This window comes from Quercus lobata, chromosome 10 (assembly GCF_001633185.2).
Source record: "Quercus lobata isolate SW786 chromosome 10, ValleyOak3.0 Primary Assembly, whole genome shotgun sequence".
Classification (NCBI taxonomy): domain Eukaryota; kingdom Viridiplantae; phylum Streptophyta; class Magnoliopsida; order Fagales; family Fagaceae; genus Quercus; species Quercus lobata.
The window spans coordinates 5,065,506-5,189,324 of record NC_044913.1 but is presented as its reverse complement, the minus strand read 5'-3'; the positions used below and the strand labels follow the sequence as shown (position 1 = coordinate 5,189,324).

At 33.8% G+C, this 123,819-nt stretch overlaps 7 protein-coding genes and 2 pseudogenes across 8 annotated transcripts in view; 2 read left to right on the top strand and 7 right to left on the bottom strand.

The window, feature by feature from the left end:
• Nucleotides 1-3,618: 3,618 nt before the first annotated feature.
• LOC115965327 (omega-amidase, chloroplastic-like) lies at nucleotides 3,619-6,789 on the top strand. Of its 2 annotated transcripts, XM_031084519.1 has the most exons (10): nucleotides 3,619-3,948; nucleotides 4,475-4,591; nucleotides 4,717-4,938; nucleotides 5,058-5,151; nucleotides 5,604-5,678; nucleotides 5,767-5,845; nucleotides 6,118-6,133; nucleotides 6,220-6,300; nucleotides 6,430-6,512; nucleotides 6,594-6,789. In XM_031084519.1, the coding sequence occupies exons 1-10, from the start codon at nucleotides 3,862-3,864 to the stop codon at nucleotides 6,643-6,645; spliced, it is 906 nt and encodes a 301-aa protein (XP_030940379.1). In that variant the 5' UTR covers nucleotides 3,619-3,861; the 3' UTR covers nucleotides 6,646-6,789. The 2 variants fall into 2 exon arrangements, with proteins under 2 accessions (XP_030940379.1, XP_030940380.1); XM_031084520.1 differs by lacking the exon at nucleotides 6,220-6,300 and having other exon boundaries at nucleotides 3,779-3,948.
• A 2,893-nt stretch (nucleotides 6,790-9,682) lies between these two features.
• On the bottom strand, nucleotides 9,683-32,300 carry LOC115964247 (developmentally-regulated G-protein 2-like). Its single transcript, XM_031083601.1, has 6 exons — nucleotides 31,800-32,300; nucleotides 26,748-26,861; nucleotides 10,643-10,720; nucleotides 10,246-10,359; nucleotides 9,956-10,126; nucleotides 9,683-9,763 (listed from the first exon to the last, which is right to left on the bottom strand). Exons 1-6 carry the CDS (start codon nucleotides 32,298-32,300, stop codon nucleotides 9,683-9,685), a joined length of 1,059 nt encoding a protein of 352 aa, XP_030939461.1.
• Nucleotides 32,301-41,603: 9,303 nt separating this feature from the next.
• On the bottom strand, nucleotides 41,604-43,500 carry LOC115962621 (2-hydroxyisoflavanone dehydratase-like). Its single transcript, XM_031081504.1, has one exon. The coding sequence runs from the start codon at nucleotides 42,781-42,783 to the stop codon at nucleotides 41,812-41,814; it is 972 nt and encodes a 323-aa protein (XP_030937364.1). The 5' UTR covers nucleotides 42,784-43,500; the 3' UTR covers nucleotides 41,604-41,811.
• A 12,727-nt stretch (nucleotides 43,501-56,227) lies between these two features.
• On the bottom strand, nucleotides 56,228-57,178 carry LOC115962622 (annotated as a pseudogene).
• A 1,723-nt stretch (nucleotides 57,179-58,901) lies between these two features.
• On the bottom strand, nucleotides 58,902-81,873 carry LOC115964246 (annotated as a pseudogene).
• Nucleotides 81,874-94,314: 12,441 nt separating this feature from the next.
• LOC115966070 (F-box/FBD/LRR-repeat protein At1g13570-like) lies at nucleotides 94,315-96,849 on the bottom strand. The gene is made up of 4 exons (XM_031085406.1): nucleotides 96,794-96,849; nucleotides 95,726-96,562; nucleotides 95,470-95,613; nucleotides 94,315-94,792 (listed from the first exon to the last, which is right to left on the bottom strand). Exons 1-4 carry the CDS (start codon nucleotides 96,827-96,829, stop codon nucleotides 94,493-94,495), a joined length of 1,317 nt encoding a protein of 438 aa, XP_030941266.1. The 5' UTR covers nucleotides 96,830-96,849; the 3' UTR covers nucleotides 94,315-94,492.
• Nucleotides 96,850-110,613: 13,764 nt separating this feature from the next.
• LOC115964244 (double-stranded RNA-binding protein 4-like) lies at nucleotides 110,614-111,357 on the bottom strand. The gene has a single exon (XM_031083600.1). The coding sequence runs from the start codon at nucleotides 111,355-111,357 to the stop codon at nucleotides 110,614-110,616; it is 744 nt and encodes a 247-aa protein (XP_030939460.1).
• A 1,326-nt stretch (nucleotides 111,358-112,683) lies between these two features.
• Nucleotides 112,684-116,356, top strand: LOC115964243. The gene is made up of 4 exons (XM_031083599.1): nucleotides 112,684-112,842; nucleotides 113,145-113,494; nucleotides 114,229-114,382; nucleotides 114,633-116,356. Exons 1-4 carry the CDS (start codon nucleotides 112,684-112,686, stop codon nucleotides 115,833-115,835), a joined length of 1,866 nt encoding a protein of 621 aa, XP_030939459.1. The 3' UTR covers nucleotides 115,836-116,356.
• A 2,034-nt stretch (nucleotides 116,357-118,390) lies between these two features.
• LOC115962560 (tRNase Z TRZ1-like) overlaps nucleotides 118,391-123,819 on the bottom strand; it is a 6,208-nt gene continuing 779 nt past the window's right edge. Inside the window, exons 1-8 of the mRNA XM_031081416.1 lie at nucleotides 123,788-123,819; nucleotides 122,727-122,889; nucleotides 122,545-122,615; nucleotides 122,333-122,428; nucleotides 121,114-121,227; nucleotides 120,380-120,448; nucleotides 120,182-120,256; nucleotides 118,391-118,926 (exon numbers count right to left, since the gene is read on the bottom strand). The exon at nucleotides 123,788-123,819 is cut by the window's right edge and continues 779 nt beyond it. Of these exons, the coding sequence (XP_030937276.1) occupies nucleotides 118,852-118,926; nucleotides 120,182-120,256; nucleotides 120,380-120,448; nucleotides 121,114-121,227; nucleotides 122,333-122,428; nucleotides 122,545-122,615; nucleotides 122,727-122,889; nucleotides 123,788-123,819 (695 nt within the window). The 3' untranslated portion in view covers nucleotides 118,391-118,851. The remainder of the gene's footprint in view (nucleotides 118,927-120,181; nucleotides 120,257-120,379; nucleotides 120,449-121,113; nucleotides 121,228-122,332; nucleotides 122,429-122,544; nucleotides 122,616-122,726; nucleotides 122,890-123,787) is intronic.

Genomic DNA, 123,819 nt, shown 5'->3' with positions numbered 1-123,819 from the left:
TTTTTTTTTTTTTTCCTTCTAATTAAAAAAAAAAAAAAGTGCGTAACTTGTACATTTTTTTTATCACATAGGTCTTATAAATTAATATGTCTAATCACAATAAGTAATTCAATATTTATTTATTATTTTCTTGAAATGTCACATCAGTTTGTAAGTTTTTTACAATAAAATTTATAGTACTTTAGAATTTTCTTCACACCATATATATATATATATATATATATATATGAACTAATAGAATTACAACACAATTTTTTTTTTTGTTGCCAGGGTTGCATATTCTAGGTAGGATCATGTTTTGTGTTGAATCTTGTGGAATTTTAGGATATAGTCATGTATATTGAGTGCATTTTTTCTTTGAAGTGTATAATTTGAAGTATTGTTTGTAAGCATTATAGAATTTTGACTTACAGTGTGGAGATTTCAGTATGTTATATCGTATTGTACATTTTAGATTATATAATATATATATTTATTTATTTATACACTCCTAAAATTTCCCTATTTTTCATGCATGGCATCTAAAGATCCAACCACAAATAATCCTAGTTGTCTAATAAGCTTGCATAATTACACTAAGTGTATGATGAAGAGTTTGACTTACCTCCAGTACTTTTTTAATTGGAGACCTTCTTTTGTTTTAAATACACAATGGCAAGTGGTAGTGGGTTTTAAATCTCCACATTTTATTTAGTTAATGGGTGATGTGGCGGTTAGTTTCTTAGTAAAACAAAAGGAGATTCCAGTTAGAAAAGTACTGGAAGTAAGCCAAACCCATGTATGATCTCCAATGTAGTTTTTACTCAAAATTGGATAGTTTAGCAATTGATTTTTTTATTTATTTTTATTAATTTTTTTATTTAAGATATGATAGTGTTTCAAATTTATGGCATCGATGATTGCGTTTTATCATCAAGCCAAGATATCAATCAATTTGAGATTCGATAAGAAGCTTACTAGTTAAGTTAACTGGAATCCATAACTACTCAATTATTTCTATGGGTAGAAATTAAATCAAAGTTCATCAGATTTTGAACATGCTATCCATGTTGGGGTCTTTATGTGGTAAATTAAGTCGAAGCCTATTTGATGCTTCTAGGGCATAAAACAAAATAGTCACTATAAGGCTTAGCCTACCATCGGTAATTTTTTTTTTCTTTTTAAATTAGAGGCTTAAATATGATATAGGTTTGGGTAATTAGATTGGATATTTTTTGTTTTGGGTATATAAGTAGAGAAAATATTTGGTGCGCAATGTAAAACCATATTCTACCATGATTTTAAACAATCTATAAGACACATGCATGTGCACTTGCCCATACCATGTCTCAATGTTGCATTATTGATGGGTGGAAGATGGTGAGAGAGTTAGGCATATTTTCATTTCGTGGTACACAATTTGTGAACACAATAAAAATTATTTGATTTTCATGCTTCTGTTGCTCTTTTGCATTTAATTTTGGTTTCTTGAGTTTTTTTTTTTTTTTTTTAAAGAAATTAATCTTACCTTAAGAATGCTACAAATGTGCAATGAAGCTACTAAGCTAATTTTTAATATCTCAAAATGTATATTTTTTTTACTTTAATTTACTTTACTTTTTCATTATAATATATATACAAAATTCTCCAAAATTTTCTTACATAAAATATCACAAAATTATTGTGTATCACACGGTTAACTTACAGGTTAAGTTAAGGTTCATTAGAACATGATATCCATGTTGGGGTCTTTAGGTGGAAAATTAAGCCGAAGCCTATTTGACGCGTCCAGGGCGCCAAACAAAATAGTCACTATAGGGAGAAATTATCAGGTCCACCCAGAGGACTGTTGATGTGGTCCACCTTAACTTCCCAACCAATAAAATATTGTTATTTATGCAAATGTGTCATCATCTGGTAATTTTTATTTTTTATTTCTTGTGCTGATAAGGAAGCTCACACATATATTTACTTAAATGACATCATCTCATTAGTCAGAGACAACTACATAAGCCGTTCTCCCTGTAAAAATAATAATTTCTCCACTGTAGGGCCCAGGCTTTGTTGACTTAAGTCAAGCTCATGGTTATTAATAGCAACTAGCAGCATAAAATATATTTTTTGAAGACCCCTATCACGATAAGTGATAAAAGAGGTCATGGTCATGGTCACTTAAGGTCAAGCTTTAATTTAATTTCTCCATAATTTCAGGCTTTATTGACATAATGTTAAGCTTTAATATTGTGGCTTTATTGACAAAACGATTCCCCTTTTTCCCTTTATTCATAGGAATGAGTGATATTAACGTAGATAATAATTGAGAGATGAAAATGTATAATTGAGTGGAAATATTGGAAAAACCGAAGAGGTGTAACAATAATTTGGGAATTAATAATAATAAAAAGAAAAGGAGTTAAAAAATAAAAGAGAGAGTTGAAAATAGGTAAATGATATAACTACTGATGTGACTCAATAGAAGTATAGTAAAAATAAAAGAGAAAACACCATTTTCATCTCTATATTTTGGGGTCACAGTCAATTTGGTACCTATATTTTGGGATTCGTTTGGGATCTGCTTATTTTATTGAAACTAAAAACTTTTCGCTTTTCGCTGAAAATACTGTAAATAAAGGTAAAAGTTAGTTGAAATTACAATGGACTTATAAATAGTACCAGAAAGTGCAATGAGACCCATAAATAATAGTAAAAATAAGTTGAATAATAAAATAAATTAGCAAAATTAATTATGTCAAACAGACACTCACTAGGCATACATTTTAGCCATAACTTAATTTTTTGAAGATTTTTTTTCTTATGTCTCTTTTCATTACTTAAGGTACAATTAGAATTTGGAAGTAATTTACCAAAAAAAATAATAATTTAAAGTATTTGTGAAGGGGAAAGCATTAATTTTCCTAAAAGTCATGAATATAATAAGAGTATTCACATCAGTTTTCTCAAAAAGATTTTCAAAAGTTAGGGCCATGACCCTCGATCTACAAGTGGTTTGGGTGCAACTTATTTTTTAATCTAATGAATGTAAACTGTCACAATTCACTTAGTAAACTGGTAAAAAAAAATTTTGATTTAAAATAATAGCTATCACAAGCCATCACTAAGAAATATGCTTATATGCTACAAAAATTAGGCGAAATAGGTGTTAGAAATAGAATTTATTTAACTATGTTGGTCAAGGTTTTGTTTGTTTGCATGTTTCTTCTTTTTCTCCCTTTTCAATTTTCAAACTATAAGATTCGGCCTAATAAAAATCATATGGCACCTCCTCATTTACATAATGTTTGGGATTTAAAAGGAAAAATGTTCGAATCGCAGGTTAACAACATATTATAATTATTTCTTAAAAAAAAAAGAACTTTATACACCACTAATAATACATTGTTGCATATTCATTTTTCTATTTTTTTTAATAAAATAATAAATTTTTTTTATAAAATCATTCAGACGACATACAGTAATTATATTACACCTGACAAAAACAAATAAAATTACGTTAAAGCCCTCAGAGGATTCTCCTAATTAATGTGGAGAATGTCTATATATACTACTTCATGCACCCAGTGACCTACATAACCATAAAGCCACTTGTTCTCTGATCACCCAATTCCTATTCATTTAAATTTTTCCTATTAATTAGTTCAGTTTGGCTCAAAGCAAATTCTCAGTTACTTCTCTGAGCTAGGGAGTAGGGAATTACGACCTTATAAGACGACAACTCGCAAACAAGGCATGCATAGATGCATGCGCAGAATAGATAGGCCCGTTGACTATAGGGAAAAAGAAAAACACAAACTTTTAGAATTATTGGTACTAGAACTGTCTTTTGCCTAAATAACATCAGCTCAGTCTTGGTGTGTGAATGCAATGATGGCATCTTCCACACCAAGCTCCATAGAGCACACCATGCTCGCTGCCTCAGAACAACTACAAGTACCCAGTAATATTACAAAGGTTTGGTTCATTTTATTTTTTATTTTTACTTCAAATCTTTTCCTATATTTTGTTCTTCTGGTCGTTAGCACCCTTTTAATTTGTTGCTTTATATATCTCACAAACACTCTGGATTTTTTTTTTAAATGATTTTAATAGTTCATATGCTAGTCTACATATGAACATGTACTGTAAATTATTGCATGTAGTACATACTAATATAGTTGGTATATGTGTTTAATTATCAAGAAAACAAATGAATGCATCAATCAATTTTTTGGTTCTAGTCATTTCTTCATAATAAAACTGAATAGAAGAATTATTTATCACTAGTAGAGTAGGATGCAGAATGGAGTATACATGACGATCAAGACTAGTCTGTTGTTGAGAATCTATAGTTAACATTTAATTTTGAGATTAAGGCTTTGTTGTTGTATAGTAGGAAGTGAAGAATCTAATATTTGTTCAAGAATTTAGGGTCACTTTTTCTTTTTTCCATTTTTAGTCATTGACTCAAGTAATTGTAGTTGCTATATATGGTGGACAGTTTAAGATTGGCCTTTGTCAGCTATCTGTTACATCAGAGAAGAATCAGAATCTGGCCTGTGCTCGTAATTCGATTAAAGCTGCTGTAGAGTGCGGCGCAAGGCTTGTTGTTTTACCTGTGAGTTGCCTAGCTACCCATGTGATAGTTGCAATAGGCAATAGCAATGTGGTTTGAAATAATAGTTTGTTAGAAGTCTTTGTAAATTGACACGATTCTTGTTTATTTGCTTATTTTCAATGAAGGAAATGTGGAACTGTCCTTATTCAAATGATTACTTTGCGAAATTCGCTGAGGATTTTGAGAATGAGGATGCCTCACCAACGTTTTCCATGTTATCCGAAGCTGCTTGTTCTCATGGAATCACAATTGTTGGTGGATCTGTGCCTGAATCCAGTGATGGCCAATTGTATAATACTAGCTGTGTATTTGGACCTGATGGAAAGCTCAAGGCAAAGCATAGAAAAGTGAGCACGTGCACGTATCTATTTTCATTAAGATTCTAGAGCATATGTTACATGGATAGGAATATTTTGAACCATATCACATTTAGAATTTGTTTCTAATTCAATTGTGTTCTTTGCAGATTCATTTGTTTGATATTGAAATTCCAGGAGATATTACATTCAAGGAATCTGACTTCTTTGCTGCAGGAGATAAACCAACCATTGTGGACACAGGTATATATGATCTAGACTCAAACCTAAAATATCACTAGCATTTTTTGTGATCAGGCTATATTTTAGAATATGTACCTTCTGTGCCTACTCAGCTAAAGTGGATGTGGTTTAGTAAGGTGTCATTAGGTGCCATGATTAGAGGCTCATTTGACACTAAGAGTAGTTCTATGGAACATAATTGCTGACATTGGAGCTATATTACTTTTGCATGGGTCCACCATTGGCACTACTTTATCATGCATCACTCAAACAAGCCACGTTAGCAGTTATGAACAAAATTGCTAAAAATAGCGTCCTTAAGACTTATTTGACAATATCTTCTAAAAAAAAAGACTTATGTGACAATACTTGTGAGAGTTAGTGATATAACATTAATCTATCATTTAGTTTTAATGGTTGATGAACAATTTTTCAAATAGACTTGGCCACTGATAAGCAATTGTTCAATGCAGATGTTGGCCGTATTGGAATAGGAATTTGTCATGATATACGCTTCCCTGAGCTTGCTGCATTATATAGAGCAAAAGGTTCTCCATTTTTTTGAAATAATAGTGGTCTCTAGTTCACTATGCATATGATATGTATGACAAATTTATTGAGTGTAAATACCTGCAGGTGCTCGTATAATATGCTATCCTGGCGCCTTTAACATTAGCACTGGTGAATTGTTATGGGAAGTGATGCAGAGAGCAAGGTAAGAATCAGTAAATCTATTGGCCAAATTTTTTTCACAATTGTCTAAGTGGCAATGTGGCATGGTATGATTGGTGTATTAAATGTGGCTGCTGTTGTTCCGATCATATCTTGGCACATCAGCAATTGTGAAAAAAACTTGTGAAAATGTTTTTGCTTCTAACATTATAGGCTTCTTCTGCTCAAACATTTTCCCCCCTGAATTGAGTATTTATAAAAACCAATCATAGCAACAATACTTATCTCACTAACACATTATTTTTAAACTTTCAGAGCAGCAGATAACCAGGTACTGAAAAATCTGTAGCACCTCAAAATTTTCTGTTCTAGGCTTAATGCAATTTCGCTATGAGCCTTTTTTTGTTATGGTGGCAGTTGTTTGTAGCTACTTGCTCACCCTCTCGAGATTCTAGTGGTAGCTATGCAATATGGGGCCACTCTACCCTTGTTGGACCGGTATCAAAGTTTGGATTTTTTTTTTTTTTTTTTTGCTGGGTTATGAATGTTTGGACTTAATCATTTCAATTTCTTCCTAGATAAAAGGTTTAACATTTAGATTTTTTTTTAATGGTAATTAATAAGCAGTCTGGTGAGATAATTGCAACCTCAGGGCATGAAGAGACTGTGGTAGTTGCTGAGATTGATTATTCCAAAATTGAACTCCAAAGGTAGTGTTCTATTCTGAAACTTAAAGTTCATTTATGTTATATTATGTCCAACTTTTCTTATAAAGTTTTGGAAATATGCAGGAAAGGCCTTCCACTTGACAAGCAAAAGAGGGCAGATATTTACCTGTCTTGATGGACATGTAGAACAAAAGCCTTGAAAGGGTGGACCTTATGACAACATTCAGCATTCATTTCCAAAACTCTCCATTTAGTGTCTCTAAATTTTTCTTGGATTGGATGTAATACTCATGATAATTACTGGAATTTGCTCTTTGAAGGTGCTGGAATTTGCGAAAATGTTAAAAGACTTTTTTTCCTTTTTTATTTTTTTAAAGAAGTCTTCTTTGTGTGATTTGCTAGTAAACAACTCCCTCTCCATTACCTTTGTAGTTACGAATAATTAATCTTAAAAAGATTGGTATGTGTCTTTTACCAAAAGCAATTGATAGTAAGCTCAACTCCAAGTTTTAGATTGAAGACAAGTATTTTGGCCTTAAAACAGAAACTCTTGTTGTAATACAAAGATTTAGTAACGCCATAGTTGCAGAGGCATTACGAAAATAGTTGTACAGGAAATTATGTGCTTTTGGCAATTACAATGAATAAATGGGATGATGCAGAGAGATTGAGACAGGTAATGAGTGCAAAAAGAATGAGAAAATATCATGGATGGAGCTGGATTTAAAACAAATCCTTTTGATGAATATCTGTTGTGTTTCTTTTCCGCTATAGCTGAGGAAGGGGCAATTTACTGTACCATGAGAGAGACTCACTATGGGCTTTAACCGTGTTAAATAAATATTGCTCACGGCCTAGAAGGAATTCCAAAGACCCTGACAAACTTCCATGCTCCTCCATTTGGACTGCTATCAAGGTGGGTTTTCCTGTGTTTGAAAGAGGCATGTTGGAATGTGGGGACTAACTCAACTCTCCAATTTTGGGGAAGCAAATGGATTAAGGGGAGCTCTGTCAGAGAGCTTATTGAGGGTCCGCTCACACAACAGGAAACTAACGTGACCATTGCAAACATCTTCCAAGATGGAAGATGGTGTTCTTGGAAGATGGTGTTGGGAAAAAATCTCTTTCGAACTACCAAGTGTGGTTTTGGAAAAGATCCTAGCAACCCCATGCAGTTATTTGGTGAAAAGAATACTCCTTGGTTTGGAAATTCTCTCAAAATGGAGAATTCAGCACTGCCTCGGCATATGATCTGGCCAGACCTGAAGATACGAACCCCCATTCTTTCTCGGGGTATTGGTTATGGAAGTTTGACACCATACCAAAAATCAAGCACTTCATATGGCTTTGCTACCACAATAGCGTTCCGGTGTGGCAAGTCATTGCTGCTAGGGGCATATCCTGCAACACGAGCTGCCCCTTATGCCAGAGCCAGGAGGAATCTATCCTACACCTATTAAGAGACTGCCCCTTTGCTCTAAAATTATGGAAACAGCTTGGAACCCCTCAATCTTTAACTAACTTCCTCCAATTGAGCCTGCTGGACTGGATTAAGCAAAACTGTTTATGCAGCAACCAGGTTCTGGTTAACGGCTTTTCCTGGAATGCACAATTCCCATTTGCGATCTGGTGCCTGTGGAAACATAGGAATAGAGTGGTCTTTGAAAATGCCCGTAGCAACCCCAAACTCCACTTGATGTGCATCCAACTTGCTCGAGAATTCTATTACTGTGTGAGGAAGGGGCAAAAGTCCAAGCACTACATTGCCACCCCGATATGCTGGCACAGACCTGATCAAGGATGGTTTAAGTTAAATTCTGATGGGGCTTCTCAAGGGAATCCAGGTGGGGGCGGCCTCATTCGTGATCGTCATGGAAAGTGGATTAAGGGATACGTGAGGAATATTGGAAATGCAACCAGTATTGCTGCTGAGTTTTGGGCCTTGAGAGACGGGCTGATGCTTGCGGCCCAACTTGGCATTACTCAACTGCTTATAGAATTAGATGCTCAAGTCATTGTTAATCTTGTTCTATCTAAAAAACCCATTAACAGCTCATATTCCCCTCTGCTCAACAATTGTAGGTACCTCCTAGGGCAGTTCCATCATATCAAGATCATCCATGTTTTTAGGGAGGCAAATAGATGCGCTGACAACCTTGCTAGAGCAGGCTGCTCCCTTCCTTGCTAGATCATCCATGATTCACCACCTATTGATGAATCATGTATTATTTTGAATTTGGATGCTGCTGGGTTGTACTCCTTAAGGTTTTCAACCATTACTTCGCCTTTTATGGCTACCTATTTTTAATGCATTTTCCCTTTTAAACAAATTAAAAAGTAATATTTTATACAAGGAGTTAGAACACTTCAAAAGAGATTATAGCTGTCATATAATTTAGCTCTTGACAATGACCCCAGCAAATTCAACCCACCCATTGTGTGATAATGTGACACAGGCTTTTTTGTTCCAATGAACTCACAAATCACAATCTCAGTTTTGAGAAATGAATTATTAAATATCATGTGCTGCAAGAACACTTATTCATCGTTGGTTGTATGGTCATACTCCTGAAAATGTGTTTCTGTTTGATGCACAAAGAGTAGCCTTGGTAACAACTGGGAATAAGGTCTTCTGGAAAAATCAATGCAGCATAACAAACAAAGGAGCCAGCTAACTCAACTGATGATGTTTCTATGGCTCACTAAGAGGTTTATGGCGCATAGATAACAATTATGGAATAGAGAATCTAGAATATGATGATGCTTGTATGGCTCACTTTCAATCCATAATAATTTCATTATAGGAAACAGCATCAGGTACAGCTTATTAGCCTTTGCACAAACTTACAGACAACCTGTTTTCATGCCTAGAATGCAAGCTGTCAGTATTTTCCCATAGGATCTGAAAAACCACAAGGCAAACGTACAAATTTCTAAAAGGAGTTTAATATATATATATATATATTTTTAATGCAACGTAGGATTCTCATTTTCATAAGAAACTCTAAAAGGAATACAAAATCTGCTAGAATAAGTTTGGCATTACAATCAACCAGTATATTCTAAAGGACAGCTTTTTGAAGAACAACTCAAATTACAACGCGAGCCAATCGATCTATCTATCTTAAAGTATATCTTCCATGCCACTTCATTCAAAAACCACAGGCCTGCATTGTAGCACCTGTCAATGGAATTATGTCTTCAATGGAGCCTTAACTTTTCTCCCTATCAGATATTCGAGCAGGCGCTGTTGAATGCGACTTGAACCGACATCGTCCTTCCCCTTCCCTATCCTGGAGAATGCAAAACCAATGTTTAATTTTAGGATTTTTTTTTTTTTTTTGGTGGGGGCGGGGGGGTTGACGTTGCAAGGAGTTTCTATCAAAGAAGTTTCCCGTTCAAGTATATCGACAAAGCAGCCAGTATAGTTATCAAGTAAATACACTTTCAATCAGACTATTAAACAAGGAAATAATTGTCTGCACCTTTTTCTTAACAATCTGAACCACATCCTCATCTTGAAGTAAATGACTAAGGCCACAATGCTGCGGGTAGTGCCTGGCACTTATACCCCATACTAGCACATATTTTACCTCCTTCACCAAACTTCTATGTTCGTGATTACAGAAGTCTTCAACAGTGCAGCCACCTCTATTCTGAAATCAAATACCATGAGTATTGATATAAGAAAAGGGAAGAAAACTAGAAACTTCCATGGATAAATAAAGCTGCCTATTTAAAGATAGCTGGACAGACAAAAAGGTATGCAACATACAGCAGAAAGAACTACAGGATCTGAGAAATCAGGTTGCTGGCCTTGTGGCTTTGTATAAACTCTTACAAGCTCCATCTTTTCCCACATTTTTGCTAGTAGTCTGTCGAAGTTCAGCTGTTTAAGCAACATGAGCCATATAAGTTACAAAGCCATTCACATCGAATGAAAATCTATACAATATATAATGCTTCAACAAGGAGTTATATCATATGTTTGGATGCATAATTAGATGCGCGGTAACATATGTTTTGCATAAATGCACAATGAGAAAGTACATTTTACAAGAAGAAACTGCATTAAACCACAGAACGATCTCTGTTTGCTTCAAAAGGCATTGGAACTGAGATGGGTCTATTCCACAATCAAAGTTGGTAAAGATTAGAAATGTAAAATCTACTTTCAAATTGCAACTAATGACAACTGAATTAGGTTGCCGAGCTAAGTTGTCAACATCATCAATACCAATAACATCTATGTAAGGTTGAATTTAATCAACCATGTGTTAGCTTTATTCTGTGCCAAATTTCTTGTAATTCAGCATGTAGAAACTCTGTATTTAGGTGGGAATAATGTAAGGGTTGTGTATGAGAGAGTGTGAAGAAACTCAAGACGTGTTCATTCAAAGGAGTCTCGTGACTGGCAAGTCGCCAAAGTGGCACACGTGTGAAGCATGTAGGGAGCTGAAAGGTCATAACAACTGGAGCACTACAGGACAAAAAATATAGTCTGGCGTGGAAGTTATCTCGTGACTCAAACTCGCGACTCATTCCAGTTGCGAGACCAAGTCACCAGAATACCTTGTTTGGATGAAAATTAATTTTTCACATTCCTCACGCACCCTACTATAAATACCCTTATACCCACGAAATGGAAGGGTGGTTATTCAAAGAGAAAAATCCTAAGAGAGGTTTCTACAACACACTCACCTCATAAGAGAGAGATCTACTCATTCTTAGAGAAAAATCTTTGTAGTCTCTTCTCATTGTTATACCCATTGAGAGGAGATTTGTATACAAATACTACCCACACCCATTTAGAGTGTTGAGTGTTTTTGGATCTTTGGGAAGTATTGGAAGATGCCAAGGATGGCAGATGCAATATGGAGCTTATTGTAGGATCCGATAAGCTAGAGAAGACAAGGTTCGGAGTAACCCTGTTGGAGCAAGAAATTTGGATGACTTAGGTGCATTGGGTAGATTAGGCTTGGAGGGTCTATTGCTATTCATGTATCCCAACTGATTTTCTAGTGGATCATTTAACACTTGAAGGGCGGTGGAGAGGTTTTTCGTTGAGGTCTTCGGTTTCCTCTTCAATAACACATAGTCGTGTTGTCCTTGTATTTGCATCTCTCTTCCTTTACTCTTTACCTTTTAATTGCTGCTATGTTTGTGATTAACTATGGTTTAGAGTGTTTACCAATTTGGGTTTAGCTTATATTTATCATTCCGCACATATATTGTTTGTGTATAAGCTTGTGTTGGTAATTTTGTATTTGGGGGTCTAAACGTTTATTGGTGTTTTATATGCTATTTGAACTTTCACTTGGTATTAGAGCGGGTGCACTTGCAATGGTTTCATTATCTAAGTGTGATCCTTGACCCCTTGTGTTATTTGCCATGGATAGTGATTTGTATGCTTCTATGCATGTTTTGGATATTGATGAATGTAGCATGCCACGTGTTTGTGAAAATGCCTCTATGAGTGATAGTCCTTATGATTGTGATGCTATGTTACATGAATCCTTGGGTGTTGTTGATATTTCTAAATCAAACTCTTGATGAAAAAGTATAAGAAGTTTAATAAGAATTTAAACAAGTTATTTTGTGAAAATGATGATTTAATTGCTAAGCTCAATGTAAGGTTGAATTTTATCAACCATCTTGTTGGTTTTATTCCGTACCAAATTTGCTTGTATTTTAGCAATTAGTAACCCTGTATTTAGGTGAGAATCATGTAAGGGTAGTGTGTGAGAGAGTATGAAGAAATGCTCAAAATTGTGCAAAGAAGTAGGGATTCACGATTGGATCTCGTGGGTGGCTCGCGGCTTGCAAGCCGCCAAAAAGGTGCACACGTGCCAAGCATGCCAGAAGCTGAAGAGTCATGCCAGCTGTTGCACTACAGGACAAAAGTCCCAGGCTGGCAAGATCGTTAGCTTGCGGCTTGAACTCGCGACTCAACCTAGTCGTGAGGTCAAGTCGCTAGAACACCCTGTTTGGGAAAAACTGACTTTTCACATTCCTTCTCACCCTACTATATATATACCCTTATACCCACGATTTTGAGAGAGATTCCAAAGAGAATTTTGAGAGAGAAACCCTAGAGAAAAACAAAATTGATTCATCCACAATCTTCACATAGAGACTCTTTAAATTCCTCTACTCTCTCCCTCTCCATTATCAAATCCTTGAGAGGTACATTACCAAAACTTTTTCTCACCATACCCATATCTGTGAGGAGACCATTTGGTGTTTGGGAAGAAGTTAAGAAGGGACCAATTTCATATTGGTAGATGCTATGGTCAAGTAGCGGAATCCGGAAAGCTAAAGAAGAAATAGGTTCGGCGTAACCTCGTTGGAGTAGGAGCTTGGAGGGCTTAGGTACATTGGGTAGATTAAGCTTGGAGGGTCTTCTGCTGTTCATGTATCCCAACTACATTCTTTAGTGGATTGTTTACCGCTTGGAGGGCGGCGGAGAGATTTTACCCCGAGGGCTTCGGTTTCCTCTTCGATAACACATCGAGTGTTGTCCTTGTGTTTGTACCTCTCTTCCCTTAATCTTTTCCATTTAATTTCTACTGTGGATGTAAATTTATTTGGTTTAGATTGTTTATCAATTCTGTATTAAGCTTACGTTCATTTTCCGCACATTAATTGTTTGATATTAAGCTTGAATTGGTAATTTGTAAATTAGGGGTCTAAACGTTCAAAGTGTTTTATACACTTATTGAACTTTCAATTGGTATCAGAGCGGGTACACTCTTATTGGTTTCATTACCATAGTGTGATCCTTATTGAGATGGATCGGTCTCAATCTTTAAATACTCCACCATATTTTGATGGTAGCAACTATGCCTTTTGGAAGGTAAGGATGGGAACATTTCTGTGTTCTATTGATGAGGTTGTTTGGGATGCTGTTGAAATAGGTTGGACAAAGCCAGAGGCAGCCAAATCCACTTGGGATAAGGCAACTCTCGCTGCGTCAAATGCTAATAGTAAAGCACTTAATGCAATTTTTTGTGGTGTGTCCCTAAATGAATTCTATCGGATTTCTTGTATCACCGTTGCCCAGGAAGCATGGCAGATTTTGGAAACCACTTATGAGGGTACAAAGAAAGTTAAAGACACAAAGCTACAAATGCTGACTACCCGGTTTGAGGAGCTCAGGATGAGTGAGGATGAGTCCTTTGACTCTTTCTATAGTAAGCTAAATGAAGTGGTCATCGGCAAGTTTAACTTGGGAGAGAAAATGGAGGACTCGAAAGTTGTAAGAAATTTTTTTCGTTCATTGCCGGAGAGCTTCCGTGCAAAGGTGACTGCAATTAAGGAGAGCAAAGACCTTGATGAAATCAAAGTCTAAGAGTTGATCGGTTCTCTCCAATCGTATGAACTTTCGTTACCAAATCAAAGAAAGAGCAAATCACTAGCTCTTAAGACAATAAATGAAAAGGTAGAAGGTCATGGTTCATCAGATGAGGACGCAGTAGAAAAGGATGTTGCCTACTTTGCAAAGAATTTCCACAAATTTCTAAAGTTCAAAAACAGTGAGAAATTTGGTGAAAAAGGGAAATTTATGAGTCTGGAAAGGAGAAGAAAGACTTCAAAAAGAGAGAAGGGAAGGAGTCCTAATCTACACAAGGAGTCACTTGTTTTGAGTGTAATGGACAGGGTCATTTCAAAAAGGAATGTTCTAATTATCTGAGATCGAAGGGCAAAGTGTATGCCACCACTCTTAGTGACTCAAATTCCTCCACCTCTAATTCGGAGGATAGCTGTGATGAAGAAGAGAATTTCTCAGCATTCATGACTGTTGCTCATGTTGAGTCTTCGGAGGACTTGAATTTGCTTGTGGAAGAACTTGGGGAGCATAGTGATGAAGAATTCATGGGAATTGTAGAAGAATCAGATGTTGAAGAAAATGAAGATATAGCTGGTCTGAAAGAGAACTACAATTCTCTACTTGAGAAGTCAGGAGAATATGCTAGGGTGGCCAAAGCAGCTGTGAAAAAAAGATGAAGAAAGCTGAAGAGGACTATAAAAGTCTTCTAGTGAGATATAAGGAGGCCAAGTGTGAGATAAAGACGCTAAATGTCGAGCTAATTGAGGCTTACACCAAGGTAAAATTCCTTGAGCTTGAGGTGATTCAAGCAAATGCCAAGGTGGAGCGAGTCTCTACAAAGAAGCTTGATGATGTCCTTTCTTCTTAAAAGACCTTTTCTGACAAAACCAGATTAGGATACACCGGTGAAAGTAGTTCAACTGTGAACATCTCCAAAGAAGTGAAGTTTGTGAAGGCCAAAGAGCCGGTTGTAGTTGTCCCTACTGTTGAAAAGGAAAATATTGAGAAGATGAAGAATGTAACTGACTAGCGAGTGTTGAACAAGCCTCGTAATCAATTTGTGGTCAGGTTTGAAGGCAGATCAAAATCTCTTCCTCGATCGCAAAGAGGTCCTAGAACGAATCATGTGTGCCATCACTGCGGACTTTAAGGGCACACCCAACCCAATTGTCATAAGCTGAGAGCATTGAGGAATGCTGGTCACCAAAGGTCAAGAAGGCCAAGAAATGACAAAAGGCCTTGGACTGTTGAGTCATCAAGAGATCGAAATGTTGATCTTGGAATGATGGACATGATGAAGATGATTGGTGCATTCACCAATTGCTTGGAAAGCTTCACTAGAAAGTTTGAAAGTCCTAACTCTCGTACCCAATCTTATATGGATATCACCCCAAACGCACGTGACGTGTGGGTGATGAAGGGTACTCATGCATAAGCATTACCACATGTCCATGCATTAATACTTCTTATGTTGTGTGACTGTTGGTTTGTTTATTGATTATGAAATTTGAAAATTGTTTGTTTGTTTAATTTTTGTTGTTTGTGTTTACATTATTGCTTCTTATCAATCTTTTCTTTCTTGTGTGTCAAAAATCCAAAAACCACATAAAAAGTAAAAAATCCAAAAAGATTGATCGACATTGTTGAGTTTTATCTCAAAATATGTTTTACCTTGTACTTTTGTGCAAATGGCTTTATGCATCTATGAGCATAGCTTGCTCCCTTTGCACTTATATAATTGTGGGAGAAATTTTGAAATCTTTTGTGACAGTTGTAAATAGATCTTCAACCTTGACATGAATGATTAGTGAATGGTTTTATTGATCTTGAGACATGCATAGACTTGTGTCTATATATATTCCCACACTTTATTTTATTGTTTTTGCTAAAAGAGCTCATCAAATGTAAATCTCCAAATGAAAAGAGATATTAAGCTGTAAAAGCCTATCGCACATACTAGTATTTGACTAGGAAAAAGGGAAAGCGACCAAAATATTAAAAGTGTATGTTGTGTGACTGTTGGTTTGTTTATTGATTATGAAATTCGAAAATTGTTTTTTTGTTTAATTTTTGTTGTTTGTGTTTACATTATTGCTTCTTATCAATCTTTTCTTTCTTGTGTGTCAAAAATCCAAAAACTACATAAAAAGTAGAAAATCCAAAAAGATTGATCGACATTGTTGAGTTTTGTCTCAAAATATGTTTTACCTTGTACCTTTGTGCAAATGGCTTTGTACATCTATGAGCATAGCTTGCTCACTTTGCACTTATATCATTGTGGGAGAAATTTTGAAATCTTTTGTGACTGTTGTAAATAGATTTTCAACATTGACATGAATGATTAGTGAATGGTTTTGTTGATCTTGAGACATGCATAGACTTGTGTCTATATATCTTCCCACACTTTATTTTATTGTTTTTGCTAAAAGAACTCACCAAATGTAAATCTCCAAATGAAAAGAGATATTAAGCTGCAAATGTCTATCTCACATACTAGTATTTGAATAGAAAAAAGGGAAAGCGACCAAAATATTAAAAGTGTATGATGCCCAAAAAGCCAAAGGCTAACTCATCAAAATGAAATATAAAAAATTTCAGGCATCGATCTCAATATGAGATGTGTTGATTCAAATAGATCAAATGTCATGTCAAACATGGAGCCAAATGAAAAGCTTCAAAGTTATTGTACTCAAGCCTTTGTGGGAGGTCATATATGCATATTTCTATAATTGAGATGGATCACATTATCTAGTGCTAGTTGTGTATGTCTTGATTGAATTTATCATTGAAGCTTCACATTAGACTAAGGACTATCTCATCTTTGATATTCACACACAACACACATGTCTATGTTCAATAAATGCCATATTCATTCGTATGATTGTACTTGATTAAATGTGTTTTCACATGCTCTATCTTTGTTGATCTATCACAAAAAGATTTTTGAGTGTTTTAGTTGTTTTTGGATTGCAAAAATTGTCAAAATTTCAAAAAATTGTTTTGCCCTGTTCTGGCGACTCAATCGTGAGTAGAACTAGTCGCATGCCCTAATCGCGAGTCCATCACAGAGATTCTTCGTGACTCACTGGCGACTCATTGGCGGGTGAATGCTTCAGTTGCGAAAAAGGCTTAGAATATTTTCAAAATTTGGATTTTCATGCTTTTCGCGACTCAAGGTGGCAACTTGTTCGCGAGTGGAAGGTCCAGTCGCAAGGGGTACACAGAGATTTTCGCGGCTCAATTCGCGACTCTCTCGCGAGTGGAACTTCCAGTTGCGAAAAACACTTAGAAATTTTTTTCAAAGTTTTCTTCTTAGTGTTCTGGCGGCTGGTCCTGGCGACTTGCATGCGACTTGTCTTAGTTGCGAAAATCGCGTGTTTTGGGCAAACTTGGTCTGTTTTTAAACCTTTTTAGTTTTCCCTCGAACATTTCTGATTGTTCATCTTCTTCCTTTTCTAAAAAACTCTCAAACTCACCGTGTCACTCTCCAAAGAACTTCCATTCTAAATCATTTCTTTCTCAAATCTTCAAGAAAAAGGTATGGGTTTTCTCTCTCTTACTACATATTTCGTGTTTTGAGCTTTATTTTCTTGAATTTGCGATTCGTTATTGAACTTTGTGATATCTGTGGTTTCTTCTATGGGATGGGTTCTTGTTTGTTGAGTTTGAGTGTTTGGGCTTGATTGATCTTGTTTGGGCTAGGTTGCTATATCTGGCTCTTTCATGTTTCTCTTCACTATTAGAGTTTATTATCTGTTCTATGTTGTTTGGTTTATCTCATACCCATGTTTATTTGTCACATTGTCATATGATATTGTTTTTGCGATATTCCTTGTTTGTGAGTATTTTTGTTTCAATTTGGTTAAGTTCTGTTTGTTGGGTTATAATGTCTTGTCTGCTTGTTGCTATAGCTTTTCATTCTCATGAATGCTGCTATTGTCTTGAGGATACTGTTTGCTCTATGTTAGTTTGATCATATCATAATCATTTAGATATGTCTCATAGACATTTTTTTAATGCGGTTCTCCTTGTTTCAATTCATTTGTATAGTGGTGATACATTTGGTGTTTGGTATTGTGACCTAGAATGTTTGTGTTTGAGCTGTCATGTAAATAGGTTGTTCTATTCCTTACTGCTTTGAACTTTCTTATTCTACACCTGTCTCTGAACTGTGTCTTAATTGAGTGCTTTGGTGCTATATTTTTAACAATAATGTGTTACTAATGTTATGAGTATTCCTCTATTGTGCTCTATATTGTGGTCTTTTCTGCTTGTTCACAGTGGCACCTTCATCTACAAAGAAGAAGACTCCTGCTAAGAAAGCTGACAAAAGGTTGAAAATGGATCATAACCTATTTAGGTCGGTTCAACACTTTGATAGATATAGGGATTCTTTCTTGAGGGGTACCATCATTCAGGAAAGATTTGTTGACTTAGGGGATTTGAGGGACACCTTCATTCCAAGTTACTTTGAGGGCAGAGGATGGGATAAATTACTGAATGACCTACCTGTTGTCTGTGAGCCTTTAATTAGAGAATTCTATGCAAATGCTGTAATAATGGAGGATGAGTTGAGTTGTTGGGTTAGAAGAAAGGAATTCACCATAGATGCCCATGATATTGATGAGGTGCTAAGGCTTGAAGGATTAAAGGACTCTAACTTCACCAACTACAAGGACAGGATGCTTTCTATAGAAACTGTCCAAACTCGCATTGGTGGACAACGAGAAGGGAGATGCCTCAACACTACCGCATTTCCAGCTGACATGAGGTGTCTAACCACCATTATGATGTTCAATCTGTATCCTGTGAGGAAGCTAACTACAATCAACAATGTTAGGGCTATCTTCCTCATGGAACTTAAGGAGAAAACTTTCATTGACATCAGCTCTCACATCTTTGACACTATTGTGGATGAGACTAAAACCACCTCTAGGCCCAAGCTGATCTTTCCTAGCCTTCTTATGAGGCTTTTTAGAGCAAAAGGTGTTGAAATCCCTTAAGATATCAACCCCATGCCTACACCTTCGGCCATCAACAAGCTAACCATCATTAAGATTCAAGTTCATCTCCCAGGTGATGAAGAGGTAGGTGATCAAGATGAAGGTGACCAAATGGAGACTGAGACAGTGACTATAGGACAAGCTTCAACACCCAGAAGCTGTGGCAAAAGGAGCAGAGCTTCAACATCATCAGAGGTACCTCCTAATGCATTCCAGATCATTCTAGAGAGGATTGATGGACTTAGAGAGGTCCAGAATGAGCATACTGACAGGATGGCAGCTCTTCAGGATTAGCTTAACATACTTTCAGCCAAGTTTGACAGCTTCAGCACCCAACAGTGACCCTTTGGCCATTCCGGTCAAAACAGGGGAGAACTTTTGAGGGACAGCTCTTGAGGGGGAGTATCATTTTAAGGGGGGGTTGTTTATGCTTTGGTTTTTAGTTTATGATTATTATAGTTTATGAGTTTGATGTGTCTAAACACCTAGTTTATTGTTTTGGTTTTAAACTCATGGATATGTTTTAAAACACTTATGATACTTTGGTTTGTTAATACTTAAAGTTGTTATTCAGTATTTCTTTTGATTTGTGCCCATGTTGCTTTTGTAAGCTTTTAGGGTTTGTTTCCATGAATTTGTAGGTTTTTATGGTTTGTACCATGCTTTGCAGCCTTTATGTTCTGTTGCCAATACTTCTAGCTAATGTTATGCATTTTCTTTAAGTATTCTCACTCTTATGCCCTAGTAGGATTTTGTTCCTAGATGCATATACTTTATGTATTGTGCATTGGTTGAGTGTTGGGCATCCAAGTGATTTGCATTGAGCTTATTAACTTGTATGTTCAGATGTTCATTTCAAGTGTGAATGAACATTGTGGTTACTATTTTATAGTGACTGCCTGTTTGGTCAAGCCATGATTTATGTCTCATTCCATTTTGCTTGATCGCATTGTGCTTGCCTCATATGCCTTACAAGTTTTCTACATACAATGATCAAATTGTATTGTTGTGTTTTAGGAGTTACTTGTTCATATGATTTAAGAGCTTATCAAATTCTAGAGCTAGGTGTGAGTGAGTTTTGTTCAACTGTTCCCAACTCACATATTAAGTCTAGAGTTTGTTTTAGGGTTTTGTTAAGGAATAGCCAAAGGGGGAGATTGTAAGGTTGAATTTTATCAACCATCTTGTTGACTTTATTCTGTGCTAAATTTGCTTGTATTTTAGCAATTAGTAACCCTGTATTTAAGTGGGAATTATGTAAGGGTAGTGTGTGAGAGAGTGTGAAGAAATGTTCAAGATTGTGCAAAGAAGCAGGGACTTGTGACTGGATTTCATGGGTGGCTCGCTGCTTGCAAGTCGCCAAAAAGGTGCACACGTGCCAAGCATGCCAGAAGCTGAAGAGTCGCGCCAGCTGTTGCACTATAGGACAAAAGTCCCAAGCTGGCCAGGCCGTTAGCTCGCGGCTTAAACTCGCGACTCAACCCAGTCGCGAGGTCAAGTCGCTAGAACACCCTGTTTGGGAAAAACTGACTTTTCACATTCCTTCTCACCCTACTATATATATACCCTTATACCCACAATTTTAAGAGAGATTTCAGAGAGAATTTTAAGAGAGAAACCCTAGAGAAAAACAAGATTGATTCATCCACAATCTTCACATAGAGACTCTTCAAATTCCTCTACTCTCTTCCTCTCCATTATCAAATCCTTGAGAGGTACATTATCAAAATCTTTTCTCACCATACCCATATCTGTGAGGAGGCCATTTGGTATTTGGGAAGCAGTTAAGAAGGGACCAATTTTATATTGGTAGATGCTATGGTCAAGTAGCGGAATCCAGCAAGCTAAAGAAGAAATAAGTTTGGCGTAACCTCGTTGGAGTAGGAGCTTGGAAGGCTTAGGTACATTGGGTAGATTAGGCTTGGAGGGTCTTCTACTATTCATGTATCCCAACTACATTCTTTAGTGGATTGTTTATCGCTTGGAGGGCGGCGGAGAGGTTTTACACCAAGGGTTTCAGTTTCCTCTTCGATAACACATCGAGTGTTGTCCTTGTGTTTGCATCTCTCTTCCCTTAATATTTTCCATTTAATTTCTACTGTGGATGTGAATTTATTTGGTTTAGATTGTTTATCAATTCTGTATTAAGCTTACGTTCATTTTCCGCACATTAATTGTTTGATATTAAGCTTGAATTGGTAATTTGTAAATTGGGGGTCTAAACGTTCAAGGTGGTTCATACACTTATTGAACTTTCACTCAATGAATCCAACAAATTGGTTGAAAAATATAAGAAACTTGCTAAAAATTCTCTTGAAAAGCTGAAAGAGTTTGAGTGTTTGAATATGGATAGGATGCTAAACTTGTTTTGTCTAACAAACTTGTTGATGAGTTAAAATGTGAAAATGAATCTCTTAAGATGCATGCCAAGTGTTTGATTGCTAAACCTATTGCTAAAAAGGATGAAAATATTTGTTGCAATTATGTTGTGGTACCCGATTTTGTGCCTATTGTATATTCTACCTCCAAGGACAAATCAGTGTACATTCCTCCACATAAAAGAAATCAAAAGGTGGAGAGAAAGACTATTAAGTCAAAGCCTCTGTTTAGATCTCAAACTAAGATTTTGGATAGATTTAAGTTTGTTCCAACTTGTCATCATTGTGCTGTGATTGGTAATATAAGACCTCAATGTCGTAAGTTGAAGAGAGAACAAAATCATATGGCTAGATCCCTTCTCATAAAGCCTAGTGGACCTAAACACATTGTTTGTCACCATTGTGGTATTTTTGGTTATCTAAGACCTCATTGCTTTAAGTTTCATGCTCTTAAAAGAATTAAATGAAAAGAGAAACTTGAGCTTCTTGGAAATTGTGCTAAAAAGGGTAAACCGATTTTAAGTGAAAATGACATGTTGTTAAAGAAAGTGTTTAATGCTCTTAACTCCTTGTCTATATGCATCTCCGATTCTCATTCTTCCAACTCTCGTCTTACTACTCATGAGATACTCATTCCAAACAATCGATTTGTTTGGATGAGGAAGGGTTCCTATGGTTGAGCTTTTACTCTTTCGGTCCTTGATCTAATTCTTTCGATTTTTGTAGGACCCTTCATGTATCGTATGTCATATCTTCATGCATTTTGTGCATCTTGCATTTCTTTGTATGCATTGCTTTTGTTTTGATCTTACTTTTATATTTTAGTTTTGTGAGTAAAAAATCCAAAACCATATAAAAAGTGAAAAATTCAAAAAGTTTGATGGTATATGTTTGAGCACATATCACATGTGTGTTTGGCCTAGTACCTTCGTACAAATGTGATAGGCCACAAACTGAATGACCCATTGTGATAGAAATTAAATAATTAATTAGCCAAGTTATTAATTAATCAATTTATCATGCAAATGCATGGTAGCACAAACAAATCACCAACAAACTAAATATGCAGCGAAAAATAAATAACACGGTGATTTGTTTACGAATGGGGAAAACCTAACGGCAAAAATCCCACCAGGTGATTTTCAGGTCACCACTCCCGAAACTCCACTATTATCATAACAAGCAGTTACAAGTAAAGGAATCCAAGTACCTTACCAACTTACAGTTGAACCCTTATCCCAATACCCAATTGGACTTGTTCTGTAGTGACAGTTCCCCTTTCAGATGCACGACTCCCAAGTACATGACTAACCAATTTGATGCGCGGATCTCAGTATGCGGCTTACTCTTTTGCACGAATCCCAGTATGTGACTAACTCCACAACAACCCTTTGATTGTTGTAGTTGATTTGCAGTAACTTCACATAGAAACACCAATAAAATCTTCAATGATGGTGCAAGAGACTTTACTTGGTTACAGAACCCAAAGGCATACAAGAAATGCAGCAAAAACTCTTTTTTTGTAGAAGGAGACTAGGGTTTCAAAAAGAAAACCTTATGAACCTCTCTAGGGTTAGGTTTTTCTTTTTCCCACCTCCTTTAAATAGGAGCTTAATGGGCTCTCCTATTCCAAATAGGTTTACAGAAACCTTGGGTTTTCCTAGTCCAATAAGGATTATACAAACCCATAAACAAATAGCCTTTTAGAATAAAAACATTGCTGGCTATAATCTGAAAACCCGTAAGCTTGATTGATCGAGGCATCTGTCAAAATTTAATGAATCTAGACAGATCGAGCTTCTATCGAGTAGGTAACGAGACCAGCAGATTGCACTTTTCTTGAACAATTCATAAGTAATCTTCATGTCTTCAATTTAACCACTTGTAATGATCATCTTGAACCTACTTAGATTTACCCAAATACAAGTAAAGTGCGTTTTGTCAAAAGATATGCCAATTACATAAAAATATGTCCCCAACAAAACGGTTTTGTGTATTTATGAGTTTAGCTTGTTATGTATGCAAATCTATCTTTGTGGGAAAAATCTTGACATCTATGTGTGATTGTTGTTAATCGATTTTCAAACTTGTCATGAATGATTAGTCAATAGTCATTTTGGTTTTGATACATGTGCAGACTTGTGCCTATATCTCTTCCCACTCATTTTTTTTGCTTAAGAGCTCAACCAATATCAAATCTCGAAAAGAGATAATGAGCTACAAAAGTCATCGCACATACTAGCATTTGACTAGGAAAAAGGGAAAGCGACTTGTATTGAAAATGTATGGTGCCCAAAAGTCAAAGGCTTGTTCATCAAATTGAAATATCAAAAATTTCAGACATCGATCTCAAAAAGAGATGTAAAGATAAAAAATGATCAACTGTTATGAATTGTAAAGAAGCCAAATGAAAAGTTTCAAAGATATGTAATCATTTTCTTGTGGGAGGTCATATATGTTCATTTATATAATTGAGATAAACCACTTGACTTAGTACTAGTTGTGTATGACTTGATTGAATTGATTATTGAAACTTCACTCTAGACTAAGGATTATTCCACATTTGATACACACACACAACACACATGCCTAATGTTTAATGAATGTCTTATTCATTTTTTCAATTGTACTTGTTTAAATGTGATGCGTGTGTGCTTAACAATATATGGATCAAACCAAAAAGATTTTTGATCATTTTATATGTTTTTGGAAGTGATTTTTATCAATCTTTGTGATCATGTTTAGTATTTACTTTTTTTTTCATTGTTTAAACATGTTTTTTGTTGAAAAAATAGGTGTCAGAATTTTTGGCTACTTGTTCTGGCTACTCTCGCGAGTAGCGAGTTTTGGCTACTCGTTTTGGCGACTCATCCAGTCGTGAGATCCAGTCGCGAGTTTACACAGAATGGTTCGCGACACACTCGTGACTCATCTCGCAACTCGCCAGTCGCGAAACACCTAGAAACAGCTTTTTAAAGAGCTTTTCATGAGAAACCTATTTTAAACCTCTCCCATCCTCTCTAAAACCCTTCTTTCAATATTTTTACATCAAAACTCAATCAATTTGAATGGTTTTTCATTCCATTAACATCTCTAAGGTATTTTTAAACTCTTTTCATTGATTTGGATCCTTGGATTATGTTTTGGAGAGTTTTGTGCTCTTGGTTGGGATTTTCATCATAGGGGTTGGGAAAACTTAATTTTTATCAAAATTTTGTATGGGATTGGTTTCTTTTGATGATTTGCTTTGGATGTTGGCCCCTTGTGGCGAAAAGAACATGTATTGAGAGTGGATTTCATGATGTTCATGTATTGTTTTACATTGTTGTTCATAGTGTGCATGTTAGGTGATTGATAAAATGCCTCTTAGGCATTTTCTCACTTGTTTGGACTCTGATGAGTGCCAAAATTTGGGGTTTCTCATGTTTCCTCATTAGGAACATGTTTGGTTCATTGGTTGTGTATTTAACACACCTTGCCCCACATGTGCACTTTCCATGCTTTGGTCATGCATTGCACATAGCCACCTCTTGCACACACCTTTGCTACCATTGTCATGCATTGGTCTATTTCTTGTTTTTTCATCTTAGCATGTTATGTTTTCCTTACGCTTTGTAGCATTTTATTTTGTCTTAGGTTTGAGCTTCATTTTGTCATTCATTTCGCACCCTTTATGCATCATTATCATTATTCGTACCTTTATCTCTTGCCCTCGTTTCTCCTTGACCCTTTGTCTATTCATGAAAAAAAGGGGGAGAGTATACTCTAAAGAGTATACCAGAGAGTTTTGTCATTTCTAAATGACTTTTGTGTACATCCTTAAGGGGAGAAATTCTATTTCATGCACATTCGTAAGGGGAGAGATTACCATAGGGGAGATGCATATACCAAGGGGGAGAAGACTTTGATTATAAGAAAACTTTGTTTTGTTTGTTTTTCTCTATGTACCTTTGCTTTGTAGCTTAGTACTTTTAGTTAATGTTACGTATTTTCTTTAGTATATCACTTTTATGCCCTTGTTGGATCTTGTATCCTTGATGCAATTTAAACCTAATGCTTCTTGCTTTAGTGTTCTTGCATCGGTTGTGTGTTGGACATGCATACATCTTTATGCTATTATGCTTCATTGTATGTATGTTTGGATGATCATTTATTTTGCTATGTGATCATTGTAGTCATTCTTGTATGACTATTTTGGTGTATGATCAAGTTGCTCACATGTTTCACATCATGTTTACTTGATCGCAATTTACTTGTTTCATTATACTTGTCCTTTTATTACTTGCCATACCTTGAGGGCCTAATGTGTTTTGTGCAAGTATTTCAAGTTACAGGTATTTTGTTCCAAGTGCATCACAATTTCTAGATTTAGGTGTGAGTAAGTTTTGTCATTGTTCCCAAGCTCACGTTTAAGTCTAGAATATATTTTAGGGTGTTTTTTCACGGAATAACCAAAGGGGGAGATTGTAAGGTTGAATTTAATCAACCATGTGTTGGCTTTATTCCATGCCAAATTTGCTTGTAATTTAGCATGTAGAAACTCTGTATTTAGGTGTAAATAATTTAAGGGTTGTATGTGAGAGAGTGTGAAGAAACTCAAGATGTGTGCATTCAAAGGAGTCTAGCGACTGGATCTCACAACTAACAAGTCATCAAAGTGGCATCCGTGTGAAGCATGCAGGGAGCTGAAGAGTTACGACAGCTGGAGCACTACAGGACAAAAAAGTACAGTATGGCCTGGAAGTTATCTTGTGACTCAAACTTGCGACTCATTCCAGTCATGAGGCTAAGTCGCCAGAATGCCCTGTTTGGATGAAAACTGACTTTTCACATTCCTTACGCACCCTACTATAAATAGTCTTATATCCACGAAATGGAAGGGTGGCTATTCAAAGAGAAAAAACTTAAGAGAGGTTTCTACAACACACCCATCTCATTAGAGAGAGAGCTATTCATTCTTAGAGAAAAATCTTTGTAGTCTCTTCTCATTCTCTCTCCCATTGTTATACCCATTGAGAGGAGATTTATATCTAAATACTACCCACACCCATTTAGAGTGTTGAGTGTTTTTGGAGCTTTGGGAAGCATTGGAAGATGCCAAGGATGACGGATGCAATATGGAGCTTATTGCGGGATCCGGTAAGTTAGAGAAGACAAGGTTTGGCGTAACCCTGTTGGAGCAAGAAGCTTGAAGGGCTTAGGTGCATTAGGTAGATTAGGCTTGGAGGGTCTATTGCTATTCATGTATCCCAACTGATTTTCTAGTGGATCATTTATCGTTTTGAGGGCGGCAGAGAGGTTTTTCGCCGAAGTCTTTGGTTTCCTCTTTGATAACACATCACCGTGTTATCCTTGTGTTTGCATCTTTCTTCCTTTACTATTTACCTTTTAATTGCTAATGTGTTTGTGATTAACTATGGTTTAGAGTGTTTTACCAATTTGGGTCTAGCTTATATTCATCATTACGCATATATATTGTTTGTGTATAAGCTTGTGTTGGTAATTTTGTATTTGGGGGTCTAAACGTTCATTGGTGTTTTATACGCTATTTGAACTTTCAATCTATCTTGTTGTAAACATATATACACTTCATGTATTTCCGATTTCCGTCAATAACATCTATAAGATCATCAACAGTGGCATCCTCATGAAATAGCAATTGCAACAAAATCACCAACAACTAAGTATATGTTTTATAGGGCCGCTAGTAGGTAGTAGAGAAAGTAATATAGAATAGAAACTATAAACAACAACAACCCAACAAATAAGCCTTAGTCCCAATTTTTTTGGGCTGGCCAGAAGAGAAACTATCAACCACACTAAAATATTGCACATTGTGCGGAGAGTGTAAATACAACTCATCAAGATGGTGTCACTCTTAATCCAATTTTGTGTCTTTGTGCTGTATTTTCCAGTTATATATTTCCTTCTTAACGTTTAGCAAGACATGACTTAAAAAGTTTCCTACATTGCTCGTTTACTAACTACCATGTTTTTCTCCATCTGCTAAATGATGGAAAATCAAGGATGAGAAAAATATGAACTTGAAAGAGCAACTTCGTGTTGAATAAGAAAGGAGCTTGATAAATTGAAAACAACGGATATGGCCTCATTGCTTCGTGGCTTAGGAATCGAACTTGGAGGTGACTCAGATCCCCTGCCACATGAGGTTAGTTGGAAATATATATTGTGAGGGATTTCACAATTTGCTCCAATACCAATGGGCTTGGTCTGTGATCGAATGCTATAAAAGATATGTGCCCCCTCATCCTTCACCAATTGATGGTTGGATGGATTGGTAAGGCACACGGTCTGACAAGTGGTATCAGAGCCAAGGTCATAGGTTCGAGTCGTTGGAGCCGCATTGTGAGGGAGGGATTGTGAGGGATTTCACAATTTGCTCCAATACCAATGGGCTTGGTCTGCGATCGAATGCTATAAAAGATATGTGCCCCTTCATCCTTCACCAATTGGTGGTTTGGATGGATTGGTAAGGCACACGGTCCGACATATATATATATATATATATATAGATATATAGATATCATACACACAAAAAGGCTTATGTAAGTATGCTTGATTTTCCAAGAAAAAACAGGCACATGTAAATATGCAAGCTGAAGTCTTGCAATGCATACAAGTTAATGGAATCACATATTTAATGGAACCCTCTAAGGGTAGTAAATTTTACTAAATAAACCTTCTAAATTGATGTGTCAACTTTTAAATACATAATAATAATAATAATAATAATAATAATAATAATCGAGAAACTTATTGATTATTTTGTTGATGTAGTCACCAATCACATTTATTATCATGTTAGTTTGTAAATCTTTAGTAGCAAAATTGATAGTACACTTTTATGTTGCAAAAAATAATTGAACTAGAATAATCCACTGTTAGTACCATACGAGTCTGCATTTTTCTACACCAACAGAACAAAAATGACTACAAAACTTGTATAGGAATTTGTTACAAACCCAATTGAGTTTGTTGGTTAGACCTCCTAATTAATAAATGGACTATTTTGAGGGAGTCTAGACCTTCAAAGTGAATACTCACTCAATAATAATATTTTTCAACTTCCTTTATTAATCAACATCAAGCTATATAAATAGATGGCTTTACAAAATAAAGCTGGCATTTAAATTCAAAAGATACGTAATCTTTATCTACTGCAAGTAGATAAGATTTATTCAAATACTAAGCTAAAAATTTATCTGATTCATTATTTGATTACCCAATTCCTAATAACCAAAAAAAAAAAAAAAACTTAAACAATAGAATTAAATAAAACTAAGCACATAACATTCCTCCTCCCTTGAAATCAGCCCTTGTCTTCAAGAGTTTAATCTGAAAATTATTGTTGCATAAGAGCTTGATCTTCCCATGTTGCTTCTCACATACTGATTAACCATTGTCCTCAAGGGTTTAATCTAAAAATTATTGTTGCATAAGAGCTCGATCTTCCCACGTTGCTTCTCATATACTGGATTACTTATTGAGCTTTAAAAGGATATTATGACTGGGCATTTGCAGAGGTAAAAAGCTATTTTGTGCTGCAAAACTATCTTTAACCTGATTTAAAAGTTGTTGCATGCTTGAATTGTGTGAAGGTGAATATGCCACAACTACACCTTATTAATCATTTCTTGATTTCAGGTGCAAATAGCTTACAAACAAGCTGTGTTAAAATTTCATCCAAACCATGCATCAAAAATTGACATTCGCCAGTAGGTTGAAACTGAAGAAAAATTGAAGCTTATTTCTCGTACGAATAGAAATTTTTAGCAACTTCAAGTCACTAAATGCATACCAATGGAATGGTTTTTATTTTGTTTAGGAATTCTGAATTTTCTCTAGATATATTGTTGTCTTTTTTTCGTGTTTCTGTCTCAAAGTTTATGATTTTCTGTCACATTGTATCTGATGGATTGTTTTTCCCCCTGAGCAAGCTCGCACCAATTGGTGGCAAATGAGTATATTTCTAAAGCAGTTGTAATTTTCTCTTCTTCATCAAGGAAATTATCTTACTATATGTAATGCTTGTTTCTCCTTGTGGTGCCTATTTGCTTAGATTATTTAGCATGCATGAAACTTCAAAATTGAACCCCCTCCCCCTTTAGTGATGGAGAAATAAATATGTACTCCTAGTGTGCTATGTTTCCTCTCATATAAAAGTGGAATTCATATACAGACTTACAAGTACATAGAAACCACACTCTTCTATGAGAGAAAGATATATAATATATTTCATTGAATGTATTGAATAATTTTACACATCCTAAATTTACAATATTCTTCACTCGTAATTGCCTTGTATCATTAGGTTTGATTGCAACAAATTTAAAATAGTTCATCACTGGTAGGGCTGGCCCTAGACATTTTGGAGCCTAAGACGAGAACTGAAATGGGTCATATTTTTTATATTTATGTTTTAATGAAATTAATATTTATTTAATATTTTTATATTATAATATATTTCATTTAAAATCTATTTTTCTTGGCTTTTGAGATGAAAAATTTACTAATTAAAATTTTGTATTCAAGTTCTAAAATCTCATTTTCAATCGATAATATAGCTAATTCACTCAATCATTCTTGGAACATTGTTGATCTTATATATGATTTTAATTTTAATTTGTGACATTTTCTTCTAAATTTTGTGTTGTATTTTGTTTATTACTAATAAGAAATTTATCCATTGATCCTTTTTGAGACTTGAAAGCTTGAAAATGTGTTAAAACACAAGAACTGTTTAGACCCCCAAATTAAAGATAACAGCTCGGTTGATTTTACTCTTACTTAGACTAAGTGCCGAAAAGAGTAAATGCGAGTGTACAAACAATATAACTACTCTAAGCCATATTCAACAAATCACAGCAGTAAAATGAAAGCTAAAAGAGTAGGGAAGAAGAATGCAGACACAAGATAACAGGCCGATGTGTTATTGAAGAGGAAACCGAAGTACTCGGCGTAAAACCTCTCCGCTGCCCTCCAAGCGGTAAGTTGATCCACTAGACAATCAGTTGGGATACACGAGTAGCAAGAGACCCTCCAAGCCTAATCTACCCAATGCACTTAAGCCCTCCAAAATCCTACTCCAACAAGGCTTCTCGGAACCGTGTCTTGTCTAGCTCTCCAGATCCCGCAATGCACCCGATTGCATCCGCCAAAACTTGGCTTCTTCCAATACTTCCCAGCAGCACCAAAACCTCACTTGACACTCTGAAAGGGTGTGGTAAGTGTTTGGGCTATCAACCCCTCAAGGATATGGAAATGGAAAGGTAGGAGTTAAGGAAAATCCACAATGAATTGTGTAGAGAATTATGGGTCTAACAATCTCTAACTCTTAAGGTTTGTAGGTAGGATTTTCTCTCAGAAGCACTCCTCAACATATGTGGGTAATGGGGGTATAAATAGTGTGGGCATAGAAAGTGTGTATCAGATATAACAGTTTAGCAAAACAGAATGTTTCGCGGGTATCTCGCGGGAAGGCCTTACCCGCGAGACACTCGCGAAAACTAGCTGTCTCCATCCTGTCCTGACTCTTCACATTCCAGTCATGTGCAGGGCACATACTTCACTTCACGGGAAGCTTACTCGTGAGCTACCCACGAAAACAACTTTAGTCTTCAATTTGCTTGAGTCTTCACACTTTCTCTCTCTCACACACAACCCTTACAAATAAATCCCACATAAAATACATGGTACATATGATTGAACAAAAATACAATCAAATTTAGCACAGAATTAAGGTCAACATAAACTAGTTGTAAATTACAACTTTACAATCTCTCCATTTGGCTATTCTGTGACAAAACCCCTAAAACAAACTCTAGACTTAAACGTGAGTTTGGGAATAGTGGCAAAACTCACTCACACCTAATCTAGAAGCTGTGAAGCACTTGCATGTATATACCTGTAACCTAAAACACTCGCACATAAACAAAACTTTCATTAAGCTTATGACAAGTTGAATACATGGTATGTATATAAGCAAGTAAAATGTGATCAAGTTAGTAGACACTATATAGACAGTTAAGCATATCTTGATCATACAAGAACAATCATTAAAGAATGACGACAATGATCATTTAGCTAGTAAATAATCATCCGGACACGCAATGCAATAAAGACCAATCACAATGATCAATTGCATGTCCAACACACAACCAATGCAAAATACATGAAGTATTTGCATCAAGGATACAAGATCCTACAAGAGTACAAGTGTGAGGTACTTAAGATAGTTTAGCAACATCTAAAAGTACTAAAAATATTGCTACAAAGCAATGAAATAAACATAAGTATTGAATATTAAACTGAAAATAAAACCAATGTACTTAAGCTTTTAAAGGAAAGTAATAAAACTATCCAAGAGTTATAAAAACTAATAAAGTTTGAACCAAACATAAAAAATGCTAAACTGCCAACAATGAACCAATAGCTATAACTATGCTCTGCTCCCCCTCAACTATGCATGTTCCCCCTCAAAATTTTCTCCCCCTTTTTGACCGGAATGACCAAAGAGGCTAGAACTGCTCAGACTTTTAATCAGATCACTGCGCCATTGACATATCCTCATTCTAAGAAGATAGAACAGTCATCTGACCCTGGATGTATGCAAACTGGTTCGCAGTGTGTTGCATATGGGAGTATCAATCTCCTCCTCAGTATCTCCACCCTCTTCCTCAACATGATCCCTTGGTATTTGTAAGACACCAATCTTGGATCCGGTGATGTGAGCTTTGTTTCTAGTCACTGTGTTAGCATCAATGGGATAGTCTCTTTGTACTATGGTGAGACCGCTCGGAAGTTTGAGCCTTGTCTTTGCAATGAGGCCCATGATGAGAGTGGGGAATGGCATGATAGTTCTGGAGTTCCTTTTTTCAATGCTCTTGGTTAGGAGATGGAAGATGTGTCCACAAATGTCAATCTTTTTATGTGTGAAGAGATCGTAAAAGAAAATTGTCCTTGGAGCAGACAATGTCGTTGAGTTGGTGATCGGATACAAATTGTGGATCATGACATATGCAAGAGTCCTCATCTCCAAGTTGAATGGAATGGTGTTCATTGACTTCTTGTTTAGTGTACCACCAAGAAGTCTCACCATTGGCTCAAGAGAGTCCAATCAATCATCATACTAAACGGTAATCTACTGAGAAGTGGACGAACTTCGAGGAATTCTTGGATTGAATCTCTGAGTACACATTTCCACTCAGATTCAACAGCTTCGTCCATGTCCTCTCCTTGAACACATCAGGAATGCAAGTGTCCTCAAAAGTCTCCATTCTAACAACTCTTTCCATAATGATTGCGGCTCGTTTGTGGCAATCGTTATAAGCCATGTCTGCATCAATGGAAATGAAGTTGTCGGAGTTCGTGCGTGGACACTTGGATGATTTCTTGGAAGCAGATTGTTTGGTTGGAGACATCTACACAAGGAAACACACAACAAAAAGAACCAAGTGCAAAACCACCAAAAACAGAACACAAACTTGATTAGTGTCAAGTTAGTCCAAAACATAAGCATAAAGACTTAAAACAGAACACAACTGTGTTAAAACAACATACTTTAAGTGCTAAACCATGTAAAAATTACTAAAATGTAAAAAAAAAAAAAAAAAAAAAAAAAAAAAAAATAGTAACTATGCATGTGTGTGCATGATGTGTGCATAGTGTGTGCCTATGTGATGCATGGCAAGGCATGGTGAGGCACATGTGGGTCAAAGTGTGTAAAACAAACACCCAAAGATCAAAACATGTTAAACAAGTTCAATCAAGGGTAAACCTAAAAATTGGAACTCATTTGAGTCCAAACAACTTAAAAATGCCACTTGAGCATTTTATCAAACACATGGAATGCAACACTACACTACACAAATGAGAAATGCATGAACAGATGAAAATATGCCTAAATACAAGATCAAATTGCCACAAGGGGCCAACACAGATACACACAAGACAAATGGGACACAGCCTAATCAAAATTTTGAAAAATATTTGCCCAAAATCATAGTTCCCAACCCCTATTTCGAAAATCCCTAATTCAAGAACCCTAAAACAAATTCTGCATGATCTAAAATGAAAAGCTAAAAAGAATGTTAAGAAACATACCTTTGAAGAGATTTTGTAGAAATTCGAACTTGAAATTGGAGGGTTTTGAGTGAAAATCAAATTTGGGTTGAGAGAGGTTCGAGTGAGGCAAAGGAGGGAACACAAGAGTGTTTTAAAAATTAGTCACATCAGCCCTATAAAACTGAAAACACGCATTTTTCGCGGGTTAGATAGTTGCAAAATTACTCGCGAAAAACACCACTGAAGCACAAAAACTTTCGCAGGAAGCTTCTAGTAGCGAAACAGTCGCGAGACAGTCGCGAAAGTCTCTATATGAAATTTGTGTTTTCTAGTTTTTGCCCTAAACTCTTTTTGAGAAAAGTGCTTAGTCGCAAGCTTCTCGCGAAAAGGCCTCTGAACAAGTTTTTGAAGATCAACACAAAAATGCACTTTGAACAAAAAATTAAAGCACGAAAGTATAAAATGACTTTAAAAAATATATAAAATACTCAAAAATCTTTTTGGGTTTGATCGGCAAGCAATTGAGCATACACATCACATTTGAGCATGTACAATCACACAAATGAAATAAGCATTAATTGAACTTAACTTGTGTGTTGTGGGTGAGTATCAAATGTGGAATAGTCCTTAGACCAGAGTGAAACTTCAATGATCAATTCAATCAAGTCATACACAACTGGTACTAAGTTAAGTGGTTTATTTCAATTATAGAAATGAACATATATGACCTCCCGCAAGAAAATGATTACAAATCTTAGAAGCTTTTCATTTGGCTTCTATACAAGACATAACATTTGATCATTTTTTGAACAATACATCTCATTTTGAGATCGGTACTTGAAATTTTTGATATTTCAATATTGAGAATGAGCCTTTGGCTTTTTGAGCACCATACATTTCAATTAAAAAAGTCGTTTTCCCTTTTTCCTAGTCAAATACTAGTATGTGCGACGATTTTTGTAACTCATAATCTCTTTTTCATTTTGAGATTTACATTTGGTGAGCTATAATGCAAAAGCATAAAAGTAAAATGGGAAGAGATATAAGCACAAGTCTATGCAAGTATCAAGACCATCAAAACTATTGACCAATCATTCATGACAAGCTTGAAGATCTATTTACAACAATCACACATAGTTTTCAAGATTTTTTCCACATAGATATATGTGCATACAAAACAAGCTAAGCTCGTAAATGCACTACGCCATTAATATGAAGGTACTAGGCCAAACTCACATGTGATATACACAACACAAGCGATCAAAATTTTTGGAGATTTTTCAATTTTTTATGGGTTTTTGACTTTTTAACACACTCAAAAACAGAACAAGCAAAGTAAGATCAACAAAAAACAAGTACAAAGCAAAACTTGTAAAAGAAACATCATTAAAGTGAACATGTGAGACCTATAAAGCAAATATGCATCATTGAACAACATGAGGTCACACGAGAGAGAGTTCAAGGAATGATACCGACACCAATCGTCTTACGCAAAGACTCAAATCTTGGACCATCAAGAGGTTTAGTAAATATGTTTGCCTTCTTGTTGTTAGTGTTGATAAACTCTAAACACACAATCTTTTGCTCCACCAAGTCTCAAATGAAGTGGTACCAAATCTCAATATGCTTCGATTTTGAGTGTTGAACCGGATTTTTGGACAAGTTTATGGCACTCATGTTATCGCAAAACACACACATAGTGTCTTAAGTGATTCCATAGTCATGTAAGAGCTTCTTCATCCATAGTAGTTGTGCACAACAACTCCCTACTACAATGTATTCAGCTTCAGCCGTTGATAGAGAGACTGAATTTTGCTTTTTTGCTCATCCACAACACCAAGTTATTTCCAAGATAAAAGCAAGCACTTGAAGTGCTTTTCCTATCATCAATGCACTCGGCCCAGTCAGCATCCGAATATCTAGCCAAGCACTCATTTGAGTCTCTTGAATACCAAATTCCATAGTTAGATGTGCCATTGATATAACGAATGATTCGTTTCACTGCTGTCAAGTGCGACTCTTTGGGAGCTGCCTGAAATCGTGTACATACCCCCACACTAAAAATGATGTCCAGTTTACTTGCAGTGAGATAGAGAAGACTGCCAATCATGCTTCGATAGATTGTTGGGTCTACGTCCACACCGGCTGCATCAAGGCTCAATTTTGCCGCGAAAATTATAGGAGTGGAAGTATGTTTCTTAGAGTCTAGACCGAATCTCTTGACAAGATTTTTGGCATATTTCTCTTGAGAAATAAATATCCCATCTTTCCGTTGTTTCACTTGAAGCCCTAGGAAGTAGTTTAGCTCCTCCACCATGCTTATCTCAAATTCCCTTTTCTTTTCTTCCGAAAATTCATAAGCTAGGTGATCGATTGTGGATCCAAAGACAATGTCATCCACATATACTTGAGCAACAGGGAGAGATTTCTCATCTCTTTTAACAAATAGTGTTCAATCGACTTGACCTCTCTTGAAACCATGATCCAATACGTATGTGGTAAGGCGATCATACCAAGCTCTTGGTGCTTGCTTCGGCCCATATAATGCCTTTTTCAGCCTTAGCACATGATCCGAAAAGTGAGGGTTTTGAAACCCCTTTGTTTGCTCAACAAACACTTCTTCGTTTAGAAATCCATTCAAGAAGGCACTCTTCACATCCATTTGGTATAACTTGAAGTTCATAATACACGCTATGGAGAGAAGAATTCGGATTGACTCTAGTCTTGCTACTGGAGCAAATGACTCATCAAAGTCTATACCTTCAACTTGAGTATATCCTTAAGCCACCAATCTAGACTTGTTTCGGACAACTTCACTATCTTCATCAGTCTTATTCTTGAAGATCCACTTGGTGCCGATTACATGTGTATCCTTGGGCCTTGGTACCAACTCCCATACATCATTTCTAACAAATTGATGCAACTCTTGGTGCATGGACTCTACCCAATTCTCATATTTCAAAGCTTCCTCTACTTTCTTGGGTTCAAATTGAGCAAGATAACAATTGTACGTCACATGATTCACACTATAGCCTGGTCCTTTTCTCAAACGAATTCCCTTATCTAAATCACCAATGATATTGCTTTTGGGATGATTGAGAGTTACTCTTGACGATGGTCTCTTGGAAATGGAAGGTTCCCCATCACAAGAGATTGGAGGTTGAACTTCCGGAGGGGTGAGTGGGCTTGAAGATCCTTGTGTTGATCTAGTCTCCCTTCTTGATATAGGAGGTGTAGACTCCTTTTTCGGTGATTCTTTCTCAGCATCATCACCTTGAGACATGTTGTCATCACCCTCATTCTTCTTAAGGTTTGGTCCTTCACCATCATCATCAATATTCTTTTCTGAGATGGTGTCATCTATGACCACATTTATCGATTCCATCATCATCTTAGTGCGCTTATTGTACACTCTATATGCTCGACTATTTGTGGAGTATCCTAGGAATATCCCTTCATCACTCTTAGCATCAAATTTTCCAAGATTCTCCCTATCATTGAGAATGTAACGCTTACTTCCAAATATTCGGAAATATTTCACCTTCGGCTTCTTTTCTCTCCAAATTACATACGATGTCTTCTTTGTTCCTGCTCGAAAGAAAATCCTATTCCTAATGTGACATGAAGTATTCACCACTTCAGCCCAAAACTTTTGTGGAATGTTTTTGTTGAGTAACATTACTCTTGCCATCGCTTGGATCACCCGGTTCTTTCTTTCAACCACCCTATTCTGTTGTGGAGTCTTTGGAGCTGAAAATTCCTTCTTGATACCGTGCTCATTGCAAAAAGCTTCAAATTTTGCATTTTCAAACTCCTTCCCATGATCACTTCTGATTTTGACTATGGGAACTCCCTTTTCATTTTGTAGCCTCTTGCATAACCTTTCCATCTTGTCACATGCTTCCAACTTCTCTCTAAGGAATTCTACCCAAGAGTGCCTTGAGAAATCGTCAACTACGACCATAATATAGCGCTTTCCACCCATGCTTTCTGTTCTTGTTGGACCCATTAGATCCACATGAAGTAACTCCAAAGGGCGAGAAGTAGCAACTACATTTACTTTAGGATGGGTAGACTTTGTTTGTTTTCCCAATTGACATGGACCACAAACATTCTTCTTAATCTTTCTAAACTTTGGTAAACCAACCACTGCTTCAAGCTTTGAAACTTTTGCCACTTGTTTGTAATTTGCATGCCCAAATCATTGATGCCATAACTCCAAAAGGTTCACTCGAGCACTTTGACATGCTATTCTTGGTTTGGGAATAACACCGTAGCAATTGTCAATGGTCCTAAGTCCCTTCAATACTTGAACACCTTCTTCATTTAGGATTAGACACCCTTTCTTTGAAAATTGGACTAAGAAGTCTTCATCACATATTTGAGTGATACTCACCAAGTTCACTTTCAATCCTTAAATGTACAGAACATTAGTCAATAAGGATAGTCCTGGAATATCAACGGTTCCCTTTCCAAGAACTTGTGAGTGGCTACCATCTCCAAATGTCACAAAGCCGTATTCCTTCTCCTTAAGAGTTTTGAACAAAGATTTATCTCCAGTCATATGCCTTGAACAACCGCTGTCAAGATACCACAAACATGAATTAAACACTTTCAATGCGGTATGTACAAAAAGACAAGCATGAAATAGGCATTCTTGACCATCAAAGGAAGACTCTTCTTTCTTTACTTCATTCATAGATGAGTAAAACTTCCTTTTCAAGCAATCAAGTTTATCACACAAATGTCTATTCCTTCTCTTATATTTATCAATTAAGGAATTCGACTCACACAAGCTATTATGAATATCATGATTCCTATGAACTAAGGATTTTAGCATGTGTATAAAAATTCTAGCATGTTTCTTTGATTTGAATAACTCTAAAAGCTCATTACTAGGACAATCTCCAAATGTGCTAATAGAGTCATTATCACAAACACCTTTACTATGCTTCATGTTGGCCTTTGCCATAGCACTATCCATAGTAGGCCAAGGGATCTAGGATCACACTCAGGTAATAAAACCACAGTGAGTGTACCCGCTCTGATACCAATTGAAAGCTCGAAAATGTGTTAAAATACAAGAATTGTTTAGACCCCCAAATTAAAGATAACGGCTTGGTTGATTTTACTCTTACTTAAACTAAGTACGAAAAAGAGTAAATCTGAGCGTACAAACAATATAACTACTCTAAGCCATATTCAAAAAATCACAGTAGTAAAATGAAAGCTAAAAGAGTAGGGAAGAATAATGCAAACACAAGATAACACGCCGATGTGTTATCGAAGAGGAAACCGAAGTACTTGGCGTAAAACCTCTCTGCCGCCCTCCAAGCGGTAAATTGATCCACTAGACAATTAGTTGGGATACATGAGTAGCAAGAGACCCTCCAAGCCTAATCCACCCAATGCACCTAAGCCCTCCAAGATTTTACTCCAATAAGGCTTCTTGGAACCGTGTCTTGTCTAGCTCTCCGGATGTTGCAATATGACCGATTGCATCTACCAAAGCTTGGCTTCTTCCAATACTTCCCAGCAGCACCAAAACCGCACTTGACACTCTGAAAGGTTGTGGTAAGTATTCGGGCAATCAACCTCTAAAAGGTATGGAAATGGAGAGGTAGGTGAGTTAAGGAAAATCTACAATGAATTGTGTAGAGAATTGTTGGTATAACAATCTCTAACTCTCAAGGTTTATGGGTAGGGTTTTCTCTCAGAAACACTCCTCAACATATGTGGATAATGGGGGTATAAATAGTGTAGGTACAGAAAGTGTGTATCAGATATGACAGTTTAGCAAAACAGAATGTTTCACAGGTATCTCGCGAGAAGGCCTGACCTGCAAGACACTTGCGAAAACCAACTATCTCCATCATGTCTTGACTCTTCGCATTCTAGTCATGTGCAGGGCACATGCTTCGTTTCGCGAGAAGCTTACTCGCAAGCTAACCGCAAAAACAGCTTTAGTCTTTAATTGCCTTGAGTCTTCACACACTCTCTCTCTCTCTCTCTCTCATACAACCCTTACAAATAAATCCCACATAAAATATGGGGTACATAAGATTGAACAAAATTACAAGCAAATTTGGTACGGAATTAAAGCCAACATAAACTAGTTGTAAATTACAACTTTACAAGACTCAATTAATTTTTCTTCTTTTTTCCTTCTTTTAAACTTTTCATATCCAGATGCATATTTTCTAGTAGACATTTCTACTTAAAAAATATATTTATAAAGATTGGAAGAAAAAATAACTTTCAAGTGTAGAGCAATAGAACCTGATATATATAAAAAGAATTATTGTAGTTTTACCGAACAATAACAAGTATTTAACAATCTCAACCTGCATAAAATAAAGACTTATTTATTATATTACCTATAACAAATATATATATATATATATATATATATATATATCACATTTAAATGTTGTTTTGAAACCTCATCTTTTGAAATGTAATGGTTTTCAAGAAAATCAAAAAACAAAATATGTTTTTTTAATTGATTCATCTTTTCCAACCATTTTCTTTTAACACGGTCTTTTTCAGACTGAGCAAAATTATTTTGGAAATATTTTCTTTTGGTTCTGTTTTTTGCAAGCATAAATTCATCATACAAAGAAACCAAATCAACTTCAAAGCGTTCATCCAAAATAGTCAAAACTCTTAATTGATTTTGGTAAACAAGAGGATTTTCAATAGGGGGAGAATCAAAGTCAGATTGAGTAACAAAAACAGAGTCTTCTTTATCATTAACAGCAACATTGTCATAAGGAGAGGAAGATTCAGTTTTAGTAGAATAGAAAGGAGTGCTAACTTGTGAATTACTATTGGAAACTCCTTTTAGCTTTAAATCAGAGGATTTTTCCAAATTCTTTTTCAACAAATCATTGGTCTCTTGATCTCTTTTTGAAATACTTTCAGATCCAGCAAAGGAATGTCTTCCTTCGTTGATCCTCAAAGGTGGATTGTTTTGAAAACTTATTTTAACAGTACCATCAAGATATTGTTGAATATGGGTGAGATCAAGTTCATCAAAAACAGGTTTAGCAGGAGGGGTTTCTTGTTCCAACAACCAATCATTAGGAAGTTTAACATCTTGCCATTGAATCATTTTTGGAACTTGAATTTTAGCATCAGGAGTTGAACATTGAATTAACATGGTTTTACCCAAAGGTTCTCTAGGAATCTTAGCACAAGGATTCATTTGAGTACCCATTAGTCTATAATAAATGTGATAGATCAAAGCAAAAGGCTTACTACCTTCTTCCATGCTGCGGCTTGTGGTGTTTTTTTTTTTTTTTTTTTTTTGCTTTTTGGCTTTGTGACTCTCTGTCACTCTGTGTTTGTGACTCTCTCTCTTGTAATTGTATTATATAGATGAGAGAGAGAGAGAGAGAGAGAGAGTAGAGTTTGTAGAGATTACTCAGATGAGTTAGATTAGAGAATATTTGTTTGACTGTTTGTTTGTTCTTTGTTGACTAGTAGTTAGGCATAATAGGGACAAGTGACAAAAAAAAAAAAAAAAAAAAAGTTAAGAAATGTTTTTGTTAGTAGTGCAGAATAAATTTATAGTATCGGTAGTGCTGTAGTGGGATTGGGTTAGTGGGTCAATGTTAGAAAGATGGAGACTACACAAAGACAAAGATAAATAAAGGCAGATCAAAGACAAAAAGAAAAAAACAAATCATATAATATAGAAAATTGTCACACATATTTAAGAAAATAATAGTGATTTACTTGCGTCTATTGTTAACTCATAATGCTAAATTAGATAAATTTATAAATTGAAAAGAAGTGAGAAATACTAAGTTTATAATTAAATGCATCATGCATATTACCTAGATTCTAGTATTTGTCTTTAGTTAGTAACAACTAACAACAACCGTTTGTGCGATAATATATATGATTCTTATTTTATTTGTAGATCATAAAAAAATCAACTACAATGCTTGATTTGTTCAAAAGCAAATATTCAAATTCTTCCGAAATCAACGTGTGATTACCAACAACTAATGTTGCTATTCCAATTCTAGAAAATGTGGATGTTCCAATTTTAGAAAATATGCATTCTCCAATTCCTGAAAATGTCAATGTTCCAATCTTTCAAACACAATTTGAACTTTTGGATGCGTATTTGAAATTTTGGATGCATATTTGAAAATTTTTTTTTCACTTATCTCCGCCCCCAACTTGAAATCCTGGGTCCGTCCCTGGCTAGATGTCCATTTTAATTTTCTTGTAAAAGTATGCAAAGTTCTTCTTTAAAAAAAATAAATAAATCAGACATTTGACATAATATAGTTGGTAAAGTATGAAACACTAATAATGAGACAAATGGAGACAAATGATTTTTATTCGTCTTTGACATACGGAATCCTCAACCAAACAACATAAGTTAAACTTAAACAATGGTAGGAAGCAAGTGGGAGTGTGGGACTAATCAAGATTCATCAGGAAGCATCTACTACCACTATAATTATTATTCCTTGCTGTCAAGCAGCATTATTCTAGGAATATTCCTAGTATAATATGCCAGAATAGTTTTACTCGAAGACAAAAGAAGCCAATTGTTTGACCATAGCCTTAGAATTCTGTGTCTCAATATTGCGGATATGAAAAATATGATCTTCTTCCTCCACTTCAAACAATTCTACTTCCCCTTTCCACCCACTCTTCCTTACCATATCAAAATACCAAACACCTCTGTCCTTCATCAAATCCTTCCCAGCCACACACACAAGCATCCGATCACACCCCAGCCCAGCCAAGCTCGGTGCACCTGGCCCTTCTGGATTAACCATTGGATTGTCAACACCACCAGTTACTGAGGGATACACAAAGTTCCAAAATAAATACGGCAAGCTCTTCTCGTGTCCTTCCTTAGGCTCTGCCCCAATTGGCTTAGAACTCCAAAAATAAGAGTGGGCAAGATAAGCACCAAAAATTTTAGCACCACAAGGCAAGCTCTCAATCCCAGCTCTGATAGCCATGTTATGTACTATATTGGCACCAGCACTGTCACCGCCTATAAATATTCTTTCAAAGTCACCGTTATTGATTAACCACGGCTCTTTACCGTTATCAGCTGAGTGAGAGGCAACCCATTGAAGTGCAGCCCAGCAGTCTTCGTAAGCAGCTGGAAGAAGGTGCTCTGGTGCAAGTCTGTACTCGACCGAGATAGTGAGAACATGGACTTGGGAGACTAAGTTGTTGAGGTAGCGATGGTAGAGGCTTGAGAAGGCGGATTCTAGGAAAAAACCGCCGCCGTGGAAGTAAACTAAGATGGGGAGTTTTTGGTTTTGGTTGTGAGCAGTGAGTTTTGGGAGGTAAAGGCGAGCTGAGATGGAAGGGTTCTCTGAAATGGTTATGTCTTTGGATGAGACTCCGGTTTCTGGGTCTTGATCAGGTGATGGTGGAACAATAGGGGTGTCTTCGAGGCGTTCCACTGAGCCGTTCTTGTAGACCCGTATAAAAGGAAGAAGCTCTATGGGTATTTCTTTGGTGGTGGAAGTCATTGCAGCCTTTGGTTGAGAAAGAGAGAGAGTGGAACTATTAACCTGAGCTTGCAAAAGGAAGATATAGAAGACTTTGTGATAAATCTTCAGAATTTATTCTCATCCTCTTATTTTTTTAATGTTGTCATAACTGACAACCAGACCAATAAAAGGAGAAATTATTGGAACCTCCGAGCTCCTGCCACCCAATAGAAAAATGACACCTATTCATTTTTTTTTGACTCAGCTCTACCTTAGTACTACCCCATTATCTAAACTCTTGTTAGCAACTAAAACCAAGGTTAAAACTAAAACAAACTCAACAACCCAAACCTTCTCACCGTGTTAACCCAAAATCAGTTTGTACACTTCTAACCCCAATTGTGTTAGCCACTTCTCACCCAATTTCCAAAACCCAAAATTTTATTTTACCCACTCAATCCTTTTCCCTCTCCCTTCCCGCATCATTGGACGAGTCCTTCAAACAATCTTATGCTGGGCTTTCTTTCTTTTTCTTTCTTCTCCCTTGGATTTATAGTGAGTACGATTGACTGTAAACTATGACTGAAGTGGTTGCTGGAATCCACATACCACCATTGCAACTAACCAAGATTGATTAAGGTATGTAAGTTACATAGACTCACTTCACTCTTCAATCTATCATTCTCTTAGCTTTGTTTTGTTTTTATGTAGTTTATAAATATGGTGTCTTCTACGTGTTTGATAAAAGCCCAAGATGAGAAAGAATTAAAATAATGAAATTTTTACGTGTTGTTTTCTTTCTACCTAGTTTATAGATATTAAAAATTAAATTTTTATGAGTCTGTGGTGTGAATTGTTAGAACCCATTCCATACCCCTGCCTATTTTTTGTTTTTGGGTTTATTAAATGCCTCTCTATTTCTTTGGTCTTGAAACAGAGCACAAGTTCTAAACAAACCTTAAGTCCAAAATGTAAAAATAGTTCAAAATTTTTTTTACAGTTAATAGTTTATACACACACACACCATTCTAACCATTTTTCTTCTTCTTTTTATTTATTTATTTTTTATTCTTTTGATTTGAGTTTCTTTAGAAATGTGTTTCGTGATGTTTTTAATTATAGATATTAGAGCCGGTGAAAAACGACAAGATGTTGAAAATTTGCTTGGAATGGTGGTGCACAGTGAGGAGGAAGCATATAAATTGTATAATGACTATGCTATACGAATTGGGTTTAGTGATCGAAAAGAAAAACTCAGATATGCAAAAAATGGTGTAAGACAACGAGAGTATGTGTGTTCAAAAGAAGGAATATTTCCACGAGATGGTGACCATTTGGATGATAAGAAATTTAAAAGATTATAAACTAGGATTGGTTGTGAAGCCAGTATCTGGTTTATAGTGACAAATGGTGAGTGGAAGGTTACTCATTTCAATCCTAATCAATATCATGAGCTTGCAAAGCCTGAAGAAAGACCGTTTTTAAAGTCGAATAAAAAAATAACTGATGCTCAGTTAGGTGTAATAAGAACTTTCAAAGAAGCAAGCATAAGAACAGTAAGTACATATTCCTATTTAGTTGAGGAAGCTGGGGGATTTGAAGATGTTGGGTTTATAAAACTAGATTGCTATAATGTGGTGAACAAGTAGAAGTTAATCAATGTTGAGGCTGGAGATGCTCCAAGTTTAGTAAACCATTTGAAACAGAAGCAAGCAAAAAATCCTATGTTTTTTTATGCAATTCAAGTTGATCAAGAAAATTGAATGACAAATTTCTTTTGGAGAGATGGTAGATCAAGAATTGATTATAACTCTTTTGGAGATGTAATATGCTTTGACACTACATATCGAACTAACAAGTATAATATGATATGTGCCCCATTTGTAGATGTCAACCATCATTGGAAGAATGTAATTTTTGGTTGTGCATTTCTATTGGATGAAACAACTACTTCGTTTACTTGGTTGTTTGAAACATTCTTGGAATCAATGAAAAATCAAAAACCAAAGGCAATTTTTACTGACCAATGTCAAGCAATGAAGAATGCCATAAGAGCTGTGCTTCCTGATACTTGCCATCGCCTATGCTTATGGCATATCTCAAAAAATGTTGTAGAAAATTTACCAAGGCATTATGGGAATCTTGAATTTAAGAGTAGATTTAATAAAAATTTTTATAATTGTGAGACAGAAATTGAGTTTCAGTCTTGTTGGGATGCCTTGCTTAGAGATTACAATTTGGTGGGCAATAAGTGGCTTAGCTGTAACACCCCGTAATTTTGATACCAATTAAATTATTATACGTAAATTATAAACAAGGCCTACAATTAAATGGATTAAATTGATTTGGTTCTAAGATATTAAAAATAAGATAAATACTATGGGATATGAAGCCCAAATGAGGTGGCATAAGTAAATATATGGACCTTGATAACCCTAGCCTTTTACCTTTTAAGTTATACATGTAAGCATATAAGAAAGTTCCTTTTTGTTTTCAGCCGCAACACACGATTGAGTTGTTTCCTTTCTTCTCTATGGTTGTGCACAAGTATTTCAGGTATGGTTTGTCTTGCTGAAATTTTAGAAAGTTGAAAGATTTAGAGAGTGGGAATTATTCTATGGCTAATAATTCTCCCCACATGGGTCCGTGCATTTTTTCTTTTGGTACCAAGAAAAACAATTGGCATTGGGTTCATAAAATATAAACCTATCACTATATTGATGGGAAGCCGACCTATGATTTATTACAATATCAAAATAGGAATTGTATATATATAGCCGTATGGTCCTCCATAGGCTTTGAGACTGATTTGACAAAACTATAATTTGGGGCTTCTACTTTTTGACTAATAGGTAAAAATATTAGGTTGATCAGATATGTGTGTATATATATATATATATATATATATCATGTGGCTTCTAAAGAATAGTAGAATATATGATGGCTAGACCTATAGTGAGATGCTAGAGTCTTATAGAGTTGCAGTACAATCATGCTTATTAATAGATAGTAAAAATGCGTGAAACAGAACAATTAGATTAAAATTGAAAGTGAACTGGAGAGTTACGTAAATAAATGTAAAATTTTGAAAATATCAGTATTGTCTAAGATTATATTGTTTAAGTATGAAAACAAATTTTAGTGGGAAATTCGTGTATTTATGGACCTATTTTTATTGTTGCTAGGCTCTAATTCTAATGATTCATTGTGACTCAAGGGTGATTGATTCCTTTTATTTTGCAACTAAGAGGTAAGTGGTGTTTACTAATTTTGGGGGTTTTCCCAAAACAACGTTAATTATTAAACTATTTATATCAAAGAAATATGTTGATATTCTATATGTAAATTGATATTTTATAAATGCCTGATGTGCACATTGGCTATTCATTTTATGAAAAACTTGTGGGACAACCTGAATTTATTTAAACTTATATGCGTGAATATATCTTTATTTAAACTTGTGAGCATATTGAATGTGTTTTGAAAACCTATGGCAAATCGTAATTAAAAGCTCAATATTGTATTTAGTCTTTAGTAAGGGACAATTATACTATAGCTAGTCCTTAGTAAGGGACGGTTCCAGAAAAGGGGACAATACACATTTGATAGCTCCTTAGCAAGGGAGTATACTATTGAAGATCCAAAAAGGAAACTCCTTAGTAAGGGAGTGCACCTTTAGGTTCCAAAGGAGCCATCCTTAAGAAAAGGGATGAAAAGGGGGTTCTAGACTTCTAGTCCCTAAAGGGGATAGCACAACCCTGTCAACCGGGTGTAAACATTGACCATGAGAAAAACCTAGGAAATTATTTATATGATTGTATTGATATATATATATATATATATATATTATGATGGCTCACAATATAAAGATATTTTTTTTATGAAATATTTGATGACAAAATATTGATAAGTTACAAGTTATGAATTGTTGTAAGAATTATTTGTTTGAAAGGTTTGTTCCCACACCCCAATGTTAGTGAATTCCACTTATTGAGTTATCTCACCCTCCTCCCCCCCCCCCCCCACCCCCAAAAAAATTTATTTCTCCTTACAGATACATTAGAGGGATTATTGGAGTAGAGATTCTTAGGAGACAGCAGTTATGAACTATTTTGTGGAATTGAGGATTTTATTATTATTTTTATGGCATTAAACATTGTATTGGAGAATTATTTTGAGGATGTTTTTTCTTTGGTGGATTAGAGCTCTGATATTTGTAATGAGATTTTAGGTTGCTGGTTTCTTTTATTTAATATTTTTATGGATTATTCATATTAAATAGAATTTTATTGCTTATGATTCTTGAGGCATTACATTAGCACCTTATATGAAAATTGTGAGAGGTGGTGTTCAGTTTTTAGTCATGACATTTTCTCTTGCTGAATGAAAGCTTCATCCAAGAGTGAGAGTACAAATAATGTTTTTCAACATATGGCATGCAAAACAATGAGGCTAACAGAATTTGTACATGAGTATGAGAAAGCTTCAAAAAATATGCACACGGAAGAGTTAGAAGAAGATTTTCGTTGCAAACAAGGTACATCTTTTCAATTAGTCCAAAATTGTGGACTTTTACAACATGCATCATTTGTTTATACTCGTACAACGTTTAAAAGATTTGAGTTAGAAATTACTTCTACCTTGGGGGTCACACACCAAGATGTTAATTCTGATGGAGTGTCTTCCACCTATGAAGTCATTGAAGGAGGTGGTCGGAGGGTTCATGTTGTCCATTTTAACTCCTCAAATAATGTTGTAACATGCAATTGTAAAATGTTTGAAACATTGGGGTTACTATGTCGACATGCTTTGTGAATACTTATTGTGAAAAATGTAACAGAACTTCCTATTCAGTATATTTTGAAACGATGGATAAAAGATGCAAAGAAAGATAGTGTTGTATGTGATCATGCAAAATCAGCCGATACAAATGATGAGTTGTCAATGACATCATGTCGTAATGAATTAATGCGCTCAATTTATGAAATTTTCACAAGAAGTGCAGCAACAACTCGACATACTGAAATGTACAAAAGAAAAATTAGAGAGATGATAGAATTAGATGAGAAAGATATGGAGGTGTTAAGTGTGGCAGAGATGATGGTGAAAGAGAAAATAGTTTTGTTGATAATACCATCTCTGGTGATGTTAAGAAGACAAATTGCTCACTCAATAATTTGCCTATATTAGATCCTCCATGTGTGTGACCAAAAGGAGTCACAAATGCAAGAATGAAAAGCAACATGGAGAAGCTTAAAAGGAAGGCATTAAAAGATATTACGAGATCAAGTAAGTATTTTTGTTTTTAAATTTAAAAAAAAAAAATGTTAGTTCAATGATTCAAATTTTTTTTTTGTTGTGAATAATGCCCAATATTTCCTCTCTTTTTTTTAGAACAGTTGCCCACGAGAGGACTTCCAACAAACTCTAGTCATGTTAGAGAAGGTATTGGCTTTTATCTATAAATAATTTTACTGTCCTTTATTTGTAGACACTTACAATTTTTCTTATATATATATATATATATATATAATCTTGTCTATATTGCCTTGGGAATAGTTGTCAATAATGTACTATATGTAGCCCATAAGTCCTATGAAAATAACATTATTTCTTGTGATAGGCCAAAAACGAATTGACTCTTTGTGATGAATTAATTGATTAATTAGTCAAGATCATTAATTAATCAAATTAACATGCAAACGCACGGTAGCACAAACAAATCACCAATTAAACTAAGTGCAACGGAAAATAAATTGATACGATGATTTGTTTACGAATGGGGAAAACCAACACGGCAAAAACCCCATTGGGTGATTTTAAGGTCACCACTCCTGAGAATTCACTATTATCACAACAAGTAGTTACAAGTAAAGGAATCCTAGTACCTTATACCAACCTACAGTTGAACTCTTACCCCAATACCCAATTGGACTTGTTCTGTAGTGACAATCTCTTCTTGTAATGCACAGCTCCCAGTACGTGACTAACAAATTACGCGGATCCCAGTACACGACTTCAATCACCAACTAGAGAAAGTTGTTAGCTGCAAAGTTCTTCAGTTCTTCCAGATGATGAAGATCAAGAAGATGCTTGGTTACAAAACCCTACAATGCACAAACACAACAACTTCTTCAAAAGAACGATGAACTGGGGCAAACTTTGTCTCCGGTCACAATTTGCTTGAACAAACTTTGCTCAACACTTGTGCAACTTGTGTCTACTTTGATGGCCCTTAAAATAATCCTTTTATATGTCTAGGGTTGTGAAAAAAGAAATCCTAAACACATAATCACGGATTAGAGTCAAAACAGATCTGAAATTCTGTTTTTCATAAACCTCGACAGATACCCTATCTGTCGAGCTGCTGTCGACCCACAGGGCTGGAATAGCTCTTCAAACTTGATAGATGGCTAGTTGTCGAGCTTTAATGACAGACACTTTTCAGACTTGAATCTTGGAAAAACTTGCATGGCTTCAACACTTGATCTTGAAAAAAAATTTCTTGAAGTATTAAACACGTGCTAGTTCTATCCAAATACAAGTAAAGTGCGTTTTGTCAAAAGATTAGCCAATTACATAAAATAACGGCATATGTTCCTAATAAGTGAATCACATATGTCCTAACATCTTGCATTGTCAATAATGATAGTCTTATGAAAATAACACTATATGCCTTACAATAGTTGTCACTAATTCACAAATCTCAACATATGCACCATAATGTACAAGTCTATGCTAGCCGATGCACCCATCTAGTGTACTCATGGATGAGAACTACAATAATCAAGTATGATCTAAGCCCCTTGCATCCTCTTTTTTATTTATTTTTAAATGATCATACATTTTAATCTCTTATAGTATTTTATAGGTATTCCATTCTTTGGGCATGCCAATGACCAGTAATTCAAATCATTTTCAACTATCAAATCAGGTACAAGTAAAAAATATAATAAAATGATTTATGCACTAGTATTTCATTTTTATAAATATCTACCATTTGATGTTGAGATAATTTGAATGTAGATCCCTTTTTTCTTATTGGAGCGGTGCTTCTCCAAATGTTAGCTTAACAAGCATGCTTCAAAGTAACAATTGCTTAAATCATTTAAGTTAGGTATTTTCAAATGAAAAGTATTTTCGCTTCAAATGTGCTTTTAAGCATTTTTTGTGAAATTGTAATGTTCATAATTGGTGTTGGGAAAACTGGTATCTTTCGTGAGTATTTTTGGATTATGGCTATTGTATAAACTGAGTATAGTTGTATACTGTTTAGAGATTTCATCACTCGTGTCTTTCATTTAAGTTTGCATTTCCTTGGAAGAAATGAGGATTAAATCTCTGGAATTTTGTATCTATCTTAGTTTGCTAGTTGGTTCCTTCTCAAGGAAAAGAAAAAAAAAAAAAGGTTTGCTAGTTTGTTCATGGTCAGGAATTTGATGGGAGTGAAATGGTGTTTTAGTAGGTGCCTTATGTGCATGGCGGATGGTATTTGTAAGATAGAGTCACTGCAACATGAAATAAAAGTTTTGGAAACTGATTTCTTGAAACGTAGCTGGGAAATTCCTGTCCAGTTATTATGACTTTTTTAGTTTCAAAATGTTCCTATTGCATAGATTTATCCATGTACTCTAAAAATGTGATATTGAGAAATTGGATGATTTCTTATTGGAGTGGACTTTACAAGTCTTTGATGCCTATAATGAAGATGATGTGAAACTGTCATGTACTTATGTTTTTGCTTACATGCCTGTATGAGAGAGACTTTAATTTTAATTTGGTATATTTTGTATCTTTTATATTACTTGTAACTTCTATCTGTTACCCAATGTTTTAATTGCATGCAAGTAGCATGTGATCCATATGCCCTTTTTTTATTTCCAAGTTTATGCAGCTATGCAATTTTCAAGAATGCACTAACGAAAAGAAATAGTACATTAATTATATTAAGGACGGTTGGATCTTGTTCACTGCTGGAAGAGACAAGGCATGGTTCAATTTGTTTTTAAAAAATAATCTTAGCTCATAGATGTGGTTATTTGCAAGCTGTTTTTACATATCTGTGGTCAATCTGGACTTATAGAAACAGGATGGTTCATGAAGGAACAGATCCTAATCTCTCTACAAAAGAAACTCAGGAAGACCAAAACCAGTGCAGAATCTCGTAGCAGGTCCATGGCTAATCATTTTGAAAATCACAGGAGCAAGATGTAATAGGACTAAAAGATGCTCTTTTGCCTATGAAGCAGTAAATATGCAAGGAGTTCGTGTGTTTTATGGAGTTGCTAGTAGTGCAGCCAAATCAAAAGGTGGGTCAATGCTTGAAGCAATGGTGGATTCTGCCATCAAAACAAAGCACCATGGATTTCAATACATTTTGTTTTTGGGTGATGATAGGAGGGTTGTCCAAGCCTTTAGGAAGAAAAGATCTACTTATTGGTTAGACAATACTAGATTAGCTTATCTTAATATCCTTGCTCAATTTGGGCTCTTTTGTAACATGCTTTTTGTGCCCCTCATTATAGTCAAACATGTCTGGTCTATAGCAAAGATAGCAACTCAAGTGCCTTTGAACTATTGCTGGTACAAACCAGCATTTGTATAACTTTTGTGTATATCTCCCTTTGAATGGTATCAAAAAAGATGAATCAACACCTTATTTTTTTGAAGAGTTCGTCCATCAAAACAAAATACTTACACTTCTCAATGAGAAATTGCCCTTTTAACAACATTACCTATAATTTGCCCTAATACTCCATGAGAGAGGCACTATTCAAAAACAGTTCATATAATTGGGAACAAGCTCAAACTCAACAAAAAGCTGCCTAACAATTGAGAAATTTTATTGCCAAAATGAACAAAATTTACAATGAGATTCAAACAACAAAAACAAAGATCAAACTCATCTGTAAATACAAATTATTTGCAAATACAATAACTAAAAGCTAACATAGCTAATATAGCCTAACATACAAACTAATGCCAGGACAATTGAGCTTCTAAAGAGCAATTACAACTCCAAATTTAAACAACCATACCAAAACACAGTAGCCTAACTAACTAACTACCCCTAACCATCCCAACCAACTGTTCAACTCCTTGGTACAACACAGCAGCAGCCCACACACCTCACAGTAGCACCCCACGCACAACACACGCACTCCAGTGCACACCTCAATGCACACATCTATGCATCACCCAACACACCTTCATGCACACCATTGCCTTAGCACGTGCCTCAGTATTTTGGCCTTGTATCACATTAGAACCAATTCTTCAAAGCCACTGATACAATCTTTCTTCAAAACTTTGGGACATCAATTTCGTAGCATCAACAACAACATTCAAATGCAAAACCATGAAACCCAACAACTAAAAGACTCACAGTCACAATCTAGAGCTAAAAACTAGGACTCAGGATATTAACCTCCCCACATTACAAATTCAAAAAAACTTAAAACATCTGTGTGCCTTCATCTCATCAACCACATCCCTGCTAAGATCAAATGGGCATGAGTCTTAAAAACAAAACCCAAAACCCAAAATTCCCATGACCACCAAATTTGATACCAAAACCGATTGAAGCTTGTGTGCTTTGGGTCCTATCTTTGCTTCTCGGCAAAGATGCTGCAACCTAAAATACTCACGACCCCACCAAATCGATACCAAAACCAACCGTCATGAAAATTGTTGGTTTTCCCTTTGGGCCTCCACTGACTGTGTCAATGCTGGAATAGCTCAAATAATGACAATAGCACAACAACTGTATGCAAGAATTATTAAGAGAAAATAAAGATGTATACGCATAGATACATAAGGACATATATGAAACAGGCTCGAAAAACATGATCAACAAATTAAGCATCAACACAATAAATTAAATAACTAAATAACCAACTTCTTTTAATAACCAACTTTACCCCAAGTCTATCTTTTAACTAATATAAATTTTTTCTTGCTATTAATGTTTTACTTTATACTTCAATTAAACCTAAATGTCCATTTTAATTCTCTTACAAAAGTATTCAAAGTTCTTCTTTAAAAAAAAAAAAATAAATCAGACATTTGGCAGAATATAGTTGGTGAAGTATGAAACACTAATAATGAGACAAATGATTTTTATTCGTCTTTGACATAAGGAATCCTCAACCAAACAACATAAGTTAAACAATGGTAGGAAGCAAGTCGGAGTGTGGGACTAATCAAGATTCATCAGGAAGCATCTACTACCACCATAATTATTATTCCTTGCTGTCAAGCAGCATTATATTAGGTGTCGGTTTGGATTCGGCGTCTGCATTTTCATTTCAACGTTTTCCTCTCTTTTTTTTTCTTTTTTTTTTTTTCATTCACGCGTTTCAGGGAGACAAAATTTACTGTTCACAACTGTAGCAGCACTGTTCACGTAGGACCCACAACCACTTTATTCAAAAAATATATATATTAAAAATGGGTCCCACGGTACTATTCACACATTTAAAAATTATTTTGCTACAATGTTTTCAGTTTTCAGTTTCAACAAAAATAAGTTCAATCCAAACGGGAGAAAATATATGATGTTTCAGGAACTCCACCTCATCATCTAGTTGGTGTTTCTAAGCCCAATAAAAAATTGACATTTGTTCTAAAAGAGACATATCAGTATATTGAATCATTTAAATTAAAAAGACAAAAATGACCCTGAAAATTTTAAAGACCCGCCCTCTCTTGCTTTTCCCCTTTTTTGCATAATCAAAATGTTCATCTCTCTCTCTCTCTCTCTCTCTCTCTCTCTCTCTCTCTCTCCGTTTCTCTCTGCACCACCACAGCACACCAGCACCTCCATGACTCCATCTTTTCTCTCAACCAAACCTTGATAGCTGTTGCCTAAAATCTCCACTAGAGATAGAGAAACATTGCCAATTATCAACAGTTCCAACAAGATCAACCTTTTTCTCATCAGAAAATGCCCAAAACCGTTTCCAACCACCGGCGTCCGAAGTTCTCTCCACTTCCAATACCTGACATTGCAAGAAGGTTTTCTTCTCTTGTTTTGAATTTATTTTCTGAATTTTTCTATTTACATATATGTTTTATTTTGTTTTGTTTTGTTTTGATTTTATAAATTGACATATACATTCATATGTAGAAAGGAAATTCGTATTGTTTGATAAAATGCTTTAGTGAGGATGGATGCACTAATAATAAAGTAAAAGGGTTTTTTTTATTCCAAAAAAAAAGTTATTTTGGATTAGATTAAAAGTGTTTAGTCTGATGTAGGTTTATAAATAGAGAAATAAAGCCCTTTCTTTGTTTATTAGTTGATTTAATGTATTTGGTGGTTGTGCTTGATTTTCAGGTATTATTTATTAGTTAGATTTTTTTCAGGTATCACATTAGGCTCAGTCAAAATCATTTCAAAGTTCACTTTTTTAATGTACAAAACAATCCCCTTTTTTAAATAAACTGAAAAATAATATGCTATTTAAATTCAAATTTTTACATTTATTTTCTTTCTACAAATTCTCAACAATCAATAGGATAAAAATTTACTTGCTGGTTTTCCTTGACATAATTATAAGTGGTGTACATTGATAAACATGACAAATTTTGTTTGTTGTTTGGGAACTTAAATCAATTTTTTGTTATCTTTTTCTTATGGATTAAATCAAAGTATTGTGTATGTAACTTAAAAGTACTGTGATATATTCTAATTGCAATCTTTAGCATGAAATTTTGTGGTCACTGATATATTGGACAATTAGGATAGCGACAATGTGATCAGTTGTGTTGCTATCGCGACAAATCTTTTAATAATTACTACAACCAGTGGCGACGCCACATACAGCTCAGGGTGTTCCTAGGAACACCCTGAGCTAAAAAAAAAAAAAAAAAAAATTATATATAATAATTAAATTTTTTTTTTTATATTTAATCTGTATAAAGAACTCCCTCAATCATAAAATTAAGAACACCCTCAAATTTTAATAAAAAAAAAATTATTTTTTCTGCTTTCAAGCAAAAAAAAAAAAAGAAAAAAAGAAAAAGTGTGTAACAGAGACAAAGCCAAGCCCACGGCAAGCCCACAGCAAGCCCAACAGATTACCGAGGTGGCAAACCCACATATTCTCAAAAAAAAAAAAAACCCAAACCCCAATATAGAGCAATTAGCAAATCAATCAGAAATCAAACCCACAAACCAAACCCCAATATAGAGCAGAGCAAACCCCAAACCCCAATACAAAGCAAACTAAACCACAATACAGAGCAGACCAAACCCCAAACCCAATACAGAGTAAACCAAACCCAAGGTCACGTCTCTCGCAGCTCACTCGTCGTCGCCGTAGCTCGCTCGTTTTCGTCGTCGTCATTGTCGTCATCGCTCATCCCTCATCGCAAATAGTAGAGCTGCTCCAATGCTCGGTGCTCGGTGCTCGTGCTCCCTCCCTCAAGGTATTTCTCTCTGACTCTCTCTCTCTCTCAGTCTCTTAGTCTCTCTCTCTCTCTCTTTATCTGAATCTGAAATGAAAACTACGAAATGAAAAATGCCACTGAAAGTGTCTCTCTTTATTCTTTAAGTCTCTCTCTTTTGAACTAGTCTGTGATTGGCTAGCCTTTACTCTTTAGCTTTATTAATAATTTAATATTTGCCTGTTTTTTGACTTTTTAAATTTGGTTTTATCTTATTCTTATCCGTTGGTGTTGGTCAGTGTGTGATGGTGTTGGTGAGATATTGATTGTTTTTAGTGTAATGTGTATTGTGATTTGTGATTGTGAAATTTTCTGATTGGCAACTGGCTATTGTGATTGGGGGCATCGGGCATGAGGCTTGTGGTTGTCTTTTGAGTGGGGTGGGGGTAGATGGGCACATGAGGCCAGGTTACACTGCTTTAATTATTGTGCTGCACATGGGATGTGTAATGTGCACTGCACATGGCTGGCTACACATTTTAGTTTAAATGTGTAATATGCACATGAGGCTAAACAATATAACAAATTAAAGTAATATAGTTTATTGTTACGCTAAACAACAATAATTAAAGCAGTATAATTAACCAATACATTATAAAAGACAAATAAATTAAATTATGTTAGACTAAACAAAAATTAATAATTTTATAATTAATGAAATAACAATATAACAAATTATAGTTTATAAAAAACAAACAAATTAATGAAACAACTAAAAAAATTACAAATGTAGCTTGGTTGTGTATATTGAAAAAGATGTAACTTGTAGTATTGATAATAAGATTATCATGCAACGATTTCAAAATATGAAAACTTGTAGAAAGCAATTGTAAACTTTATGTATTTGTCTATTTTTTTATTGTTGTTATTGTCAATATATAAAATTTTATTTTTATTAAATTGTGTAATTTGTGTTGGTTGAGAAATACCCTAAAAAAAATTTCTGAGGTTGCCACTGACTACAACATAGATTTTGAGAAATTGGTGTTTGTTGATGTTACCCTAGGAATATTCCCAGTATAATGTGCCAGAAAATAGTTTTACTCGAAGACAAAAGAAGCCAAGCGTTTGACCATAGCCTTAGCATTCTGTGTCTCAATATTGCGGATATGGAAAATATGATCTTCTTCCTCCACTTCAAACAATTCTACTTCCCTTTTCCACCCACTCTTCCTTATCATATCAAAATACCAAACGCCTCTGTCCTTCATCAAATCCTTCCCAGCCACTCTTCCTTACCATATCCTTCTGGATTAACCATTGGATTGTCAACACTACCAGTTACTGAGGGATACACAAATTTCCAAAATAAATACGGCAAGCTCTTCTCGTGTCCTTCCTTAGGCTCTGCCCCAATTGGCTTAGAACTCCAAAAATAAGAGTGAGCAAGATAAGCACCTAAAATTTTAGCACCACAAGGCAAGCTCTCAATCCCAGCTCTGATAGCCATGTTATGTACTATATTGGCACCAGCACTGTCACCGCCTATAAATATTCTTTCAAAGTCACCGTTATTGATTAACCACGGCTCTTTACCGTTACCAGCTGAGTGAGAGGCAACCCATTGAAGTGCAGCCCAGCAGTCTTCGTAAGCAGCTGGAAGAAGGTGCTCTGGTGCAAGTCTGTACTCGACCGAGATAGTGAGAACATGGACTTGGGAGACTAAGTTGTTGAGGTAGCGGTGGTAGAGGCTTGAGTAGGCGGATTCTAGGAAAAAACCGCCGCCGTGGAAGTAAACTAAGATGGGGAGCTTTTGGTTTTGGTTGTGAGCAGTGAGTTTTGGGAGGTAAAGGCGAGCTAAGATGGAAGGGTTCTCTGAAATGGTTGTCTTTGGATGAGACTCCGGTTTCTGGGTCTTGATCAGGTGATGGTGGAACAATAGGGGTGTCTTCGAGGCGTTCCACTGAGCCGTTCTTGTAGACCCGGATAAAAGGAAGAAGCTCTATGGGTACTTCTTTGGTGGTGGAAGTCATTGCAGCCTTTGGTTGAGAAGGAGAGAGAGTGGGACTATTAACCTGAGCCTGCAAAAGGAAGATATAGAAGACTTTGTGATAAATCTACAGAATTTATTCTCATCCTCTTATGTTTTTAATGTTTGTCATAACTGACAACCAGACCAATAAAAGTGATTAACGAAAAGCAAGTGGGTATGCACGACTTCGGAGCATGTTTTTAAACACCGGAACAGACAAGGAACCCCAAAAAAAAAAAAAAAAAAAAACTAATCACCGATTTTATGATCCAATTGAGGTTATATAAATAATTGTACCGATAATGTCATAATTAATATAATTAAAATATTAAAATAATTTATGTTTAAAATATGGTTTTTAATAACTTATATTAAGAAAATATATAAATTAGAAAAAAGTGGTTTTTTTTTTTTTCCTCCATACCACCTCTCTTTTCTTGTTAGTAATGGTTGCAGAATAAGCTATTTAAGTTTAACTATTTATTTAATCAAGGAAATTTAAAGAAAAATAAAAAATAAAAAACCCAAAGCCAAATGGCTAGACAAATCACTGACTTATGAGTTATGACTCTTTAACAGTCCACTTTCCCACTCCACAACTCTTAGGCCTTAGCCACACGTTTACTCTTTCTTTATTTATTTTTTTTTTTTTCCTACTACATCTAGTAAATCTTGCACTCCCAACTTTACTTACCATCAAAGGCTCTTTATTTTTCCAGTCTTTTGGCCTTCAAAAAATCTTTATCTTCCTCTCTATCTCAAGAAGTTAGATCTATTATTTATCTCTGCAATACCATCATTAGTTCCTCTCATTTCTCTCTTTCTCACTGAAGATCTGTAGATACCACTCCAAAATGCTAATTTCAACGCCAAGCATGAATATTCAGTCATTTTCTCTCTCTCAAGCATAGTCAATCTTAAGAAAAAAGACTTTATTGCAACAATTTGTCCTCACCATCAAACGGATCCGAGAAAAAAGAAGATTTTTACTGCAAAAAAAGCTCCATTGCAGATCTCTTTCAGCAATTTTACAAAACCGATTCAACCATACTTGTTTTTGGTTTTACAGTTGAACCGGACGGTTTTCAAATATTTCTGGTTTTTATCTATTTTTCGGTTATTTTTCATAACCGGGCCAGATTAATGGCTGGTTCAGGGTTGAACATGTCAAACCAGCCAGTTTGGTCCGTTTTTAAAACTATGCTTTTCAGAGAAATACATGGCATCATGAGCTAAAGTAGCCTCAAGTATATGAGAATTTTCTTCTATCTAAGTTACATAGTTATCAATACCCTTGACATGTTGAGCCAAGATATGGAAAAGATATTAGTTGTTACCAAAATAATTTATTTTTCATGTCAACTTAAAAGTTTGACATGAAGATTTTAGGTCTCACAATATATTATAGGTAGGGGTGGTAAAATTTGACACAGCCTACTAACATGACATGAACATGAGTGTCATGTTGCTCATTAGTTGACACGACATGAATCCGACATACAAACACAAATTGTCACCCATAATTTATCACATCACTATGTGACAATTATTTGATTGAAAAAAAAAAAAAAAAAAAACCCTTTTTGCATAAACGTTTAATTTTTAAAAGTAGATACTACATGTCATTTTTCTTGTAGTGGAAATTCAAACTGACCAATTGTAGATCTTTCTACCCAAAACTTGACTTGGCAGATTCTTCTACTACTAATAGTAATATGTATTGTGCCAATATATACTAGCCAAAATATGGAGTTGCAATTGCCATAAGAAGAAATTTTCTATGAATTCTTAGACCGGTAGATTCCCTCATGTCCATTCAAAGTTGTGCACAAGATTTTCCAAAACAAGCTCGATAGCAGTTATGACAAAGGAAATTCTAGGGCAGCCCCTCCTAGCTCCAAATGGGATCAATTGGAAGTCATGTCCTTTAAAATCTATAGAAGAAGTTAAGAACTTTTCTGGCTGAAACTCCTCTGGTTTATCCCATAACGTAGGGTCTCTTCTAATTGCCCATGCATTGATAATAACTTGTGTTGTGTGCCAGCTACATTATCATAGCCATGTATTTTCGCATCTTGAATTGATTTTCGAGGAACTAACAGCGGAATAGATGGATGGAAATGAAGTGTCTCTTTGATTATTGCCTTCAAGTAATGCATTTTATACAAATCATCCTTAGTTATGTCTTTTTTGTTGCCAACAATCTCTCTCATTTCATTTTGCACCTTCTTCATCATCTCAAGGTGTCTTATAAGTTATAAGCTCTGTCATCGCCCATTCTAAGACTGTATATGTAGTGTCAGTACCAGCAGCAAATGCATCCTATAACAAAATATGGTAAATATTAGAGAAAGTTGCCAATATGCATGAGGAAAGAGTGTGAAATACCATAGCCTTCTACATTAATATAGACCCTTTTGCAGTCGAGGATATCTTCTTCTTCTTCATTTTATTATTATTATTATTATTATTTTTTATTTTTATTTTTTTCAAATTAGGCCATCTAGTATTACCAGTAATCTCCCTTTGTTGACCACTCTATATTATTCTACCTCATTTGACTCCTCATTTGCTTGACAGCTAAACATCTTTGCTCAATTTCGGGTGGAAACTGGAAACAATAATTTCCCTTGTTACAAGTTTTGCTCTATTTGTTTTACTAGAAAACTCTCTATAAAGATAGTTTTCCTCATTTTCCAGTGTTTGGTAGCATAAAAAAAATTGGTTAACGGAAAACTATCTTTAGTCAACGAAAAACTCTTATAAAAATAAGGCTTATTTTCTATAAGTTGTTTTCCAAAAAAAAAATTTGGAAAACAATCTCTTTCTCTCTCACAGTGAATAACTTCTATAAATATTATCTTCTTCTAACTTAGGAAAAAATATTTTCATTCGCTTATTTGGCCTTTCTCATAATAAACTCTCTCACTTCTTCTCCTCCTTTTATTTTTTCTCTCTTCTCACACTCTCACTATCACTCCCTTTGACCTTTTCTCTTACCACAGATTTCTCTCTCTATCTGTCTCTCTTCTCTTTTTTCTCCCTATTTCTTCTCCCCTCTATAACACCGTTCTTTAATAAAGTTTTCATTTTTTTCTCCTCACAAATCAATCAACGGTTCTATAACAATTTTTGGTATATTTATCAAACTATTTGTACTGGATTAATATATATTATGTACATTACTGTTTATATAAATGAGTAAGATGAGTATTTGAGATCATGAAAATTAGATAGCTAATTTTGATTGTATTCGTTGTCAAAATTTTAGTTTGAAAACCAAATTCATTCTTGGTTTTATAAATATATATATATATATATATTGATTACTTTAGGTGGGTTTACACAATACACATATTATACATGTTTTAAATTATACAAGAAATGTTATAAAAACTATGAATACCAAATACCAGAAAACATTCTTAAGCCCATTTTCAAGGTTGTTACCAAACACTAAATAATAAGATAATTTTCTGGAAAATGCTTTCTGAAAAATGAATCATTTTTCAGAAAATGTTAATGCCGAAACAAACAGAGCGTTAGTGTCCGTATATTAAGACATAAGATTAATTTAAAAATAAGTAACAAGCTAGACACAATAAATTTATGTAAAAAATTATTGTTCACTTATTTGAATAAAAATCATTTGTCCTGTTCAGAGGGTTCCACTTTATACTTCACTAATGATAGCTCATGGTACATTTTTCTCTTTTTTTAATTTATAAAGTAGTCAAAAGTTTAAGATGAAAAAGAAAAAAAAGAAAAAAAGACACATGACCCGGTGCAATTTGTGGAGCATAAAATAGAATAGTAAAAATGGAATTGAAAGTTTTTTTTTTTTTTTTTTTTTTAATGCTTGTCATGCCACTTGCTACTTTGTATGGAAGTAATGTCTCACATTTTTATTAAAATTAAAACAAACTCTGGTCCCATTTGGTTCACTTTGGTCCCATTCAGTCTCATTTGGTCTATTCTATCTACTTTAGTACTATTCAGTTTACTTCATTCCACTTCAATCTTATTCGGTCGACATTGATTCTATTCGGTCCACTTTGGTTCTATTCGATCCACATTGGTCCAATACGGTCCACTACAGTCTATTATGTTCGTTTCGGTCCAATTTGGTCTTATTCGATCTACTTTGGCTCTATTCAGTCCAATCTATCCACTTTGGTCTTATTTGGTCCATTTTGGTCCTATTGAGTTGATCCGGTCCTTTTCAGTCTACATTGGTCCTATGTGGTCCCATTACATTATGTCCAATTTGGTCATATTCTGTCCACATTGGTCCTATTCTTTCAATTTGATCCATATTGGTCCACTTCATTCCAATTCGGTTCATGTTGGTCCTACTTGGTCCAATTTGGTCCACTTTGATCCAATTTGGTCCTATTTAGTCCATATTGGTATAAGCTCCATATATCCATATTTTCGTTTTCATGTCTCATTAAGAGCTACCAATGTCTGCACTTGATACGAAATCCCAGCATAACTATCAATCCTACCCCTCAAAATATACTTTGTTAACTTTTCAGGGAAAATTAAACTATGGAAATGATAGTCAGTGTCAATAGTCACTGACAAAGCTAGCAAGGCAGATGAATGGGTTCACCAAATCCTTTCTAAATATGCTGGAACATCCACTGTAGTAGGTTTAGAAATGGAGTTCACATCCAAGCAAAATCGCTGCAATTCTACAGCTTTGCATAAATGAGAAGTGTCTAATTGTTCAACTCTTTTATATGGATAAAATTCCCCAAACCCTCAAGAATTTTTTGATGAACTCCAACTTCACTTTTGTGGGTATTGGGGTTGGTAGAAATATAGTGTTGTAGCATTTTCATATTAAATATTTAAAGTAATAAAATTGCGAACTTAAATGTAAAAAATGTGAGAGTTAATATGGAAGATAATGAATTACTCAAATTGTGTAATCTCACGTTAGTAAAGAGAGAGGCTCCTTTATTATTTTTAAGTATGGTGATTAATTGACTAAAATATATTAGAGTAGATATTTTGAGTCAAATATGTGCACAGAGGAAGGTGAAAGGATGGGTTGTCAAAAATTGTCATTGTTTGTGCCACTTTGCTACATTTTATCTGTTTAAATTTCTTTCACTGGTGTCTTGGGCCTCCTTTTTTTCTCTTCCAAACAACTTTCTTTATTATACTTTTTTTTTTTTATCCATTGCATTATTTTACTTGAAAGCATGTTTTTGGCCATGATAACGTTATTACTTGTTAGGTATTTGTTTGGGTATCTGCCTTAATTTTCCAGCAAAAATGTTTCAATAATTGAGCAGACATTATAATTTCCCTACATAAATCTTTCTGTTATTGCGCTTACATAATCCTCTCCTCTTGCTCGACCAGGCAATGTCCAATCAAAATTGTGAACAAGATTTGCCAAAACAAGCTCGATAGTCATTATGGAAAAGGAAATTCCAGGGCAACCTCTCCTTCCAGCTCCAAATGGGATAAATTGGAAGTCATGTCCTTTAAAATCTATTGAAGAAGTTAAGAACCTTTCTGGTTGAAACTGCTCTGGTTCATCCCATAACGTAGGGTCTCTTCCAATTGTCCATGCATTGATAATGACTTGTGTGTCTGCTGCAATATCATACCCATGTATTTTGGCATCTTGAATTGATTTTCGGGGAACCAGCAATGGAATAGGTGGATGAAAACGAAGAGTCTCTTTGATTGCTGCTTTCAAATAATGCATTTTATCTAAACCATACTCAGTTATATCCTTTTTGTTGCCAATGATCTCTCTCACTTCATTTTGCACATTCTTCATCATCTTTGGATGCCTTAAGAGCTCTGTCATTGCCCAATCTAAGACTGCGTACGTAGTATCAGTATCAGCGGCGAATGCATCCTATGATAAAAGATGGTAAATATTGAAGTGAGTTGTCAATATGCAATATATGCATGATGAAAGAGTGTTAAACTATAGCACAAAGACAATATTTGGAATATAAACTATGGAAGAAGTAAGAAAGTTATATTTTTTTCATTCATTTATTCCTTTACAAAGAATGTCCTCTCTAGATATAGCTAAAGTGAGTGCAAGGCTACAAAACTAAAGCATCATGTAGTACCTTAGTCCTTAGGTGTCTTCCATGCAGGGGCGGAGCCAGGAATTTTTGTTTGAGGGGGCCAAGTTGCAACACTAATATATTTATCAAGACAACCTCATACACACACATAAATACACATGCTTTTTTTTTTATTATATACACAAACTTTTTTATTTGATAAGTTATATATATACACACACACCCAACAAAAAAAGAGCTTAATATTTTCAATCAAAATTATGTTTGATAGCTATCTTTCATAAAATTAATAAAATACATTTTCACAATTTTCATAGTGAAATTCTTAAAAAGTTTCATTTTCTATAAAAATTATCAAATTTTATACTAATGTAAGTAAAATTATTCAATTGAACTAATGTAATTTTCAAAAACAAGAATGATCCAAAACTTGGAGGAACAAATTAGGCTCCAAACATATTTAAAACTATTTTGCTTTGACCCATTATGTGGCAACTAAAGAGACATTTCATGTGTAGTTTCAGTAACAATAATTTTTTAATGAGTCAATGACTTGTTAATCGCCACATAACAGGTTGAAAAAGATAAATTCAAACATATTTGGTGTCAAACTTTTTCAAATATTTAATAGATATAAAAGCACATTTTACAATAAAAAATAGAATTGCGAAAAATAAAGTTGTCTCTATAACTATTAGACCAGTTATTTTTTTTAAAGTATCATTGGACTAATTCAAATACGTAGGGGGGCCAACTCTTATTTTTGTTGACTAAATTTTAAAAACATTAAAATAATTATATATATATTTAAAAAAATTTCAAAATTTTGGCCCCCCACCCTTCAACATGGCTCCGCCCGTGCTTCCATGAATACAAGCTAAATAGAAATCATGACTATATATATGTGTCTAGCTTTCATGATAGAATCAAACAAATATTTACACACTAGGTAGCGTGGGTAAATAGTTACATAACTATCCCTTTACTATTTGCAAAATGAAGTGAAAGAAGAGACTATTTAGTATTACTGGGGACCTTCCTTCGTCAAACATTCCAAGTTATTTTCTTTATTATACATCTTTGCTCACTTTGGGCGAAAATATTTAATTTCACTCATTACTTATGTTTGAATAATGAGTCTATAGACGCTTTCAAAAATAAAAGCTTATAGACACATACATTTCCATAACTTGCTCAAATACCAAAAACCCTCCTTTTAGAGTCGTTCAACAATTCCATTACTAAACATCTTAATCAAATACAAATCTAATGAAAACCAAATGTATAAAGCATGTAATCAATCAATATATATATAAAATGAGAGACCTCATGTGAGAGTGCATGAGCTCTTGCCATGTGGCACTTTAATTTTGCATTTAGCTTTTTAAACCTCTTTCATTAAGTTTTTTTAACTGTTACCCAATAGATCACAATAACTTATTTTTACGGTTACATAAAATATGGGCTATTATTGACAATTACTCTAAACAATGGATTACCTTTTAAAAATAGACTAAACCTTATGAAAAGCCCAATCCTATTTATTACCTTACATATATATTATGACCTAGGCTTGACCCTCCGCACGTGTAGGTGAAAGGCTTTGCATGTTGTAAAATCTATTCTTTTATATATCCCTATTTCCTTAGGAATCATAAAGTTAAGCTTCTATAATTTCTCTCCCAATATTTACATTTCATTTCAAAAATGTATGGTCATTTTCAAAATTTCATGTTCCTCTTAAATAGTTTATTTATTTATTGTTGAATCCCAAAATATTATGTTCATTTGAAGTATTTAGTTTAGCTCTCTAAAAACTATTTATACTTCAATAATAATAAAAAACCAATTGTTAACCCACAGAAAGAATATTGATTTGTTGTTCAATCCCATAATATTATGTTCGTTTAAAGTATTTAGTTTAGCTGTCTCTATAAATTGTTTGTAATTCAATAAGAAAGGAAATTAAAAAATAATAATTGTAAACACACAAGAAAAAAATATATTGATTTGTTTGTTGAATCCCAAAATATTATATTCATTTGAAGTATTTAGTTTTTAATTCAATAAGAAAAAATTTATTTAAAAAAAACAACAGTTGTTAATCCACAGAAAAAAAAAACAAAAAACAAAAAAAACAAAAAACAAAAAACAAAAAACAAAAAACAAAAAACAAAAAAAAAAACAAAAAAAAAAAAAAAAAAACAAAAACAAAAACAAAACAAAGGAAGTATTTTTCAAATACCTTTTCCAAAGAAGTTGTATGATCATGTACAAGAAAAAGATTGCATAGATGTATTACACAAACATAGAGTTGTCAAAGAAATTTGGAGGTGGAAGTCGTAGGAGCAAAAAGCCTAATGACATAGCAATGATCCATGATACTGATAGTTCTAATAAAGGAAGACTTAATAGGTGAATGGTACTAAACCTTAACCATACTTGGGAAAGTAGTTCAAATGATAAATGTTTACGGTGATCAACCCCTTCACTTATAAATTTTTTTTTCTCACTTGGTTGTTGGGCTTAATGGTGATGTTGCTACTACAACTACTATGCAAGAATTTGGGAGACATCTTCCCAACAAATGTCAGTTCCTTGGATGAGCATACAACTGAGCTTACAAGTACTAATTTAATAATTGTTCATGATTGTACTAATTCAGCAATTAGCTTGGTTAGAGTATCTATATGTATGGCTGTGACATGCCTAAAAGTGTATTAAATCTTCGCTTAGGCTAAAGTATAGTCACCCTTGATGTACTCAAAAAACATGATAGTGATTAAAAAGAAATATTTTCTTTGACAGAGGTTTGATCAAAATAAATTCTTAAAATTACCCATATGTGTTTTTCTTTTTGGTATTTTGTCAAAGTTACATTAACACTTATGGTTTTTGCAAACTCAACAAAATGACTAGGATTCGCAATTTTGAAGCCCTGTTAACTATATGACATTTTTTTTTCGACATGCATATCAATATTTGATAGACATAAGAGCATTGATTGGATTTATTTTACTTTTGAAAATATGTTGCAACGTTTCATATTAGCTTTTTATTTATCTTAACCATGTAAGGAAATAATCAATAAAGGAGGAGCTTATGTTGCATGGTCATAAAGATAATTTCTTATATAAAATTTTAAAATAAATTTATATCGTTCCCTTGCATTGCATGGGAAATCAACTAGAGTGGGAAAACCATAATATATATATATATATATTTATCACTTTACCTTTCAAAAGTGTTTAAGTATTCAAATTATTTATACAATAATGTATTATATTTCATAAAAATGAGTAAGTATATGCAAAAATGGTTGTAAACTGTAATAATTTATACGTTTTATGAGTTTAGCAATAACCATAATGAATTTCTTCTGAAATTTATTTAAAAGTACTAAAAATCATTACACGACAATTATAAGAAAAACTTTGACTATGAAAAATGAAAACACAACTTATTAGTATGTGTACATACTAAACCTTAACAAATAAACACTATATAATTGTTATACTATCATTTTATGGGTAATCTAACATTGAAATGATGTTTAATATTATTCAAACGAGTGGTATTTTACTCTTCAAATTTTTGAATATATATATATATATATATATATATATATTAGTTAAAGTTTTAGCCCTTGAAGTCAAATTCTGGCTATGCCTTCCCATTGGAAGCTCATGAATCCCAAAAATGAGGATGAGATGCACAGACACACAGGCAGGAGAGAGAGAGAGAGAGAGAGAGAGATGCTTACTAGGATTAGAGCTTTAATGCTAACTCGATCAATAGGAAAACCAATCACGTTTTCCTTTTGTATCCAAAACAAAACATCCATAAAGTCACCAAGAACATGATCATGACCCTCTTTCTTCTCAAAATTTAAATGCTCTTCAATTACTCCTTCTAGAAAATCATCAAGTTGTTTAGCCACTTTCTCCGCTCTAGCATCCAAGCCATTGACACGGTTCACCCAAGAAAGCCATGGAATATAGTCCCCCACGCTTATGAAACCCAACAATTCCACAAACTCCCCAAGAAGCTCCTTAAACTTCCTTCCACATTCCCCTTGACCATATTTCTTTCCCAAGGCCACCCTACATACTACATCATTAGTGAGCTTTGCAAACACCTCGCTTATTCATGATCTCTTGGGCAGCATCAATAGACGAGACAACAAGGACTGGTACGCTGCCAAAGTGAAGCAGCATGAGAGGGCCATGGCGTTGTGCTAAGGTTTCAAGTGAACGGTGAGGCTGCAAGCCAAGTTGGTGAAGGTTTCCAATGATTGGTAGCTTTGGTGGTGAAGGTGGTGAGTTTGTTTGGAAGGAAGGAGGACCATTTGAATAGGAGTATGAAGATGAAGGCCAAGATGATTAAAACAAAGGTTTGGAGCAACATGGATGTTACATTTGGCACTAAAAATTGCAGGAAATTTGACATTTTCTTCTCTCTTTTCCGGGCAAGTGTATGTCTTTTTTTGGATGTTTAAGTTTATGGGGTTTCCCTTGTTGATGTTCCACAAATTATCAACTTCTATATATATATATATATATATATATATATCAAACAGCTTTGGATACCCATGTCATGCCCAACTGCCACAAGAATAGTATGTACATGAATGTGAATGAAGTCAGCAAATGGCTAATGATACGAAGGCAATAAGTGGATTCTAGAGTACCTCAAATTCAAATAAGGTTCTACGGATGCGAGAGATCTAATCGGGAGGGAATTGAGAAGGATCAGAGAAGAAGTCCTTGAGGCGAATAGCCTGGGCGTCACGACCATCGTTGAGAAGCTAGTGGAGTAGCTCGAATGCTGTCGACAAATACCTCTTCTCCAACTGAAAGTTCACCACGCAATTGCACAGCGAAGATCTCTCCACGTCCATCTCCCTCTCACTTTGGGTCCGAAGTGATAGATCCAAAACCCTAATATTATCTATCTCTCTCTATCGCCATTGAAGAAGGAAGAAGAAGCTTGTGTGCGTGTGTGCTAGTGCTTGTGCTAGATGAGATCTTCATGTCACAGTCATAGGGCTTTGTAGTTTGTGTGAGAGGGAGTGATGGAGGCTGTGTGTGAAGAGAGAGAGAGAGAGAGAGAGGACGAGGCGGCTGAATGAGAAAGAGATGCTAGGGTTTTAGTTTTAGATGTTTAGGCTGCGTTTGTTTCAGTGGTAAACTGAAATCAGAAAACATTTTACACCCGGGTCCATGTTTGACAACACTTGAAAATAAAATCAAACTAAAAATAGAATTCAGTTTAACCGTAAAAGACCCTTGCCAACTTGTAAAATCATTTCCATTCCCATTTTACCTTCAAATGCTTTTCGGAATTTACTCACTCCCCACACACTCCTCTCACACACGCGCCAAACTCATTTCAGCTCCAGCCCACGCACCAACCTCAACTCAACCTACAGTTCGACGCTAAGCTCCAGCTGCCCAGCCAAGCCAAGGCCAGCCCAGATCGTGCCGCCCAAACTGTGTTGCCCCCACGGCCCATATCACACCACCTAGCCAAGCCAAGGCCAGCACAGATCACACCGCCCAACTGCCTAGATTGCGTCGCCCAGCCAAGCCAAGGCCAACCCAGATCGCGCCACCCCACTGCCTTCCTCTTTTTTCTCTCTTCTTCCTCAACTCTCCTTATCCCTCTTGCTTAACATCGCCAATCTGGCCGCCACCAACCACCAACCCACTCCACTCCACCCCCAAACCCACTCGATTTGGCCGCCGCCGTCCTCCATCCACGCCGATCTCTCTCTTTCACGATCTATCTGTCATTCCCTCAATCTCTCCCTCTTTCTTGCTCCTTCTCCCACTAATATATCATGTATATGTTCTGAATATGTTTTAATTTTGATTTTTGGTTGCATTAAAAGTGTATATTTTGAAATTTTCTAAAATAAAATTTGTTTGGAAGTTAAGAAAATGTGAAAATTTTGTAGGAAAATAACATTTTCAAAATGTTACCAAACACTGGAAATCGTTTTCCGGACTATTTTCCATTACAGAACCAAACGCCCGGATTTTAATTTCTTTACGGGAATTCATTTTCCCCTACATTCATTTTACACTTGGAATTCGATTTACATCGAATCAAACGCAGCCTTAGTTTTATATTAATTCAAAAGGACGTTGTTTTGATAATAGAAACTAAAAAAAAAAAAAAAAAAAAAAAAAAAAAAAAAAAAAAAGAGGCTGTTTTGAAGGTTAGAACCAGGAACAAGAACTTGAAAAAGACGTGCTTACCATTAAGGCAATTTACATTTATTTAATGTATTTTGCCCGTAATAATATATATAGGTCCACAATAAATTATTTATCTATTTGTTTTTTTTTTTAATTCAAGTTGGGCTTACATATATATATATATATATAGTTTATCAAAAATATATATAAAAATAAATTTCTTGATTAATTTATTTTAAAATTATTTTAGTAAAACTTAAAATGATGCTGTTATTAATATATATTAATAAAAAATGACTGATACACCCTTCAAATTACAACCACATAAAAGATGATTTTTAAATAAATAAATAAAAAAGGGCAGCAAAAAGAATGACCAAAAAATACCCCCAAAGCCTAAAAAAGACCAAGATGCCCCCTAAAATTAAAAAATTCCTGAAAGACCCCCAAGAACTAAAATATGACCAAAACACCTCCGAAAACCTAAAAAATGGCCAAAATACCCCCTAAACATAAAAATGTCCAAAATACCCCTAAAGCCTTAAAATGACCGAAATACCCCCCGCAATCTAAAAAATGACTAAAATACTACCTAAATCTAGATAATAACCGAAACACTCTTGAAACCTAAAAAATGACTAAAATACCCTCCAAACCTGGGTTGACTTATGGGAATGCATGTGTCCTTGCCGCTAGGATATCCGGAACTTTCTTGATATAATTTGTACAAATTAATATTTAATATCTAATGTAGAGATAGTAATAAAAAAGCTCTTACTCTGATTCGAACCTGGGCAAAATATTATCACAGGCGTGTCTTACCACTAAACTAGTGTAATTGTACATAAATACTAGTATTATGCTCGTGCGATGCACGGCTTAATTAAGAATCATGTGTAAATTAATGAAAGTTAAAAAAAAAATTTAAATAAAATAAAATTGATAATAAAAATAAAGTAATCTTTTACTCTATTTTTTTTAAACAAACTAACATTTTACTTTAAACAAACTAACATTTTACTTTAAACAAAATTTCAACCACGGTAAACTTCAACCAAAAAAAGTTGATAAGAAGTTGTTTATATTTAAAACAATAATTTTAAGTTGTGAAAAAGTTGATATAAGCAAAAAAAGAAAAAAATCAAAATTAAAATCCAATACCTTAAAAATCAAGTTATTAACGTTAATTACAAATTTTTATTTTTTGTTATAGCATAAAAAGCATGTTGTTAATTAAGGATATTAGCTTTTTTTTTAATCCAAAAATTTGATATTTATCCAAAAAAATTAAATTAAAAAATATATATATTTGGAAAAAAGTAGATAAGAAATTTATTATCAATTCCTCCCCATGTGTATATTCTCCCAATGAAAGTTGTGATGAAGTTGATATCAGCAAAAAAGGAAGGAATTTATTTAAAATTAAATACCATAAAAATCAAGTTGTTAACATTAACTACAATTTTTTTTTTCTGTTATACCGTGAAAATCATGTTGTTATTAGCTTCTTTTTTTTTTTTTTTTTAATCCAAAAATTTGATATTTATCCAAAAAAATAAATTAAAACAAAATATATTTGGAAAAAAAAAAGTAGATAACAAATTTATTAGCAATTCCTCCTAGTGTGTATATCCTCCCAATGAAAGTCGTTTTTTATTTTTATTTTATATAAATTTTTTCTTTTCATGTGCAATGCAGTAACTAAAAAAATTAGAAAGTTGCTACTTTTTTTATAATATACTATACGCATAAAAAATAAAAAATAAAAATAAAAAAGAAAAAGAAAAAGGGATTTGATGAATAATTTGGATTATAACACACTACACTAAAAAATAAGGATTAGATGGATTAGATGAGAATTTGGATTGTAATCAAATTAAAATTTTTATCAACTTATAAATTATAGGAGAAGAAAAATTATATATATATTTTTTAAATCTAAAAATCTAAGTGATTTATCTAAAAAATTTCACATACGATGCACGTGAAATATTAGATTTATCAAAATATAAATCATATTAATTTACTAACAATCACATACGATAATTATATATTAATATACTTATTAATATAATTAATATACAATAAATAAATCATAATATATACTTATTAATATAAAAATTAATGTTAATAAAAAATAGTTCATTATCGATTGTAATTTTATTAATATACTAGTTGAAGGCCCGTGCGTTGCACGGTTTTTGTAGAATATATATAATTATTATAACGAAATGAATAAATTGCATTAGTATAACAACCATCAAATATAAAATGATAGCATCTTAATACAAAATTATCTTCTAACATACCAATTGTGCTATTATAATATCATTTGTAGTTATACGTATCAAACTATTTGCATATGAATATTATATCTAATGAATCTGCAATATAAGTGATTTGTAGTATTGTTAACAATAATATTAATGATTAAAATCTTTAGACAAAGTAACATAAAATTGATCACTTTTTAAAGATAGAACTATTCAAGGAATAAAACCTTTGTTCTAATTAAAAAAAATTGCAAAGTTATACATCTAAATTACAAACCTTTCTTCGGATGCTTGAAATCTTTCTTGACAAACCTGAAAAAAAAAAAATAAAAAATAAAAAATAAACAGATTTTTAAAAAACTAAAGTACCATATAGATTGCAAAATTGTATGTAAATTTAATAGTCTATGATTGGAATTTACTACGACACCTTACATATATATTGGACAACAAAATAATTAAATTGGATCAAACCATTAAAATATGAATTAGATCAAACATAAAGAAATTATCCCCTCAAAAAAAGAAAAATATAAGGAAATTAGCTTTGTTGGGGGGGGGGGGGGGGAAGACTAAGAGGCCCATTCCAATATCTATACTGGGCCAAGAGTCCAGTCCATGGAAAAACCCCTCCTCGGCCATGGAAAAATCTCCTTGGATGGATATAGCCGAGGGTAAAAGAGGTAACAGACCACCGATGGCGAGACTCCAGATCGTTCCACAGGGCAGGGAAAGCACAAAAGTAGAGAAAGACAACAGATAGAATGGAAGCGTCTAAGGGAAGGCAGCCTTTATTGTATTCAGTGCCTTGTGCTTGATACAGCCATACTTCTCTGTCCTTACAACCACTCCCCATAACTGGATGTAGGGGCGGATGGGACAAGTACCTACCCTAAGGACCCCAGTCAGGAGGAGGAAACGACTATAAAAAGGGGAGTAAAAAAAAAAAAAAAAAAAAAAAGGAGGGGGAATCCCCAACACACCGAAAGCACCAAGAAAAGCTCCTTGGATTCTGCTGAGGACTAATTCTCTCTGTTAAATTTGGCCCATGGGAAATACCTTGATGGTCGTCATTCACACACCAAAGCCCAGTTCTGTAATCCACCCTCTACAAATTCATTGTCTAGGGCTCCTTAGGCCGGAACCACATAATTGTTGGGCCTGGACCCCGAATCAGGACCCTACAAGTCTAAACAAAAGGCAACAAATACATAAAACGTATTTATATGATTATAATAAAAAATTAGAGTAAAAAATACATACCTACATGATTGTAGGTAGAAAAATGGAAGCCTAAATAAAAAAAACTGTACAATAAATTGGAGAATGAAAAACTACACCAACTAACTGTGTATATATATACATACTCCACCCAGAAAAGGAGTCCAAGTAAAAATCAAATACTCTAAACTCCTTGAAGTTACCTAATCAAGAAGTTTAGGTTAATTACATATTAGTTTTTTTTTTTTTTTTAAATACTTTATCCCAAAAAAAATATTTAACGTTATTAGCTATTGTTATTAGATTTTTGTTTTTTTTTTAATTTTTTGTTTACGTTAAAGTTAATACCCCAAAAAAAAAAAAAAAAAAAAAAAACAACAACAACAACAAATATGGGAAGTAGTATGTTTTTTATTTTTTTTAGAAATACACTTACTTTATGATAACAATGAATTAGAGTCCTTATTTTTTGAATTTGAGATATGAATGAATTAAAGTCCTGATTAATCTAATATTAATCTGCAGTTTTTTTTTTTTTTTGAGATACACTTACTTTATGATAACAATGAATTAGAGATAAAAATAAATTAGAGTCCTAATTATCTAATATTAATTTACCTACAATCTTACATGAAGTAGTTTTTATTTTACGCTTACTATATAATATTTTTTTTGATTAATCTAATATTAATATATACAAATTAAAATAAAAAAGTTGTGAGCGATAGCCCCAATTGAAACGTTCAAAAGCATCCGGTGAAATAGATGGTAGGAGTATTTTTTTTAAAAAAAAAATCTAATATGTAATTAACCTGCAAGAACTAATAGTTTTTTTAAAGAAAGTTTTTTAATATCTTTTTTTTCCTTTTACGTTTTTTATAGAAAGTTTTAATAATTACATATTAGTTTTTTTTTTTTCAATTTGATGAAAGAAAAAAAAATTACCTGCAAGGTTGTAGGTAGGGCAGAGAGGAGAAATGAAGAATATAGCAAATAATTGTAAAGTACGTAGTAGAAATAATGAAACACCAAAAAACTGTGTGTATATATAGTGAGAATTTTAGGTTGTGAAGAAGAAGATATGAACAAAAAGAAGTAGTTTAGGTAAAACTCAATTTTTTTTTTTTTTTTACTTAATTGTTAGGAAAAAGATGACATAAGATGCAAATTTATCCACCAAAAAAAAAAAAAAAGGAAAAAAAAAAATGCAAGTTCTATCTTTTTTTTGTTTTCCTTTTATGTTTTTTAAAGAAACATATGCAAATTTGTATATATGATTTCAATATACAACGGAAGCTCTTTTTCCAATTATGGGAGTTTCAATTTCTGTATTAGACCTCTTTTTTCTTTTTCTTTTTTTTTTCTTTTTTTGGTAGTATATGTTGTTGCAATTTAAGATGCATTAAACCTCTTTTTTGTAGTATAAGTTGTTGTAATTTAAGATGCATTAGACTTCTATTTTTTAGTGTAGTTTTATCTCTCTTTTTTATTTAAATTCTATTCTATTGATTTTAGGCTTTGTTGATAACATTTTAGATAGACACAATTGTTATAGTTGTAAATTAAATACTACTTTCTTTCATTTCTTGATTTTTCATATTTATCCAAAAAAATATGTATATATCTATTCTTAAAATCTAAAAATTTACTAAAATTTCTGCAATTTGGTGAAGCCACGTGGCGTAACCATGGTGTCTAAGCCTAACTTTTATTATATATAATATGATATTAATTTTTACAAATTAATAAATATATCATATTAATATTTGAGGTCATATGCACGTGAAATATGATTTATATTTTTTGATATAAATCGTATCTTTATTACATTTTTATGAAAAATCTAATAAAGATATGATTTATGTCTAAGACTCTATAATTGGGGTTAGAAATTATATATCTTATATAATTCTAAACAATCAAACTAACATTATAAAAATAAAATAAAATCAATTAACAATCAGTAACAATTCTCTAAATTGGATTAAATTTAAGGAAATCAACTTAAACAAATATGCAAAATATATTGAATTTGATGGGGAAAAAAGTAGAGTAAATAAATACGTACTTATAAGGTTGTAGGTAGAAGAAGAGAATAATAGATGTTGTAGGTAAAAGAAGAGAAGAATAGTGCAAAAGAACCGTATGATGAGTATTAATTATGAATTATTTGATATATATATATATATATATATATACACACTCTCTCTCCACGTTGCAACCTTAGACAAAATAAACTAAAGAAAAGAACAAATTAAACTCTACATTGTTGTATTTTTATTTACTTAGAAATACTTATATATCCACATTGAAGAATTTTATATGAACAAAAGTCTAAAACTAATATTAATTGAATAGAATTTTTTAAACAAAAATTCTAAACACTACTATAAGGTTGAATTTAATCAATCATGTGTTAGCTTTATTCCGTGCCAAATTTGCTTATAATTCAACATGTAGAAACTTTGTATTTATGAGGGAATAATGTAAGGGTTGTGTGTGTGAGAGTGTGAAGAAACTCAAGATGTGTGCATTCAAAGGAATCTCCTGATTAATTGGATCTCGCGACTGGCAAGTCGCCAAAATGGCACACGTGTAAAGCATGTAGGGAGCTGAAGGGTCACGACAGCTGGAACACTACAAGACAAAAAGTATAGTCTGGCCTGGAAGTTATCTCGCGACTCATTTCAGTCGCGAGGTCAAGTCACCAAAAAACTAACTTTTTACATTCTTCACGTACCCCATTATAAATACCATTATACCCACGAAATGTAATGGTGGTTATTTAGAGAGAAAAACCCTAAGAAAGGTTTCTACAAACACACTCACCTCATTAGAGAGAGAGCTACTCATTCTTAGAGAAAAATCTTTGTAGTCTCTTCTCATTCCCTCTCCTATTATTATACCCATTGAGAGGAGATTTGTATCCAAATACTACCCACACCCATTTAGAGTGCGGAGTGTTTTTAGAGCTTTCGGAAGCATTGGAAGATGCCAAGGATGGCGGATGCAATATGAAGCTTATTGCGGGATCCAGTAAGTTAGAGAAGACAAGGTTCGACATAACCCTGTTGGAGTAAGAAGCTTGGAGGACTTAGGTGCATCGGGTAGATTAGGCTTAGAGGGTCTATTGTTATTCATGTATTCCAACTGATTTTCTAGTGGATCATTTACCACTTGGAGGGCGGCGGAGAGGTTTTTCGCCAAGGTCTTCGGTTTCCTCTTTGATAACACATCGCCGTATTATCCTTATGTTTGCATCTCTCTTCCTTTACTCTTTACCTTTTAATTGCTACTGTGTTTGTGATTAACTATGGTTTAGAGTGTTTTACCAATTTAGGTTTAGCTTATATTCAACATTCCGCATATATATTGTTTGTGTATAAGCTTGTGTTGGTAATTTTGTATTTGGAGGTCTAAACGTTCATTGGTATTTTATACGCTATTTGAACTTTCAACTACGTTGCAACCTTAGACAAAATAAACTAAAGAAAAGAACAAATTAAACACTACATTGTTGTATTTTGATAGTTTTTTAGACCCCTTAAAACAATTGATTTAACCTAGGTAATTAGCCAAGTTATTTCTTAGTCCAATTTAATAAAACTAGGTTATCACAATAACAAAGATCATATCATGCAAAGTAGCAGAAAGATAAATAACACAAGATATGATCACCTAGGAAACCAAACCGGTAAAAACCTGGGGAGGATTTGACCTAGCTATCCTCAAGGTAAACTTGAATCCACTATCTTGAAAGAATCGAAGTTCATATAATAAGACTTACAAGCCCCCACGCTCGACTTCTTATTGCTACCAACCAGTAGAACTTACTGACATGACCACATGCAAGCTCCGAATCCACAGACTCCTTCTTTCTTGGATTCACCACCAGATACAAGCACACTCGCTTGTGTTTTCTTTAAACTTCAATGGCAGCAACCGAGTTGATCATCAAGGTGTAGATAAATCTTCTCCTTGAAAACCCTAAATTTGTGTAAAGGAAAGCTCCTCTAGATCTCATAAGAGATTTACACAAACCGCAATATGAGCAACACTAAAACGTGGCTAGGGTTTGCCTTTTATACTTAGGACAAATTAGAAAACCCTAAAACGTTTTAAAACAACTAGAGCTGAGTTGGAAAATCTGCAGAAAAAAACATTCTGCCCGAGCTTCGATCGATCGAGCCTAAGCTTCGACCGATCGAGCCAGGCCGAAATGCATAAAACTTTTCTGCATTGGCTCGATTCCAACTTTACATAAATGCACAACTTTGAGCAAAACTAAAACACTTCTAAACACATTGTTTTGATCATGGTTTGCCAACAATACAAATTAGTGTTCTAAATATATAAATACTAAGTCTTTAGAACCTAACAAACTCCCCCTTTGGCAATCCGTGACAAAACACAACTAGAAGCTCAAAACAAATAAAAACCCTTTACAAAAATAATGCTCACAAAACAAACTCAATCCTAACTACTATCCATCAGTTCTAAGTGTAGACAACAGCTCAATTGAATCAACCTGTATATTTCCTGAAACACTAAACAAAATGCATAACTGCATGTGTGGAAAAAATACAAGTAAACAAATTAAATTCTTGATTTCAAACAACACACAATAAAGACATATATCAATGAATAACTCATAAATATAAATCAATAAAAGTTTGAAACAAGAAACATATAAGGAACCAAAAAAAACAAACACTCCCCCTAACATGAATATCCCAACAAAAACATGGCAAGAGCGAAAAAGGTAAAAATACAATGTGAAGCACCTAGATACAATTTAAACTCCACAAGCTCCAACCAAAGAAATACTCTCCCCCTGAAAACAAAAACTCTACAAAGTACTACCCCTTTTTGTGACGGAATGCCAAAGGGCAAACAAACTCCATCATCAAAAGGGAGGTGGTCTAAACTGTGGCAACTCCGCACGTAAGGCACGGATCTCATCGAGCACATCCACCAAAATCTGTCCATGAGCTGCCTGAAGGGTCAAGACATGATCCAACGTACGTCGAATGTCTGAATTATCCGAAGTAGTCGGTGGAGGAACATCAGTACCAGCAACAGCAGCACCAGACATCTCAGCATCATCAGCACCTGTAGAAGAGGGAGGAGGGGGAACAGCACCAGATGACGCACCCCTAGGACGCGAAGGAACAGCTCGCATGTGAGCAGCCTTCTGTCTAAGAAAGGTGGCACCTATGGGAGTAACGACATGAACAGACTCACCAGACGGGAAACCATCTAGACCTAAAAAGAGCAAAATCCTATGAATGAAAATAGGATGAATAAGCGCATGCCCTACGACAGAACTCCTATGAATCTCATTCAAAGAATGAAGGAACAGATGAGGGAAACTGATCGACGCACCAGAAACAAAAGCATGCAAAAACACACATTGCTCTAGAGGGATGGTATGGAAATGAGAAATAGACCACAACGAATGACACGCTATCCTAAAGAAAAGATAGGCAGTCTCGATAAGCTTAGTGGACGTGATCCGAGGATCAGAACCCCACTGGATAGAGGACCCAGTGATGTATGACATGACAACATCTAAGGAGGGCGACTCATCATAGGGATAGTCAGGCTCCCGAACAACCAGAACCCCAAGAGCCTCAGCCACTACCCGAGAGGTAATGGTGAACTCAACACCTCGTATCCAACTCCTAACAAGGGTGTTGGAATCATAGACGTGGCAAGAGAGGTTCGAGAAGAACTCTCTAATCAGGGCGATCGGGGGTGGATGATCTATCTCTAAGAGAGGCAACCAACCTCTAGACTCAAAGTTAGCCCTAATGGCCGGATCAATCTCATCTAAAACCACAGCACGCTCAGCCCAAATCTTACGCTTACTGTTCAAAGTATCAAAGGCCTCTCTGCTCTTATCATTCCTAAACACCTCACTCCTAGAGGGAGACTCAGAGGAAGTGGAAGGGGTCCTATGGGCTCTAGTTTTCCTAGGCATGGTGCTAGGATAAGGACCAAAACACAAAGCAAAGGAACAAAAAAAAATAACAAAAAAAATACCAAGGGCAAACTGCAAGTTAGCACATAAAAAATATAGAACAAAATCTATATGATGCATGAACAATGTAAATGGCATGATGCATGTCCTAATGCAGTGCAATTAAGTCCAAATAAGTTCAAATTTACAAAATTGGCTTGAACATAGAGGTATTAACACAAAAACCCCAAAATTTGGAAAACCACTTGATCAATTTGAAAGATATTGACTAATTGATCATCTTACAAGATAGATTTCAGAAAATAATGACCAATTACATCAATTTAACAAGCCAATTTCATCAATTTAACCCAATTTGAACAAAATCCCCAATTCGGATCAATTACAAACCCTAGAATTTTCAATTTTTCAAAAACTACAAAATTGATCAAATTAAACCACAAGGATCATGATTATAACATCCTAGAACAAAAACTCAATGATCAATTAAACAAAATACGGTTTGTATCATCAAAAACCCCAAAATATGCTAAGTCCGAAAATAACCAAAGAAATGCATGAAAAATGCATGAAAACATGAAATAAAATGCAAAAGGAAGGGCATAAAGGACTTACCGGCTTAGAGAGAGGAAAACCTTGCAAAAATTTCGAAGGAAAACGACAAAAAATCCTTAGTGGAGCCTTGCCAAATCGGAGAGAGAGAGAGAGAGAGAGAGGAAAGTTTGAAAAGGTTTGAAAAAGTGACTTTGAAAAAGTCCAATCTGACTTTTAAAAAACATGATTCATGAGTTTCGATCGATCGAAAAACAGCCTCGATCGATTGAAACAGATAGAGACTTTAACAAAACAATTTTTAAAAAAATTTCGATCAATCGAAACAGTCAGAGGCTCTCTCAAACATATTTAAACAATTTCAATTGATCGAAAAATAGAATGGATCGATCGAAATGGACAGAAGCTTACTAAATTTGAGGAAAAACACAGTTTTTTGAAAAAAAAATTCAGAATCAACTCAAAGCATTTGAAATTTAAGAACAAAATGCATGAGTATGTGATGATGTGATTTTCAAAAACAAGAATTTTAAGCCCAAATTTCCCAAAAATAAAATTTCTTGCATTCTCCATAAATTTTCAAGCAACAAATTAATTTTGCACAAAATTCAAAGTATTTGCAAAACATGGTTGGTCAGACCATAAACACACATAATAACATGTACAAAGTTTAGCAAAGAGTAACTCGTGTAGTGTGTGCAACTAGCAAAAACTTGAGATACATGTGAGGTGATATGTGAATAGCAATCAATCACACAGTCTACAAAATTCATCACAAAGAATTTAAAAGAGACTATCACCTAAAGAGTTACATCATATAACTCCCACATCTCCTAGATCATAAGCTTGCAATCATGTAAGTTTCTTAAATTTATGCCTTATAATATACATACCAATTTTAAGTCATGTGATTTTGGCATCAAACCTAATAGTACACACCAATTTTAAGTATTAAGCAATTTAAACCAAGGCTTCATCTTATGTTCCTTTCGTGCATGTGCTACACTTTCTCGAGCACAAAATCTTATGATATGCACTAAGGTGTTCATGATTGGCTAGTGAACAGTGGTGAGATGGTTATTTATATATTTCTCCAAAAGTTCAAGTCCGATAGTCAAAAACATGTGACTTCAAGATTAAGACAGAGTAATTAAAAACCATAAACATCTTTCTCATACAACATGCACTACAAAGTTTCAACTAGTAAAGTGCAATAAGTAAGCTCATCAAAGCTAAGTAAGGTACAAATGACATGTTATGTGAAAATAAATTGACCAACCTTGTTCTTCAAAAACCAAGAAGAATAGTACAAAACACAATTTGCTTCCTTTTTTCTTCCTTTTTTTTTTTATTAAAAAAAAACACCTAGAATGAAATGCATGAATGTTATGCAATGCAAATCCTAGAAAACAAAAAAAAAATAAAACCAAAGAACAAAGGTCACAAAGGGTAGAGCAATGAAGTACAAGAACCATGTCAGAAAGACTCAATTAGTTCGAGTCTTTTACATCCAAAACATTTTAGATTCACCATGAGCATTGGAGTTCTTATTTACATGGGAATGATTACCAACTCCAGGATTGGAATAAAGGTTTAAAGCCTTTACCAATTCACCAATAAGTACTATAGGATCTTGTGCTTGAGGCATAGGTACTTTTGGTTTATTTGCTCTCTTTGCAGCTTGCAGCTTGTAGCAGTTAGGACGTATGTGTCCAGATTTTCAACAAAAGTGACAAACCCATGCAGGCTTATCATGTGTCTTGTCCTTAGATAAGGTAGGCTTCTTAGACTTGGACTCTTTCAGATCAACCCTAATCTTCCTAGATGATGAAACTTCTATAGGTTTGACAACCTCACTCACAGGGGATTTGACAGTTTCACTCACTATCTCACTCACAGAAGGTTCAGAAGAAGATGAAGGGACAAAGTTTGTGGAATGGGGAGCAAACACAGAGATGCTTTCAACATAACCTAAACCGGATTTGTCAGAAGGAGACTTTTGAACACTCAACATTTGATCAAGTTTAGAACTAGCAGATCTAGCAACCGATAAATCAAGTTCCAAAGATTTAACTTTATCAAGCAAAAGCATATTCTCAATTTTCACATTGTTCAAAAGTTCAGTAGTATCAAACAGTTTTACAAGCAAATTCTTCTTATCAAGCTCAAGAAATTCAATTTTCTTCAGGCCAAATTCAATATTCATAGCATCCTTTGCAGCAATTTTGCAAAGTTTATTATAGGCCTCTTGAAGATCTGCATCCTCAGAGAGTTCCCCATCAGAAGGGTTCTCTTCAACATATATGCTCTCATTTACTATAGCAGTAGCAGTGAAAGTAATGAAGTTTCCATCCTCATCACAATCAGACTCATTCTCTAAAACTTCACTATCACTAAGGGTTACAGCCATAGTCTTACCCTTAGACTTCAAATAGGTAGGACATTCAAATTTCATGTGACCATACCCTTGACATTCAAAACACTGAGAACCCAAAGAATTATTAGAAGATTGACCTACTTTTTCTCTAGGTTTATCATTATTGTTAACCTTAGTGGGATCATGCTTCCTAAAGTTTCTAAGTTCAGCAATGTTCGTGCCTCTTGCCTTTCTGTTACTATTCCTGAGAAAGTTTCTAAAATTCTTGGCAAGGTAAGCAATCTCTGTAGCAGAGAGCTCATCATCAAATCCACCACCTTCAACATCATCAACTGACTTAAGAGCCATTGATTTGGATTTGGTAGTTTTGGGTAGATCCAACTCATAAGATTGAAGAGATCCTACAAGTTCATCAACAGGGATGGAGTCCACATCCTTGCTTTCAGTAATGGCAGTCACCTTGGGTCTAAAGTCTTCAATTAAAGATCTAAGAATCTTCCTAACAATTTTAGGTTGATCATAGATTTCACCCAAGTTAAAAGCAAAATTAATAATGTCATTCAATTTAGCATAGAATTCATCAAAAGATTCATCATCAGACATCCTAATGCTTTCAAATTTAGAAGTCAATTGCTACAATTTATTTATTTTGACAGCCTTTGTGCCTTCATACACAGTCTGGAGGATATTCCAAGCAATATGAGCAACCTCAACATTAGAGATTCTCTTAAATTCCTCCATAGAAACATCGTTAAAGATAGCATTCATAGCCTTACTATTAAACGCAGCTGCTTCTTTTTGAGAAGTTTCTCACTCACTAACAAGAGTAGTGGGCTTCTCCCATCCGTATTCAACAGAGTTCCACACTCTCTCATCAATAAATTTCAGGAATGCTTTCATCCTTACTTTCCAATAAGCATAATTATTCCCATCAAAGTGAGGAGGAATAACTAGAGAGTGTCCGTGTTCTATGACAACAGGGGTCAAAGATCAGCTCAGTAATTAAAAGATCAACAACAAAGAGCAACCCGCTCTGATACCACTTGATAGTTTTTTAGACCCCTTAAAACAATTGATTTAACCTAGGTAATTAGCCAAGTTGTTACTTAGTCCAATTTAATAAAACTAGGTTATCACAATAACAAAGATCATATCATGCAAAGTAGCGGAAAGATAAATAATACAAGATATGATCACCTAGGAAATCAAACCGGTAAAAATCTGGGGAGGATTTGACCTAGCTATCCTCAAGGTAAACTTGAATCCACTATCTTGAAAGAATCGAAGTTCATACAATAAGACTTACAAGCCCCCACGCTCGACTTCTTATTGCTACCAACCAGTAGAACTTACTGACACGACCACGTACAAGCTCCGAATCTATGGACTCCTTCTTTCTTGGATTCACCACCAGATACAAGCACACTCGCTTGTGTTTTCTTTAAGCTTCAATGGCAGCAACCGAGTTGATCATCAAGGTGTAGATAAATCTTCTCCTTGAAAACCCTAAGTTTGTGTAAAGGAAAGCTCCTCTAGATCTCACAAGAGATTTACACAAACCGCAATATGAGCAACACTAAAACGTGGCTAGGGTTTGCCTTTTATACTTAGGACAAATTAGAAAACCCTAAAACATTTTAAAACAACTAGGGCTAAGTTGGAAAATCTGTAGAAAAAAACATTCTGCCTGATCTTCGATCGATCGAGCCTAAGCTTCGATCGATCGAGCCAGGCCGAAATGCATAAAACTTTTCTGCGTTGGCTCAATTCCAACTTTACATAAATGCACAACTTTGAGCAAGACTAAAACATTTCTAAACACATTGTTTTGATCATGGTTTGCCAACAATACAAATTAGTGTTCTAAATACATAAATACTAAGTCTTTAGAACCTAACATATTTTTATCCACTTAGACATACAGCAAGTGTAATTCCACTTTAATCAAATTAAGATTTTTATTCACTTAGAAATTATAGTTGTAGAAAATTTATATATATTTTTTCTTAAAATCTAAAAATCTAAGAAAATTTCTGCAATTTGGTGCCGCCATTTGGTACAACTACAGCACCTAAGCTTAACTTTTATATTATATAATATTATTTTATACATAAATATTTTATAAATAGTAATATTTAATATTTTACCAACTTAGCCTATAGCTGTGTTTTTTAAATGCGGCTATAGATCCTCCTTTAAAAAAAAAAATTAGCTAGACCTATAGCCACGTTTATGAACGCGGCTATAAACTTAACCTATAGCTGCGTTTTAAAAACACGGCTATAGGTTAGCTATAGCTTAAATGCAGCTATAGGTCCTCCTTTAAAATATATATATATATATATTTGGCTAGACCTATAGCCACGTTTATGAACGCAACTATAGGTCCTCCTTTATATATATATATATATATATATTTGGCTGGACCTATAGCCACGTTTATGAATGTGGCTATGGACTTAACCTATAGCTGCACTTTAAAAACGCAGCTAAAACCTCTTATAAACGTGGTTATAGACTTAACCTATAGCAGCATTTTAAAAACACAACTATAGGTTAGCTATAGTCGTGTTTTTGTAAGCAGGGCTAAAAAAAAACGCGGCTATAAACCCTCGTGTTTTGTAGTGTTCCCACATGACAACTGCATCTGGAAAACAAAATAAGAATCATATAATACATGCCAAAGTATAAGATAAACTATCTATTCTAAACCAAAGTTACTGGCAAAAAACTATTAGACAAGCCCTTGATCAAAATTAACTATATGATTACAGAGCTTGAAAATATGACTTGCTACAACAATTGTATGCCCAAATACAAATTGGAAGTGATAGAATGGTTCATAGCAAATTCATCAAATCAATTGTGAATCCATATAAATTGAATTAAACTTAAAAAGAATAACCAAGCAACTTGTAATAAGTCCCAAGTGTATCTCTCTGAGAGAGATGCAATTCAAAACAAAACTATTAGCAAGTAAAATAAAGATATAAGTTAAGCCAAGTAAAAATTCAGTCAGCATAGAATCAAAAGTCTTGCAAACAAATAGAAGGCTTAAATCAGATTTCAGGAGCTACAATAGATCAAAAAATTCTCACTAGTTTGAACATACATTCTTGACAAATAGCAAGTGTGCATTAAACATCCTTAACACATCAACAATACATCATATTAAAGCAATTGTTGTGGATAATTTTAATGAATGAGTGCCACCAATTATTTTAGAAAGTGACCTATGCTTCTTAATTAGAGAGGCCAGTCTTAGGCATTGTGTTAATTGTAAAAAATTAGCAACTAATAAATGTAATACAATCAAAAGAGGATCTTTCACAAGTAATTGCAATCTATTATTTCACAAGATTCAGAGCATTGGTCATTGCTTCAGAGTAGATCTCTTGGAATCCTTTTGTCCAGGCCAAACTCTTCGAAAGCTTCTTTCCAGCGGCACTTTTCTTTGATTTGGATTTGGGAGTCATCGGAAAAAGAAAGAGAAAGAGAGGTGGGTTTCGGTGTGTTTCTCAGACAAGTTTCAGTGTTTCTTTCTTGATCATCTTTGATCGGAAATGAAATCAAAAATACGTGCTCTTTATATATACCATCTAATACGAAAAAGACAAAAATAACCCTTATTTGATTCTCTCATGTATTTAAGAGTCGTTAACTTAAAACTAGCATTCTTAATTAAATAGATAGCTTATTGCAACAAATACAACATTGCAATAACTAAACATAAATTATTTTACAATCTATTGCAATAACAAACATAAAGCTGCAATGAATATATTATTACAATGATCTAATATCAATTATTTACAATCTATTATAATAATAAAAAATGAAACAATTATATATTGCAATAAAGATATTGTTGCAATAATTTAACATAAATTATTTTTGTCAATTCTTTGCAATCTATTGCTATAAAATTCGTGAAATAATAGCCTATTGCTAAAAGATATTTGAAGTAATAAATTTTTTATTGCAACAACAAATATATTATTACTTCAAAATTGTCATTAAAATATTTAAGGTTTATTGGAACAAAATTTTTTTCAATACAAACCTATTATCTCAAATTTTATTGCAACATTTCTCACAAACTATTGCAATGGCTTTAATGTTATTGCAACGATTTTTTTTTTCGTTGTAATAAACATTTTTTTGCTGTAGTGATAGTTTAGTCCCTATTCTTATTCTTCCTTCTTTTCTTGGTATAGGGCTGAGGTTTTTGGGTGGGTTTTTTGTCCTTTTCTTTTTTTTTTTTTCTATAATCAAGATTGAATGAATTAGGGCTTTTTTGCCTTTTTCCAATTCGTTCTCTATCCATGTAATCAAGATTCAGAGCGTTGGTCATTGCTTCAGAGTAAATCTCTTGGAATCCTTTTGTCCAGGCCAAACTCTTTGAAAGCTTCTTTCCAGCGGCACTTTTCTTCGATTTGGATTTGGGAGCCATCGGAAAAAGAAAGAGAAAGAGAGGTGGGTTTCGGTGTGTTTCTCAGACAAGTTTCAGTGTTCTTTCTTGATCATCTTTGATCGGAAATGAAATCAAAAATACGCGCTCTTTATATATACCATCTAATACGAAAAAGACAAAAATAACCCTTATTTGATTCTCTCATGTATTTAAGAGTCGTTAACTTAAAACTAGCATTCTTAATTAAATAGATAGCTTATTGCAACAAATACAACATTGCAATAACTAAACATCAATTATTTTACAATCTATTGCAATAACAAACATGAAGCTGCAATGAATATATTATTATAATGATCTAATATGAATTATTTACAATCTATTATAATAAAAAAAATTAAACAATTATATATTACAATAAAGATATTGTTGCAATAATTTAACATAAATTATTTTTGTCAATTCTCTGCAATCTATTGCTATAAAATTCGTAAAATAATAGCCTATTGCTACAAGATATTTGAAGTAATAAATTTTTTATTGCAACAGCAAATATATTATTACTTCAAAATTGTCATTAAAATATTTAAGGTTTATTGGAACGAAATTTCTTTTCAACACAAACCTATTATCTCAAATTTTATTGCAACAGATCTCACAAACTATTGCAATGACTCTAATGTTATTGCAACGATTTTTTTTTCGTTGTAATAAACATTTTTTTGCTGTAGTGATAGTTCAGTCTCTATTCTTATTCTTCCTTCTTTTCTTGGTATAGGGCTGAGGTTTTTGGGTGGGTCTTTTGTCTTTTTTCTTCTTCTTCTTCTTTTTTTTTTTTTTTTTTCTTTAATCAAGATTGAATGAATTAGGGCTTTTTTTTTTTCTATTATTTCACAAGATTCAGAACATTGGTCATTGATTCAGAGTAGATCTCTTGGAATCCTTTTGTCCAAGCCAAACTCTTCCAAAGCTTCTTTCCAGCGGCACTTTTCTTCAATTAGGATTTGGGAGCCATCGAAAAAAGAAAGAGAAAGAGAGGTGGGTTTCGGTGTGTTTCTCAGACAAGTTTCAGTGTTTCTTTCTTAATCGTCTTTGATTGGAAATGAAATAAAAAATACACGTTCTTTATATATACCATATAATATGAAAAAGACAAACCCTTATTTGATTCTCTCATGTATTTAAGAGTCGTTAACTTAAAACTAGCATTCTTAATTAAATCACTAAAGACTAAAAAATTAAAGACAAAGTTTGAATATAAACTTAATTATAGCTAATGTTTATGATTTTTACTAAAAAAAAAATTTAACATGGTTATATGTTTTGAAAATCTAACTGTTAAATTACATATTTATTATATTTTTAACATACATGTCAAATTTTGTGTTATTTAGATATTATTTACTATTCGATTTATAAACTTACTTTTTAATGTATAATTTAGTATATAATAACTTGAAATTTAAACATTTGATTAATGATATAATTATTGATATTTGATCTTATAGAAATTTTGCAAGTATGAGAAATATTAAAAGAAAATTTAATTCAATGGTGAAAGTGTCAAAATTCACATATAATAAAAAGAAAAATATTAAGTAAATTTGTAGCCAAATTTTGTGCAAAAATCATTATAGATATTATAAAATTTTATGTTTTTTATTTTAGGATTCAACTTGCCAATCGAATTTTTAATTTTGAAAACACAAGAAAACTATTTTCTATTTTTATGATTGAAAACAAGTTTTTGAAAAAAATTTAAAAAATCAAGATAAAAAATAGTTGTCAAACATTAGGTGTGGTGAGAAATGATATATCCACAACATTTTTATAACAAATCCTAAGTGGCAGGTTGTTACTAGTTGTTAATGTTGGGTTAAAAAGGTAATCTCAATGCTAAATTCAAATTTAAACCAATAACAACTAACCACTTATGATTTGTTGTAAAAATGTTGTAGACTAAGTGTGGTTGACTACTATAATCTTTTTCTTTTTTCTTTTTCTTTTTTTTTTAAATTCTAGGATTGAATGCTTTAAACTTCCACCAGGTCTTTATTATGATATTGAATGCTTAATTAGAAAATTTTGGTGGGGTCAACGAAGAGATTGTTGGAAGATACATTAGGTGAAATAGGAAACCAAAGAAGGTATGGGTTTTAAAGATTTAAATTTATTTAATGACACACTTCTTGCTAATTAGGTCTGGCACCTCCTCCACAATAATCAAACTCTGTGTTATAGAGTTTTAGTATTAATCAGATATTATTTATTATTCAATTCATAAACTTATTTTTTTATATATAATTTAGACTACAAATACTAGAAATTTAAATATTTGATTAATGATATAATTAATGACATTTAATCTTACAGAAATTTTGCAAATATGGGAAATATAAAAAGAAAATGTAATTCAATTGTGAAATTGTCAAAATTCACATATAATAAAAAGATATTAAGTTTGTAGCAAAATTTTATTCAAAGACTAATGCTTTCTTAACGTGGTTGACTACTATAATCTTTTTTTATTATTATTATTTAAATTCTGATCTATTATTATAGCCTAAAAATATAGCCATAAATTAAAATCCAATCAATAATTTAAGGTATTCTTTTTAAATTTTCTTTATTGAAACAATTTTTTTTAACATGTAGTTGGATTTAGACTCTAGCATATTTGGATGATATATATTACAATGTTTCAATTTTTTATGAGGAGCTGACTCTATAAGTTAAAACTCTCTTAAATTTTTTTTTTTTTTTGGTTCCCCAAATTTCAACTTGGGTTAAACAAAGCATAAGTGGGCTTGGGCTATCTAATAATAGGGCTTATGGGCTGCTTAGGCTTGTGTGGAAATTGGGCTAATTAGATGGAGTTGCAAAACGACGACGTTTTCACTGGTTCATCTTCTTCGTTCTCGTGCACTTAAATCAACAGCGAAACAAAAAAGATTAGCAAGCTGCTAGTAATGGAGGACAGTTCGAAGAGAAAGAGAGAAATGGAAACCAAGCTTATCGAAAAGGTTAGCGAAGTAATCTTAGCTATAAAGAGCGTTAAGCACGTCGTGGAAGTCGTTTGCGCACTTCACTCTCTCGCTCTCCATCTCTTCCCTCTCGATTCCTCTCTCCTCTCAGGTCAGTCACCTTCTTCGTTTCCAAAGCGAACAGAAATATCGAAATTCATGAAGTTCGCAACAAATTTGGATCAGTAGGACTGTGTTCTTAGGTTATGTTCATAGAAATTTGTTTTAAACGTCAATTTGGATTTAGTTTGTATGGATATTGAAATAGTAATACAGTAATATCGAAATTTTGATTTTGAAATATCGAATTTCTTTCCTTTTTTTTTTTCAAAATTTTTGAAAAATAGGACAGTGTTTTAGGTTATGTTAAAAGAATTTTGTTTTAAGAATCAATTTGGTTTTAATTTTAATGGATTTTGGAATTGTAATACAGAAATATCGAAATTCATGATTTTTCAACATTTTAAAATAGTAATTCTATTTAAGCATTGATAAAAACATTGGAACTATTCCTTTGCACTGTTTGAGGATTTTTTATTTTTTTTATTTTTTTTTTTTTAAATTTTAAAATTTCGTATTGTTTGAATTCATGCGAAATTGACTGATTTGCATGTGTATTATGGAATTGTAGGTAGTGTTGATCAGCGCTATAGAGAGCAGGTTTGTTCAAATTTGTACATGGAATTTTGGAGAGGTTGTGGATTGTGTTGATTTTCTTGAAAGGTCCATTTTTCATTTCTTTGGTTGCATTCTGCTTGTGGTGTGTACAGGTCCTTAGTGCCAAGGTCCCTTCAGAAGAAAAGAGGAGGGAGTGGTGGCAAGTGTTCTATCAAGGAGTGGTTGCATGAAGGGTAAAGCCCGGTAGAAAACAGATATAGGTTAAATGGAATATTTATCTAACACTTATTTTATTCTTTTTGATATGGCAAAATTGGTTTGGAATAGAATATCTAGTTTTGGGAAAACTGGTATTTGGGATTCAAGGCCCGTTGGTTGTATGTGTAACTTACCAATTAAAATAGAAAAAAAAAATTATAACTTAAAGAAGTTCCTCGTTGAGGAAATAAATTATTTCTATTTTCACAAATTGCAAAGAATGTATGCTCTCAAGTCCTTAGACGACATCATGAGTTAGATGGTTTGTATAACCTAAATATTCTAACTGATGGTTGATTTTCTAGAATTTAGAAGTATGCGGCATTTCCGTTCATGCTTGATGATTGTATTTCTTTCTGCAATATGTGTCTGTATTTTCCTTCTCTTTTGACAGTCCTGTGATGCATGTCCATGATTTCTTATACAGATTGCTGTTGCATGCAGATCTTGCTTCGTATTGGCTAGCTTGTTTCCCCTTTTCAGCACGTATACATGTCTATGATGTTTTCTTTGTTGATGGACTTGCCACTGAGGTTGTTCAGACCTTGGTTCCTTGTCTACAGCAGAATGCAATTGATGACCATGATGTTAATTCTGTCTATTCCAATACTGAAAGGTATGGGGTAGACACCTGCTTGTATTCATAGTTGTTAAAACTGCAGTCACTATTGTTTCCCAGTTATAATTTCGCTGTTTTAATGGACAGCTTTGTTTAGCTCTGGTTGCCCGTACTTGATTAGAAAATTGGTCTATAAATAAGACCGTTATCTTACCAAGCTTTTAGTGGTGGTTGCAAAGCAATATGAACATGGTGAATGAATCCTCAACTCATGTTGCCTGTTGACATTTATTATTACGATGGTTCATGACTAGTTCGTTTTCATTTTTACAAAACTACAGTTCAAAATTGATTAGCATGCTGTTTCAGCTCTACATCTACTTGTGTTGCCAGTTTTGACCCATTTGCAAATAGAAAATCATGGTCTTTCCAAGAACCTGATATTAATTTGTAAGTTGATAATTCCATTGTAAATTTCAAAGGACCTATGACTAACAGATTGTTATCTGGTGCAAGCACCTTCCTTTATGTTTTACACATAGAATTCTATGTCTCTTGAGGACATGCTTTTGTTTTATCTGATAAATGCCCTTGCCCCTAATATAGTTGATGTGGTACATTTGAATTGCATGTGTCCTCTTCATCAAACTTTTAGGAATGAAAGTTTTAGAATTTTTAATGATTACTTATAAAAAAAAAAAGTCTAATGATTAAATTGTATGTTCATCAGGTTTCTGTCATAAAATGAAGGCATCATAATAACTACTAGTCAATCTGTTTACATCTTATACTACTGTGACTGGTTACTTGTACTCTGCTTTCTGGAAAATGAAGGGGTGCTCCATATGGCTAGAGAATTTTGGCAGTCGAAAAATTCTGAGTGAACATTTGATGCCAGCTGTATCTTGGGGGGGGGGGGTTGCAAATAATTGCATTTATTCCTGACAAAACAAGATTGGGAGCCCCAACTTCACTCTCATCACAGTATCCTTTTTTTCTCTTTGCCTGATATTGTGGGTTGTCCATGAATGCAATTGTGCTTTCACAAGTTTTTGTCAAAACAATCAACGTATTTGAATGTTGTATTATCTACCTATCAAAAAAATTGTTGTATTATCTACTTTCTAGTTTTCACTATATGATATCCATACCTAATACACATCAAATATGTGTTACTGCTGTTAGTTATTGTTATTCTTAACAAGAGTACCACAGCTCGTTCTTCAAGAAAATTACCATTCAACTTCTTTCAGTAGCAGAGGTAGGGATGAGAATCTATTCGGTAATGGAACTCTCTGCAATAGAAGCAACACGGGTGATGCCTTGCTATTTGTTGGGGAAACATTTTCTGAATTTGTCGATGTGGATCTGTTGGTAACTGAAATAGTTTTATTAAAATGATGTGTGCATGTGTGTGGGTATGCGTGCTGTGCTCATTCTCAATAAGTTATTTTTCTTTGAAAAAGTTACTATTTTATAATCATGGGTTACACAGTTAGTTTCAAATATCGAAAATAATGTTTCCTTTGTTTTAGACCTCATCAAACTGATTCCTTGAGATCATGAAATCTCAATTCTGGATAAGTCGCTGATTAAAACATATGTGCTGGTTGTTACTGGAAGAAATTGGGATTTTGGGTTTGTGTAACGAAAATCTATTGTAATTTTCAGGCCTGTCTATATGCACTTGGTTAATTTGATGGAAGTAATTACCCTAAAAGGTTGTAAGTGATAAAATGCTGCCGAATAAGACCTAGTCCCTATTAAGTCTATGGTAGTTGTTGTGGGCTCATAGTCCTGACAAATATTACCATCAACATCCTTAGGTGTTAATTGTCTCTCAAACACAATGGCTGGTAAACTAGCTTATCTGAGCCATTAAAACCATCTTTGTTTTGGTTGATTTTGCTTTGGGTTTGATATAATGGATTAATTATTCTTCTATCATGTTCTACCTGATGGATCACAATTGCAACCAAAGCATTAAATTTTTTTTTCCCTCTTTTTTTGACAGGCGTGATTTCAAGTGAAATAACTCCACAGGTTCTCAGGCATGTTTGGAGCTTTTTGTTATCAAATTTTAATTCATCTGTAGCTGATTTATTTGAGTCAGACTCTGGTTCCCAGTTTTGGTTGAAGATGATTGAAGCAATCAAAGATCCCTATGCTGTGGAAAGATTGTCTGAGCAGCTTCTGCATTATTCATATATTGAACATGCAAGTGATGTTGAAGCTTACTGGTTTTTTTGGCTATTATTTCATCAGACTTTTAAAACTCAGACATTAGTGAGGTCAGTGAGCATGCTTTGTAGTTAATTTATTTGGTCAAGTGTAGCTGGCAGCACTAGAGCTCAATGTGTGTAAGTGTGTTGGATAGATTGTTTATTCCTTGTTTTGATTTTTGTATCTAAAATAAATGTTTTTTAAATTAAGAGTGGTTCTTCAAAATTCTCAAATATTGTATATTAGGAAAAATCTCTTATCTTTCCTCCAAGTTTTGGTCCTTTGACCATAAGGCTTGGTTCCAATCTTACCATTATTAGACAACAACGTGAGTATAATTATTGATTGACTTAGTTTGGTGGTTAAAAAAAAAAAAAAAAATTAACAACTCCAAAAGATGTTTTCTTCATCTAGCAGTGACTTATGTCAGAATAAAAAGTTTGGGATTTCACAAAATTACTAATTAACGAGCAAAGCATTTGAATTTCTGTAACAGAAGGAAGGCATACTTTTTTATTTTTTTTATTTTTATAGAGAGTTTCAATCTATAACGTCCGCTCTTAACGAAAGTTTTTTATCATCAAACAAAGACATCAATTGGTTTTTGTTGTAGACGGAGATTGAACCGCAGAATTTTTATTCAACGATCAAAGACTTTACCAGTTAAGTTAACTGGAATTCACAAGGGAAAACATATTTGGGTGCAAAGAATTCCGCACGAAAAAATTGGATTGTAGATAAGGCATAACCTATTTGGTTCACCATTTTCATTTGTGTAGGATTTAAATTTTGAAAAGAAAAAAACCTGTATAGGGTAAAAATTAATTTTTATGCAATGTTTTCAAAAACGGCAAACATTACTTTTGAAAATATTTTTCCTAAACATATTTTTGTATAGGCTTTAAATGTGAGATTTTTTTTTTCGGCAATGCATCTCAATTAATTTTTTTTTGAAAATATATTGCTTATCTATTATGTACAAGAGTATATTGTTTTACATTACCTTCAAACTACGAAATAGACAATTTGAAACAGTTAACAAAGATAATTCATCCAAATGAAGAGCGCTCAACTTTGAAAAACACATTAATGCTATATTATAGGGTTATCCATGGGTTGAGACAGATTGGGTTTGGGCTCAATTCACACCCGAACCAACTTGATCAGGTGGATCAAATCTCAACCCACCACCAACGTAGAGGTTGATCTAATCAGGCCTTCAATGAGTGGCAATTGGTTCAGTTGGCATTGGAGATCTAGAAAATGGCAAAGAGAAGGCTGGATAGTGGCGAAAATTGGCAAAAATCTCACCAAATTCAGTGAGATCTCGCCAAATATATTGGCGACTGTCACTGTCAGCCAGTTCAAATTTGCCCATCATTCAATTTTTACAGAAATTTACAAAACTAAGATACAATAAAGTTCTTATTTTCCCATCATTCAATTAAAATAACAGAAAGTTACAAAACTAATAACACAATGAAAAACATTAAAAAGACCATCATCACATTTCAACAACAAATTAGTAATATGTATATATATTAGCGACGATGATGACTACAGAATAAGTAATTCAGCTCCAAGGGGTAGATTTTTCTTGAGCTGCTTGGCAGCTTTTATAGCACGTTCATTCTTCTCAATCTCATCAAACTCCCAAGGGGTTCCCACAAGAGCCGGATTACGAGGAATAATGACAATCTTCTCAAGCTTGATGGCACTTTCAAGCAAGTAAATAGTAAGTTCAATGTCGATTGGACGCCCCACAAATCCCACTATTTCCACGTCTTTGAGATGCTTATTAGGATGTTTCTTCACCTTCCTTAATTCTCTTTTTTTTAGGGGTTTACACCATGACAACTGCAATTGGGAAGCAGAATAAGAATGCTATCTTATTATAAACCAAAGGTACTAGCAAAGAATGTTAGACAAGCCTATTGATTTTGATCAGAAACTTAACTATATGATTAAAGCACTAGAAATGCTGACTTTCTCACTGTAACAAGTGTACTCCAGATATCAAATTAGAAGTGATAGAATGGTTCACAGCAAATACATCAAACCAATTGTGAATCCAACTAACCAAGTAAGGACAAAAATAAAGCATATATATTAAAAAAAGGTGTTAGGTGCATAAAATGCTCTTATATAAAAAAAAAAAAAAAAAAAAAAAAAAAAACACAAACAATATTAATGCTCATGACAAATGACAAGTAAAGTTCAAGGAATATATTTTGAAAAATGCTAGAATCACATAAAATGGTTGTGTCACAATTCGCCACGTGACGAGTTGTGATTGGTAAAAGTGTGTCCCCACATGGTCTACAGACACTCCTTCACTAGTCACAACTCGTTATATGGCGAGTTGTGGCATAAAGTTGTGCAATATTTGGTGGTCCTAGCACAACTCATATCTTTTAAATAGATAAAAGACGGAAAACCATGATCCAATAATTAATGGGCAAATAGCATCACTAAATAAAGAAAGAGAGCAATCAATACACTCAAGTGGCAAGCTATAAAGTTAGAACAGTTACCTCCAAATTAAATTTCTGTAAAAGAGGTGCTGCTTCTATCATTGGTATTAAACCGATGAGGCTTTCTGCATCAGATGCAATAACTTTCCATTTAAGGTGTCTAAGATTGGTTAATGTTTGAAATTTTGGGAGTTCCAATTTTACCTGCCGATGAGAGATGAGAGAACATTGTCTAAAACTATATAAACTTTTTTTTTTTTGGTTAGAATCAAACCATACAAATGCAAGAAATTTAAAAATAATTTAAAGTACTTACATAAGGAGAGATATAAATATTCAGCACCAAACTCTGTAGCTGAGGAAGGTAGTTTGACAGAGGGCAAATTGCATACTTCACAGGTTCGCATCCACCTATATGTACATCTAGAAGACGGGGTGCATAATTAACATGCGTTTCTATTATCCCACCAACGAGCCCAAATGACTCCAGATTTGGAGCAAACACCTCAATACTTTTAAATTGGGAACAATGTATTATGTGTAAGTACTTCAACCGCAGTGTTGAACCCCAAATCTTCAGATTCACTATGTCTTCAGAATCGCTGACGTATAATCTTTCAAGCAGGGGACAATTGGAAAGGAAATGCTCGAGAAGCTCGCCGGTTACATGTATGTATAGAAGAGTGAGGGACGTTAGGGACTTGATGCAAGATACTCCAACAGAAAAACGATCATGTGGAAATGTATAACGCTTTGGACCAAGGTATGCCCATGTTGGTGAAAAGTCCAATTCAAGCCTCTTAACTCCCTTTGAGATTGCAAAGTCAACCCATCCATCAATCAGATCTTTAAAATCTTTATTAAACTCAAAACAAATTCTGAATTCATCTAAATTTGAGCCTCGGAGTAATTTTAGAATACGGTTCACCCTTTTTATAAACTTATTCCTTTCGAATTCCATTTTTTTCTTTTTGTCAGCAATGTCCCACATTGTATCTGGATCGTCAAAGTTTAAACTACCACTGAAAAATGGCCACAGATGTTTCCATTTGTGCGAAAGAACACTAGATCTGACTGCTTCTTCCAAAGTCAAGAAAGACAACATATGGACAAGGATATCATCTGGCAACTGGCATATCAGGTCCTTCAAGTCCTTAACACATTAAAGGAGAAAAGTTCAGTAAAGGATTCAACTTTAGACACAGTTTGTTCTAACTAATACACCACATTAGATTAGAAAGGGTCACTGGGAACTGTGTACAAGTTAAGAAACCAAAAAAATTTACAACTTCACAAAATTAAGAAGAGGTAAATTTCTTTTTTGAAAGATATGATCTTTCGAAAATAAAAATTGCAACTAAATAAGAGGAAACCGAATTTTTACCTTGTCAGAAGGCAGAGGCAGCACTGACTTCTCCATTTATTAAATAAAAAATTTACTGTTTCCTTGAATTTGAATAAAAATTAAAAAATGCAAAATTAGAGAAACCAAATTGATGTCAACAATATAAAGCAAGGAAAGATCAATACTTGTGTCCGAGTGTAAGCCAGAGATATTGTGGATTACATGATCTCAGTGTGAAATTAACTAAATAGATAACTTAATTCTAATGCAGTGATGGAACAAAAAACCAAGTCTCAATTTTCTCAACAATAAAACACTGAACTTACCTCAAACAAAGCGATCAGATTGAATTTAATTCCAAGGAAACCCAATTGAATTCTTGCCCAGATGAGAAAATTGACAGACTTTAAAGCCCAAGTGAGAAAGTTCGCAGCTTGATGGACTTACCGACTGTTTTTTCCTTGTGAAGCCAGGATTAGGTTTACGACAAGGAATAGGACTGTAAAAGAAATCTCTTTCAATTATGATACAACAAGACCGACCTAACCCTTTTTTTTTTTTTCTCGAAACCAATTATGATACAACAATACCGATATCTAACTTAGTTGTTTCAGGGGGTAAGTCGGTAATTTGCGCTTTGTCTAGTAGGGAAGCTGGACTAGCGTTTTGGCGGGAAAATTAAACGAATTGTAACTGAAAAAACCGTTGGTTTCCTTATATGACCAAAACACCCTTTGCTATATTTATTTCTTTACGTCTGTATATTCAGTGCAATTCCACTGCTATTTTTTCCATAACACCGTGGGTAGATTTTAACCTCCATATATATATATATATATATTCTCTATAACACCGTGGGTAGATTTATTCTCTCTCTCTCTCTCTCTCTCTCTCTCTCTATATATATATATATATATATATATGTTTTTAACTTTCAACTACTGATCTTAGCTTTGCATGTACAGTTTATGAAACATAACATTATTCTATACAGCATTCAGGCAAGTTGTTGATACAATATTCACAGCTTATTCTACTGAACTTCTGCAAGTTTAGCCACAAATAGAGCTTATACTTTATAGTAAAAGAGCCTTGTAGTCAAGTGATCTTACTTAATTTTCTTTATAAGATAATAATGGTTCCAATTCCTCTTTTTTCCCACTTATAAAGAAAGGAGCTTGCTCACATTTAAACAAATTCTTTAAAGCAATAATTATTAAATTAAAAGATATATATTACCGATTTCTTCAACATTGCTTTGAAAGATAAATGTAGCAAATGATATTCATCTACATTATTTGAAAGATAAATGTAGCAAATGATATTTATCGCTAATAATTCATAACATCCAATATGATTATTCATATTCATACTTATAAAAAAAAATGATTATTAATAAAATAAAATAAAAGTTTTAGAAAAAATTCCACAAGAAAATGAATTAAGATGGTTTAATTTTGTGATAGATAATTCACAGAACTTTAATGTCAATATGTAAAAAATAAATAAATAAAATAAAATCATACAAATTTAAGAAAAATATATGTTTAAATAAGCCTATATATCACGGTACACCAAAAAAAGCCTATATATCACGGGCCTAGAATTATCCCCTAGTGACTGTACAAAAGACAATACTACGATGCTAGAAAAGATAACCCACAATTGAAAAAATGGGGGCTTTTAGTTATCCCCTTGGAGAGATTGGAAGGGAGAACAACACCCATTGCCTTGAATGTAGTTTCTGCTGATTCTAGTGCTCGGGTAGCTTGGAGGGCCATTTCAGAATGGAGTTGGAGGCATGTCATAGCCATCTGAAAAAGAATGAACCGAGTCAGTCATGTGGGCATGGATAAAATTTTAAACAACTCCACAGTAGATGAAATAAATGAAATAAGAAGAAAAAAAAAAGTTTTCTTAAACTGCTACACTTCTCCCATTATATCACAGGAGTTACATATGCATAGTTTCAGAATACGTTCTCAGTTCAGCAGGAGAAGAGTTCTTCAATTTTCTTAGGGGTAATCCAAACATCACCATATGACCAATACAGATATTATAGCTAGCATTCAAGATTAGAATGAATGACTGATTCATGAAACATAATAATGATGAAAGCTAACTTTTCGGAAATGTGTTAGCCGACAAATTAGTAGTAGTTGCTACAAATGGTGTCAACAAAGAAATTATTTTTGCAAGTCTATTTCACAATTTTTTTTTGAGAATGCATTTCACAATGTTAATTATAGCATATTCCTTACTACTTGACTATTAGCTTCGGCAAGATCTACGAGTTAAACACAGGCAATATTATCCGCAAGAAAGAGATGGTGAAGATGAAAAATGCAAGCACGAATTTTGAGCCTCTATGGACCTTCTATTGCTTACCCGTGTAGCACTCTTTATGTGACTGACTCAATTATACTGAATTTTAATTATAGTACCTGGATCTTAACAAATCAAGAAGAAAGGGAGCCAATTCTGGGGTGCAGGGCTGCGCATCAATCAATATATATATATATATATATAGAGAGAGAGAGAGAGAGGGTCAAGTTACATCTAGTGTAACTTTAAAAAGTTACACTTTTTTTAAACCATTGGATTTAAGTAGATCCAATAGTAAAAAAAAAAAAAAACCTCCATTAATGCTAATATTTTGATTAGGATCTCATTAATTATTCCTCATTTATTATCTTTTATACTTATCTTTAAATCCAAAAAAAGTGTTACATCTGTCTCTCTCTATATGTTTCTCTCACTGTCTCTTTCTCCTCCACCGTTGTTCCACCTCTACGGATTGGTTGCTGGCAGGGAAAAAAACAAAAACAAAAACAAACAACGGAACACTGAAATTGAAAGGAATCCCAATTGAACAGCGTGATTGTTGTTTTATCATTTATTCTCCTGTAGCAACCTTGCCTTACTTCATATTCAATCACATGCTCAGTTGGGTTTTTCTTCAAACACGTAAAGATCACTTTAATCTGCTTCTGTATTTACTAGCTTGAGTAGCTTCTAAAGGTTAAAATGCCATTTCGTATATTGCAAAAAATTATTATGTTATCTGGGTTTTGTATAAAATAACTCAATTTTCCTTCTTTTGGTTGTATTTCAAGCTTTAAATGTTTTCATATCCAAATTTTATGCTATTGGCTTTCAGTCTCTAGGTTGCATATGAAACCCATTGATCTGCACCCAAAATCTTTCAAAGGAATTCACATTCACACACCCTTTATCATCAAGAAGACAGTGGAGGAGAAAGAGATAGAGAGAGAAACATAGAAAGAGAGTCAAATATATATATATATATATATATTTTTTTTTTTGGTTTAGAGATAGATATAAAATATAATGAAGGAGGGAAAATTAATGAGATTTTAATCAGAATATTAGTATTAATGATAGTCTTTTTTTGACCATTGGATCTATTTAAATCCAATGGTTTAAAAAATGTGTAACTCTTTAGAGTTACACCAAGTGTATATTGAACCCATCTCATATATAGATATACGAGGTTATGTCATGTGGCGCATTCTTTGAAGTTCTCTTTATTTAGTTTTCTACTTCAACAAAGTTTGCATTTATATTAAAGTATTAGTTCATTGAATTAGCCAATAAAGTAAATGCATATATTAATTATTTATTGTTGTGCATTAATTATTTATATTTAATGAATTTTTATGATTATTTTTATAAACTCTATATAGAAAATAATTTTTAGTTGGAATAATCTATATATAAAATAATAGGTGAAGCAGAGAGAGTGTGAAATTGAATTCCAAATTAGAACTCTAATTTTGTGCCATGTGTCTAGAATCTGAAATTGAAGTTGAATTTTGCATCATGTGGCTAAATGTATGTGGGCTCATTCTCATTAAAAACACTTCTATGTATCGGGTCAAGTGAGTTACTGTGCTAATTAAGTTTTTTCTTGATTTTGAAATCAAACGTGAAAACCAAAGAGATTAATATCAGTGATAAGAACTTGATTTAGGTACATTGCATAATTTCCAAAAAGATAGCAAAGCCAGAGTTTGCATCTTTGTTATAAATTGCTTACAAAGTTTGCATCTTTACATTTGCACTAAGTTTCGGATTAAAGTGTTTTCTTCTTGGTTTTGACACTGAGTTTTATTTACTATTCACTTACAAAGTTTGCATATTTACATTTGTTATAAATTGCTAATATGTGATTAGATGCACATTATGCCTAAAATTCACTATTCTTATATTTGGCTTTTTGTTCAGGTTTGGCACCTATAACAATGAAGAAAGCACTACTGTGGACCGATAGATGATACTTTTTGCAGGTTGCAAAGGAACTTAGTGATCAATGGAATCTCACGCAAATTGGAGAGGACCCAACTGTAGATGTCTGGATGGCAGATGTGAGTCACTATGTTTTTAAAATGTTCAGTGAAGGTAAATGTTATGAATAATGTAAATTTTTCGGAGAGAGATTTATTATTCTATATTTACGCAAGTTTGGTCGCCTTCTTGGAGTGGATCACTCCACCCTATCTTTCTACTAGAATTTTTTATTCAGATTGTTACAATTTAATTTGAAATTTTATTTGAATTTTCCTATTGTTGTTACTATCATATATTATCATTCCAATTGTTCAATTAGAATCTAAAATTGGAGTCCAATTTTACTATACACGTGTAAAATCTAATTATTTTTAATTTTGCTGTCATGTGCAGAAGCCAATGAGATGAAATTAATAACACATTAAACACTCATACTTTGGGAATTGGTAGTACCAATCTAAATCCATTGGACCTGTTTCGTGATAATACAATTATGAAGGATGTATAAAAACACGCACAAACCCCTCTCTCTATAAAAAGAGATTGGAGAGAATTTAGACTTAAACATGAATAAACTCATGATTAATAATATATTCATTTCCGTGCGGTAGCACGGGGCTACATACTAGTAATAATAAATTTAGAATATGACATTCTTACTCATGTTTAGTTGTTTTGATAACAATTGTCATAAAAGCCATAAAATATTTGTGAATTCACTAAAATTAATCTTAATCCTTTAAACTTTCTAATTCCTTTGTGCGTGTGTGTGCACGCGTGTGTATGTGTGTGTGGGGAACTAACACCATAGTATATTAGTATGTATTCTATGTAATTAGAAAGATTACTAGTATAATAAATATGTTTATTTTTGTTATATTAATTGTTTTAAACATAAGGAAATTTTAATATCATTTTTCTAAGATTTATATGACAAACAATTGGTTTTTTTTTATGTGAGAAACAATTGATTTAAAATATGAAATTTTTACTCAACTATAGTTGTTTCTATAACAAATGAAACCATGTCCAACAAAAAGGGGAAAAAAATTTTAGTAACACATAATCAAGAATGTAAACAAAAAACAATTAAAGGATATATGCATTTTTTAGTAGGCGTGAAACATGCCTATCTATATTAGCTACTATATCATGCAATTTTCAATTTGTAAACACATATATATAGTATGATCAAATCACTATATTGCTCTTAGTATATTTATATTTTGACTATATATAAAATAACTAAAGATACAATTTTTTACAATGAAATTTATTGCTATATCTTTTTTATACATCTATAGTTGGGAGTGAGGATTAGAATCCTGAATGTTTCGATAGATGAGTGGGGATCTGAATCCTGAATGTTTCTATTGGAAATTGAGATGCCAATCAGTTAAGTTACAAGATTTTTGGCAAAACTTATCGAAATATTGGAGAAAACTAAAAATAAGTTGACCACACATCATATGGGAACTCAATTAGTATGATAGGAAGCATAAAGGTTGCTGCATACACAGGAAACTTATTATGAGAGCATTCCATTTGGCTTTCTAGTATATTTGTTGATTTTAGGCTCCATCGGTGTGTCTTCCCTCTCCTACCATAGGATTCTTTTCATGTTTATCATCTTTTCAGTCTCTTCTTTTCAAGTCCCCATGACCATGGCCCATGGGCGCTACTCCATATTGAAGTTTTGCTCCAATTTTTGTCCATGCCCACAACATTTAGATCATGAAAAATGGTGAGGACAATGGCAAGGAAATGACAAGCTAAAGAGGTGAGACAAAAACTACAAAGAAGATAGACAGAAACAAGGCATGGTGACAATGCAATGGATTTTTGATAAGATATTATGGTCATTCTCCAATTAATTCGAAAATGCAATTTGTGTTTTACACCAGTGTTTTATAAAATCTGCTTCTCCCTACGTTCCAAAACCGTGCCATTTTTGGCATTTTCAAAAACATGATTTTTAATAAAACGCAAAGTCAAACACATAGCTTCAAGTGTTTTCTTCTAATAACTCACGTTTTAGTTTAGAAAACGAGGGGCTAAACGGACCCTTTATGCCTATGATGATGTTTTCACTGTTGAAACAGGCTCTATGATCTCGTTAAATTTTTGTTAAAGTATTTAAATTTTCTGTAAAAACCAAAAAAAAAAAAAAACTAAAACTAAAACTAATTTCTAATTTATAGTCTTCAAATTTGGAATATTTTTTATTCTAAGAAAATCGGAATATTTTTAACTTTTTCCTAGTTTTTAAATATTTATATTAGTATCTCATTATCTCTAACATTTCATATCATTTAGATCTAAGTTTTATTGATGTGTCGGCCTCAATAAAGCTCGAATCAATGTCGTTTTTTTTTTTTTTTTTCATTTAAATTACATCATTTTTACCGGCTACTTTATAATTTACAACTTAAATTACATCATTTTTCCATTAAAATTAAATGCTACAATCATAACCGCTACTTAACAGTTGCTTTACTTAAATACTTCCTCCTTTTTAAGTTTAAACTTTAAAGTGGTTTCAATAACAGATAAGATGAAGAGTTTGGTTTGGTTTAGTTTTTTTTTTTTTTTTTTTTTTTTTTTTTTTTTTTTTTGAGTAAAGAGTTTGGTTTAATTGGTGACCAACGTTGTTAAACATTTTAGATGCATATGATATAATTCATAATCGCTTCTAATAGAAATATTTATGATATATAATAGGGTGAATTTCCATGAACCAGTAATTCATATCATGTGGTTCTTTTACCACGTGTCATATTAGGTTATACTCAGATCACTCTCTTTTGCTCTGCACAACACTCATATAATGTGTGTTTTAGCATTATCACAGTGGCCATAATTTTTTTTTTAAAAATAAAAATAAAAAACAAAGTAGTGGAGATCATGACTTATCACAACTTGGTTGATCGCAAAATGGTCTCAAATTACCTAGTCAACACTCTGTTTTGGTTCTTCTACCACATTTTATTTTAGGTTACTAGGTTATACTCAGATTAATTTCTCTTGCAACAAATAACACTCATAGAATGAATATATATATATATATATATATATTCATTCCTTCACAATGTGGTGATTGAAGGTGACTCTTTGAAAGTTATTGAAGCCATTATCGATACTAGGCCAGTGCAGACTTTGTATGGACATATTATTGATGAGATAAGACTGTTATCTTCTTCTTTTATTTGTAATTTTATGCATGTCAATCGTAAGGGCAATAAGCTAGCTCATGCCCTTGCTAGACGAGCAGTTTTATCTGCTGACATCGATGTGTGGATAGAAGAACTTCCACGGGACTTGGAGAATGTTGTTTAGTTTGTTTTTTTCCAGTAATAAAGTTTCATTTACCTTTTCCTCAAAAAAAAAAAAAATATACATATATATATATATATATATGTTTTGACAATATGACTAGAAAAATATTAAAAAATAGAGTAGTCTAGTTTGTGACCTAGTCGCGACTTGCCTAGTCATACACTTTGATCTAGTTTTTTTCTCTATTTTTTTTTATATTTTGTAATAAAAAAGTTAATCTGTTGCCTAGCCTCATTACACGCTTTCTGCATGTGCGATGAAGCTCTTTTTTATTTTAAGTTTAATGTAATTTTTCAATTTGAATTTATCAATTCTTAAGGTTACACAAGAAGTGATTTTAATGAAACTAAAATTTAGGATTTGAAAATAAGTAGAAAGTGTGCTAATTTTTAGGAAAGTAAATTCTCTAGTAGGTTTTTTTTTTTTTTTTTTTGAATTACAATTTTAACCCTATTTTTTAAGAATAAGAATTAACTAATTAGATTAGGGGTATTTTTGACATTTTTTAAAGTCACAACTAACTTTCTGAATCCTCTTAATATATAAAGATAATATTTGTTGTTGCAATAGTAATAGAATATTACTTTATGAATCTTATTGCAATATATTGCAAATAATTGATAAAAATAATTCAGGTTAAATTATTGCAACTATATATTTGTTGGTAGAAAATTATTTCATGTTTTTCATTATAAAATTGTAAAATAATAGCAATGAAATTAATTGTTTCAAAGTTATAACTTATTGCAATAAAAATATAATTGAAAAAACTTATTTTACAACCTAAAACATTAAATAATTATCTATTACAACAAATATATCGTTGCAATAACTTAACCCAATTTATTTTTGTCAATTATTTACAATCTATTGTGTCTCAATATCAGCCCTAAACCTAAACTCCAAAATATATATAGAGATAATATATGTTGTTGCAATAGTAATAGTATTTTACTCTATGAATCTTATTACAATATATTGCAAATAATTGATAAAAATAATTCAGGTCAAATTATTGCAACCTGAAATATTAAATAATTATCTATTATAACAAATATATCGTTGTAATAACAATTTATTTTTGTCAATTGTAAGGTCTCAATTTGTAACGACCCCAAAATGATATTGAGTTCGCACGTTAAAAAGCCCAAACAATATAATTTGTAGAGCGTGGGTGTTCAAGAACTAGATTAACCTCCGTAGAGTAAAAAGATTCAACCTCACATTTATTGATGGATCAAAGCTGATACAACAATCGGTTTTTCTTTGAAACAAATACAGTTCTTTTCTTTCCAAGTTTCTTTCTGAGTCTTCTCTTTGTTTTTCTCTCTGTTCCGATCCCTTTTTTGCGTGCCCTCCTTTCCTATTATATACCGCCCTCTTTATTCCATATTCACCACACACGTGTAGGTTGGGTTCATAGGATCTCTTTCTGTCCCATCTAACACCTTCTGGAACCTCTTTCTAGTTGCTGTAAGGCTGCTTCATCACTGTTCAGGCATTACTTCCACATTAATGCGATCAGAGTGTTGGTTGAAAGGCAATTAATGCGGAGGCAGCTGTTACCGTAGATATTTGTTTGCCTTCTCTCTCTCCCACCTTTGGCCCCTTATCCCACCTTAAGTGGTGACGTAGCTCCGAGGTATGTTTGTAACCAGATGGCGTCCTGGTCGTCCTCGGACTCGTATTGCTGAGAAGGGTTTTGTCCTCGGACGAATATTGAACTCCCCTTTCATGATATTCCCTCTTCCTTTCGTTTGGTTATCCCTTTAATCTGATATGGGCCTCCTCGGGCAGGTTTGCCTCCTCGGATGGGCCACAGGCCCAATTACATTGACTTTAATAGCTTTAGTGACTGACCGGCCCCCACATCAATTATTTACAATCTATTGCGTCTCAATATCAGGCCTAAACCTAGACTCCAAAATATATATAGAGATAATATATGTTGTTGCAATAGTAATAGAATTTTACTTTATGAATCTTATTACAATATATTGCAAATAATTGATAAAAATAATTCAGGTCAAATTATTGCAACGATATATTCGTTGATAAAAAATTATTTCATGTTTTTCATTATAATAAATTGTAAAATAATAACAATGAAAATAATTATTTCTAAGTGAGTCAGTAACGGCATCGTCACAGCTTATTGATTTAAGAAAAAAATCACATAAAATAAAATAAACACATCAGATTCAAGAACATAAAGTAAACACATAATCAAGAACATAAATTAAACACAAAATTTATGAAGAATGGCCTGAGGCCATATTTTCATTTCATTACTGTTAAATTGTTTAATAATTAAAAAAAAAAAAAAAAAAAAAAAAAAAAAAAAAACCCAAGTCTCAGTATTAGACCTAAACCTAGACCCTACAAACCTCCATAACCTAAACCTTAAAAACATGATACTCACCCCACATCCATATCCATATCCTTTTCTCTACTACCAAAGTAACATCAAACCTAAGCCCTACAAATCTCCATGACCTAAACCCTAACACTCAACCAAGCTGCCCTCACTCCTCCAAAGGAAGACCAAGCTGCCCTCACTCCGTCCCAAAAGGAAGATCAAGCTCTTTTGCCTTGTCCTTGAGAGCCCTCTGTTCTTCCTTGGCTAACCCACTGCTCACCCTCACCAACCCCTTGAAGTTGTACTGCTAAATGAGATAGCTCAGCGCCTTTACCTCCACCTCGCTAGAAAACAGGAGGACGTTGAAATTCTTTGACCCATTGGCTTGAGCAGCCATCTTCCGGAACAGAGCGTTGGTGTGGGCTTGGGACTCTATAGCCTCAAAGTAGATCTCTTGGAATCCTTTTGTCCAGGCCAAACTCTTCGAAAGCTTCTTTCGAGTGGCACTTTTTTTTGATTTGGATTTCGGAGCCATCGGAAAAAGAAAGAGAGAGAGGTGGGTTTCGGTGTGTTTCTCAGACAAGTTTCAATGTTTATTTCTTGATTGTCTTTGATTGGAAATGAAATTAAAAATGCGCGCTCTTTATATATACCATCTAATGCGAAAAAGACAAAAATAACCCTTATTTGATTCTCTCGTGTATCTAAGAGTCGTTAACTTAAAACTAGCATTTTTAATTAAATCACTAAAGATTAAAAAATTAAGGATAAAGTTTGAATACAAACTTAGTTTTAGCTAATGTCTATGATTTTTACTTAAAAAAATTAACATGGTTATATATTTTGAAAATCTAACCATTAAATTACATATTCATTATTTTACTAAAATATCTAGAGTTTTTTGGAACGAAATTTTTTGTTGTACAAATCTTTTACATCAAATTTTATCGCAACACACCACATCAACTATTGCAATAATTTTGATGTTATTGCAACAAAAAAAAAATCATTAAAATAAACATTTTTTGGTTGTATTGTAAAAAAAAATATATATATATATATTATGGTACTATTCACAAATTAGATTATAGTAAAGAAATTAATTATTTAGTCTTAAAATTTAGTCGCAAATTAATGTCACAGTGTCATTACTCATTATCCCTCATTGATTTAAGAACTAATTTAATTTAATAATAAACAAACCATTGGTTAAGTATGGAATAATAATAAAACATTGAGTAAACAGATAAATTTTGTGGAATGAGTGCACTAATATCTTCATTTTCATTAAATTTTGATTACATTGATAAAGAACTACCACTCCAAATAGGAAGAACTGAAACCTAAATCCTATAAACCTGCATTCACAAATGTAAACCCTATAAGTTGCCTCAAAATATTTCCAATAGAGACATGCAATGTTTAAATCTCCACCCCAACTATCGATGTAAAAAAAAGAATTCAATATTTTTCCTTGTAAAATATTGCAATATTTGGTTATTTTATAGACAAAATATAAAAACACTAAAAGTAGTGTAGTAATTTGATCATACTATATATATATATATATATATATATAGTGTTTTTACAAACTAAAAATTGCATGATATAGTTGCTAATATTGATAGGCACGTTTCATGCATACTAAAAAAAAAAGCAAATATTCTTCAATTATTATTATTATTATTTTACATTCTTGATTGCGTGTTACTAAATTTATTTTTCATTTTTGTTGGACATTGTTTCAATTGTTATAAAAAAACTAAATTTTACCGGGACTGAACTACCTAAACCATAAACCTCCTTTTTTCTTTTCTTTTTCTTTTTTTCACATACCTAACCCCTAAAACCCATTACGCTCCCATCCACCTTCTTCTACTCCACCTCCATCTTCTACGTAGAAGAAGTCTTCTACCAACCTCTTTGAGAATTCTTTGATCATTCTTCAATAGTCATTTGGTGACCTTCACACAACCTTTAAAATTACACTTTCGAACGAGGACACTCAAAGCATGGACTTTAGCTTCATTGGAGAAAAGAAGAACGGGAAATTTCTTGACATTCTCTGCACTATCATTGGCTCATTGAAAAAGAGCTATCAATTTGTGGCTGTGAAGTCAAGGCTTCACGATAGATTTCGTCGAAGCTACGCACAGACGACAAAGTTTTTGGAATTCTGTTTGGGACTTGGACGACGGTCTTCTTGGATGATTTGTTGGGAGCCATTGTCGTTGGGTGGAGATGTGTTGATCTTACGCTCTCCGTAATTCTCTCTAGCCTAATTTTCTCTCTACAAGAAGAGTATGAATCTTATTGAATGTTCAAGTATGCTTTATATAGCATGTAACACATGCATACGTATAGATACATTTGAAATTAAACATAATTTCTATCATAAAAATTGAAATAATTAGTCAAATTATTATTTTTTAAATAAACATAATTAGTCACATATTAAAATTCTTATCTAAATTTAATACTACTTATGATCATTTTTTTTTTCTAATTTTTAATAAGATAGAACATGTGATGATAGTGATTTTTATTGAGTATATGTACTTGATTTTTTTTATAAAAAAATTTATAGTTCATTAATATTAGATTCTTAGTATTTTGCACTTATTAACTCACTTGGCATAAAGATCAAAAAACTTAAGTGGACACATGGCACAAACTTAAGGGAATGATTATGGTGTGATCCCTATATAAATTTAGACACATGACACAAAATTGGATTCTAATTTCAAATTCTAATTGAATTTTCTCTAAGTTTTGCCTATTAATATATACTAGCTTGTAACCCCATGCATATGCATTAATACACTTAAAGATATATAATAAGATGCATAATATAATTCCTATATATATAATTTAAATACTATTAATAGTCATTTTTATATTTTATTAACTCTTTAAAAAAAATTTATAAGGATATTATTAGGTATAAAATGTAAATTGTTCGTGTTTTTTATTATTATTATTGTGAAACACTTTTATTTTTTATTTTTTTTTTTTACGATTCATTTAGTCTAGAAACTTTGATTTTTGTACTTAATAACTTACTTGAATGAATATTTATGATGTGGTCCCACATTTGATTCTAAAATTAAAAAATAAAACTCGTTAAGAATAAATAATTTAGGACACATGGTGCAAGATTGGAACTCTAATTTAGAATTATAATTTGAGTTTCTCTCAGCTTCATCTATTATTATTATTATTATTATTATTATTATTATTATGACCAAAAAAAAAAAATTCAAAAGACAAAGTAGTGTTGTTCGCTACCTTGTCGCGACCTAGGTAGTCGCGACCTGACTGGTCACAAAATGGTTGCGACTTGCCTAATGATTTAATTGAATAATAAATAAGTATTGATTTGAGAATCGTATAATGATTTAACTGAATAATAAATGAGCATTGATTTACGAACTAAAATAATAAACAAAGCATTAATTTAAGAATTGAATAATAAGCAAAATAAACGCATAAAGTTACACTAAGATTTTCATTAGTTTTCTTAAGAAGATAAGAGCAAAAAATATATATCTATTTCTTTTAAAATCTAAAAAAAAAAAAAAAAAATTGCAATTTGGTGAAGCCTTTTGGCTTAACCACGGCTTCTTCTTTTTTTCTTATGAGAAACAAACTAACTGCTAAACACACACACTATAATTATACTCTCACACCAAACTCAAACACATTACTTAATCCAAAGTACCACTACAAAAGGACCACAACTACAGATTCTAAACCCAACTTCTATTATATACTATATATGATATGATATGATTTACTTATATAGAAAAACTAAACCCTAATTTTAATTGGAGTAGAAAACCTAGATGCCTTATTACAACAGATAGGGGTATTTTAGATAGTTTAAGAATTTGTGTGAGAATATTTTAGTATGCAAAACGATGAAACCCTTGATTATCTTAGAAAGAACCGTTCCCAACCCAGAATTACCCAAAAGAGAGATAATAACAGCGTGTGCTGCCAATTGTTTAGCTTCTTTCTTATTTCTACCAAGTTCACTAGTATGATATAAACCGTTGAAAACCAAAGTAGACATGAAAACTGGAAGGAACCCTTCTTGTTCTAGCTTAAAAATATTGTAAGTAGGCTTCTCCAGGTTCATCTTGATAGCAAACTCATTGAGGATAGACTTGCAAAATATCTTATCCACACAAATATGAGGACATCCTTCATCCTTTATCTTCTTTGATATGTGTCCCAATGCAAGTTTGGCAACGTCTTGTTCAGCTGTTTTTCTAAGCGAAAAAGTGCTTGGAGAGGTATAGATGCATCCATCCACTTCCACTGTTGACCTAAACTTTGGTGCATGTTGTATTCCCTCATTTCTAGTTTGATATATTGGCATTTGAATGCCCGACCTTTGTGTGTATTCCTGCAGGCGATTCTTGTGTATCACCGATTCTGGAAGGCATGAAGAAGAGGATTGTGCTGCAGAGATAGAGGTAGACTGAGGCTGAGGCTGAGGCTGAAGCAAAGGCTGAGTTGAAAGCTGAGGCTGAGGAAAGGCATTGGAGCTCAATTTCTCAATTTTCAAGGGTTGAGAGGACGAAGAAGCCATCATCTATCTCCAAACAAGGAATCATATTATTAGTAGTATAGATAGATATTGAATATATGATCAATAGGTATTCAATGACTATTTAAAATTTAATACTATCCATATATTGAATAATGTCTTTGGTAATACTCATGTTAGTGTACATTATTAACTATATTGAATATATATTTATAACAATTTACTATTGATAAACAGTAAACAAATTTTGAATGCAATTGAATTATGGAACAATAATTGTGTGGTAGTCTGTTATTGAACTTGTTCTTCATCAAGTACAATGGAGTCTTGTTGTGTAGCCTCTTCTATAAATTCTTTTTGCACGAAGCAGCATCTTGTGTTGCAATTACTTCCTGTTTAGCACACAATGCTGATGGTTCAACATTGGATGCACCTCTTAAGTCGCCTTTTTGTTTCCTTCAAATTCTAGTTTCCTATCCCATTGCCTCACACTATTTCTTTGATTTTGAAAATGGATTGGAAAGTATTTTTTATAATAATTGAAGAGGTCATTCATATGTAGTTTTATGAAAATTGAGGTAGTTTGTTGTGAAAATATTGTGGATAATATACCATGCAAAAGTATTTTTTTCATTATTTCCCAAGGAACCGTGACATCTAAAGTAAAAGTTTTCAAAATGATTTTAGTACGCCAAACTGTCTAAATCTCTATTAGTAACTCTCGATTTGGCATACCTATTAACTTTTATTTTTGTTGCATATGATAAATTCACTTGTCCAAAAGAACTAATCCATAATGGTTGAAAACTCATGGGTCTTAATCTTTATAACCATATATAAAATAAATGGCTCAAATAGTACCATAATTTTGTAAAATAACATGAACTGTGACTCAGATAACCCAATGGTTCAAAAGTCAAGACCCATGACTTTTTTTTTTAACCTTCTTGGGGTAATTGGGTCAAGTCGGGAATAGTACTGGGCTATCTAACAATTGGGCTAATATAGTTATTGGTTTGTTTCGAAATTTGGCTAATTAAATGAATTTTCAAAAAAAAAAAAAATGAGCTTATCCTCTTTGCAAAGACTGATCAGATTAATTGCCAGGCCATTAAGGGGGTCTTCGATGTCTTTTGTAAGAAATCTGGCTAGTCGGTGAGTGAAGCAAAATCTCGGGTGTACTTTTCTCCCAATGTTGATCCTGATCTAAGGGAGAATCTAGCTGACACCCTTGGGTTTCGAACAACTCCGAACTTGGGTAAATATCTTGGTTTTCCCCTTAAGAATTCGGATAGGGGGCAGGGCTTTGGTTTTGTATTGGACAGAGTTAATTAGAAGTTGGCTGGTTGGAAAGCAAGTTTACTTTCCATGGCGGGAAGGAGGGTTCTCATTCAAGCTTCTTCATCCACCATTCCCACTTATGTTATGCAGAATGCTCAGCTTCCCGAAAAGATCCTTAAGGGTATTGATAGAGTTAACAGGAATTTCCTTTGGGGGTCTACTGATAGCTCTAGGAAAATGCACTGGGTTGGCTGGGAGAAAGTCACCACTCCTAAGGATCTAGGAGGCTTGGGGCTCTAATCAGCTAAGGGTAGGAATACGGCTCTCTTAGCTAAGCTTAATTGGAGATTCCACTCGGAGAGTAATGCTCTTTGGGCCAAGGTGCTTAAGTTGAAATATGGGACCAGACAACGTATAAATTCCAGAGATGAATCCAAGCTGCCAAGATCTTCAATTTGGAGGAGTTTGAAGAAAGGAGAGCTAGTGTTTAAAGAGGGCATGAAATGGATCCCTGGTCATGATAGCCAGCTTGATTTTTGGAGGGATAGTTGGTCGGATTTGGGTCCTTTAAGGTCCATTCTCCACGCCCAATCCCCCTAGATTCCTCCAACCTCAAGGTGAAGGATGTCATCTCCCCCCATGGCTGGTTATGGTCAGCCATTCCTTTTGATTTACCCCCTGAGATTAAAGAGAGCATTCAAGCTGTTCCATTCCCAATTGCAGCCAAAAATGTTGATAAGCTTGCTTGGAAAGGGTCCTCCAAAGGTGGTTTCAACTTAAAGGGTGCCTATAGACTTGCTACTCAACCATCAGAAGCAAATTCCTTTCCGGGCTCGTGGATATGGAAATCAAGTACACTCCCTAAGATCCAAATGTTTATTTGGAAGTGCATGAGGATGTGGGTTTGGGTGGTGAAGCGGTTGTGGGTTTAGGTTTGTGATTTTGGTGGTTGGGGATTGTGGTGGCTGCCGATTGGTGGTTTTTTTTTAATGGTGGTGATGGTGGTTGGCATTGGCTAGCCGTGGGTGTGGCTGTGACTGGAGTTGCTTAGACTGAGAAGAAAGTGGTGGAAAGAGAGAGACACAGTGGTAAAATAAAAATAATATTATTTAAATGAAGTTGTAAAAAAAATAGAATGTTTGATGTTGGGTGGATTGTAAAGTGGTATGCTAAAATTAATAAAGCAAGATTTTGATGAGAATGCTCTAATAAGTTGTTAAAAAACTTATGATATGTATTTTATTTTCTCTTATAGTTTAAAATAGGAGAAAAACTAAAAGTTTTGTAACTCAATCGATACATTCTAATGTTCTTGATGAAGATATTTATGGCTTCAATTCATCTCCTTCATTATAACTATCAAATTTATAACTTATGATATATAATTATATATAAGCCCTCCATGGAGCGGTAAATATTTTCTTTAAATAGTAAAAAATATATTTTCACCTATGAAAAAAAAAATTTCATAACCAAATAAAATCATATATAATTTTAATATAAAATTAATCATAATAAATGTCTATTTTATATATATATATATATATATATATTTATTTATATTTATATAATTTCAAGACATGGGCCTAGGCTTTTAACTTTTAAGTTTAGCCCATGAAACTTTGGTCATAGATTCAGTACATGCGATTATGAACGTGTTCTTGTGTTGTATCTTGTTAGTATTCGAGAGGCGGCAAAATTTCCTCAGACATTGAAGCTCAGCTCGGCTAGGGTCAGGGTTTCGCTTTTGCTTTCGCCGCCGCACCGTTCCTCTTCGGCTCTTCAGGTTCGAATTCCCTATCTCCATGTAACCTCAACTCAATAAAGTTTCAATCTTTAACTGAAACATTTTCAAAAAATAATTGGGATATTTGATTCTGTTTTGTTCTATAGCTTGTTTACTTCTCAGGTTTTGAACTTTTGCTTTCCTTTGGCTGAAAATTTTGCAGTAGATTTTTTTTTTTTTTTTTTTTTTTGGGTTTATTCTATTTGGTTTTAGTGTTTGATTCAGAGTTATATATTTGTTTACCACTCAGGTTTTGAGCTTTGCTTTTCAAATTTTTGCTATGACTTTGCTTGAAGTGATAATAAAGGCCTCGGCAGATACTGAGTCAGTTGCTTCCGAGTCAGAATACCCTATGATTCTCAACCCAGATGATGTTTTGCTGAGGCCTAAACTTGAAGACCCAAATCCCACATTGCTTGTTAACCCTGTTATCGGTTGGCAAATATCTCAAACCGATTCTGAAGTCATTGAAATGGGGAAAAAGTTCTATACTAAGCTAAAGCGGAAGCTCAAGAACCCGATAGATTTTGATAAGGATGAGTTTTTACTGATCTTGAATCAGTTTCATGAGAAAATTAGGGACAAAGTTGGTGTTTCCATTGGGATTGATTTGTCTGAAAGTGGGTATACTCGGGCCTGGATTGAACGGCTAGGGTCTTTGACGGGTAAAGATGTTGCTGGTTTGGTTTTGGATGGGTGTGTGGATTTTGAAATTTGGGATTTGGTCGAGGTTCTGATTGTTAATGGGGTTATTGATCATTCTTGTTATTCGAATTTGGTCAATAGACTTGTGGCGAAGAAGAGGTCAGACTTGTTATGTCTTTGTATTAAGCATGCATCGGATCTTGGGGCATCTGAATTACTCGCCATTTTGAAGTATTTTCTTTGTCCGGCGAAAGATGCTTATGACAGTATGGTGGATATGAGGAAAGAATGGGAGAAGCAGTTTTTGTCAGCAATTGAGAAAGCAAGTGAAAGGAGTGTCACAGGGAAGAAATCGCGTTTAGCAAAGGAGGCTTCAATTTTGCTTATGATAGCACATGACGGGTTCTCTGCATCAGAGCTTTGTTTGCACTATCTGCTGGCATCCTCAAATATTGATGCAGTGACATTATCGTCATCAATTGGAAATTTGAATGGTAAAGAGATGATGAATTTGATTCGGTATTTGGGGAAGTGGTTGAAGAAGTATGAGCAATTTCCTCAAGCAATTCCATGTCCTGAAGCATCACATAAGTTAGGTTTGAAGTCCTGCAGTTGGATTCCTAAGCTTGAAGATGTCATCAACTGTGCTGGATTGGTGCTGGATGAAAAATTTTCTTCATTGATTTTGCATCCAGAATTCCATGAAGAGCTGAGATCAATGGGGGAAGTGGTTAGTTGTTTAGCATCGGAAGCTAGACTATGTTGTTTAATGGCTGATGTAGCTGATAGATTGAAAGTTGAAGTTTGACATGCTTGGACATCAACTGTGCTGGATTGGTGCTGGATGAAAAATTTTCTTCATTGATTTTGCATCTAGAATTCCATGAAGAGCTGAGATCCATGGGGGAAGTGGTTAGTTGTTTAGCATTGGAAGCTAGACTAAGTTGTTTAATGGCTGATGTAGCCGATAGATTGAAAGTTGAAGTTTGACATGCATGGACATCAACTGTGCTGGATGAAAAATTTTCTTCATTGATTTTGCATCCAGAATTCCATGAAGAGCTGAGATCCATGGGGGAAGTGGTTAGTTGTTTAGCATTGGAAGCTAGACTATGTTGTTTAATGGCTGATGTAGCCAATAGATTGAAAGTTGAAGTTTGACATGCATGGAAATATAAATTTTTGCTAATATTGCATCATGCTCCTGGTATTGCATTTGCAGAATTGATAGTATGCTATTAGTTTTTCTTTTCTTGGAACAAATTGAAGTTTTTTCAGACACTTCTATATGGATGTTATTCGTGATTGGTTTGTTAGGTTTAGTCTGCATTTTGAGATGGCAGTCTATACCCGAGTTCTGATGTATACAATGGGAGGAATCTTAGATAAGATTTAATTCTGTCTACAAATGTATACTTTTTGTGATGAGTTAGTATGAAATTACCTCTCCACTATAATCTCAGAAAGTGACAAATATTAACTTGCATCCATCCATTAAATGAGCCTCTCTTGTGCCACTATTAGCCTCTGCCTTAATATTCTCTCACGTGGTTTGAATGTGGATTCTTTTTTGGTTATATTGAAAATCATTCCAGGGAGAAGCACTCTGGATTTTTTCCCCATGAGTTCTTTTCATTGGACGAAGTGATTGTAATAACTAATAAACGATTTTTTTTTCTTCCCCTGGTATTATGATAATATGCTACAGAAGCAACTATCAGTATTACAAAATCGAATAATCAGAGAATCTGAGTTTCAAGTTTATCTTGTACCAGATTAAGAGACGGTTCTGAGGAAAATATTAGCTGCTTCTTGTTCTCCTTTATTTTGGCATGAAAACAGAATGATTGTCAAAAGGGTGTTCCTCCTTAAACAGCTTTACAGCTTTCCAAATGCTGGCTGTAGTTTGGAGGTTGAATCTCTTCCAAAAATCTTTAATCCTATTGTCCCAAATCCCAATACATGATATGTTAACACCTGATGGGAAGATTTCGAAGTACAATAAATCTAGTGACATGCTCTTATTATACACTAATTGATGTAATGATTTACTATGACTGATATATAATAAAAGCAGTGTCAATGATTGTACCAAATGTTGTCCATTAGCAAATAATCGACCAATTTGCCAATGACACGCGTCCAAGATAAATTGAAATGCTAAAACAAGATCAAAGAATGAGGAAGAAAACCAAAGGGTTTTTTGAACTAGCCGAGTTAACTCATATATATAACTCATTGAGTTAAAGACGAGTTTGAACATTTGGTGAGACCCTCCAATGGCTTATATATGATCAATTTAGTTTTTTTTTTTTTTGGGAGCAAAATATATGATCAATTTAGTTTGTTATACATATATAGCATTTTGCATGGATAAAAACTCTAGTAATACACCCAATACCACCAAATGCTTAAGCTGAAAGCTTAAACATTAACTTATGATTAGTGCATGATAATCCCAGTTTTCACCAACATCTAGCGGTGATCCCATGTGTAAATGATTCAATTCAATCACAACACCCAAGCATTTTGAAATTGGGTATGCATTGGGTTACGAAGGCATATAACCATTAACCTTTAGATACAAAAATGACATGAAACCACTAGTTATTAATTATTGGTTACTGGGAATAATGGATTGTGGGTGAAAAATAATGCAAATAATGCCAACTATAAGTAGGAGCTAGAAACCACTACGATTACAATAACATATTACATGCACAAACATGAGTGCATAAGGCACCATATGCATGATTAATGGTTTTTGTTAAAACTCAACTTTGTCATTCTCCAATGAAAAAACAACACTTTATCCAATAAAAAAGCAATACATGCCTATCTCCACCACTATAAAAAGATGATGAAGGACCTAAGAAAAGATACTAAATCCCTTACTACGATGGAATATAATGTTCTTCTCGCCTTCTTTCTCTTTTACTCCTCCATTGTAAACACACATCTCTAGTAGAAAATAATAAATTATTCAACTAACTTGAGCCCAAGTATTTCTCCCTCTCCAAATATAGAGTTTCCATACTATAAATCTATGTTTTCATTTTCCTTTACGTTTTTATTTTCATTAGCTTTACCTTCCTAATGGGAACTTCCCATTAAAAATCTATGTTTTCATTTTCATTAGCTTTACCTTTCCAATGGTATGTAAATGTCAAAGTAGTAATTTAATGCTTTACTGTCATGTACAATGATTAACCTAAGTGAAAGTGGTGTTATTTTAATTACAACAGACCATATAAACAATTATGAAAAATATTGCCTCCCCATCGTTCCTCTTATCTGTATTATGAGTTACATCCCCAAGTCATTTTAATTGACAAAAAGCATTCAAATCGACCACTCAACTGATTCGTCAAAATGAGCTTTCTCAGCTTTATGAATCATTTTTTTTGAGATCTTAAGTCAGTTGTCACACACAAAATGTGCTCTTACTACATTGTATCAAAAGGTAATTGCGTTGAGCCAGAATGAAAACAATCAAAATCAGTATATTGAGACAAATGAGAGGACCAATGTTTAGCCAATTTAATCCCCCCTACCTCCACACACCCACGCAGCCACCCGGGGAAAAAGAAGAAATGGATATGGCATCTCAAGAAAACCAACAAGCTTTAAAGAACATTCCCGACTAAGCATCCTGCTGGAATTCTTCTTGAAAATTGGGGGGCCTTCATAAACCCACAAGCTTCAAAATCACAATGTCACCAACTCAGTTTTCTGAGCTAGTAGTGGGGTTTGCATGAATCCACTAACTCCAAAGTGGCAACAGCATTCAGGTGCTCAAAACAGAGACACTACTCCAGTTCCCATCAGAAACCTTCTGTGAGCGCAAAAACTCGACCTGCTAAAGGTGAAGGCAAAGCAGATACAGCTTGTTGAATTTCCTGACAAATCAAAGTACCAAATTAACAATATAATCAATATCAATATTATATATAAAAACAGAGATCTCATGTTAGAAAGTATGAGGCTGTGCCATGTGGAGCGTTCCTAGAAGTTCTCTTTATTTAGTTAGAATTCTAAATCAACAAAGTTTGCATTTATATCAAAGTATTAGTTCATTAAATTAGCCAATAGTGTAAATGCTTATATTAATTATCTATAGTTGTGCATTAATTATTTATATCAAATGAATTTATATGATTATTTTTATAAATTCTATATAAGAGATAGTTTTTAGTTGGAATAATAATAATAAATTTAGATTATGACATTCTTACTCATGATTAGTTGCTTTGACAACAATTGACACAAGAGCAATAAAAAAAATTAAATGTTTGTGAATTCACTAAAATAAATCTTAGTTTTTTTAAATTTCCTAACTCCTTTCAATCACATGTAATATATATATATATATATGTGTGTGTGTGTGTGTGTCTGTGTGTGTGTTTAATATAATTTTTCTACATTTATATGAGAAACAATAATTGAAGGATATATACATTTTTTTAGTAGGCATGAAACATGCTTATCTATATTAACCACCATATCATGCAATTTTCAATTTGTGAACACACACACATAGTATGATTTCTATTTTGTCTATAAAATAACTAAAGATTACAATTTTTTACAAGTAAAATTATTCAAAAAAAAATTTATACATCGATAGTTTGGGGATATGAATCATGAATATCTCTATTGGAAATTGAGGTGTCAACCGATTAACTAACAAGATTCTTGGCAAACTTATTGAAATATTGGAGAAAACTAATAATAAATTACACCGCACATTGTGCGGGAATTTAACTAGTTACCATTAAGGAGACAAAAGGAAGACCTTATAAGATACAACTGGACCATCCCATACAATACACCCACAATGATTTACTAAGTTTATCACACACACTATTGCTCTGTCAACTTTTTAAATGTATGAAGGCTTAATAGCAGATGACGACTCTTTTTAGTCAATATTACCACCCATGCCCATGCTTCTGTGCTATATGGCAACCAATGAGTTAATTCACTTCTTGGTAGTGGGGGGTTGATCAAATAGAAGAGATAATATCTTGCTGATAGAACTAATTTGCTGCTAGAAGAGTATCAAGAACTCATTATGTGGGCTGTAACCCTGTGACTGATCCACTGAGGAGACTTTAAGAATAAATTAGACAAAAGAATTGCTTTATATAGTACCTCAGCTGTATGACGAGCTGAAAAGTGGATTAGAAGAATTGCTTTGTTCTCAAATCTTTCTGCATGACCTATTATCTGGTAAAATCTCATAACAAAAACACAATAAGAAACCCAGGAAGGTGCATCAGACAAGACACAGGCCAATAAGGAAGTGCATGCAGCATGATAGTTTCCAAAAGAAGAGTTTAACAACTAAACCTCAGATATATGTGTGTGTCCGTAATCTCTTGCACCCTCCACTTGAACCGAGTTATCAACAAAGGTGCACTGCATGAAAAGATTATGTAAACAATTAATAAGGGCCTCACCCACAATGCAAACCATGACAGATGCTCCCAACAATTTTGAGCAGTACAACCTATGTAGATAGTAAATATGAGTGACTTTGTGCATGTGTCTGTTAATACATGCTTTTGTATTATATTTACACACAGAAGTGTTAATGAGATACTCTTGTTGACCTGGTATCTGCATGAGCCAAATTGCATGAGTGATCAATATTTAATACCACAAAATGGGGAAAAAAGGGGAAATTTTCAGTTGATACTTCCTCTCATTTGGTCTACATGATCTAAAGCAAGTGTGTGTTAGTGAGTTTTGAGAATAGCAATCTATCACAAATCCACCTCTCATTAATTACAGTGCAATACGTTCCATTGCAAGCCACCAGAAGACACCGACTACAGATTATATAAAGAAAAGACGCCACATTTATATCACTCTAGACTACAAAAACAAACAGCAAGTTAGCGACCAGAGTTACTCCATTCTTTTCTTATCCTTATTTTCTGATAAGTTTGATCACAGTTACCTTTGACTGTAAAACTACAACTGGTGCAAGAAGTTAAAAATGGTCTGATAAAATTAAACCTTGATATACCAAAATGTCAAAGTATATGTAAAGTAACACAGCATAATCAAAGTAAATGCACCTCCATAACTAGAATTCTTGATCTTAAGGCATCAATGTTATTTTGGTCAACTATGAAGTCGGACATGGTATCTCCAGTGAAAGCAATTTCAGGTACTGTCACAGTGTATGTAATCTGCAAATAAACAGTCCCAGCCTTGTTTAATATATTATAATAAAGAAAATAAATAAATAAATAAAGAGCAAGGTCAGTAGAGACAGGGACATAAATTTCAAAAACAATAAGGCCATATTAACAAAAAAAAAAAATGTCAAAACCTTCTGAGCATTAAAAATAAAAGAGGAAAATAGAAGCCCAGCTAGATATTAGGTAAAATGGTAGAACTTTCCAAAGCAAACATCTATTAAAACATGTTCTGAGGTTTCAATATAATTGCTGAACCTTTTACATAAAACATGTTTTGAGGTCTCAATATAATTCCTTGATGTAGCAAAAGCCAAAAATGTATGTCTTGAAACTCAAACAATGCCCCCATAAAACTCTAAGCTTATTTTCCATATTTCAAACATATTTCAACCAAAAAAAAAAAAAAAAATTTGCATACAATGAAATAACACATGATAACAGAAAAGAAAACCAATATTCAAAACAGTACAGCATATCTTCCAACTGCAGATGCTATACACGGATTTTTAAACTTTGGAATGAAAGCAGGCGAAAATGATAAATTTTGGGATACTGTCTACTGCTTTTACTCATGGTCATGGCTATTTTCTCACATCCCACTTCTAGTTCTCTCCATATCAAATTAACAGGGGAAAGGAAGAATATTGCAGTCTGTTAAATTACCGATTGTCCCAAAAGCTTAAGCTATTAGGAAATGATGAGTTTAATTACTTAACCATAATTCTAACACTCCCCTCACTTGTGGGCCTAAACTTCCCCTTAGTAAGTGGGAGCCCAACAAGTGGGAATTTAATATTTTAAATGGAAGGTAGAGTGAAGACAGGGATCGAACTCAGAATCTCCTGCTCTGATACCATGTTAAATTACCGATTGTCCCAAAAGCTTAACCTATTAGGAAATGGTGAGTTTAATCACTTAACCATAATTCTAACATAGTCAATAAGTGGTAGCACAGTTGCATAAAAAAGTGCAATTTATTTATAAATAATCTATAAAAATTTGCAATATAAAGGTCCCCCAGAATGTAAAGGAAGCAAATTTCCAATCACATAGTATCAGTAAGAAGTTTATGATGGCAACTGTCAAGACAGACCTCCACACCTGATAACTTCAAATTCTTAATCTCGTTCCCAGGAAGGCCAATGTACTCCTGCTTAAGTTTCTGTTTTACAGAGTAAACTACATAACCCTGTCATGAATCATTCACAGTCAATAAATACTAAAGATAGCTCAAATTATATACTAATTCATCAGCATCTGAATGGAAAGCCATAAGAGAAAAAAAATTACAACTAATAAAGATACCTGGCTTGGAATGACATGGTACGTCTTAAAAGCTCTTACTTTAAGGTCTTTTCTCAAATAAAACTCTTCTCCTGAAAATAAAAGCTCTATAAGCTTACTTAAAACTACATTATGCGAAAGGAGAGCAGACGAGACCAACATTTTCAGTTGATGAAAGAATTCAATTCAAGATCAGCCATTACCAACATCCAAGCCAATTAGATTATGCTTCAGCTCTGATTGGTCCATTCTTCTGTGCACCTCAAAGAGTTGTTCTACATCTTCTTTTATACATGTTGGTACAATGATTGTTGGGGGCTTCATTCTGTATAAGCCACGAGTTGCAACATACATGGGGAGTCCTCCCTTTCAAGATATTAAGTTATAAGTAGAACTCAAGAAAAAGAGTCCATGTGTAATCTATACTAATTAATCTCTTTAGTGAGACTTAAAAGACATAATTTAGAAGTTTAAAATCAGCTAAAACTTGTGAAAGTATCAAAATCCAGATTAAATGAATTTCATGGAAATTTTGATAAATAATGCCATGAAAATAGGAGAAAACCCCTTTTTTCATGATTTTTCTTTCTGGAAGAATGGGAGCAGGGAGGTTGGAACTGTTTGATATGTTTAAATTCTATATTCAGACTATGTGAGAAATTCAAAAATTGTTTGCATTGATAGACATAGAAAAATATGCCATAACATTAGATAATGGTCAAAAGATCCATTACAATGCACACAATTAAAAAACAGAAACCTATCTTTTACATCTATCCAATGACGTGATGCATCATATGAATCTATCTAGGCACTAAAGTAGAGTTCTTCAGCTCTTAGTCATCTTGTAGTACAACATTAAACAGTGAATATATCTTCAACTACTTTTAGTTCCAAACTCATTCAAAACCCAGTACCAAGACAACAATAAAAGCTCCACAATGTTCCACACAACACTACAAATCATCACACTACTAGCACTATATCCTAAACCCAATAAAAGAAAACACAAATTACACAAGCAGTTACCTAGTATTTATCATCTAACCACACTAAATTGTCAAAAACTCGAACTGGCCCAATACAGAACAGTGCATACAAAACTAAATTCAACAGCCCCAACACCACCAAAATAAATAATAACAAAAACCCAGAACACAAAACGAACAAAGAATGAAAAAAAAAAAAAGTCAAAATTTTGCAATACAAAGAGCAAGAAAAAAAAAAAAAAAAAAAGTAAGCAAAGCACAGAAGGGACACTCACAATGTGGTCCATGTGGGCATGGGAGATACAGA

Coding starts and splice junctions, on each gene's coding strand:
- LOC115964244 (XM_031083600.1), bottom strand. CDS start 111,357: ATGGCTTCTTCGTCCTCTCAACCCTTGAAAATTGAGAAATTGAGCTCC.
- LOC115964247 (XM_031083601.1), bottom strand. CDS start 32,300: ATGGTGAGACTTCTTGGTGGTACACTAAACAAGAAGTCAATGAACACC. Junction 26,862..31,799: donor CCAGTTTGCATACATCCAGG/GTCAGATGACTG, acceptor ACATATACTTAG/TTGTTGGTGATTTTGTTGCA. Junction 10,721..26,747: donor GTATATATGTTTACAACAAG/ATAGATTGAAAG, acceptor ATTCAACCTTAC/ATAGATGTTATTGGTATTGA.
- LOC115964243 (XM_031083599.1), top strand. CDS start 112,684: ATGGCGGGAAGGAGGGTTCTCATTCAAGCTTCTTCATCCACCATTCCC. Junction 112,843..113,144: donor GCTCTAGGAAAATGCACTGG/GTTGGCTGGGAG, acceptor TTGGAGGGATAG/TTGGTCGGATTTGGGTCCTT. Junction 114,383..114,632: donor GTTCCTCTTCGGCTCTTCAG/GTTCGAATTCCC, acceptor TTTACCACTCAG/GTTTTGAGCTTTGCTTTTCA.
- LOC115966070 (XM_031085406.1), bottom strand. CDS start 96,829: ATGGAGAAGTCAGTGCTGCCTCTGCCTTCTGACAAG. Junction 95,614..95,725: donor ATATTTATATCTCTCCTTAT/GTAAGTACTTTA, acceptor TCTCATCGGCAG/GTAAAATTGGAACTCCCAAA. Junction 94,793..95,469: donor TACAGAAATTTAATTTGGAG/GTAACTGTTCTA, acceptor TCCCAATTGCAG/TTGTCATGGTGTAAACCCCT.
- LOC115962621 (XM_031081504.1), bottom strand. CDS start 42,783: ATGACTTCCACCACCAAAGAAATACCCATAGAGCTTCTTCCTTTTATA.
- LOC115965327 (XM_031084519.1), top strand. CDS start 3,862: ATGATGGCATCTTCCACACCAAGCTCCATAGAGCACACCATGCTCGCT. Junction 3,949..4,474: donor TACCCAGTAATATTACAAAG/GTTTGGTTCATT, acceptor TATGGTGGACAG/TTTAAGATTGGCCTTTGTCA. Junction 5,152..5,603: donor ACCAACCATTGTGGACACAG/GTATATATGATC, acceptor TGTTCAATGCAG/ATGTTGGCCGTATTGGAATA.